The following is a 122,929-nucleotide window of genomic DNA, read 5'->3' on the forward strand; positions in this document are numbered from 1 at the left end:
TTTTCGTATTAAGAATGCAGGTGTTGTACGACAACCGCACTGGATCCGTACTGTAACCGCGACAGAGAGAAGTTTCTGTCTGAACTGGGCATTACAGTTAACATCAAAGGAAAAAATAGTGTTGTGATTACCGTGTTCTTAGACCACCGTTACTGGTTACGTGAGAAAAATGCTGAAAAATGATTTCGGTTTCTTACTAGAACAGATCTCCAACGCTAAGCCAGGTATAGAAAATGAAGCGCTGTCTGGATGTAAAACTGCCCCATGCCCTTGCCGTATCAAGCATACAAATTGAGGAACTCTCCTGATTCCTCCGGAGGAACTCCGGTTCCTCAGATTCTGGTGGAACTCCGAAATCTGATTTCCAAAAGTGTGATGTTAAGATTGTTTCAAGATATACAGAATTTCAAATGGGGTACAAGTGAATACATTTTCAACACTAAGTGATCCTGTTGGGAAACATTGAGAACAGGTTTAGCTGCACCCTTGAGAATTCGTTCAATTCTGCATATCACAACAAGCACCAAAAATAGTAATACGTGCCATACTGCAAGATGGAACAGCCTAAAGCAGGGGTCTCAAACATGATGTGGCCTGAAGGCCTGAAGTGACGGTCTCGTACAGATCGAGCGATTCCGAAACTTAGCTAAAAGTATATTCAAGAGAGCTACAGACACGAAACACAGTCACGAAAGTTCCATCCAGTACAACGAAGTGGTTTTCGAGAAATTGACAGAAATATGCTGTGACAGCAGACGACAGAAGTTGCAGCTGGATTCCACTCCCTCTCATGCAACGTCACATGTGACGTGGTTGTGGGATTTACGGTGGGAGGTCGCCCATTGGGCTACCAAAGCACAATGCACAATACAGTCGGACAGGTGTATGCGCTTTGCGCTTGGAAGTTGTCACGCGTGACGTCGTAATGTCTGACAGTGAATTTAACGGTAGTGACGGGCCCCTGTCACTATGCGTTGAAGACTGAATTATGGGGATGTCGATGATCCTTTCGCTGCTGACCCTTTGCCACAACAACGTGGTCAGCCAGTGGAAGTTGTAGACGATATTCAACCGATTGACTTTGGGTAAGACTCATCCATAAATGCGCACTGTTTTGCGTATATATGTTCCACATGATCGTGACGCTATTCTAAATTGTACAAACATTGCAGGTGTGTGTGTAGCCACTGCTCGCCGCAGGAGGCTGACGAGTATATATGCTGCATGACTGTAGACAGGGGTGTTGCTGTTGACGCCGGTGTACGCTGCATCACCCAACATGTGCTGTTCCCTCATTTTTGCACATGTCGGGAACTGTTGATCGTCAATGGCGCTCCGTATCGGCGACACAGCCGTCACCTACGGCCACTGGATCCGAACGATAACAGGTGTGTTGTGATTCTGAACTTGCTCTATTGGTGCTGTAACTACTTTTTTTAGTAGTTCAGCTATAACTGCTAACTACCGTGTCAATTTTAGTTTAATTACTAGCTTAACTGCATCATATGCACACTAGTTAAATCTACTTTGCAACTACTAGGATGTAGTTAATTGTTTATAACTACATTTGTAACTATGGTATTTGTGCGCGTTGTTATATCCATAATCCCTAAGGCATAGAAATAGCATGTGGGTGCAAGGGGAGTGAGAAGACAATGAGCTCCCTTCATACAATACTGATGTAGTGATATGTCATGCAATGATACAGTCATGGCCTCCACTCTGACAGCGGTGGGGACGTAAGCGCTTTGAATGTACTGTGTGTGTGTCGATTGTTATGTACATGATTAACACAAAAAACATACCTTCTGCTCACGTGCCATAGCGTTTCTTTACACAACCTTGACAAAGAGTGTCTCCGTTCCCCAGCTAACTAGTCTAACGCAACCTGTTTGACCAACCCTCCTGTTGCAACATGTTGGATACTGTCCTGACTCCCCGTCGAAACCCCTTCTTGCCCCACAGGCTTTGCGCACTTGTGACAGGCAAAGCATGCGCCTCTGTGCACCTGTGCTGAACATTGCAGTGCACATTATGCAATTCTTTCCTTGGATGACAATGCTGAATAAGCTTTTACTGGTTGTGTCAGATCCACTGTGTGTCTCATGCAGAAGATGACACAATTCTCATAGTTGTCGGTAATAAGCCCACGGTAGGCTAACTGAAAAAATGTGAAGTACTTGTAACCCACTGTAACCTGATTACTGTAGTAAACTAGTAGTTATAACTACCATTTTTTCAAGTAGTTCCCAACTACTTTTTAAATACCAACAGTACAAGTAATTAACTGCTGCACATCCCTGGTTCACGTTAACATTTATTGTGACGCAAGGAAACAAATGCGGGATTTACATGCATACGTATATGCATTTCTTCTTACAGGTGCATCAGATATGCAGCATATGCATGCTTTACAAACTGGATCTGGGGATATCTTGGTCCAAAGAATAGGCGCCAGATACCAGGATGTGTTGTGCGCACAATCCGGAGCCTTTTCCCATCCGTCACGTACACATGGTGTTGTATTCCCCTGAACGGTGCTGTAAGGTTTGTTTTTATTGCCCAGCTTTATATTTGCATATAAAAATGTGTGTTTCGTGGTACGTTATGCAAAATTTCAGACTTGAGCATTTCGTCATAAGCATCACAACTTGGATAGCCTTCTGAAGGAAGAAGGCTATCTGTAGAAGAAGAAGGAAGCTCTCTGTAGCCATTCCAGCAAGTGGCAGAAGGTTGTCAACATGATAAGTGAAGCCATTCCATTCATGTCATTGCACCTGGAGCAAATGACAAAATCAAGTATAAGCTGATCTACGTCAATGTCTTCAATTACCCCTTGCCTGTGGCAAAAAGAAGCCCTTTTCAGGACCATCCCACATGTCTGCATCAAAGACCATGCCTCTGCATAGAATAAGCCCTTATCATCGTTGATGATTATGATATTTCATATCAAAAATACCTAGACGTGCATTACGAATGTGCAAGATGGAACAGCGGTTTGCAACTTGTTGACATGTCGTCTGCCTTATTTTTGCTAATGTTACGCCGGTGTGTTCATGAGCCCATACTGCCTCACATTTTGATTCGATATTAGGGGTTGCACACTAACATGTCCAGCACGTTGAATATAAAAGATGTGGAAATGTTTAAAAAATATCAAAAATACTTAGATATGCATGACAAATTTGTAAAATGGAACAGCGGTTTGCAACTTGTTGACATGTCGGCAGCCTTATTTTCGCTCATGTTACACCGGCGTGTCCATGAGCCCATACTGACTCACATTTTGATTTGATATCAGGGGTGGCGCTGTAACATGTCCAGCATGTTGAATATGAAAGATGTGAAAATGTTTAAAAAATTTCAAAAACATCAAAAATACGTAGACATGCACGACAAATTTGTAAGATGGAACAGCGGTTTGCAACTTGTCGACATGTCGTCTGCCTTATTTTTGCTCATGTCACACCGGCGTGCCCATGAGCCCATGCTGACTCAGATTTTGATTCGCTGTCAGCAGTTGCAAGCTAACATATTCCAGCACCTTGATTATAAAGGATGTTAATGGATTATAAAGGAAGTTGAGTGTTTATGTAGTCATCTTTTATTGTCACTTATTGTAATGTATGTCCACAGCACTGACCAATTGTGTTAAAATTGGGTTGTTGGTATCGGGTAGTCATAATGATGTTCAAGCAGCAAGCTCTGAGCAACCTGTCGTCCTGTCCTGTCAACAAGGTTGTCTTGTCTTTTGCTGCTTGAACATCATATAATCACAACACTGATTTGTGGATATAACTTACATATTTATATTATGCAACACTTTTTTCACATCAGCAATGTGCAGGGAAAAATTAAACAGAGCTGTGAAGCCTGCGAATTTGAATTGCTATATTTGTGACCCATTAATAGGCGACCCATTTGTGATCCATCAATCCTAGATCAATCACTTCCTTCTCGCAATACTACCACGGTACCCGGGACTGCCGCTTCGTGCGGTGCCGACAATTTCTGTACACATCACTTTTGGCCATTATCAACAAAGTAATACCTACCTTTCAACACTGCGTCAGTTCTTTGGACATCGTTGCCGCTAACAGTTGAAGGCGTGACGATCGACAGCTTTCAATTTGAGCTGCATCCGGCGGCATCCCATATCGTGCTCGCAGAACGTCTCTTACCTCATATGCATCGTGAACGAAACGTGCGGCGTACACGTGTGTGACAATCAGACCTTTTATTTTGTTGAAGATGCATGTGGCTCCCAACAGCTGCTTTTCTATATCCACTTTCGTCACCTGTCGTCGACAAAAGAGTTGTTACACCCGGGTTACGTTTCCACCACTTCCATACGGAATATTCTTTTCGCGGGTAAGACGAACTAGAAATGCTCAAAATACCGGACGATACGAGACAAGTTCGTAAATGAGCGTGAACTGACTTTAGTAGGTCGAGCCATCCACGTACACTCCCGCTCGAAATGAAGATGCGTGACGTTGACATTGTTGTTCGGCCACATTTTACAATACGCGTCTTTCGTTTGACCACATGCAGCAAATTCATTGCCGTCGCCGTGATCCTCGAGCACCTTTTGGAAGTCGTCTGCTCTCATCGTTGCAAAAGGGCGCGAGAGCAGACGATTTCTTCATCCAATAACGGGTCTGCCACCAAAGCGGATATCGCTGTTGCCAACACAAATCGCGATGTGCTGGCGCTGTTCTTATCAACTTAATTCGTTTATTTAATAACCGTGATGATTCTGGACGAGGGAATTCACGTTTTCAGCAATGAGGAATCGAATGGTACGCTTTGTATACAGGGTTATTCTAGCAAACGTTACACATTTCGATCGCATTGTAAAAATACAAGGCTATATATATATATAGGTTTGACCCATCCCAAACTTTGCAGACTGATAGCCATTTATCTGAAGTTTCATTCGAATTTTTTGTAAGCGCTATGGTGATGCAGAAAGAAAATTAAAAATAAAGCAAAATCTCGCCCCATGCATTTTCAAAATTCAATGGCCTATCCCACACAAACACCGCCATTTTTTCTTGTGTCTGCTTCACATTCACATCACTTCACACAGGTAGCGTTGCCTACAATGATGCGACATGCCGATTCTGATGTTATGCACCAATCCTCTTGTTCCAGTCTTGTTCTGCATGCTGGTGCCACCTGTGGGTGGTGAAATGAAAATGAAGCGCACACAGCAGAAAATGTCGACATTTGAGTGATATAGGCCATAGAAAATGCATAGAGTGAAATTTTGCTTGATTTTTAATGTTTCTTCTACAGGACCATAATGCTCACAAAAAAATCCCAACAAAACTTCAGACAAATGGCTACCAGTCTGCAAAGTTTGGTGTTGGATAAAACCCGTCTTCTATTTTTACGATGCGATCAAAATGTTTAACGTTTGCTAGACTAACCCTGTAGATGGGCCAGGGTGTACGAGACCGTCCCTTTGACCACCAAACAGAAGAAAGCTGCCCTCTTCAAAAATTTAATAAGGAATTACACCATTGGGCATTGTTTTTACCTTTCCTCGGCATAGTGCTGCCCCTGTCCGTGTTAGAGGCAGCACATGCAGATGTGTGACTCATGAACCTCAACAGGTTATGTTTACAGCAACCTGATCTTTGCATGCACTTTGGGAAACTAACACTGTAACTAATATGAAGACGGACTCATCTTAATTCTTACACAAAGCTTACAAGTTTATTGGAGCAGCAGCTTCTCCGGATATCCTCCGCGAGAAATTAGAAAGGAGTGGAGGGGAAAAACCAATAGCGACGGAACAGTTGTGTGCAAGGACAATTATGCATATTTTTAAATTATTGCTGTCTCTCCCTTTTCTTTTTCCGAATTGAAACTGTAAGCAAAGGCAACAATACTGTCTGTAAATAAGTGACAATGTCAGTGCTCCTGAACGTTGTCATAATCAATGATGAAAATACATATGTGGTGCGTATTCCTCTTGAGCCATCTTTCATGATTTTTTTTTACCGATTTGGAAAGGCAGCAGATTTATTTCTCTTGATGTGTCAAGTGGAGTTTTTCAATAGCGAAAGTGCCATTTCCATCTACGTAGATTGAAATGGTCCATTTGCTATTGAAAAACTCTAACAAGGGCGTTGATAAACACTAACAGGGTCTCCTGGCGTCGGAATGCTAAACGTCGTATTTTTGAAGGTACTGTAAAGCAGAAGACAAGTTGTTAATATTGTCAGCGGCACTTGAAAACTTCTTCCGAAAGAAACCCACACTGCAAGTTTTATGCGTGACAGAAAACTGTAAATATATTTTAGTCACTTCTGAGATAGACCTCTACCCATGACGTTGGTAGACAGACTGAAACCGAAACAAATCGGAAGAGGAGGGATGGGTTCCACAAATGGGCACTTGTTCCCCGCCTCCTAATGAAAAAAAAAAAAAAGGAGGACCATTGGTCACGTCCCTGTCTGGGACCATCGTAATCCCCGCAAGACCATGGCTTTCAGGCTGTCAAATGAGCGAGTAGTATAAAATTGTATGCTTGCTGCTTCACAGCACATTCCAAGGGACGGTCTCATACAGCCGGGAGGATTCTGAAACTTAGCCAAAACTATATTCACCAGCGCTGTACACATACAACCGTCAAAGTTTCATTTAGAATAACCAAGTCGTTTTCAAGGAATTTGTGGAAACGTGCCGTAATAGCAGACAACGAGAGCTGCACTACACTCTCATGCGATGTCGCGCATACGACGGTCAGCGGGTACGTCGCCGTTGTCACGGCAATTAGAACCTGCAGAAGGACCTTGGGTCGAGTCATCCCCTTTGCTGTCGAAATGGTGACACTCAAAGACATATTTATCCGCGAGCGGAGAACGTAACCCGTGCATTGAATGTGGGGTCTCCGATAATGTGGCGCATAATCGGATACATGGAAGCTAAGTCATGTGTTTTCTTTCCGCGAGTATTTAATGCGGTTTTTAAGTAAATACGCACTCCTTCTCCATGTACGTCGCCAGCGACACTTCATTTCGAAATATGATCAGTGTGCAACGGGGAGCGTAATGGAAGCGCGCGTAATATATTTTTTGGTCGGAGCTGTAATGCGACCACGCGCGCCGATGGCCGGCGACACTTCATTTCGAAATATGATCTGTGTGCAACTGGGAGCGTAATGGAAGCGCCCGTAATACATTTTTGGTCGGAGCTGTAATGCGACCGCGCGCGCCGAAGGCCTGCGACTTCAGATTTGCGATTGTGAGTGGGGTTGTCCTGCGGCTCTTAACTTGTCTCTGAGTATTAACATAGTTGTTCTAAACCATCATGTGGGCCACTTCTTGGAATGTGCGTTTTTCGCCTGAGAACTGAAAGAAAATGTACGTGAGTTGCCGCGGTCCCCAGTCAGTTCTGAAAGTCGTCTGCTCATGCCGGTGCACTTGCGCGCCCAAAAGCAGACGATTTGCATACTGCAGATGTTGGGACGCGGAAGACAGGGACTGAACTGACTGACGTGCAGACGATTTGTCTATCCTATCGTGGACTTTCCCGCGGGGCGACGTAACCGTTCTTATTGTTGCCAACACAGATCGCGTCATGCTCTGCAACCTGTATCAATTTAATTCGGTTATTTAATAACTGGGTCGTGCTTTGTAGGGTAAATTTGCAGTAGTCCATTTTCAACAAAGGGAAATCGAATTGTACACTTTATGAGAGGGACAGGGGGTACGAGGCCGTCCCTTTAACCCCAAATGAGCGGGGTGCGCTCTTCGAACTGGCACATCGCGTGGAAAGGTAGCAAAAGAGGATTGCAAAATGAATGCGGAAAGAGTGCAAGCGTATTGTACTGATTACGAGTACAAGGCGTCGTCAAATGTCGGCCTCGAACGTCCTCACAAACTCGACACCAATTACCTATGAAAGATTAACTTACCTACCAATTACCTACCCCAAAATGACATGGCAGCCGCCTGTAGGTGGCTGAGCATGCGCATATGCTTACTCGGAAATGGTCCGGCTCTACAATGACTACACCGGCCCTGCTTTTTGTGCATACTTTTATTCTGTGATGTTTTAAATGGTATTTTATAGTATATATTATATAGTATATATTGTGGAAATTTCTTTTCTATGCAGTTCTCCATGATGTGGTCTGAGGTCAAGTTCGCGGCTCGAGACTGGATGTGAGTTTGGGCCCCTAGCCCAAAAGCATACATTATTGATTGATGTGATGTGGGACGTAGCTCATCAAATTACTGCAGCATCCAAAGAGCAGCTCTCGGTTTCTGCTAAATTTGCGTTACATATACAGGTTTCAGCTGAGTCAGATAGAATAACAGGACAGTAACCGACAGGTGACCAACAGTAGCCTCTGGGATTCGAAGGCTGCGAATGTAGTGGTACGTCATAATGATTGTTTTGTCGGTATTGCAGAAAGAAATAATCTTGTACTAAGAGGCAGGGATATATATAGGGCCAGCTATTTTCCCAGCACTACCCGACACTCCTCAAAAACGCAATAAAAGAAAAAAGAGACTGCTTACGGGGTTAAAGTTTCGCTCTTCCACTGGAGTATTCTGAGGAATGTCGCTTCTGTAAATACATGGAATGGTGTGTTTTGCTCATCTCACCTTTTAAGGCCCGTTCCGACGTACAGCGCTGCACAACATGCACTGCAAAACAGCGCTGTATTTCCACTGTGGGGTTCGCACTTGCAGCGCTTGTCCCAGCGCTGTACTTGGTGATCTCACGTGGCCACGTTTTCCAAGGCTTTCCAGACGAATCCCCACAGTTCCCGCTGAAGTCGGCCCAGGACGCATACTAATCCTCACTCCGTCTGTGCACATCTGTACGCCGCTCATAGCCAACGTTGCTTCCCAATTCGCAGTCAAAAATAAAAACGTCACGTAACGGCACATGAGAACCGTGTCGGTAGGCTGAAATTTCAAAGAAACCAGACGTGTACCATTACCAAACGACTGGTCATCGTGACGAATCATAGCGAAGCAGTGCATTATACGTGTATTTAGAGCGCGGTACGGAATGGACGTCTTTCACAACGGCCTATGCGCCTTGACCTTGACCTTATGCGCATCACCTTGAGGCGCGGGAGAGGGATATCTCCGTCTTCCACTATATGGCGCAGTATGGGGACGACAGAAGTGAGGACCAGTTGGGAGACCGTACGAAAGGCTCCAGCTCGTCGGTACCGCTCGGGACCCGGTTTTGGTCCCTTGTGCTACCCACGTAAATTTGTTTTGACGCGCTCCGAGTGTGGTTCGCTGGAGAGCCTTTAGGATACGACGCGTATGTGAAAAAGGTCGATAACGAAAAGTTGAGCAGCCGAGCCGGTAGTTTCTGAAAAAGCCGTCTTCATTTCTCTTCTTACTTTCAAATAGTCATAATTCATGAGGATGAGGAGAACAAAGTTATGCAGAGAGAGAGAGAGAGAAATTCTTCAATATTTTGCGTGGCATTATGTGGTTTTGAAAAGTCCGTCTGATGTTGCCGGAGTTTTAATGCTACCTAGGGCTCTTCTCGGCTATTGCTTGCGTGGCTCATAGGAGGGAGCAGCTAACGTCGTTGTCATGCGCCGTGGATGACGAAGGTCGTTCGATTTGAAATTGCAAAGGATATTTTCCAGGGAGGAAAACTGGCTTCCCTGTTGAAAAAAAGCCAAATAGGTTGTATGCGATCCTATTTATCCTATGCAAATGTATGTAGGATCCTTTATATCCTATTTTGTATCATGTGGGAAAGTTGTGGGATCCTACATGTGCTATATTCATTCACATACGATCCTACATGTCTCATGTTAGGCTATATAGGAGAGTTGTGGTGTCCTACTTGTCCCATATGCGGCAATATAGGAGAGTTGTAGGACACTACATTGCCTATATCCGGCTACGAGGAGACTTGTAGGATCCTACAAGGCATCAAAAAGGAGCTATGAGAGATCTTACGTGACCTGTTTGGTTTCATGTGGGGAGGACGTGGGGAATTATTTTGAGATATGGAAGTGATATATTAACACAGCAACAAACGTTATTTGATTGCATATATATATATATATATATATATATATATATCCCTCAATACTGGGGCCCAGAACGAACTAGTCATATTCAATCATGTTTGCCATTATATATTTTTTTAGGTTGAAAACAACTAAATGGACTGGTTGCATTCATTATGGAACATGCATAGAGTATGTCCATTACTAGTAGACGAAACATCAAGCATACAATGATGCGTGCATTCCTTTGAGTGCTATTTAAGCACAGACTTCGACAGCCGTGCGCAACCGGTCGAGGTGGCGGGTGAACCCCATTGAGCGACATTGCGGTGTCGATGGGGTTCTCGGTCTAATATCTAGGACTAAACCTGTTCTATCAGGACGCGGTTCGTTGTGACGGATTCCCCAATCCTTCCCCTTCACGTGCACCCTCACGGCTTGCAGGAAATCCTAACAGTAGTCGAGATACTTGGAAATTCCAGGCCTCCCTCTGCACTTCCGATACATTCGGAGCTCCGTAACATCCGCCCTGCTAGTGAGGTCGACGCCAGAATTTCCGTCCTAGTAGGACTTGAGTCGCTCTACGATCGGTCAAATGGAACCATGGGTCGGTCTTTAGCGGTTCGGGAGTTGTGGGCAGAGACGCCTTCGTAACTCTGTTTTTCTAAACTTTGGGGCCCTTTTTCGGAAGGAAGCCCGCGTCGGACAGTTTTCATCTTTCTGGAGTGTACTCGCCTAAACTCGGTGAACGTGGCAAAATTTACTACAGCTGTCAAAGTCTTCTGGTTCTCGAGCTACCGGTTTCCGTGTTTACACTCCTCCCAATACATGGGACTGCCGGCCGTTTTTTTTTTCCTAAAAACGTTTCCATTGCACCTACAGAGTCGTGTTTGACATAGTTTTGAAGCTCTCGACGTGCTCTTACTAACCGCTTTAATCCCGTAAGCGCGCGACTTTCCGTTCCCCAGATATGGGCTTTGGAGTTGGAGGGTTATGGCGCTGGCGCCAGCAAGTCTGGCTGACGCCGCTCGGAGACGCTTCCGTGGGTGCCGTTCCTTTAGTGCCGTAATCTCGCTTATCTAACGTTCAATTTACTGGAAATTTTGGATGCGTGTTCTCCGTTCTTTGCTCTACAACTTTTCAATTCGCACCCCCATCTATTTACTACAGGTTATGGCGTTATTCCCGAAATTCCTTAGGCTGACTCTCCTTCTGCAACCTTCGTCCCTGTTTTTAGGTTTGAACCCTGCGGAAGATCTGGATCACATATTAACAGATTCGTGCACTCCGAACACCGAACGGCTAGAAACTTGCGGGATCTTTCTATCTCTCTCCATTCTCGAGTGAGGACAACATGGCAACAGCGGCTCGTTATACATGGGGCTGGGGACATTTTTTTCGATATCGGTTGTTTGTTGGCGTAGAAATGTGATTGAAGACTTATTTTGACGGGGGAAACGTCCTCTTTCTAATGGCGCTGGTCGCCCGTACGCGCGACTTTCTGCTTTCTGGATGTAGCGCGAGGAGAGCATGGAGGAGACGAGGAGAGCCGTTACAGGCGGCGCGCCCTTGGAGCTTGGAATGGCTCATTTGGAAGGGAAATCTTAGAAGCGTTCGGACGTGTGTCCAGAGAGCTCTCGTTCGGGGAGCGTCTTTCGTCGTAGCTTCGGTGGTTTTGGTGCCCCGCAGTGCTGTGGCTGTATTTCATGCCTTACTAGTGGTATCTGGACCTGTTTCTGTGTGTGTACCTTGGAAGACCGAAAGCTGTTAGGTTTCGTGAATTGAAGGTTAGTTGTGTCCATATAAAGCCATGTTTCGTGCACCTTTTGCTTGGTATTCTTCCTAGCGTGTGGGTTCCTATAACTTTATCCGCTCAGTGCGATTATTACCCTATTGTTACCTATTGCCTTATCCTCCATCTGTAATCTTGTGCTCTTACCCTGTTGGTTAACCTGTATCACCACTTAACATGAGGTTGAAGATGTCATGTGTGATGCTTCAGCGGCCCTGCTACAGGGTACCGGTGCTCTAAAGATACAGATATTCCTTTTTTGGTTATTAATTCATAATAACTCAGCTTGAGTCATGCATATTTTCCCCGAGTGTGGGAGAAATATGCACAGAATGTAAATAATCGCGGATATTATAACTCAACGTGCATTGTTTACACCCTGTTCAGGTAATATCTTACTGACACCCTTGCTGTAGCCCCAGTTGTCCTAGTTAATTGATCTTGCTGCTAACAATCAAAACAATTGTCTTTGGACCTCAAGTAACAGCATATGTTGGAAGTCTGGTTAACCTGTGCACGGGTTTTGACACATTTTATGTGACACATAATGTACAGGGTGTGTGCAGAAAAACATGACCCGCATTTAGGCACATAGCTTGTTGCCTACCTAACTAACGAACTTCCGGTGGCGCACGATGGCGCATTTATGCGTGCGAAATCTGTAGAAAAATTGTGGAAGCCATACCCAGCTTAAAAAATAAACGGAACAACGAAGACGTCGGCTTCCGTGCATCAGAATAGGGCAACATGGTGGGCAACAGGGTGTATGTGAAAGGGCAACATGGTGCACGTAGGAGAGTTGTGTTCAAGTACCGCTAGGGGAGCTATCGGTGCATAAATCGAAACGATGTCCCACATGGATGCTCATCGGCAGTGCCCCTAGCGGTGCCTGCACATAACTCTTATGAGACCGAAATACACTACCATGCAGTGTCATGACCGCCCTATTCTAATGCATGGAAGCCCATGTTTTCGCGCTTTGTTTATTTTTTTTACATTGAGCATGGCTTCCAGGATTTTTTTGTAGCTTTCGCACGCATAAATACGCCGTCGTGCGCCACTGGAAGTTCCTCGGCTAAGTAGACAACGAGTTACATGTAAAAATGCGGGTCATGTTTTTCTGCACACACCCTGTATATCCCTTGTTAAATCTAGCTTCCTAATTCGCTTTATTGTTTCAGATGCCTCCAAGAAATAATCTTAGAGCTATCATCTAGCATGATCTGTAAAGGTGTTGAAGACGCTGTACATCAGGCAAGAGTGTGATTGTTCAACAGCCATGTCAGAGGGATGATGAGCGATATGAATAAAAAAAGAAAGAAGCTGCATGATTTGTTATTTCCTAATACACACAGCACAATAGGGGGCACAAGTTATACGGGATCACCACGAGAGACTTGGTATTCCGCCATTTTAGCGTGTATGTAGGAACCTATTTGCATGTAGGACCCAACGTAGGTCCCACAATCAAATAGGATCCTGTTTATATGTAGGATCGCATTGGCATGTAGGACCCACAATTAAACAGGATCATATTTGTATGTAGGTTCCTTCATCATGTAGGACCTGGTGTCAAATACCATATGGAGTCAAGTAGGAATTTCCAACAGGGTCATTTCATGTCCCTGAATCGCGGCATTTCGCGAGGTCAAATGCCGGGATCTAGGAACACCCATGCGAATTGCTTGTAACTGCTTCATTATTGTGTAGACGTAAGTATTTTTGTTGCACAAAAAGTTATTTTGTTGACTGTGAGAAAGAAATATCTGGCTCATTTGAATAAGATATAATTCGTTGATTTGGTATTCTGCTAGGGATAATGAATTTCGGCTTTCTGGACAACGAAATATACGAGAAAAAAAAACGAACAGTGTCTTGCATACTTTTGGTTTCAAACCTTCAAGCTTTCAACCCTGTTGGAAATTCCTACTTGACTCCATATGGTATTATGACACCAGGTCCTACATGATGAAGGAACCTACATACAAATATGATCCTGTTTAATTGTGGGTCCTACATGCCAATGCGATCCTACATATAAACAGGATCCTATTTGATTGTGGGACCTACGTTGGGTCCTACATGCAAATAGGTTCCTACATACACGCTAAAATGGCGGAATACCAAGTCTCTCGTGGTGATCCCGTATAACTTGTGCCCCCTATTGTGCTGTGTGTATTAGGAAATAACAAATCATGCAGCTTCTTTCTTTTTTTATTCATATCGCTCATCATCCCTCTGACATGGCTGTTGAACAATCACACTCTTGCCTGATGTACAGCGTCTTCAACAGCTTTACAGATCATGCTAGATGATAGCTCTAAGATTATTTCTTGGAGGCATCTGAAACAATAAAGCGAATTAGGAAGCTAGATTTAACAAGGGATATACAGGGTGTGTGCAGAAAAACATGACCCGCATTTTTACATGTAACTCGTTGTCTACTTAGCCGAGGAACTTCCGGTGGCGCACAACGGCGTATTTATGCGTGCGAAAGCTACAAAAAAATCCTGGAAGCCATGCTCAATGTAAAAAAATAAACAAAGCGCGAAAACATGGGCTTCCATGCATTAGAATAGGGCGGTCATGACACTGCATGGTAGTGTATTTCGGTCTCATAAGAGTTATGTGCAGGCACCGCTAGGGGCACTGCCGATGAGCATCCATGTGGGACATCGTTTCGATTTATGCACCGATAGCTCCCCTAGCGGTACTTGAACACAACTCTCCTACGTGCACCATGTTGCCCTTTCACATACACCCTGTTGCCCACCATGTTGCCCTATTCTGATGCACGGAAGCCGACGTTTTCGTTGTTCCGTTTATTTTTTAAGCTGGGTATGGCTTCCACAATTTTTCTACAGATTTCGCACGCATAAACGCGCCATCGTGCGCCACCGGAAGTTCGTTAGTTAGGTAGGCAACAAGCTATGTGCCTAAATGCGGGTCATGTTTTTCTGCACACACCCTGTACATTATGTGTCACATAAAATGTGTCAAAACCCGTGCACAGGTTAACCAGACTTCCAACATATGCTGTTACTTGAGGTCCAAAGACAATTGTTTTGATTGTTAGCAGCAAGATCAATTAACTAGGACAACTGGGGCTACAGCAAGGGTGTCAGTAAGATATTACCTGAACAGGGTGTAAACAATGCACGTTGAGTTATAATATCCGCGATTATTTACATTCTGTGCATATTTCTCCCACACTCGGGGAAAATATGCATGACTCAAGCTGAGTTATTATGAATTAATAACCAAAAAAGGAATATCTGTATCTTTAGAGCACCGGTACCCTGTAGCAGGGCCGCTGAAGCATCACACATGACATCTTCAACCTCATGTTAAGTGGTGATACAGGTTAACCAACAGGGTAAGAGCACAAGATTACAGATGGAGGATAAGGCAATAGGTAACAATAGGGTAATAATCGCATTGAGCGGATAAAGTTATAGGAACCCACACGCTAGGAAGAATACCAAGCAAAAGGTGCACGAAACATGGCTTTATATGGACACAACTAACCTTCAATTCACGAAACCTAACAGCTTTCGGTCTTCCAAGGTACACACACAGAAACAGGTCCAGATACCACTAGTAAGGCATGAAATACAGCCACAGCACTGCGGGGCACCAAAACCACCGAAGCTACGACGAAAGACGCTTCCCGAACGAGAGCTCTCTGGACACACGTCCGAACGCTTCTAAGATTTCCCTTCCAAATGAGCCATTCCAAGCTCCAAGGGCGCGCCGCCTGTAACGGCTCTCCTCGTCTCCTCCATGCTCTCCTCGCGCTACATCCAGAAAGCAGAAAGTCGCGCGTACGGGCGACCAGCGCCATTAGAAAGAGGACGTTTCCCCCGTCAAAATAAGTCTTCAATCACATTTCTACGCCAACAAACAACCGATATCGAAAAAAATGTCCCCAGCCCCATGTATAACGAGCCGCTGTTGCCATGTTGTCCTCACTCGAGAATGGAGAGAGATAGAAAGATCCCGCAAGTTTCTAGCCGTTCGGTGTTCGGAGTGCACGAATCTGTTAATATGTGATCCAGATCTTCCGCAGGGTTCAAACCTAAAAACAGGGACGAAGGTTGCAGAAGGAGAGTCAGCCTAAGGAATTTCGGGAATAACGCCATAACCTGTAGTAAATAGATGGGGGTGCGAATTGAAAAGTTGTAGAGCAAAGAACGGAGAACACGCATCCAAAATTTCCAGTAAATTGAACGTTAGATAAGCGAGATTACGGCATTAAAGGAACGGCACCCACGGAAGCGTCTCCGAGCGGCGTCAGCCAGACTTGCTGGCGCCAGCGCCATAACCCTCCAACTCCAAAGCCCATATCTGGGGAACGGAAAGTCGCGCGCTTACGGGATTAAAGCGGTTAGTAAGAGCACGTCGAGAGCTTCAAAACTATGTCAAACACGACTCTGTAGGTGCAATGGAAACGTTTTTAGGAAAAAAAAAACGGCCGGCAGTCCCATGTATTGGGAGGAGTGTAAACACGGAAACCGGTAGCTCGAGAACCAGAAGACTTTGACAGCTGTAGTAAATTTTGCCACGTTCACCGAGTTTAGGCGAGTACACTCCAGAAAGATGAAAACTGTCCGACGCGGGCTTCCTTCCGAAAAAGGGCCCCAAAGTTTAGAAAAACAGAGTTACGAAGGCGTCTCTGCCCACAACTCCCGAACCGCTAAAGACCGACCCATGGTTCCATTTGACCGATCGTAGAGCGACTCAAGTCCTACTAGGACGGAAATTCTGGCGTCGACCTCACTAGCAGGGCGGATGTTACGGAGCTCCGAATGTGTCGGAAGTGCAGAGGGAGGCCTGGAATTTCCAAGTATCTCGACTACTGTTAGGATTTCCTGCAAGCCGTGAGGGTGCACGTGAAGGGGAAGGATTGGGGAATCCGTCACAACGAACCGCGTCCTGATAGAACAGGTTTAGTCCTAGATATTAGACCGAGAACCCCATCGACACCGCAATGTCGCTCAATGGGGTTCACCCGCCACCTCGACCGGTTGCGCACGGCTGTCGAAGTCTGTGCTTAAATAGCACTCAAAGGAATGCACGCATCATTGTATGCTTGATGTTTCGTCTACTAGTAATGGACATACTCTATGCATGTTCCATAATGAATGCAACCAGTCCATTTAGTTGTTTTCAACCTAAAAAAATATATAATGGCAAACATGATTGAATATGACTAGTTCGTTCTGGGCCCCAGTATTGAGGGATATATATATATATATATATATGCAATCAAATAACGTTTGTTGCTGTGTTAATATATCACTTCCATATCTCAAAATAATTCCCCACGTCCTCCCCACATGAAACCAAACTGTTCACGTAAGATCTCTCATAGCTCCTTTTTGATGCCTTGTAGGATCCTACAAGTCTCCTCGTAGCCGGATATAGGCAATGTAGTGTCCTACAACTCTCCTATATTGCCGCATATGGGACAAGTAGGACACCACAACTCTCCTATATAGCCTAACATGAGACATGTAGGATCGTATGTGAATGAATATAGCACATGTATTTATTTATTTATTTATTTATTTATTTATTTATTTATTGTAGGATCCCACAACTTTCCCACATGATACAAAATAGGATATAAAGGATCCTACATACATTTGCATAGGATAAATAGGATCGCATACAACCTATTTGGCTTTTTTTCAACAGGGGATGAGGGAATAACGGAAGTTCGCGATCCGAACTCTACTCGCACGCATGTTCACTGATGTCCATCCATGCTGAGTGTAGCGAGTGAGCTCAATATGAGTGAGAAAACGGAGAGTATCGCAGAGAACGGGGTAAGCAATCCGAGTGGCGTCACTAAGGGGGTGCGTCGAGCGGTGCGGTGCACCGGGTCCACCGCTTCCTGTCTTTCTCTGCTACGCGTTGGCGCGAAAACAACAGGAGGAGCCCTCTGCGCGTACGCGGTTCTTTTTGTTCTGCGTGTGGTATGATATTGTTATTTATCGTGTATCATCTGGTATGGAAAGGGATTCATTATTGGGGGAACGCATATCCTAGTGACGTCACTGGCAAACAGTGAGCTAAAGAGAAGACGCGTGAGCATGATCGAGCAAACTGAGAGCGGAACGGGAGGTGAGTGATCATATGCGAGGAAATGGAGAGCAGAAGCGGAGGCGAGTGAGTAAGAGGAGGTGAACGGGAGGTCAGGGAGCACGAGTGAGCTCGCTAACGGTGATCTGGCCACGCGTCATTCCCAGCTGTTGCAAGTAAGCTAAAAGGAGTACAGAGGGCCATAAAAAAAAGAGAGAGAGGGAAATCAGATTAAGACGTCTGGTGAAACTGTGTGTGTCAACTTACCGAATAGCTGAAAGGTTTTGATGTGTGCATTTTGTTTTGTAGACAAAAAAAAGACTCACCGTGCGTTCGTAAACCGTGCGTACACCGTGCGTCATAAACCGTGCGTTCACCCTTAACTCTCCACTCCGGGTATAACGAGGAGGAGAAGCATGATGCCACGTCATCGATGAAGTTACAGGACCCACGCGTTCCGATTCGCTGGTCAGTGAGGACCCTGTCCCTTAGCCGCCGTAAACCAGTTTTGCCAGTTCCACAGGGGAATTGAGGATAGGAGGAGCGGCCGAATCATGACCGAACCAAGAGCGATGTTTTTTCAGAGCCCCGAACAGCCGAGTAGCAGATAACAGCGGACATTTCTCTGAACCAATCAGCGAGCGCGGACTCTGTAGCGTCAGCGAGAAGCCATAGGCACATCACAGGATGATACTGCTCTCCCCCACTGTTGCGCACGGTCCCTTTGCAGCGTACTTTAAATTCAATTTCTGCAAAAATTATGACTCTGTGGTGTGAATTACTTCTCATGGTGCCCCTTACTGACCTATTTAACAGTTTTATAGGAAGAAAACCGTTTGTTAAAAATAACTTCTGTTGTGCTTTAACTGATTCCTAATGTGAAGGCCCCACGAGGCGTTTTCCCTCGATCGTACTGCCCTTTGGGTCTTGGGAATTGATGCTTAAATGTACTGTAAAGCAGCACCGATCAAATGTCATTTAGTGTGGCTATTCGATAGTCCAAGCCACCAGGACAAAAACTGCGCAAGTTTCATTCCAATCGACGGTGTAATTAATTAGAAAATTACAATTAAAGATTACGGGCAACACTGTACTAGGTATTCGAATTGAATCCGTACTCCTGACACATACGACGGCAACCACATTGCATGCGTGTAACACTGGGCCCGACATAACAATCCACCATAAAATCCGCCCCTGCAGTCCATACAGCGATCCACATCTGAGGATAAACGGATAAGCGAACTGAAATGAAATGCTGAGCCGTTGAAAAAAATGTGTCAAACGTTCAAGAAGCCAGACAGCGTCGGGACTTGTTTGTTTACATAGGTTCACAGAGAGAGTTTGTTCGTTCGAAAGAGGCCGCGAACAGAAAGAGCGCGCAGGCGCAGCAGAGAAGTAGGGAGAGCCTCAATCAAACAGCGGCCAGGTTACTTCGCAAAAACAGGGGTTTCAGAATGCATAGGTAAACAGGAAAACTAATAATATGGTCACTAAAATAACGAAGTTCCGATGTAATAGTGCGTAATACCAATTTTCAGTGTTGCCCGCTATACAGGGGGTTGTTTGACACCAGGCGTCGCATCGCTCCACTACGCCGTAGGGAGCCTCCATGCGCGTCCCGCAGCAACCCATGGAGGCTCCCTACTACGCCGCATCTTCCATGGCAAATAAAAAAAATATTTATAGCGCGTTGTCGGTCGTATGGTCACGCATATCGTATTTAGGAGCAACAAAGTCTCTAGTCACATCACCGGCATATCATGCGTGTCTACTGCTTTGCAGTACCTTTAACTTTCCGCTACTCCATACTGCGCGATAAATGCGTGTTCTGCTCGTGATGCATCAGGTGCACCTGCTCGTTGGCCAATCGTGACGTTGGGTCAAATTCCCGACCTATACGGAAACGGTTTTTACGCGCCAACCTAAAAAATAAGGATGTAACGAACGGTATGTTCAGTTCAACATCGGGACCGTGGTACTTTCTTATTTCGAAATGTGCACACTAAAATTCCCAGATAAAACGAGAATGTTAGTGTTATAAATCCGAACGGAAAGTTTCCATTTCATCGCAGCGCGGGTAAGTGGGCTAGAGGTTGGGAGCTCGTCTCGCGTTAGGAATTTATACCTAGCCCGGCGAATGCTGATTTTTGCTAAGGTTCTATTGTAGTCTAGTGATCTTCACTGTGTTCCTTCTCTCGTAGGGGTACGTTTACAAAAAGCAAGAAATCGTGCAAAGTAATCCTCAGTTGCTGACATAATACAATAAAGAACGACAGAACTAGACTCTGTGCTTGTCAGGGTAAAATGATGTTTGCATATGAGAACGTCGCAAGGAGCGAACAAATCCAGGTCCTTACGATGCCCTAACAAAACCGACACGCTCCTCATGTGCTTTCTCGGCATGTGACAGGTCCCAAACAACATGAACATGAGGCCAGGTTAGCGGCGTAGCAAGAAAAATATTGCGGGAGGGGTTCTGTGGATACTTTACATGGAGGAGGATGAGGGTTTCCCCATCCCAAATGCACTACCAAAGGTACGATTTCGGGGGAGGGAGGTTAGGACCCCCTAAACCTCCTTCTCGCTACACCAGTGGGTCAGGTAAAGATGGCCTAGACCTCGAACGCACATCCAATATAACGTTGCAGTTGATGAGACAATTTAACATAGAAGGATAAACACAACACAGCACCCATGCAGTTACATACTTCAGTTGAATGATAACAGTTGAAGAAGAAGCATCAGCAGTGGGATTGGAGTCCAAACCTATGATTGCCGGTCAGAGATGCTATCATGTACCCCCGTTCAACGTACCAAGCCACGCTCGGAAATACGGGCCCACTTTTCCATAGACTCTGTTGCTAAACAAGTGACGTCGTAGTGTTCGACAGCGCTACCAATTTCGTAGAGTTGAACTACGCTCGAAGCTAGAGCGAACAAGGTTGCGCCCAGCCCTCCCCTTCCGATTGGCTTCGGTTTCAGTCTGTCTACCAACGTCATGATGATTAGAGATGAGTGCATGATGACTAGAGATGAAAATTCGTACCCACAACCGCACCGCACCCGCGGGGGTAGAACCCGCATACGCAGCAATGCCATTGGCTCAACACGCACCCGTACTTCCCGACGCATACCCGCCGATATACCCGCAGCCCAATCTGTACGCATGTTTCAGATATGCCACATGATCGTGACAGCACGAAATGATTTATTGATGCTGAGGACACTGTCCGTTAGCGAGCCACGTTCCCAACGCGTACGCTGTGGCTACTGCTGACATGGTTGCCAGTTTATGATCCGAAGTGTACCAGTCCTGGTGTCGAAAGATAGCCAGAGGTAACCATATGGTGCAAACAACAGCAACAACTTTATTTTGAGATGCTGCGACATTGCATATCAATGCAGGTTACAATACACATTTTCACATTTGGCCGTTATGAGACATCTTCGGCCGTAATGAGACTGCCTTCGGCCGTATTGAGACTTTGGCCGTAATGAGACACTTGGGGATTAAAGGATTATCGGCCGTATTGAGACTTTCGGCCGTATTGAGACATCGGCCGTAATGAGACTTCGGCCGTAATGAGATACAATGCTTGGCAAACATGTTGCCTGGACACGCCGGTCACGACCTTGAGGCTTAACGCCAAGTTCATGATGTGACATTCTAGTACTACACGGAAGCCGTTCTATCCTTCTACCGTAGAACACCCGCCAACACCTGAGCGCACTGAAGGTAGGACACCTCCTTAAAGGGACTTTGAAACGATTTTTTTCTTCGTTTCGTTCGAAAGAAGACATTTTTCTGAGTCTAGAACCGAAATTTTACTTTCGTCGCGCGAGCGGACTTCTCGGGAGCGAATTTAAACGGAGCGGCGAAGGGAGGACAGCTGGCGCCGCGCCGTGGGGAGCTGCCGAGCGGAGACACAACGGGTAACTTGACGCGACCACGGCCGGCTCAGCAACACGTCATCGTGACGTGTTGCCGAGCTGGCCGAGCCGAGGAATCCCGCCAGGAGCATGCGCCGTAGGATCCCGCGTATGTGTTCATCGGGAGTAGAAATCTCCATGACAGCAGCTTTCGCGCGATCGGCAGATTTCGGCAGTGGCGGCAGCCACAGCGCGAGCTCTCGGCATTACTTGCCATTGTGCAACACCGGTGACGTAACGGGGAACCGAAGTGCGGTGCGTACAGTTACGCCATCGGCAGGGAAATATGCGCGAGAGAGGAGGAACGCGGAAGAGATATTTCCAGCGCGCGCTCCTCGCAGAGTGGAGCGATTTCGTCCGGAAAAATTTGTGGCATATTAGTTTCTCTGCGGGAAGAACAGTTTCCATCGAAAAAAAGTATGGGGGTTCGGGAAATTTCATAGTCCCTTTAAAGGGATAGGTCGCTCTCCAAGCATTGATTCGTTGGTTTTTGTTGCATACAGTAGAGCATTCCGAACTTTATCACATCCGTGCATTAGTTCCCCGTAGCTCGTGCGGTATGATTTATTGTAGCCATCTAAAAGGAACGAGATCCACGCCAGTAAGCCTTCCCGCGAAGAACGTGCGTGCGACGTCTGTCTGAGAACAGTGTGACGACAAGCGGGCGTTCCCGTTCCTCTGGTATCGAGATGCGGCTTCGTATCCCCAGCCCTGAAGCAACGTCACGAAACGTCACGTGAGCCGATCGCAGCTCTCGCCGATATACTCCTGCCCCGGTGCCCGGCCGCGCTGACGTTGCCCACAGGAAAATACTGAAAGCTCGGAAGCTATACGGATTTCGACCGAAAGGGATTTACGGGAAGTTGTCCATTGTCTATTGCACAAGTTCAGCAGATCTTTTTTTATAGTTTCGTTCGGGAATGAACTATCCTTTTAAGGATCTCTCAAAGAACCTTTTCAGTGCTGTAGTGGTGCAGCGATACACAACTGCGGACACCTTGACGAGTGCCTGCAAGCACGTTGAAGAGGCGCAAGCTTCGCACTGGACCTCCTGCTGCTCACATGTGCATTATAGGTGAAGTTCCATCGCCCCCACGACCACCACAAAAGGTGTGGGCTTACTCCTTCGTCTCATACCAGATCGCTTCGCGGGAATCTACTGGACCAGGATGAAGACAGGGATAGTGGAGGTTTTCGTTATCGCTGCGTTAACAACAGGTAAGTGTGCGAGTTGTGTGTTGGTTAGATGTAACAACAATGCAATAGCAATTTTAATGATGATGTTTGGGAAGTTTCATCGCCAGGGGCGATACTCCACCGCACTGCTGGCGGTAATGTCATGAAATGGAATAATGGGTCGCCTCACATTGAGGACCGAAGTGCTACAGTGTCCAAAAAGTGCTTTTAGGGCAGAGCGTTGGTAGGCTGCATTTGGCCATGGACCAAGCAGTTCTGACATAGTGGGAGGGCGAGAGCCAGGCTGATTTAGAGATACTGAAAGTGGTTGTGAGAGGTTGGTAGTGCGTGCAATCGAGAAGGATGTACTCTACATCTTCCAGATCACCGCAGTTACGTCATCTTGGAAAGTCAACTCGTTGTAAGCGCTGATGCCACTGAGCTGTAAGAGCCACGTTGAGTCGCATCCGATGAATTAATCCAGCTTCTTGACGAGAGGTATTTCGTGATATCCGGTAAGCGAGCGTTGGATAAACTCTTGCAAGCATAGATGGAGGGGTGGGGGATAACATATGTCCATTGGCGGGAAGCCACGGGTGTCACTAGACGTCCAACAATGGAAGGACTGTCTCCTCTCAGCATGGTTCGTCTCTGGTTCTATGGCGCTGCCAGACTGCTCATTCCCCACGACACCACAATGGGCCGACCTCTGTCCTGCTTCGTACATATGCTAGTAAGTCATTAACAGATCCGTCAATAGGGGTGGGGACGAGCCTTGCATTCCTGTGTTCTCTATAACTTGCAGTGCAGATTTTGAGTTGGTGCAAACTGTCCATTCTCGCTGGCTAAATGCATCGGTTAGCCTCTTTTCTGAGGATACCGCATTCCTGTCAAAGGATTGCAACCGGCGCAACGTGGCATGTTTCTTGTCAGAAATTATACTGATGTATATGAGCGTACTAATAAACACTAGCGGGGTCACCGTTGTCGCTGTCTGTCCCACACACTTAAAAATGAACTTCACCACATAGCACGCTCCTAGCCAACCATCAACTCTAATGATATCGCTTTGTGCCCTGATTTGTCCAAAACGGTAGGCGTACGCCTTTTTTGTGACACTTATAAAGTCCATAATTGTCACAAAAATGGCGTACGCCTCCCGTTTTCAGCAAATCAGGGCACATAACGATATCATTCGAGATTATGGTTGGCTAGGAGCGTGCTATGCGGTGAAGTTCATTTCTAAGAGTGTAGTTCACAGTCACCATCTCCCCCAGTTCTCGGCATTATTCCACAAGTGCAGCTTCAGCTACGGGTCTGACAAGATGCACTCAAAGCTATCATTTGGAAAACTCTACATGAAGAACTGACGTCGCTACAAATGCGTGACAAGCCTTATCATGGAGATGAATTACCCACCATGTACCTTTACGTCACGAGAAGTCGTATTTCAGAAAAATGGTTCAAGAGAAAATTTGCATAACACGAACCGTACTTGGAAATGCTTCACGTACCTAATCGCCGCCGAATGTGCCGCTCCAGGCTCCAGGACACACATTGCTACGGTCAACTGAGACTGTCCCTACTGCGGCGCCCGTACAGCATTTCCTAAAACTCAACAGGAACTTAAAGATCAACCGCCGTGAACCCGTTGTCGAAAGATGTCCCAAGCAAGCAATGGCCAATGATTATCATGACATTGGTTTTGGTCAGCCAACGTTGGTTCAATGTTGGATATGCTTGCTAAGCATATCGAGGCTTGGTACTTTGTTGGTCAATGTGATTGGTCCAGGCATGGTGACCACCAGTAGCACCTTAGCCGATTGTATCAGAAGGTCGTGTGCCAAGCATATAATCGGAGGAGATGATGTATCGGATGGGATGGAGAGGATGGATCGGAGATGAGAGGATGTATAGAAGGGAGATAATGGATCCCGTCTCATGTCGGCCTCAGAGGCAACGAAAAAGTGGACCAGTTAGCAGGGCCGGCGAGTGTGGGGTTCAGCCGGGGATGGGGGTCCGGGCCTCTTCAAGGGGCCCGCCCGACGCAAGTACCGACGGTTGCTCGCGCCAAGGACTACACTCTTAAAAATGAACTTCACCTCATAGCACGCTCCTAGCCAACCACTATCTCGAATGATATCGTTATCTGCCCTGATTTGTTAAAAACGGGAGGCGTACGCCTTTTTTGTGACACTGATGCGGTTCATAATTGCCACAAAAAGGCGTACGCCTCCCGTTTTTAACGAACCTGGGCAGATAACGATATCATTTGCGATTATGGTTGGCTAGGAGCGTGCTATGCGGTGAAGTTCATTTTTAAGAGTGTAGGCCGATACATGCGGTTTACTATGGCTTGATGGTACACGTCTGGAGCAGCGACAGAAACACATAATCATGTAAAAGAAATGCTTAGACTATGTTATCAAGACGTGAGGAGGGTGACCCGTGCAGGACTCATCCCCGGGACCCGTAGTTTATCTCGCCGTCCCTGCAAGTTAGCATCCTCAGCACATCTCAGCGGCAGGCCTTCCTTACCAGTTTCGGACGCCACCGACAGAAAAATGCAAATTGCCGTTAAACAGCTAGTTGAAGTGCATCACCCTGGGCTGCGGGATATCATGCGAAATCACCGACCCTTTCTTCCCATGAAAAGCTTCCTTCGAGTCATACGAAGCCTACTCCATAGGTTACGAACAGTATCTGCATTCACCAACTCGGAAGGTCGGTTACCAGCGGCATGACCCAGCGGTTTAAGGCGTCCCGCTCATTGGTGGTTGCCAAGGTTGTGCTGAAGACTGGGAGGTGGTGGGTTCGAATCCTACCACCGGCTGTGCTATTTGAGGTTATTTCTGGGTTTTCCGAAGACTTTCCAGGCGAATGTCGGCACAATTCCCCCTGAAGTCGGCCCAGGACGCATACTAACCCCTATATCCCCCGCTCCTTCCTGCTGTCCTCTCTCCATCTGTCCACATCTGTACGCCGCTCATAGCAACAGTTGCTTCGCGGCGCTAACGCGGAATTAAGAAAGATCGGCTCTATAGGGGTGATCACTGCTGCGGTCACTGTCATCAACCTGAAACCGTCGAACACATTCTGAAAGAATGCCGCGCATACAACACCATGCGTTAAACTTACCTTGTACACTCTAGGACTGCACATTGGCGAACATTCCGGAGGTTCCTATGCAGAACGATCTACAAAAACACGTAACCTCGTGCGTATTCTCTAGGAAACGGGCCCTGCGCAAAGATCCCTCTAGCGTACCTCCCATCCACAGTGCACTGCGGTCTCATCGGTTTCACCCATCCTATACAATAACTCACCTTCAACCCTTCACCCTCTTCCTATTTTTTCCTTATTTTGCTATAGTCGTGATGATGCCCACTCGCGTGTGTCCAACAACGGCGAGTCGGTGTCAAAATTACCCCCACCCCACCCCACCCCACCCAGCGAGTTCGACACATTCGCGTGTTGCGTACCTGTTCTGCATTTCGTACAGGCCATGAGAGGTCGAAATGAATCAGACAGAACACTTTCTCTTGTGGCCGTCCGACATAGATCCCAATATCCACATCAGGGAATGGATGTCCGCTGGACATCACTAGGAGCTTCATGGACGGACATCCTTAGCCGTATAACCGCATGATGTCCTGTCGCGGCGTTTCAAGAACTGTCCTAATCAGTTAAATGGAGGATTTCTTACATACAGTGTTGCTGACTTTATCCCGCGAACTTTACATTGATGCGGTCGTCGTATATGGTTTAGCGAACAATAATGTAATTTCTTCCGCTCCTTTTCTAGTTCATTTGCGTCTAAAGGCCCTCTACAACGATGGTACCAATGTCGCGGAAGCATGTTAAAACCGAAAGTAGGGCTCGTAAGTTGGGCACGCCCAGTTCTCCGCTGGGGCGCCCTAGTGCGGAGGAGCGGTCGATATTAGAATGTCAATACGGCCGGGGCAACGCCTGCCTATAGTGCACAGCATTCAGGACACTCGTCAGGCACGTTGTCTTTCTTCCTTTTCACCTCTTTCTCACTCGCTTATATTTAACACGTGGCTTCCAATCCCTACTTTCAATAAGCTCTGACACCGTGCGCACAATGTGACTGGTAAATACCTTTTTCCGTATACGGCGACTCTGTGCCCAGTTTACGCGGACGAGCTGATATATTTACGGGATACGGAAGCCACGTTTCGCAATGGTGCTCCTTGCGCGTGCGTTCAATGTGCGTGTATGTCCCATTTAAACTACGTGCTGGAAGCACAATTGCTGAATCGCGAAAGATAAAATTGCAACGACAAAAAATGTATTTTGATGATTGAGGAGTTTCATCGCCAGAGGCGATACTCTACTCCATTGCACGCGATACTTCAGTGAAGGAGCTCAACTGCGTAATCAGAAAAAAATATTTCGGGAGGGGTTCTATGGGATTATACATGGGGGAGGAGGATTTCACTCTCGCTTCCGTCTCCCAAAAGCACTATCAAAGGTATGGTTTAGAGGGCTTGAACCCCCCAGAGCCCACATGACCACGCCAGTGAAGGAGCTTCACAATGAGAACCGAATTGTACGCTGTCGAGAAAGGTTAGTAATGCTTCTAGGACAGAGCGTCGATGGGCTGTATTTGGCCACGGACCAAGTAATTTTGCATAGTCAGAAGGTGAGCGTCAGAGAGCTGTAAAGCGGATTTAAAGAAATTGCGCTTATGCCTACGTTATGCACGCGTTCAGATATAAGATATATTTAGTATACGGCGAACACACTTGCTGTGCCCACGCGAGAATATAGCGTGTGTACGTTCTGCATGCGCTGAACGTGGCTTTGCATAAGGGGGATGCGTAGACGTGTGAAAACGCTATTTCCCGGCACATGCAAGGCGATTGCATACGCTACGACTAAAACACTCTATTAACCGGTGAAGAGTAACGGGCATATTATCGTTACGGTTTATATTTTCCTTACTCAGATATTTCCGTTTCTGATATCAGCCTTTTTCAACATGGCTCTCGTTAAGTTTCCGTTACTCTGTGCGGTAGTGGAACGGCACTTATGGGTATGCGAGTGGACGTCCCTTCGAACTTTGCCTTCACGTCCCACAAAGATATGTCAACGTCATGGAACCCTCTGCATGTGAAACGTACTGTGGTTTTAGGGGGAGGTGTCTATCTGTCCGGGTAACTAATTGTGATCGTAACCCTTTGCATGTCTTCCCACTTCGCCTATTCCCATTTCGCCTAATGCTTTTTAGCGGGTTATCTCGTAATCCCTTAGGAGGTTCACCAACTTCCAACTCAAGAGGGTCCCATTTGGCCGAATGTATGCTGCAGACAGTCCCATTTCGCCTACTGATCCGTGTGTCACGTGATGAAAGAAGGTGGTCCACAGGCGTGCTCTCAAAAGTTACTTTCACGTCTTCATGTATCTTTAAAACTTCATTGGTTTTATGTAAGCAGAGCATTGCGTTAAATGCATTTTTTAGTACTTCCTGAAAAGCAAATGCGAAAAATTTATTATTCTTCGTCGGGAAGTCAAAGTTAATTGCGCATCTCCACATAATAACTTTATCTCTTTGCTAGTTTTATTCAAGCGTGCTGCCAATAGTCACTTTACCTTATATATCGTATCCTGTTATATTTCGTATCTGTGTGCTAAAACAAAGAGGTCTGTCACAGGTCACGTGCACAGGGACCACGTCACAACCACCTCGTTGGTCATGGCGTACCCTTCGCCATGCGTTCGTGTTCCCTCCGCTCCTTTCACGAGTGGAGTTTCCTTTAATGTTTTTTTTTAAGTGAGCAAAAGCAAAAGATCTGCCTCTTTTTTTTTTCCATTCCAAGTCCAATTCTCTGAGCCGCATGAAAAACCTGCGTCCCTGCCAGTAATTTTGTAAAGTGGTAGGAGGTCCATTTCCGAGTCCAGTCTGTATGGAAACTTATCCCTTTTTTACGTTAAACATTCATCCATCCATCCATGAATAAAGGAAAACGTTTCACTGGATAATAATCGATTCATTTTATTAATAGTGGTATCGCTCACACCTTCGTTTGCAAATGTAACGGGTCCTTGTTTCGGACGACGTAAGGTTGTCGTCGGACGAGCGCATTCATTTCTTGCAGACGTCACTATGGGGGCGGAGCATGTAAGTAACGCCCACTTGTCGACAGTCCCATTTGGCCTAACGCCAGTCACCTCTCCCGCCTCTTTAATCCGATAATCCGGAGTATACACTCTTAAAAATGAACTTCACCGCATACACGCTCCTAGCCAACCATCATCTCGAATGATATCGTTATCTGCCCTGGTTTGCTGAAAACGGGAGGCGTACGCCATTTTTCTGACAATTATGAACAGCATAAGTGTCACAAAAAAGGCGTACGCCTACCGTTTTGAACAAATCAGGGCACATAGCGATATCATTAGAGTTGATGGTTGGCTAGGAGCGTGCTATGCGGTGAAGTTCATTTTTAAGAGTGTAGGCGAAATGGGATGTAACCTCCGTTTGGCGCCCACAAGCAGGGCTCGGGAGCGAAACGAAAACGGGAACCGAAAACCGGAAAAAAAGAAAACGTTGTTTTGGGTGAACCGGAACGAAATGAAAACCGTATTTTTTTATACTCCAGGGGCAATCCGAAATAATTTGTTTTCGGTATGTGGTTCATGCAGAAAAGTGGAGAATTAAAGTATTTGGAGCCTATACCGCAAGAGCTCATGTGCACAATACATGGCATCCATCGGTGTTAGGTACGAAAGTCTATCGAAGGTCTCTTCTTTCCCAGGAGATACGCGATGACTTGCTGTCACTTAGGCTGCTACCACGCGCGGCAACTATTAGCAACATTTATGATTTATTGCGTGCGGTGTTTTTCTAGGCGTGCTGGCCAACCTTTCGATGTTCCGTAAGCGGGTTAAATGCATCATTTTGGCCGTGATTCGCCACGAGCTCCGGCACGAAGACCAATCGCAACATTTATTTGAAATCACGGCCAACCAAGGCCCTCCCACGTGCTACGTATTTGGGGAGCGTCAACTTAAAAAAATAACGATAGCGCTTGCTATATGCTGGGGCGTATCTAGGGTGTGGCAAGTGAACCCGGGCGACACTTGAGGAGGGCGCACCGGCTGCAGTATGGCTGCAATATTTGCAGCTTACTGGGTTTATCACGCGAAGTATTGCAAGGAAGTGCGTGACATCCTGACATTCATGGAACGTCAGTAGTACAGCCTTCACGCAACCAAGTCAAGAACACTGGCCATAAAGATATGGCGAACAAAGAGCCGAACTACTAGCTAGCACCGTATCTTATATCACAATATGTATAACCTATTGTTTTCCCGTTTATATGCGTTCTTTTTATAAACTCCTGAGGACGGAGTTTTTCCTTCCTATATAGTTGGAGGAAACATGAGGTATCCGAGTATTTTTTTTTTGTTTAATTTGTAATTCATGGGGAGCATACATCATGAGATGCTTGATGTCGTTGTCATTGTATGTTGTGGTGCAGTCAAAAACTAGCATTCACTATGCGCTCGTTATTTGATATCTTGAGCAATAAAATGCACATGGCAAGCGTATTCAATTGGGCTCGTTGATACATAGTCATCGCAAAGCACAGCGCACCTAAACACAGGACAAGGAAAATGCACACAACACCAGCACTGACTAGAAGCTTGCAAGTCAGCGGTCGTGTTGTGCGCACTTTCTTTGGCTTGTGTTTCGGTGCGCTGTGCTTCGCGGTGCAGTGCCCTTTTGGAGAGTGCAATATTCCAAGGGTGTTGATATGCAGCAAAAGGAAGTCTTACTTAGCTGCTGCAGCTGTTTTTCAACCGCACCGCAACATTTTCCACCGAAGCGTTTATCTTGCTTAGAAAGGAAGGTAACTGCAAACTTTCCAAGTGTCAAGCACCATTCGCTAACTTAAAAAAAGTCATCACCAAGTTTGTCAACATTGACAGTTTCGACAATTAAGTGCCCGCGGTTTCAAGTTTTCCTGCCTCGCCACCCCCTAGAAGGATTCGATCACCTCTATGGCTAACCAACAATGAATCAAAAAATGAATTCTCAAAATCTGTTGTTGTCCATTATAGGGAGTCTCGTAACCGGATTGTGGTAAGATGACAGTTTCTTACACCGGTCAAGTTGCGACATCAAAAGGATTCGGATGCTTCTGGAGGTTACTTCTCAGGTGAGATACGCCTATAATCTACTACATGTCTCCTTGCAAAACCACTAGACCAGAGCTGAAAAAAAAAAAAAAGAAACTGGAAGCAGTAGAGCAACACTGTATTCCGAGAGCTACGGCATGTGGATTGCACGCTCCTAGCCAACCATCAACTCGAATGATATCGCTATGTGCGCTGATTTGTTCAAAACGGTAGGCGTACGCCTTTTTTGTGACACTTATGCTGTTCATAAATGTCACAAAAATGGCGTACGACTCCCGTTTTCAGCAAATCAGGGCAGATAACGATATCATTCGAGGTGATGGTCGGCTAGGAGCGTGCTATGCGGTGAAGTTCATTTCGAAGAGTGTACAGTGAACCCTCGTTAATATGACCCCCGATAATCTGACATACGCGCTTTACGACCATACTCCTGGGGAACAATGCACTGAAACCTCTGCAAATCTCCCCCGTTAATATGACAATCCCGCATTATGACAAAAAATTTCGGGAACGATCATGGTCATAAAAACGAGGGTTCACTGTACACACCGCTGTTATCGATGTGGCAACTATCTGATGCCTCTGGCGTAGAAAGAAGTGAGCTGCTGCCGTTGCCACTGCAGAACATCTTTCTGGGGGGCCTCATCTGTGTGGAACGCCTTTCCTCGAAGGTGCTGTTTGAGGGGCCCAGACAAACGGTAATCGCTCGAGGTAAATCTTGGCTGTAAGGGGCATGGGGCAAAACCTCCCAGCGCATTTGGGCAAGGTGTGCTACAATCAAATTCGCTGTGTGAGGCCGGGCATTGTCATGAAGAAGAATGACCCTTCAGAACAACGTCCTAGGCATGTTCTTGCGAATTCCGTTTCGCACAGCACTCTTTATCAATGTGGTGTAGTACTGGGCATTAACCGTAACCCATTGCTCCAGAAAGCTCACATGGATGACACCCCCTCATGGAGGAAAGAAGAAAAGGAGGCGCCCCAACGGCTCTTCGACAGAAGAGAGAAGCGTGGGGCAAGTGGCGTAAGGATAGTACATGCGCTGTAGCTTCTTTGGAGCCGCGAGAGGGTCACATTACCCGAATAGCCCAATGAGGTCGCTTTGCATACGGCACTTTGGGGGCCACTTCGAAGCGCTACCACCACACCTCTCCAAGTATTTCGAAACTATGCATTGGGGGCTCCCATAGAGATGTATGTAACCGAAACTGGAAGGCGAGCGGTGATGTCGCTAGAGTGGCCCCCAGTCTTGGCTTCACTTCTCAAAGCAATAGGGCTCCTCCTCTCTTTCCTTCCTCCATGCACCACGCATACATCAGAAGACGTTTCGCATGGACTTCCCAGTAGCCGGCTGCGTCTTGCTTTTCTTTAGGGGTGGGAAAGCCTTATGTCGCCATTCCATGGTGCTTCCTTTCGTCTCTGTGGTTTCATCGCAAAAATTCTTCCCCCAACGGATTGTGACCAGTTCTGCAGCTGCTCAGAGACTGCCATGCGCGCACCCTACTGGTCACAAGTAATGTGTCGGGGAATCCAGCTCGCACAGACTTTGCGGAACAGTAAGTAATCGTGAATGATCGTCTCCACACTGCCGACACTAATATTACGCTGGGCTACAACGTCCCGAACTGTTGCTCGCCGATTCTCGAGGATGACTGGCTCAACGTCTGCGATGTTCACTGGTGTGACTCCAGCCAAACGAACGTGTCGATGTGGTACATTCGTCACCATATGCCGTCCTTCACCAGACTCTCTCTACCACTGATACACTCTTCCTCTTGACATCGTATATGTTCCCCATACTGTGCCTGTAATCTTTGCAAAATCTCAGCTGGTTTGACGTTCTCCTTCACAAGGAACTTGGTTATGCATCGCTGTTCTACAACTACACTGTTAAAACAGAACTTCACCACATAGCACGCTCCTAGCCAACCATCATTCCGAATGATATCATTCTGTGTCCTGATTTGTTCAAAACAGGGGGGAGGCGCCTATCTGGGACAAGATAATGTGTCCCAGATAGGCGCCTCCTCTCATTTTCAACAAATCAGTACACAGAATGACATCATTCGGAATGATGGTTGGCTAGGAGCGTGCTATGTGGTGAAGTTCTGTTTTAACAGTGTACGGACACACTGGTCGCCGCCATAATAGCTGCCGCTGTTGCATGTGCCACTGATCCGAGAAGGATTGTACTTCGTCATCTGAAAGTTTTATTCAATTACATTTACTCATTGATTTTTCTCGAGCAAAAGTCTCGGACGACCTTGGACGACCTTTGTATCAACAATCTTTTTGTGACAGGACTTTGTCAGCAACATAAAGGCTTTTCTAAACTGTTTGGTACTACATGAGTGAGCTAGAACCACAGAGTGTTGCAACACTTTAGAACTGTTCAATCGAGGCGTGCATCAAGTTCTGCTCGTTTAATTCACTGCACTTTAACAACCCCTTGCTAGGGACTCCGATGGGTCGAGGTGTTAAGACCTGCATTAATTGTCGATTAAATTCGGTTCACTAATTGAACGAATCTTGCAATGCATAGCTAGTACGAAGATCGTATAGTTTCCAACTATGTCTGCAAAATCAGCTTGAAAATTCTGGTCTGCTCTCACACTGGGAGCTTTATCGATTTTAATTACGAGTTACCAACCCGCAGAAGCTTCAACCCTTTTCCAGTTGATGTCTAGTCAGTCGGGCATTCCTTCGTGCTCCTTCGTTGAAGGGGTATCGTGCGACACAAAGACGTTATGTACGCTTCAACAGATGTCGACGGTCCTGTAATACAGGGGTTACGTTCTCGTATCATCCTTTGGTCGGCAGTTCAGTGCTGTGTCGTCGTCTTATTTGTGTACGTCCTTGTCTCTGTTCCCACACTGAGGGTTTTATCGACTTTAATTGTGAGTTACCAACCCCAAGTTTTAACCCTTTTCCAGTTACACATAGTTGTATTTACAATAAACAGTGAGCGTGACAAATGGGAATTAAAAACGTAGGGGGTACTAAAGAAGTGTGAAAACTGAAAAACAACAATGCGTAAAGACTGGAAGCTATTGGAAGAGCGGAGGTTTTAATAGTTCAAAGCGCCAAAACCGCTAGGCGTCGTTGTGATCAAGCGACATAGTGACGCCCAGCGGTTGTATAAAATGGTCTCTGGGGTGCCATCGCACTGTTAGTGGTATACAATATTAATCTAATTATCTGCATTTGCAATGGCTTACATATTCTACTGGCCACGCTACTGAACCTGCGTTGCAGTACAGAAAAAGTTGTACAGTGCAGAAAATGTTGCACTGACTCGAGCGCGCATGTCACACATCCGCCTCAATCCAACGTGTGTCGCGTTTCATTGGGCTTTCTGCTCGTTCTTCGTTCATTTGTAGGCTGAACCCACACTGGTGCACTATACACTGCACTGCACGAAAATGATCAGCTGAATTCTGTATGAAGAAGGTACTACAACGAACGGAAAGGAGGAAATACATGTGCTTTCCCTCGTTCTATATGGCTTTCTCGCTCACATCGGTATACTGACAAGGGCGTATCATGCATGAATATAAAACCGGGCTCCTGATCCACAATTCGCATGAACATTTAACACGTCATACCTAACCCTTTAAATACCATGCCAATGGTGAGGACGGTGCCGAGAAGAAGAACAGTCTCTGTTCCAAATATCGGCGGCTCTCGTCCTCACACTCTAAATCGTTTCACACCTTTAAAGGTGTAAAATAGGTGTATTAACAAAGATCACACCCCTTTCACACCCTATAACTTTGTTTTGGAAGGTCCTGAGGGTGTAACAATGGTGTACTACACCCTCAGGTGAAATATGGTGATAGTGTGTCGCCAGGGTGTAGAAAGGGAGTATGTTTGTTTTCGTTCACATGAACAAAAGTAAATATATACAACTACAGGGAACAGGAAGTTACATTACAAAAGTGCATGCCCTGGATTTACAACACGTCTACAATCTGGTAATGCATGCAGATTTAGAAGATCTGTTGAGAGAGTGCTTAAATTTCTTAAAACACGTTGCTCCTCATTGCAAGACAGAACAAATACATGATAGTGCTCATCATACTGAACTGTAGTTAATGTTTGTATGAGAAAAATTGTATCAGAGTTAATAACATGTATGCCTGCAATCTCAATGAACACGGGTAAGTCCTCCTCGGAAGATTCTTTGGCAAGCCAACAGCAAATGTGTTATCATTATCAACTGCACTTTTCACATAGACTATAGATTCTGCGTGAATATCACGGTCATGAATGTAACTCTGAATTGCTTCTGGGGCATGTTGAAGTAGTATCTCCTTGGAACCATCAGTAGATGTGGCATTTCTCATGAAGGGCTGCGACCACACATGCATTTGATAAAATTGATGCCTTCGTGCTTATGAAAGGGTTATGTTCTTAAAATGTCAATATTTTCTAGCAACATCTTTAAAATGCTGGTGTTTCCCTTCGAAACGCGTACAACCATACAGATAGGAAAGGACCAAACATCCTGATGAGTCGCGAATAATGAACAACGTAATGCATTTTAGAAGGGTTAGATATTTGTGGGTACAACACTGTAAAGCCTTGAAGAAGCGAATAAATGCAGCGTTCTAAGTAATGAACACGCATATGGGGGAGGTGCCTGCTCATGAGAAGGTCTACAGTTTCACGAAAAGCTATATACAGCTGCCATGCTTCACTGCCTGCACAGCTGCCACGCCATACATGATTGTCTGTATGTCGGCTGTGCATGTTTACACACATATTTAATCACCTTGATGTGCATACATATATGGACCTCAATGTGATTATACGCAATATGCTGGTAATTGTGAAAACACAGTTACCAGCATATTGCCAGAAACCCAACAGTTTTATTCGGCATTACACCCTTTACACCCCAATTGCCATGAGGGTGTTAAAATACACCTTAAAAGGTGTGCGCCATGAACATTTTGATTTACACCCTTTAAGGTGTAAAACGATTTAGAGTGCAGGCAACTCACTTACTTCCCTACCGGTGCGCTGGATTTCTACCCGTCTACGTTAGTTCTATTAGGCTTCTGCTTTCTTTTACGCAGTTTACTGTATATCTAACTGGAACACAGGACAGCTGCAACTACCAGTGCTTTCTCTTCAGGACATTTAATATAACCAAGTGAACTTGTGAGACTGTACAAGTTCTATACAATTTCAGTACAATTTCAACATGATGTAGCACAAACTGAATACACAAAATGCTTTATTTTGCTTCGCTGGTAACAGTGTTGCCTGGACCAGCAATGTCGTACCCTATTGCCCAGTCACTTCTCCTCTGGCTCTCTTTCCTCTAGTACCAAAGCTTTAGGTTCCTATGGATCTACCATACAAATGCAATGCACCTAGGCATTTTCCATTTGGCGATTCATACCAATGCGCCAAATAGAAAAAAAGGAAGTAAAATAAAAAAAAATCCAGTTTCTGATATCGCCCTTCTTCGGCTATGGCGTTGAGTTTCTAGTATAAGGGAAGATGAGAAGGCGGTGTCGTACATTTTACTTTCACAGTCAGTCAACTAAGAAGGCGTAGATACCCTGCGTGCTGTCTATACGCTCTGCACAGGTGCGAAGTCACTATGCATGACGTCACTGTGACGTTTCTGTGACTCTCTAACTGGCAATCAGAGGTGTGGGTTTGATTCCTGCCCACGACACTCGCTGCTATTTTGTCAACTACCGTCCTTTGATTATTGCACGGGGGTTTATGTGCCTTAGTACCGCAAAGCAGCTGAGCTGCTTTGCGGTACTAAGTATGTATCAATTCAGAAAATGTATCTATCAGAAAATATATGTATTCGGTAGCCCGAGCCCCCAGTACTCATATACATCACAATTTTCGTCTCATTTGCGCTAATGGTTCTCTAGAAAATTACGATGGAAAATTACAGGCAACCCTGTGTCGAAGTACTCAGCATGCGCATTGCTCGTTCCGTGCGGCGATGAAAAGTATATAAGCTATATGCAAGTGGGTCAGCCTTTTGCGCAGCTCCTCAGCATTTCCCGTGCCCCGTGTAGAGGAGGTGGTGTCCTTCTACATGAGTCCTGACCGGCGATGATGGTATGTCCCAGTGGATAGATGGTCGTGCCCTCTCACTAGGACGGTGCCGGTAGAACTGGCTTGCAAGCGCAGTGGCGCGCGCAGGCAGAGGCACCTCTTCGTCGTCTTCCACGGGACGCCACATCACACCCTCCTTCAGACGCGGAGCGGTTCTTGCAGTGAAAGTCCGCGTCGATATCAAGACGGGAAGAATGACGACGGCACGTGGACCGTGGACGGTTAGGCTTGGCGTCCTTGGCTTGTGGTGCTGACTATAGCGCGGACGAGGGCTGGCAGGTAGGCCGAACGGCATGCAGGATGGGGCGACGGAACCGCGGCCGGTTCGTGAGCGCTGGGCTCGTAGTGTTGTCGCCAAGGAGACTGCGGGGAGGACCATCGTGAAGCGCGGGGAGACCGGGAATAAAACTCACTGTGGCCTCCGTGCGTTTCCACGATGGAACATTGGTCCCGGAGCCCCTTGACCGCATGTGGACGAGCTGCCAGTATCTTCTATGGAAGCCTGGCGGGAAGGCGAGGCGGGCAGGGCTATTGGATCGCTAGTGTAGGAGATGCAGGTGATGCGGTCGAGAGCGGCGTACTGCTACCGGCACAGGGGCGTGTGGCTCGGGAACGTGCCCCTGGTGAATGCCCGAGGAGGACCGTCGCGAAGCGTGAGGCGGCGTGACGCAGTGAGAGTGACCATGGCGTGTTGGGAGTGGTGAGGTGCGGGAGCGGCGTTGTGATATGCCAGGTCAATGAATGCTGAGTGAGGAGCGTCACCGCTTATCGAGTTCTCGGTGGAATGGTGCACCGGACCTTCCGTGGTCGCATGGTAGTGCGGGGAGGTTGCCAAATTTGGGATGGTAACAGGGCTGAATTACGCCGAACGTAGCGTTCTCTGTTCGTGTCACCAAACGTAGAGGAGGTGGCGTCCCTCTACGTGAGTCCTGACCAGCGATGATGGAATGTCCCAGCATGCCCATGGTCGTGGTCTCACTCTAAGACGGTGCCGGTAGAACTGGCTGGAAGGCGCAGTGGCGCGCGCTAGCAGAGGCATCTCATCATCGTCTTCCACGGGCCGCTACACCCTTGTGCATGTAGAACGGCTTCATTGGGTTGCTCTCGAGTGAGATACCACAACAAATACACGTGAGATCAATGTTGCTTCATCTTTTAGTGCGATAGCACCATTGGAAGGGTCATGTCAAAGGAAAAACGGCGGTGTCAATCTGCGGACACACGTGCAGACGGTAGCGCGCGGACAGCGGAGGATGAAGTTGGCGGCGTGCAAGATGCGCGGACAAGTCCGATCGTGCGAGTGTGCAGGGAGAAGTTTAAGTATATGCAATAGAGTGCGAACCAAGTACGAGTCACGGGCGAACTAGGCGACAAAAGGAAACAGAATGCGATCGACGGCGACGGGCTGCCGAGACCGAAGAGAAACGTAAGCAAAAGACAACAAGTGGAAGAGAAAGGAGGAAGCAAAAGAAGGAATCAACGAAAAGCAGAAGAGAAAGGAGGAACCAAAAGAAGGAACCAAAGGCTTATGCAAACGAATTTCCAATGGATCCACTGATGTATCTTCCTAAATTTTTTCACCATATAGCGTTATGGGCTCGTCTGGGAATGCCCCCTTATTGCTGCTTTCCCAGTGGACAGACGCTTTGTCACGTGCTTTCTCCAACTTTTTTTTTAATCTCATGCGCAAAGACACCTTGCATAGCGTATTGCATGCACATATCACTGGGTCCAAAACAAAAGAGTCGGCTACAGTCTAAGCTCGTTATTATGACACTCGTTAACACGACATCCTCACTTTGTGACCGGTTTTCTAGGGAACCGTTTTTTCCCCATAGAAACACCATGTAACTCGCCCTCGTTATTATGACGACTCGTTAATCCGACTGTGACCGAAATTTTGAGGACGGACCAAGGAGAACACGTGTATTCTGCCCTCGTTATTATGACAGCCGACTGTTGACCTCGTCGACCATGAACAAAGTTTCGAGAACGAACGGAACGAAAACCCCGGTGTGTCTGTCCCAATTGTGACCACCGACTGTTGACCCTGCGGCTTTTGTGATCCACCAATAATATCAGTGGCCCCGTGTGACGCATGTGTGGACAATGTCGTACAAAGCACACCCCCGTCTTCAGAATTCATTAGTGAGTCATAGTCTTGCACCGAAAGCAGGGCTTAAAAGGCCAGGTCGTTCCCTCCCTTGACCATTGCGTTTAACGTGCATAGAGTCACTAAATAGGAGTAGCGACACTGAGCCACGCCTACGAGCGCGACTGCCATCTGCGTCGCTTAGTAATGGGACGGCAACCGCCCCCTTCTCCGCCGGTGAACAGCGCACAGGCGAGCCAGCTCGCAACAGAGGAAACCGGTTTTGGATGGAGGGGACCCAACATGACGACGCGTTCTTGGAACGAGAAACCACGTGACACGATCGGCCCAATCGCGGACACCGAACGGCGGCTTACGCGCGGAAAAGGAATGCCATACTCTGTCCCCTATTTAATGACTCCAATCGTGCATACGGGGAACGCGATGAGCATGGCTGGAAACAAGCGCAAGCGGACAGAGCTGACTGCAGGGAGCTGATTGCAAGCGCTCAAGACGGCTTTGCAATTCTCCGAGCAGCAGAAGGACATTCAAAATGTGCATGCTATTTGTAACGCAATAGAGACAGTGGAGAGCTTGCAGATTGAAAGTGCTGCGAAACAGGCAGTTCTGACGGATTTCTTTCGCAAATAAATTGTAAATCAGCAACTGAATCGTCTTCATTTTAGTACAGCATGTAGCAGTAGATCCACACAGGTGTATGTGTGTTTGTGTGTGTGTGTGGGGGGGGGGCGTTTTTTTCGTGTGTTTCTCGTTAATATGACAACTTCGCTTTATGACCAAAATCGGCGGGAACGGACTTGGTCATATTAACGAGTTTAGACTGTATATAGTTAGCATGAGCGGCAAACCAGCGGAACAGACGTCGCACCTAGCCGTTCCACCGCAATTTTACAAAAAAATAATAATTAAAAACGTTTAGCGTCCCCTGTTAAATGTATAACTTGTACTGTGCTTACAAGCAACAGGCTGCTAAGCTAGCCGCCAACGTAATCTGTCTGCCTGCTACTTTACGGAGCTTCTGCACGTTGCTACCTAAAAAATTTTCGGCCGTCTAGGTTTGTACGGTGTCCGCCTACTGACCATAAGGTTCCCGGTTCGAACACGGCCGAGGACGCCAGCAACTTGGTGGTAGAAGGTAATAGTTGCTTAGTTAGTCTTTCACGGGCGACGCTAAATACGGTGTGCCGTGTAATGAGCTTTCGGCGCACGTTAAAGGAGCTAGAACTCTACCAAGCTAGCCCGCCGACTGTGTCGGCACCAAACGGCGATTTTCACTTGTTGGCTGTGACACCTTTTGTATAGAGGAATCCCACAGGTCCGCATCCAATCAATGCGATCACGGTTACCTAGGCTCGGCCAGCCGCTGTTTTTCAACGCGAGCACGTATTTCTTCTTATCTTCATATTTTAGACTTTATTGCAGAAAGCGTGCGCAGAAACAAAGAAAGATACCCACGTGTTTTGTAAACGAAATGTCTACGTGTGCTGTCGTCATTGTCAGACGCAGAAAGAAAGTAAATCGCACCACCTCTTAAAAAACAGGCCGCGTCAAACGAATGACGATCAGAAGTATATTACACGGTCCCACATTTTCTGTCGCGCATTTCAGGCCATATTACCAAGTCGCGTAAGTTCTTCACTTTTTCTCGCAGCTTCTAGACTGCTCTCCGACCTAGAGCAGATGACGTTATATGTATACTTACTCGTTGCCGTCTGATTGGGTGCTACAATTCTTCAGATGACGTAACAATGAATAGATGTATCTGAATGGTGGTACGTCTAGTCGCCCGTATATATATATATAAAAAGTGCGTTTTTGTATTAACACTGCACCCGTTATGAAGGAGCAGTAGTAAACAAGAATTTGTAAATAGAATTACAAAGTGCAGGAGAACAATATTACACCTATTACATCCATAACTAAATAGCTGCAGGTAGGAGTTCGTACTTCCTTTAAAGAACCCTGAGGGAGGGGGGGGGCAAAACTAACGCGGGCACGAACAGTTGCGTGGCCGGCAGTGTTTGCGCTTCACGGTGTGCACAAGTTGTAACCTCAGCGAGGTTACATCGTCTGTGATTGCTTTTGACGCTGCTTCACTTGACTGGTCCTTTACGCTACCTCGAAGCGACTTGTCAGTAATCCAACTGTTATGTCATCAGTGTTGAAACAGAACTTCACCGCATAACTCCTGCTTGCCAACCATCATACCGAAAGACACTGTTCTCCCGCCTGTTTTCCTGGAAATGTAATACGGGGGCCTCTTTTGTTACACTTTACATTTACGAACATGTATAAGTTGGCACGGGTGGGTGGCGTTGTGAGCCCTAGCCAATGCGGGCCTAACGTTTGTGGCAGCACGATGATGACGATGTGATATGGGAGACGATAATCAAGGGGATGAGGAAACCTGGGGAAATGAGGAGGCGCTAGACTACCATCTTGTGCTCACACTACACACGTTTCGCCTCGAGACTGTGACCGTTTATGAAGCGCACTTAATTTCCCCTTTAATTTCCACAAAAAGGCATACGCCTCGCTCTAGCCCGAATGGTTGGCCTCGAGTGTGTAATTAGTGAAATTCTGTTTTCAGAGAGTGTGTTCCAGCGGGATGGCCGAGGGAATAAAGACATTCGCTCGACATTAATACTCAATACCCTACAGAGATTGAGGAACAAAAAGGCCACACAGGGCACGGTTCAGATTTCGTGTCTTGTGTGCGTTCTTTCCCTCAGTTTCAGGGTATTAACTGTGGATGTCAAGTATCACCAGCTCGCATGCTTCCTCGCCGTTATGTCAGTTACACCCGCTGTTTCGTCTCACAGTGCTGGACAAAAGTTAACGGAACGCGCGAGCGGTGTATTATCTCCTCAACGCGACACTCTAGTGGTGGACGGAAGCTGGCTCCCAAGCGTTCAGGGGGGGGGGGGGACAGGATTGCGCCATTAGCGACACCAATGCAAACCACTTCACGAGCGCTTTCAAGCGCTACCCAAACTGCCGCAGTGTGTCGCAACCAGCGCGCTCGCCCACCACTCTGAATGAGTGCATGAAGTCAGTGCCGTGTATTGAAAGGGAGTCTGGCCATTAGGAGGAGCCTAAAAAAGAGGCTCTACCTGTCAATCAAACATGGCCGCATTTCATTATTTCATTGGTTGCTGCTTTCCACGGGGCCCGCCATGACACCAAAATTTCTCCAAAACGGAGATGAGGCTTGGTGCGGTGAGGTCTCTTTTTTTCCCCAGGTAACTACTCTACTTTTATTCAGTGAGTTTTATTCAATCCTCCTGTAACTCTGCGGCTTCAACTTTTGCTCCTCCGTCATTATTTATATACAAAAATGACATGTTCCGTTGCTACCGTTAGGCCTAGTGAAGACTGCGATCTGAAGAAAAAAGCAGGAAAGATGCCACTTATGCGTAAGATTTTGCATTATATAATTGAATTTTATTTATATACATCTTTGGGCATTTTTTCGATCTACTTACGTTACGTGATTTAAAAGTTCACAGCGGCAGTCGTCTGCTACGAAGAAGCGGTTCTCCACCGCTCTCCTGGCCAATTGCTTCTGCCAGCAACCATTTCTGCAATTCTGAGTCTTCCCATAATGCCTCCCTCCATGCAGTTGGTAATGGGCGCAAAATCCGTCGTTTTGGTCTGTCACCAGTGATATCCGTTTCAATCCAAATTCATCCCGTTCCTCCAAAATAGTAACACCCGGTGAATAAGGGTGATGAAGTATAAGTTCTGGATGTCCTCCAGTAATAGGGAACTGTATCGCCAGACTCCCTTTTAATACACGGCACTGCATGAACGCGCTTCTGCACGCCGCTAGTGTGTTACGCCGAAGAGGATATTATATACACCGCTCGCGCGTTCTGTGAACTTTCGCCGACAACTGTACTTCCAAGGTTGTGTGGAAGACGATTCCTGGGTGATTTCAAGCAGTCTTGCACTGTGGTCCGGTCGACCTCTCAGATAGTTTTTCGTTCCAATATATATTGAAGCCAAGTGCTTAGGAAGTACATTGGCGAAGGAAATAGCTGAAAATATATTGCAGTTGTTAAAAAAAAAATCTTCAAAACTGTCCATTTTGAGCACTGCGATTCCTTGCAGTTTTCAGACGTCGTATCTTCATAACCATTAAGGTCATGCAGTTATTTTTTTTTCTACACTTATTGCTTATGTGCCGCAGTAGTGTTTCCTCTATCTTGGGGGTTCTAAGGTTTGCAGGTGTCCAGGTAAAAAAATCGCAAAGTCGCCTCATTTGCAAAAAATCGTACTTTTCGGCGCGTAACTGCTTTTCTGCACATAGAAGAAGGCTAACATGAGTGACATCGTTCTGTTCGTCTGTAAACGCTCTTTTAATCCGTATCAAAGATGTGGTTGGAAAATCTCGGTCGTACTTCCTGACGCGCGTTTAGTGAGGGATGGTATGGCAGAAACGCGCAACTTCGGTAGCGTATTTTCCATATTCGCCCGCTCGTGACGTGGTTCGTATTCCTCACACATGTTGTTCATGACAAGCTCGCATAGCGTAGTGAAAAAAACAAAAAATCACCTCACAAATGGCTAAGGCTTCGTTGCAGACACTCAAAAGTAACCCCATCATAGCAACATGTATGGCGCGGTGTCGAAGCTACGGTAGCGTGAGAGAACTGATGTTCTGAGGCTGGAACAACAAAGAAGGGACAAATACATACAAAGCCTCAATCAGACTTTCATCTTTCATCGTTAACTTTCATACGGTAGCGTTTTATGGCGCCGTACTTTGACGAAAGACACACACAAGGCGTGAAGGAAGAAGCTGCGCATTTCCTGCAGAGCGGCTGAGATGATGTGTCATAAACCGGTGAAACATAATCCGCTCTCCGTGTAATATTTGGAGAGGCGATCGACAAAAATTCTTTCTGTCGCTCCTGTTGACTTCATGCCACTCCGTCTAGGCAAAACACACGCTATTCCTGTTGTGTGAGAACACAAAAAGCTCAGCGCTTCTTTGAAAGGGCGTACAATGAACAGAGCTCATAGCGCAGACCGTGGGTTCTGTGTGGACTACGGTGGTAAGCGCTGCAGCGGAAAGAACTACGAAGCAAAAGCTACCTAGTAGCAAAGTGTGTGTTTACTGCAACGGGGCACGGGAAGAGTGGATGCGATTGTGTCAGTGGCGTAATTAAGCACCATGTCACATTGTACAACCTGAAATGTACGGCAAATAAAATAATTCGAAATGCGAAGCTGCCCAATATTCAGATGTTTCATCTGCCGGCGCAAGCCATCGCAAAGTATATCGTACAACCAAAAAACGAGAATGGGAACACTTCCAGCGCGTTCCTGGAATACACTCCTCATTTGTGTTCGGAAAGCATGATGAACAGGTCATGGCACTCGTGAAGTGTACACGTGAATACCTCCGAAGAGTGCATGGAATGGATGTCCCCTATTCTGTTTGTCATCAATTAAAGACCGTTGGTGATTTCAATTCGTGTTTTGCGCGTATGGCCAACGCTGATGCCGACCTACGGAGCGTAACTCCTGTCTTTGTAGATTGATATTTGAACTGTGTTTCGTAATAAAGCTTATAAAGCAGAACTTGATTATCTCAAATGTAATATGAAGGCACGAATGGACGAAACTCATATGAAACTCACAAACCGGTCACGGCAGGTGTACGCGGAAAGCCCGCAAATGAACTTGAGATATTTCTGAAGTGATTTTTTTTTTTCACTACGCTCTGTGAGCTTGTTATTTATTTATTTATTTCTACATATCCCCTCAAGGCCCAAAAGGCATTAAAGAGGGGAGTGAGCAGGACACGATGCAAGGTCAAAGCACATTAACAATTGATAAATATGCGGACGCAACATAATGACAATAAACGAGCAACTTCGCCAAGAACATATTAGTGAGATAAACGCGACAATATACAATGACATTATATGTGAAGGAGGTCGCACAAGCTGTTTTTGAATTCTATAATATTAGTAATCGAAGTGATACAACCAGGTAAACTATTCCATTCTGATGAGGTGCGGGGAATGAATGAGCCCTGGAATGATCTCGTTGAAGAACGCACTACACCTACTTTTTGACGATGATCAACACGAAGGGAAATGTACGATGGTGGTGTGATCAAAAAATATTTTAGAGTCGCGTTGTGATAAAAAAACTTTATGGAACAGGCAGAGGTGGAGCATTTTCAGTCGTATAGAGAGATTGTATGATTGTATGATTGTATTGTATGAGAGATTCGTATGTAGTTGCCTAATATGACACGGGCTGCTCTGTTCTGAACAGACTCAATTGGTTTGATGAGATTATCTTGATCAGGGTGCCAGACAGAAGCAGCATATTCCAGTTTAGGCAAGACAAGTGTTTTATATAACGTGGTAGTCACGTGAACCGGGGCAGATGAGAAGTTTCGACGAATGTAGCCCAGGGTGCGGGACGCGTTATTACTTATGCACTCAATATGCGTACGCCATTCAAGGTTGTTAGAGATGAAGACGCCCAAGTATTTATAGCAGGAGACAGACTCAAGAGGGATGTTGTTAATAGTATAGGCCTGACTAGTTACATTGTTGCGGGACACCGTTAGAAGCTTGCATTTTGTTAGGTTAAGTTCCATTGCCCAGCTGTTACACCATTCGGATACTTTATTAAGGTCGGCCTGCAACAGGTCAGCATCATGACTGTTAGTGATAAACAACATGTGTGAGGTACATGAACCATTTTACGAGTGGCCGAATATGGAAAATATGCAACCTAAGTCACGCGTTCTTGCCTTACCACTCGTCACTAAACGCGCGTTAGGAAGTACGTCCGAGATTGTCTAACAATTTCTCTTACATGAATGGAAAGAGCGTTTGAAGATGAACAGAACGATGCCACCCATCTTAACCTTCTGGTATGTGCAGTTACGCTAGTTACGCTGTTAGTTAGGAAAGCAGTTACGCACCGAAAAATTTAGATTTTTTGTAAATGAGACGAATCTGCGATTTTTTGTCTCGACACCTGCAGAACCTAGAATCTCAAAGATAGAGCAAACAGTACTGCAGTACATATGCAATAAGTGTAAAAAATAAAAAAAATAAAAAGATCTGCATTGCCTTAATGGTTACGAAGATACAAGGCCTGAAAATTGCGAGGAAGCGCAGTGCTCGAAATGGTCCGTCTTGAAGATTATTAAAAAAAACAAAAAAAAACAACAACAAGGCATATTCAGCTATTTCCTCCGCCAATGTACTTCCTAAGCACTAGGCTTCAATATATGTTGGAACGAAAAAAGTAGAGATGGGACGAATCCAGAACTTTACGAATCCGAATCCGGATCCGAATCCAAGGAAGGTTCTGGGAATCCACGAATCTTACGAATCCTTTCATCAAAAAGAGTTTAGAAAGCCAGAAAAAATAAAAAATAACTCTACTGAAAAGTGTTTTGAAACAGAATATGATACATTTGCTTCATGAAAAACAAATTAAATAATTGTGCAGTTTCAGGAGAAAATATGCCCGTATAATTCTTCTTAAACGTAATTCATATTTAACATGTTGCTCAACGACTACAAGAAATACAGAAATTCTTTAGTCTGAATTATTTTCATAAAACTAAGACACTATCAAAAACAAAAACAATGCTAGTTAGTTAATGCTAGTATGTTAAATTAAGCAATGTTAATTTTAAACTTGTAATGTAACAGTTCTTACCTAAGCTCTTTCAGTCTAGAGCAATGGAAAAACCAAACAAGAAAACACCCGTCGGCCAATGAGGCTTTCGACGGACTCCGGAGGCGCCAATTTGAGAAAGAAACAAACAAACGTGGTTGGTGGATTCGAAAGATTCGATTCGCCGTTTTAGGGATTACTTCGCTTACTTAGGGATTACTTAGGGATTCGCCGTTACTGGGATTCGGATTCCCTAATCTCGAATCTCTGCCTAGGACTCGAGGATTCGCAGATTCGATTGGCACATCTCTAGAAAAAAGTCTTAGAGGTCGACCTGACCACCTTTCCTGAATCTGATTGAAGAACAGTCTCCTACCATCGGCTTTGCTGTCGGAGGCTTCCCCTCTGTTTTCCCCTAGACAGATCCCCTGGAAATCGGCTTAGGAGGCATATCAGTTTTATGTCCCCAGCTCCTCGCTGCTCTTCTTTCTTTCTGTGCACTTCTGTACACCGCTTATTGCCACAGCTGCTCGGCAGCACTAAAAAGAGTAGTTTTCGCTTCCGTTATCCCGCTGCGACGTTGCAGTCGTGACGACACAAGTGCGCACGACTCCCGTTCCCGTCCTGAACTCCCGTTAAGAAATTGTCTTCGTTCACCTCCTGAGTTGAGACTTCCGCGTTCCCCACGGAATGATTATTCCCAAGTGTATTTGATGTCGTATCACCGTCATGCGTTGTCTCTATATTTCTCTGGTCTTGTTGAAGGGTGTCCAATAAAGGGATACCTACACGCAGGTGGCGTGGGAGTATATACAAGTTGGTGTGGCCTGATCTTGCTGTGTACCTGGTAGCCTACTACGGCCTCAGCATCATCTACAGATTCGTCCTAGACAACGAAAAGAAACTGTAAGACCAACAATTTTCTAAGTGATTTCAGTACACCACATTTTCACCCAAGGTGGTGGTGCGGGATAATGTCTGAAATTGATGAGACTTCCTGCTCGCGTACTGCGGCTGCTTAGCAACCGCCATTAAAGGAGCACTGATGTGGTGTTCTCTTTCTTTTTGTTCTTTTTTCTGCTGCAGTATGTTCTGCAGCATATAAAATCAGTTCCTCTAAAAGAACGACGAGCGCAGGTGACCGCTGCGCGCGTGCGAGGCCTCTGTTCCATACCACTTGAAAACACCCATAATTGTTTTTTTTTAAAAGCGTGTAAAAGAAGGTAGGAGAACGGTACGTTGTGACCTCACATATCCCCCTACACGGCGGACAGTGTGTCGTCCAGCGGCGCAACAGAAGCCGGTGTAAGTGTGTGAGATGGGAAGAGAGAAAGAGAGCGCACTGATGACCTGCTGACGTCACGCGAGGGGATTAGGCCGTCCGTCGGAGGCTGCTTTCTCCGAGCCTTCTCGAAAATTTAATTGCGCAGTAACGATACATCGCACAGCGATGGTGGCTCCTGATGGACAGCTTGACGAACGAGACAGGGTATAGAGTCCTTGAATTGAATTGAATTTGAAAGAAAAATAAAACGGAGATTTCGGATTGACTAGTGTGAGACCAGCAACTCCACGTCACTTGGACCAGTTACGCTGGTGAACGATGTAACGATGACGGCGACTATGGGGACGATCTCAACAATGTGGTGGTGCTGGTGAAAGGGCTCGCCATTGTCGACCTCATAGCGGTGCGCAATGTCACGACTTACGCCCTGGGGGAATGTGCGTCATGGGAATAGCTCTACAGCAGTTCAGCAATAGTCCAAAAAGCAACGCCCACTAGCACCCAAATTTTCACGTTTCGAGTCAGGCTAAATATCATTGCTCCTTTATGGCGGATGAAATTCTGTGCTGCAGCCTTCCTTATTGGATGCGATGTTCACAATGCGACGTCTTGGGTAGAAAATACGTTGGAGGTAGCGTGTAGAAGGCTGTTCATATGCGTGATATATTCCATGCAAGACATTTTTCAACCAAAAGCTTAAGTTCGAAGCTCAACCTTCAACATAGACTTGAAATTGCATGGCTGAGAGCGAAGTCTTTCGTTATGGCATAGAAACTACGATGAACGGTTGTCGAGACACATTTTATGTCAGTAGGAGGCTTACTAGTAACCACGGGTCGGATTCACAAAGAGCTCGTGCGACGGAATCTGTCGTAACTCCGTCGTACGGGAAAGTTACGACGAAGTGTAGATTCACGAAGGGCTCGCGTCGCAAAATCTTCGCAGCTTACGGCGGAATCCTGCGAGAGCTCCCAAGCAGTCTTACGAAGAAAGATGGCGGCGTTATTTGGCAGCGGTGGATTTGGAGACGGCAAACAAAGACTCCGTAATACGCGCCAACGCATTGCACTTTGCCACATAACCTTCGAGACCATCCCCGAAGTGACATTGAGGCGCTTTTTTGCTTGGTAACTTTCAACAAATGCTTCAACTTTGTGCTCCGTAAAATCGGGTCGCAGGGATTTTTCAAGATTCCCTACACCACGCTAAGACACCCCCAACACCCTTCCAAATTGTCTGCAAGAAAGGCAAAAGAAGCCATAAAAGCTGCAAAGCTGAGTGCCACACACCGCTTACAAAACACCCTCACCCACCCCCTCCCCGAGACGAACATACTGGGAATATATTTGCTGTGTCATCGAACGCGTTTCGCCTGTGATTGCATGGCATCCATTATGGTTACTGAAAGACCGAGAGCACGTGCAGTAACAAAACATTTGGGGACGAAGAACTTCGTCTTCTTCTAATGGGACGACTCTTATTGGTCGATTACAAATTTTCGTCATCGTTACCATAGCGAAAACATAGTCTCGCACCTTTTGGCTGTTTCTCTCCGAGGTGCACGTGACAGGAAGTGAGCAACTTCCTCTTCCTCGTCAAAGCGGGTACCCTCTCCACTATGATAGCTTTGTAAATCGCGCTTAGGACGCCGTCGTACGAGCGTCGCAGGCTACGACGTCTTAGCGCATCTTAGCGTAACTTACGATCGCGTTTGTGAATCCGACCCCTGAGGCGTAGCGACGGGGCTGCGAGTGGCAATCGTCCCGGGCGCCCTTGCCAGAGAGGGCGCCGAACGGCAAGCCCTGGCAGGTTGGTTGGACAGTATAAAGTAGGAATGAAGAGAATTTGAATTTACGGTCTCGGCAGTGTAAATGGGCGTTTTCTTTTCTTTGTTTACAAGCTTTCGACGGCAGTGAGGGAGGGGGGGGGGGGCGCTCCAGGTTTGCCCTGCCACGGGCGCAAACCCGCCTCGCGACGGCTCTGCCAAAAACGTCTCTACGTACAGCTCTGACTGCCATTTCTAGGTCAGAATGGCTAAGCTGGTAGGTGGGGCGCCCGTAGTTGCTGGGCCCTATTCAGAATGGTATTGCTCTATCTTCTGACTTGCTAAGGACGAGGGGCGACACCATTTTTCTAATGCTTCGCATATGTTTTAGGTATTACGAAAGAGATGTAGCCCTCTCAATTTCAACAGTCGGAGGTGTGCACGATATCAGTCTGAGCGCTAGTTGGGCTCTCTCGTATTGCGCGATGAAGTACTCTTTCCAGAGTATTTCGTAGGCTGTGGAGATCCATAGGGGTCTCAAATAGGACAGAAATAGGAAACAAAAATACCTGCGCTTTCTGTTACATATTGCTGGTGGCCGTTTTCCGAGGGCCGTTGTAAGCGGCCGCTAAGAACCATTTTACATGAGGCTTGAGACGTATGTGTGCTATTAGGTTCTTCGAACATATATGCGTCTACTGCGGCAATTTTGCCGACCTGATCCCTGTGTCATTTGTGCTGGGCTTCTACGTATCTGTGGTGGTGAAGCGCTGGTGGGACTCCTTCTCCTCTATCCCATGGCCGGACTCCTTGGCGTTTTTCGTCAGTGCCTTTCTGCACGGTCAGGTACATACACACGCACGCCATTGCTTAGCAGGCTTGCGTAGACGCACAGCAGCAATTGCGGTCAATAAATGTCCTCTTGCTACGTTTTACCGAATCACATAGCACAGGAGAATCGTCGTGCTGACGATTAACATTTGCTTCGCTCCCTTTTCTGTTTTCTTTCTCTTCCACTAGGATACTCCGCGAGGATGTCGCTCGCGCCAATGCACGGGGAAGTACACTCTTAAAAATGAACTTCACCGCATAGCACGCTCCTAGCCAACCATCATCTCGAATGATACCGTTATCTGCCCTGATTTGTTGAAAACGGGAGGCGTACGCCTTTTTTGTGGCACTTATGCTGTTCATAATTGTCACCGAAAAGGCGTACGCCTCCCGTTTTCAACATATCAGGGCAGATAACGGGAGATAACAAACGAGGAGAGCGGAGGGCGTACGCCTTTTTGTGTCAATTGCCACAAAAAGGCGTACGCCCTCCTCTTTCCTCGAATCAGGAGCGATAACCCTATCATTCGTGGCAATGGTTGGCGCGCAGCGTGCTATGCGATGAAGTTCTGTTTTTAGAGTGCATAGCGTTCCGTTGCTGTTGGCCACGTAGGCAGACCTCACATTTTCTGTAGTTTAAATCTGATGAAGCTGTTAGAGGGGTTCTCCATAGGTTCCCAAGCACTAACCCCGTCTTTGTGGAAGACCCGTATCATCACATTCTTTCTTAAACAGATATCTAAACAGTAGAAAGTATCCTCGCAATGCAGTCGTCGTCGACGTATCCAAGTTCGCGTAAGCTTCGTTTCTGGAGCGAACATCTTTGGAGTAAACGGCTTGGCTTCCACCATCTCAGCTACAACGTTTCAGTATTATACAGGACATTTTTTTTAATTCTTTACATTTCTCTTTTACAGCGAAAGCTGTATATGCGGAGGATAGCGAGCGTGCGCCGTGTGTCCCACTCCCAGGTGTGGCCGCGCGGTGAGAAGCGCGCTGCGAACGTGGCGTTATGCGACGTTGGATATCACGTCAGGTGTGCTGATGCACGTGGCGGGAGTGGAAAGCACAAGACGCTAGGCCTTTCGCCAGGATGGGTCCGCCGAGGAGGGTTCCTAGGGAAGGTTCTCGTCTTGTGTACTTCTAGTACGAACTGGTTCAGAAAAGAATTGTAAAGGTTCCTAAACATGCGATCAGGGTTCGAGTTGCAATACATTTACTTTAGTAAGGTATACTTTCGAAATATAAACATCCCAGGTGAAAAAATTTTGCAGTTACAAGTGGCTTATGAAACAGTTTCCACTTGAAGCCACTTTGAACCACTTTGTACGCAAATGATCTAAAGTGGAAATTGTTTCATAAACCATTTGGGACCGCAGACGTACTTAACCTACCTAACTACGTTAAGAACTCTCAAACACGGAGACAAGATCGTGTTAAAGTATCCCCACAATGCGTATGGACACAGATGTCGCTTCATTTCAGCCGCAGGCACCCAAGGTGGCACAGCTACTCGGAATTTTTAATAAAAAATAATGAAAAGCAGTCTTCATGCCATTTTTGTGGCTGCGTTAGCGGCTAGGCGGACATCGTGTGGGAAAGAGCATGTAAGCACTGGACGGCTAATTGCTACACTTCCGTTAAATAACGTTTCAGTTAGATGCTATCGCGAAAATGCGAATCGGCACAATTGGAGGCAATCATTATTTGAGTCCACTCCTTTTCTTAAAACTAATGAAACGAGCCGGTATTTTGAGATATACGTCGCCATAGTTTGGTATGCAAACGAGGCGAAACCAGAAGTACGCATTTCTCGAGCGCAGAAATGACATCGCTTTGGCTTCTCTGGACCGAAAAGCAGTTTGTCTGACAAACGGATCAGCGTTTATTCCAATCAGCTCCATCCCCAATCGACCCCTCAGTGGACTTCTTTATTACGTCTCGCTGCACTCCCCACGGGGAATCGCTCCTTGACAGCCTCCGTCTCAACGTCGCCCGCACACCGCTGCATCTGTTCGAAATGGGTCAATCCAGCACTCCCCTCTCCACAAGCTGTGGCGTGGTGACTGATATTACCCACTGCATCTTACACTGCCGGCAACACCTTCTTCACTGTGACGCCCCTGTCGTCGTGTATTTCAACTTGGCTACAACACTACTGGCTACGTTACTGGGTCCTGTTCTTCAGCCGACTCGACCCAGTGGGCCGTCACTACTGCACTCCTCCGCTTTCTCCACCCTTCGAACCTTGTCAACGCCTTGTGACTATGTGACTGTGTGTGTGATTTTTCAGTTTTTTCGTCTTCTTTTCTTTTCTTTTTCTCCTTTTTTTCATTTTCTTCTTCTCCTTTCCTTCTTTTGCTTCTTCTTCTCCTGCCTTTTTTTTAAGTAGCAAGCCGACCTCTGTCTGGCTGACCGTTCCTGTATTTTTCCTTAATAAACGTATCCCTCCCCCAATGCTACAAAACACGTGGCCCTCCGACAAGAATATCCTTTCTCACTTTTGCGTTCGCGAAGTGCGTGGTTTCACTCTCGGCTCATTTGCGTATAGCAAAATTTGGTGATTTGTATCTAAAAGTATGTGCTCGTTCCAGGGTATGTGTATTTAAAAAGACGATAGATTTGTATAATGGCTGGCTCCAACTGTGCTCTCTTGTATTTCCCCCGAAAACAAACTGATTAACAAGTTATTTAATGAATTTTAGGTAGCCAGCACTTACAAGCTCTTTCCCACAGGATGACCGCCTGGCTGCGTAACCCTCTGTGGAAACCGAATCTAGGTACCTCTCATACCTTTATTATAAAAAAAAAATGTGACGGATATATTTAATAAAGCCGCGGTTTTGTTCAAATCCGAACCGGTCGAGAACAGCATTAATATCGAATTCGAGAACAAAGGAGTATCACAGACGAGAAGTAGTATCTTCTTAATTGTTGCATAGGGACTAGCGAAGAAAACTTCTGAGGTTGCTGTTTTGGAATAGATGACTTGAGAAAATCATAAAATGCTTGGCACCGCTTTGAAATATGCGAACTTGCTTATCAGAAAGGAGGTCTCCAAACTGTTTCGATTTCGCCCTTCTCGGCGCCTTGTCCACGAAGCGCCAAGGTCACCGAAAACGAAAGGTAAAGCGGTAACTACATATACGAGTACAACGATTTTTCGACGGAGAAACGGCAAATTTTCTCACCGGCACGACAACTCGACGGAGAAACGGCGAGACGAACCGCATGCACAGATTTCCACTACGGCGGACGGTGGCGCCCCAGCGGGCGTTTCGTTAGTCTGTGTTAAACATTGAGTTCAAATTAACTTATCAATATTTTGCTACACACAGAACAGTTACCGTGGTACACAGATGAAGCCCTTGCGGTCGAAGCACATTCGCAAAGCAAGCGTCAGACAGCAGCCGGCGGGCTTGCTTCACAGTTCCCAGGTTGGTCATACCGGCATCCGAAACGGAAGTTCGTGGAACTCGTGGAATGGTAGCTCGTGGAGCGGTCCTACACTCTAAAAACAGAGCTTCACCGCATAGCACGCTGTGCGCCAACCATTGCCACGAATGATAGGGTTATCGCTTCGGATTCGAGGAGAGCAGGGGGCGTACGCCTTTTTGTGGCAATTGGGGTATATGGTAATTGCCACAAAAAGGCGTACGCCTTCCTCTCTCCTCGAATCAAAAGCGATAACCCTATCGTTCGCGGCAATAATTGGCGCACTACGTGCTATGCGGTGAAGTTATGTTTTTAGAGTGTATTGGCTGCCGTCGAAAGGACGCTTCGCCGTATTTTTCTGTCCACCACTGTCGTCGAGAGATCGGCGACGTTCCCATTGCTCGCGTCGGCTCACCGGAAAAACGGTGACGGTGGCCGGTTTTCCGTCGAGAATCCGTCGTATGCAGTTACCGTTTAATCGACTATTTCCCTTCCACGTGATAGTATAACCTCGGAAGACGCAACGCGTGTGTAAAGAGCACTGGGATTTCTTGAAATCGTCTATTGCGCCAAGAAATGCGCTCACTACAGCAGGTCAATGCATGAGTGTTGGAGGATGCCTTGGTCTGTACGCACGTTTTTTGTGTGCATGCATGGCTGCAAATCACGCTCATGTACTGATGCTTTAAAGCGCTTCGTAGGAAGCTTGAAGCACGTGAACGGAGTCTTGCCATGTGGGAAAGAAATTAAGTTGTTGTTTTTCAGGATGAACGTGGCCGTTTGATGCGACGTACGATCATGCGCTACGCCAACCTGTCCTTCACCATCACCTTGCGGTGCATCAGTCCTCCGGTGAAAAAGCGTTTCCCTACACTTGACCATATTGTAGACGCAGGTCAGTCCGCTCATACTATTTTTCTTCTACCTTCTAAAACAATCCAGAAGTCCATGCCCATCTCATAATACAGAGAGAAATAGTGTGCACCACATTCGCTGTAAAGTGCCTATTCCGCGCTATTAAAAAAAACATGGAAGGAAGCTGGCACAAATATTTATATGAGCATGCTATTCCTTCAGGAACTGTTATGCAAAATATTGCTGTAGAAATTAATGACGAAGAACTGCGAGTCCCCTCGCAAGAGACTGTTCATTGCGGGGATAGATTCGAAATTTATCGCATGCAGGTGCTGTCATGATGTTCGAGCGTCGCACCAGCTTCGCCCACGTTTCATCCGGCTTTCCAACACACTCCAAGGCCAACGCCGACTTTTTGTATAGTTTACCTGTCCCGACGTATTACAGTTGATGAAGCATGTAGCATACAGTCCAGTGACTGGTCTCCGGGTGTTATTTCATCGTGATCATTTTAAAGATATTGCCTGATTGTTTGGTTATACTCTTGTAAAAGAATGACATCCTTCCGCGAAGTTCCCATTAGTTTAACGAGAAGATTTGTCGCCAGATCACGGTTGTCCCCGAGCTTAAACGATGCGGTTGACCTCCAAGAGACGTACTCTATACCCCTGTTCTGTCATGTAGATGGTCTTGCGAATTTGATGAAGCACTGGGTATTCAATGCTCTCGTCGGTAGTGTGCGTCTGGGCGTCAAGTGTTCCCAGGAGGAGGAGTGTCGTTGGGAGGAACCCGAGAGATCTGCCTGCCTGATTAGGCGGCATGTTTCTCGGGAAGGGAAAGGTGGTGGAGAGGAGGAGAGGAAAGGGTGAAGTGGAAGACCGAGCGGAATCCGCTCGGGGGGAGGATAGCTGCGTCCATGGGCCGACTTCAGGGGAACTGTGCCGGCATACGCCTATTACACATCTGAGGGAAACCCAGGAAAAACCCCAGACGGCACAGCCGGCCCGCGGATTCGAACCGCGGACCTCCCAGTCTCCAAGCGCACGCGTTACCGCTGCGCCACCGGAGCTGGTCAAGTGTTACCAAGTGTTCAAAGTGCCAGAATTCTAGCAACCTTCTTGTAAGCCTAAGGTCGTCAGTATGTACGTGCACCACCCGGACAATTGAACGACACTGACCTATTTTGTAGGATCCCTGGAACGTTCACCCGAACAGAGTTTATACGGCTGCCAGGGCATATGTTTCAGAGAGGCTGCAAGAAGGGTCAGCGGGCATTGGAAGATTCCCTGAGCGTAGTTGGTCGAATTCGAGCGCTCCAATCGCCACTCAGTTATCGGAACAAAGAAAACAACGGCACATTATCACCTGCCTTCTGGGTACCTGCGCGTTCGCTTTGTGCCGGTAAAGAGATAGAGCACGCTCTTCGCTCTTGCATATCAGAGCTTCTGAGATACATCTCGAAGAATGGATGTTCGTTGGCTTCCGCAATGAAGTAGGGTGCAGAAAACCTTCTGTGAAGCTCCATAAAGACGTGCTCTCGCTGTGCGCAACATCAATACAGCGTTGCGGGTAATCGTTGAGGCATTTATGGTCAAAGGCCCGGCAACAAAGTGGGGTTCTGTATCATACTCTGGTATGCCATCCTCGCAGCCCTAGAATACATTGCTGGCCTGCCAACTGAGAAGTCCTCGATTGTCCTCACTGACAGCAGGGCGTCCCGCCATCATACGTGACCGACCCAGAACGATCATCCAGGCATAGAATCGGCTCTGTGCCAATGGTGACGTTCTTTCTCTGCAATGGATTCCCGGTCATGTGGGCCTATCCCGTAACTCACGCGCACATGCGGCTGCACGACGTGCTGCACAAGTTGTGAGTCATGCCACTGTACATCTGCCCATTACTGTTTCTGCCTGCCGTATGTCTATCCGCCGCCGGTGTGCTGCTCGTACCCAAGCGTTCAGAACCGACACTGCATCATACAACAGTCAACTGCAATCAATCGGCCCCTTAGTGAACTTCTCTATGACGTGTTGCTGCACTCGTCACGAGGAATCGCTTCTTCACCGCCTCCGTCTAAACGTCGCCCGCACACCGCTGCATCAGGGATGGGCATAAATACATTTTTTGAGTATTTAAATATAAATACAAAATACTTTGTTGACAGGGGTATTTAAATACTCTTCATAAATAGTTTTCAACATGAGTATTTAAATACCGTAACTACTACCATAAATACTGTGAGGAAGATGTCATCTGGAATCATAGAAATAATTACGATCATAAGGACAAATCAGCGAGAAAGAATAACATTTATTTGTTAGATTATCATGGCGATTTTAATATTAGAAATTTATCGAAGACTGCTTCTTTTAGGCATCTTCTGTTCGGCCGTACAATCAGATTCGCAAAGGAGAACAGCATCTCCACAGGTGCCGATGAACAAATGCTTGTATTAAATTTGACGAAGATGCTTCGTAGAACAATGCAGTCGGGTAGTCACGACCGTTGTCCGCAACAACAGTGAAAAACTCGCCATCTAAAATGGTTTGTCGCATGCGCATGCTAGCGCAAACCCGACATAATTGCGCCCCAAACTCTCCCGTCTTCCCGAAAGGTCGAATGCAGGGCAACTTTAAGATATGAGTCAGTATATTCTGTATTTAAGAGTATTTATAAAGTATTTACAAGAATAAATACCCGAAAATTGGTATTTAAATATAATTATAAATACATTTTTCAAGTCTGTATTTAAATACAAAATATAAATACATGTATTTATATTTTAAATAGTATTTTAATTACAATGTATTTAAATACTGCCCATCCCTGCGCTGCATCTCTTCAAAATGGGCCAATATAGCACTCCCCTCTGCACTAGCTGTGGTGTGGTGGCTGATATTACCCACTACATCCTACATTGCCGGCAACACCTTCTGCACCGTGACGCCCTCTGTCGTCGTGTATCCCAACTTGGCTACAGTACTATAACATTGGCTACCTTACTGGGTCCCGTTCTTCAGCCGACGCAGTGAGCCGTCACCACTACGCTCCACCGTTTTCTGCACGCTTCGAACCTTGTCAACGGCTTGTGATTGTGTGACCGTTCAAATGTGGGGAGTAACACATTACAAAGTAGTCCGTTACTGGTAACGCGTTACATTTCATTGATCAGTTATTCGGTAACGCGGTACATTTCAGCAATGAGTTATGGTACCGCATTACACTTTGGAGAGAATAAGTAACGTAACGACACCACATTTTTACAAAGTAGCGCGTAGTGGCATTACGTATTACTCAGAATTCGGGAACAACACCCGTTCAGTGTATAAATTCTAAGGACTTTGAGAATTGTGCCCTATAGAAGCCGGGAAAAACGCTGGATTCTTCTCTTCTGGATATTTAATGTGACCAAGTAAACTTGTGAAGCACAAGTTCGGTACAATTTCAATATAATGTCGCACAAACTGAATACACAAAATGCTGACACTACACAAGTCGCACTATACTCGCGAAACAAGCTTCAAACAAGCTAACACGCGCGTAATGTTCACAAAGAAACTCACAAAAGAACACCACTCAGGGGAGCCAGTGGCAATGCAAGGAGACACGGCCGCGGCAGAAACTAATGTACCGCGTCGACCACCTTCGGAGGAACTCTGCCTCTCCAAGTGTAACAAGCTTGGTCTCCAAGTAAAGGACACACTACGCGGCCCGCAGCGTCATAGCAACAAATGCAATCACGGTGCTTCGTCCCCTTGTGAGTCCTCAGCTTCGCTCTTTCCCAGGCGTATGGTCCATTGGACAACATCGGCCTCCATTGTGCCTCGTTTTTCTACTCGTCTTTAACATCGACAAGTTCACACTTTCACCCACGGAGAACGATCCTGGAAGTAACCAAGGAAAGATTATTAACCTGTAGTTTAACACCTTGTAACAGGTTTTCACCTGTTGAGGTACACCTGGTGAGTTTTTCCACCACCTTTATTTTTCTTTCCCACTGGCACTTGTGGGTCCAGGGAAGGCGAAGGTAACAGAAAATAGCCTCTACGCCTCGAACAAGCGACAAAATATCAAGGGATTGGCTGCTTTGGACTTGCACTGTGTAAAAGATAAAAGGTCACCGAAAAGAATACGACAGACTTGAACAGCCGCAGTCCTAAATGCATCACGTGTCCTATGAGCAACGCTCATGTGACGCCTTCTTCAAAGTGAAGTGGCGGCGTCTCACCCCTTCTAACGAGATGGAACATTGGAAATTCGAAACATGGAATCCCAAGGTAGCTACCCCACAATCAGGCAGACGCTTGTACAAATCACCGCCGTTTCATCATCTGCTTCATCTGAACGAGTGGTGCTTCTTATAACGTTCTGGCGATGTAGTGCAAAAGGAATGGCGTTACTTCTTAGAAGTAATCGAATCAGTAACGCACTACCTACCACGCAAAAGTAATGAGCCACGTAATGCGATACCTCTTGAAAAAGTAACGAGTAACAGTAGTGCATTATAAAATAAAAGTAATTTCCCCACCTCTGAACCGTGTGTGACTTTTCTGTTTTTTGTTCTTCTTTACCTTTACCTTTTCTTTTTCTTTTTTTGTTACACCAAGCCGACCTCTGTCTGGCTGACCTTTCCTATCTTTTATTCTTAATAAACATATCCCTCTCCCTCATGTGCAGAGATATTCTCGCTTGTCGACACGTTTCTGGACGTATAGGAGAATTGCATGCTATGTGCTTTCCTCCACATACTTCGCAGGTCAGTCTTGACGCCGATCGGCACATTTTCGCTTCATGATAATTCTTTCCGCAACAGAACCAATAACCAGGCTGACTGATGAAGTGGATTCGAAGCCTATCGCACGCAGATGGTGCCAAACAGTCGAGGTGCAAGCAGAGTGCAGCTTTACCGGTGTTTCACCCGATTTTCGAACAGCTTCGCTTGGGAAACGCACATTGACTTGATAATTAGTTTACAAGAATCGGCGCAGCAGTGGCGAACTCCCTCAGGTCCTTCTTGCATTTATGACGCCAGCTCATCGAAGCACTTTTATTGGCGGCAGTGAACCGTGTACTAGAGCGCTGGAGCATGGCGACCTCGCGGCTGCTCTGTGTTTTTCCTTTCTTCTTCTTTTTTTGAAGCTCGGTTACTTAAAGGGACGTTGGCACCCGGAAACCCATCTATGGAACAGATGTAACTGTATGTTCGGCATCGGGAGACATCTACTTGACGTTTTTTTTTTTTTTTTTCGTTCGAAAAGTGCTGAGATATCACATAAACGAGTTTTAAAGACTAACGCTGCTCCCACAGCCGCGAAGGCTCCGGCGACAATGATACCAGCGTGACGTCGATTCCTAACAGGAGTGAGAGGGCGGCGCGTAGAGAAGAAAGGCTTTGTTTCCGCGAGTTTCGTCTGCCTGGCGCAGCCGCGGCATCCCTTTTCTCAAGGCCGTGCTCTTATTGGTGTGACACCACGGTGTAGAGAATGACGTTTCCGCCTTTTTTCAGAGGGAGCATTCCGGCATACTCTCAACATCCGACATCGGCTCTTATCATGTATATTCCATCGAATAGCAGTCAAACTAGGCCTCTATTTCACGTGGGATTTTCGATAGTGTGGTCAGTGGTTAACGAAGAATAAACTGACACCATAGTTTCGGAATCGACTGGAACGAATGCTGCCGTCCCTTCAAAAACAAAACATTCTAATTGTTTTGTTCGTGTGATTAAATTCCCCATTCATCATCTTGAAATAAAGTTGTTTGTTTGTTTGTTCTTGCCATGAAGCAGTGTGATACCCCTGTCAGACGGGCACGATATATGCCAGTTCAATGCACGGTGAATGCTACAGGAAACTGCATTTACCGTGCCCGTGTGTCTGGGGAATTTCTCTCTTTGAGCAGGGGTGAGCGCTGATATGTTGATGCATTCTGGAAACCGTAGTTGCGTGAGTGTACCCAACCTAGCCTCAAGGGTAGTGCGGCAAAGCCCGTGATTTCTACCCACGTAATTCTTGCAGCAGACACCGTTACATTCCGGTATTCGGGAACAAACGCCCGGGTAGAAATATTTATCGTGTCGTGCACGCGATTGAGTCAAGGTTCGTCCAACTAATTCACGAGAAACACAAGGCATAATGTCCATTTTGTCATTTATGGGGTAGGGTCCTGTGGCTAACGGGGAAACATCCCATGTCATCACCACTTCTCCATCAGCTACTGTTGTTGTTGTTGTCATTTCAGGTTTGTTACTAGGGAATGAACGTGACATCTTCGACAATCTGAAGAGTAACCATGCGCCGTACTGGATGCCTCTGGTATGGGCGTCCAGCATCGCAAGCCGAGCACGCAAAGAAGGGCGTATTAGGGACGACTTCTCACTGAAGACCATTGTCGATGTGAGTACCGCCACGCGACTATAGTTCATGCAAAAAAAGAACAAGTACTTCTCTCGAGCAATGATTAGTTAAATAATTCATACATGTCCATAAGCATAGAAGCATGGTAGAACTCCGGGCTTCAGGAAAACGTCACATCACAAGTCAAAGGTTAGAAAATACACAAAGGTGGTGTCCGGAAAAAAAGACAGTTGAACTGAAGGTGCGATCGGAATAGTGGGTGCCTGAAAAACATGTAACCGGAATATTTCGTTTTGAAACAGTTGGAAACATTAGAAAATAAATCTAATAGGATTTTGCAGCCGGCTGCGCGCTCCCGGTTGAATTCAGGGAACAGTGTGCAGACCGACGTCACTGAAGTTGTTTATGAAAGAAGGCTGTCCGTCACAAAATTCGGTCTACCGACCCGTAATCTGCTGCCTAACAGTCGCTAGAACAATCTGCGTTCATGCTTTCGGTGGTATCGGATTGCAACCAGCCTGGCGACGCAGTCAGCTGAGTGATTGGGATTCTCGCCGGCAATGCCACTTACGTCAGCGGTGGAGGCGAAGCATGGAAAGGCCATCTCAAGCGGAAGCTGGCAGTTGGTTTCGAATCCTAGGATTTTAATGTTTTATGAGAAAACACGCACAGGTCGAGTTGCGCACCAAAGGACAATCCAGTTGCACACCAAAGACGATCCAGGACGATCGTGTGTTTTCGCTTTTAGTATCCGTCTCCTAAAGCAGAGTGTCCAAAGCGTCGTCGTTGATTTTACAGCGATAGCTGTAAAGTGGAGGTATAAAGGTGGGGGGGGGGGGGGGATCCTGGAGTCGTCGGAAAGAGTGACTAAGGCACGGTTGTCTGAAGCATCCGGTAAAGCGCTTCAGCCCGCGCCTCACAGAGGGCCACACGGTCTCAGGTTGTAATGTCTCATGTGGACCAGACAGCTATCGCTGTTGGTGAAATAGCGCGAAGGATTCGCGTTAATTCTACCATAATATTTTTTCACCTAACGTGGCCCTTACAAGGCGTTAAATGCGCAATGGGGTGACATTTAACATGGCTCATGAAAACCTGTCTCATCTTTCAAGCTGCTCATCAAGTGTTACCACGCAAAATATTTTCGCTGTGTGGTATATTGTCACTGCGCAATCAAATTTACAAAAACCGTCTGACAAAGGAGCTGCGGACACCACCTCGCGTGACATCGAGAAGTCCCCGAGCCATTCTTCTTCGTCTCTTTCCCCTCAGCTCACGCGCTGCTTGTTTCTTTTTTTTTTTTTTGCTTTTTTTGGAAGGGGGGATAACATTGGTGTTTTGAGTGGTTCGCCTGCCTAGATTGGCGACACGTTGCTCAGGAAAGGGATAAAAGCTCAGCAGGGTTTTTCATACGGACTTGCAGCGCTGGAGGGTGCCCGTGGATGGACGATCTCCTCCCTCTGGAGCTCCGATGTTCCAGAGTGCTGCAAAGCTGTGTGGAGTTCTCGTCTGGCATCGGATGTTGTAGGACAGATCATTATAATGTGTTCCTCGTTTTCTGGTTCACCGCTGGCCGACAGTTTGGACTTGAATTGCGGCCGATCTTGAAAGTGTGGACGCAGGTGTAGGCACTGCGCGGGATCGGAAGCCGAGCACTAGGGAACCATCGGCCTTGGAGAGGCCACCCGCTGCACAGAGTGGGGTTGCAGACCCGTCTCCCGTTCGCTTATCAGGATGTAGCCTCCAAACTTGTCTTTTGATTGCTCTGGAGCAGGCGAAACCACTTCAGGGTGCCCAGATTTTCGGTTCGATTTTCGTAGCTCCTTCGGGCAGCTTGATCATTCCCGGAAATTCCCTGATGGAAGAGCATCCACTGCAGCGATACCGCATTAACGCGGAATTTAAGTCTCGTCAGTTGCTGCCGGACCTTTCCTGCGAAATACCATGCCTCAGTGTGGCGGTCGATGAGTGAGATAGCGCCTCGTGAATCCGTGATTATCACGATGTTCGACAACTTCGCGTTCTCTGCAGATCTAAGTGCTTCTGTTATTGGCATCAGTTCTGCGTCTGTAAAAGTTAGCTCTCCTTCCAAGCTTTCTGCAACTGTAGTTTCAAAGATGATATGCGTACGCCTTTTCTGTGACAATTATGAACAGCATAAGTGTCACAGAAAAGGCGTACGCCTCCCGTTTTCAACAAATCAGGGCAGATAACGATATCATTTGAGGTGATGGTTGGCTAGGAACGTGCTATGCGGTGAAGTTCATTTTTAAGAGTGTAGGTGGGGCCACCGTTTCCCACGCCCCAGGAGCACATAGCGTGTTTTGGCAAGGGAAAGCTTTAGCCCGCTTGCCGTGACGTAGTCATCCACCGCAGTAGTGCCACCTTGGATGGCTTGGCCCATCTCGCTTAAAGCCCATATTCAGACGTCATGGGCATAAATGGAGCAGCTTAGTTGTGGGATATATTCCGGTTATGACTTGAATAGGCAAAAAAAAAAAAAAAAGCGAGAAAGAAGAGCAGGTTGAAAATAAGGGGGCTGAGGACGCAGCCCTGCGGTAAACCGTGTCATCCCCAGGTGCACTCTAAAAGTACGGTCATTGAGAAAGCCGTGGATGAAGGTGGCGGGTCTCCCTGCCATCTCAGCTGCCTTGAGAGCCATCGTCACGGTGTTAGGAGATAAGACATAAGAGGCCCCTTGGATGTCAAATAATGCTGCAGGCCGGTCTTCCTTTTGGGACTCGTTTGTCGACCAGAGTATCTGTTCCACTTAGGTAGGGAGTACGTCAGAGGGGTCTCCGCAAGGTCCGTTTCCTGAAGAAAGCGCACGAGATAACGAGTGTTCGACAGAAGTGAAAGAGCGCGGACAAACTGCTGCATACTGAGGGCTGGAATCGGAGACACGGAAGAACAAAAGAAGATTTCTTTTCTTTTGTTCTTTCGTATCTCCGGTTCCAGCCCTCATAACGAGTGTTAGTAGGTCGTTCAGCGTAAGAACATCCACCCTGGAAAAGATCGTATCGGAGAACGAGGGAACGTTATGACACAGCCGGTTCCCCTGGCATGTGATTCGTGACAGAGAGGGGCTGCTCAAGCAGGTACAAGCAACGGCCCTCAACGTTCCCTGTCACGACCCAAAGCTGGATCTCACATGTCTGCGCCTGTGCGCAGCATGCCAAAGTGCGCGTGCTGTAGCGACGGCCTTGTGCTGAGAACAGGTTGACTCTGAATCCGGTCACTTGTTCCGGAAAAATGCCTTTCGTATCATGAAAAAGGACATGTGGGAAAAACCCTGTGGAAAGAAGCTGGAGGCAACGATGTCCCTTCATTGGCGAAATCGTTCGCGAATTCCTCAGCGAGCTCTTCTACTGAATAGGTCCTGGCCATGGCATTAGAAACGAATGGATTTTTTTCTACTGGACTACCCCATCAATGCGCTTGCAACGCCCCATATCTTCCTGGCCGGTATGTGTTCCTTTAGTGAGGCGGAGAATGATCTCCAATACGCCCGATGAAGTGCATTTGCATAGCAACGTAACACCGCGGTACTCGACGACACTCTGCCCTGTTCTCAGCACAGGGCCGTCGCTACAGGACGCGCTGAGCTGTTTGGCAAGCTGCGCACAGGCGCAGATATGTGAGATCCGGCTTTGGGCCGTGACAGGGAACGTTGAGGGCCGTTGCTTGTACTTGCTTGAGCAGCCCCTCTCTGTCACGAATCACATGCCAGGGGAACCGGCTACGTCATAACGTTCCCTCGTTCTCCGATACGATCTTTTCGAGGGTGGAGGTTCTTACGCTGAACGACCTACTAACACTCGTTATGAGGGCTGGAACCGGATACACGAAGAAAAAAAAACTTTTTCTTTTGTTCTTCCGTGTCTCCGGTTCCAGCCCCCAGTGTGCAGCAGTTTTTCCGCGCTCTTTCACTTCTGTCGAACACTCGTTATCTCGTGGATTTTCTTCAGGAAACGGACCTTGCGCGGAGACCCCTCTAACGTACCCCCATTGACAGTGCACACCGGTCGCATTCGTACTTACACACATCAGCCCCAACCCTTCACCCCTTCATCCCTTTCTGGCTATAGTCGTGACGATATCCGCTCGCGTGTGGCTAACAATGACGAGCCAATTTCGACATACCCCGCTCCACCGAGAGGTGTGCGGAACAGATGCCTCCCGTTGCATGCCACCTGAGTCCGTCGTTCTTTCGCAGGAGATAACATTTATTCGTTGTGTCTTGTTCGCAAAAGCAAAAAAAAAAAAAAAAAAAGAAAAGAAAGAGAAAGAAAATCGTTTGGGCGGTCACCTCAGTGCTTCTTCAAAGAAGGCAAAACTCATTCCCTATTCATACGCCACTTTCTCACGAAGGGATATTTGCTTCGTTCCTCCATGCATTTCGACTGCACTCTGTCGAGGAATAGGGTGACTCATGGCCTTCCCTCAGAAGAGCAATGTGTCACACTGGTTCTTTGGCGCTTCTGTGTTGCCAGCACAAATATTGCCTCTTCTCTGTGCTGGAAAATGTTTGTTGTTGCTCGTTTTGCTAGAAAGACTTGTAATACAGTGCATTGCACAAACCTTATTTCCTTATCAGCCCATATGTGCAAGCATATATACAGGGTGTCCCAGAAAACGTGTCATTGAATTATAATAAAAAAACTACGCCACCTAGAATCATGCGGTATACAGAATTTGTTCTTATTAGGTTTTTGCCACCTTCTAATGTGAATGTCATGTACTCCAAGTTTAATTATGTAAATATTTGCGAAACGAACTCGGAAATTTGCCAAGTAAAGGTTACTTTTTTACCCCACCAATATGAAGAGCGTGCCGAATTCACTCAAATTCATGATAATTCACAGTGACATTCACGGGCTATCCCATCGGAAAAAATAGCCGAATATCATGCTTTTCGGAGCACCGGACCATAGCGCGCGATGACTTTTTGAGTGCAATCGCTCTCAGTGCGACGAAAGGAGGTTCCGAAGCCAGCCCACAGAGTGATAGTAGAAAAAGTAACAGTTCCTAAAATTTGGGGAGGGAGAGCATTATCCCAGCGAAAGTCGGACGTGATAAGCCGTGCCTGTTTTATCTCTTTCTGCGATGTCGGGGAGGGCTGGGTTTACATCCTCCTTTCGTCGGGCTGACAAAAATTGCGCTGAAAAATACATCGTGCGGTATTCTGTGCGACCTCCGTAGAGCATGATGTTCGGCTATTTTTTCCGATGGGATAGCTCCTGAATATTCCTGTCAATTATCATTAATTTGACTAAATTAGACAAGCTCTTCACATTGGTGGGGTAAAAAAGTGACCTTTACTAGGCAAATTTCCGACTTAAGCTCGCAAAAATTTACATAATTAAACTTACGTTACACGACATTCACATGAGGAGGTGGCAAAAACCCAGTAAGTACAAATGCAATTGACCGCATGATTCTAGGTGGTGTAGTTTTTTTATTATAATTCAATGACACCTTTTCTGGGACACCCTGTATAACACTCCAAGACCGAGACAACAACTGAATGTGCATTTCGTGGTACGTGGCTTTGAAATGTTGAAACAGATTGTATATTTTGTACTGCATGTTAGGTACAACTGTTCTTAGGTGTACATTTGTTCTATACTATATATGAAAGAGATCAGTGGCATAACCAGAAAAATAGTTCGGGACGGATTCTGTGGGAACTGTACAGGAGGACGCTATCCCGCTTGTTTCCCTTTCCCAAATGCACTATCAGAGGTACAATTTCGGGGGGTTCGACCCCCCGCCGGTTACGTCACTGAATGAGATTGAATGAATACCCTGAGAGCTCACAAAGTTGGCGTTAATACTGCACAGGAACTGGCCAGGTACCGGAGCAACTGTGGTGGCCTGTTTAACTACGACTGGATCAGCATTCCTCTGGTGTACACGCAGGTAGCAACTTGCCTTCTCCACTTCGCACGTGCATAATAAGTATCGCAGGTCACTACGTTGGCCGTGTACATGTTCTTTCTGGCCACGTTGTTCGGAAGTCAGGGGCTGGACCCTAACGCCGGCTACAAGGGCCATGAGATCGATCTCTACTTTCCCATCTTCAATTTTCTACAGTTTTTCTTCTACATGGGGTGGCTCAAGGTACAAATCTTGCCATTACTATTACTTTATGTGTGTATTGATTACCGATTATCTTCGCATAAGCATCACAGCGACAACATATCCCTGTATCATTTGATTATCTATTATTATTCTTTGATTATGAACACTTGTGTATTTGATGCATTGTGCAACGCCCTCTGGGGCGTCGGAAGGCGTTGCAGAGGGAGGACGCGCTGATGTTTGAAGGATTGGTACAGCAAGAACTTTCTCTGCAGAGAAAGGTAACTTAGTACATCGATACACGCAGTGCAAATTAACACCACGTATGTTAAGGTGCCGCCTCTTAGGAAATTGCTAGCCAGAACAACAACTTTATTTAAATGGTGATGAGTGGGGAGCTTCATTGCCAAGGCCGATACCCTGACACACTGCTGGCGGTAATGTGGTGAAATGGAATATTGAATGGAATGGAATACTGGATATTTGGAATGTGCTTTCGGTCACAGGACGATACGAGCGAATACGTTCATGAAACACAACAGATTTTCCTTGTGAAAAAAAAAAAAAAAAACGTTACCTGCAGTAAGTAAAGTTCACACACTTGAACGTGCTAACCCTATAAACACCTGTAAATATATCAGAAACCCTGCTCAATCCCGGTGCCTGAAAGGAAGGCAAGCTCCACCCAAAGCCTCAGAGGATGAGACCATAGGGGTCGGTTGCGGTCCTTGCGGTCCCACAGAGACCCCTTGCCTTCATCTTGCGGCGACCTTCAATTATCTCTCAACACGAAACACGTGTGATGTCACGCGATGAAAACCCCGTGTGAAACAACTGGAAAATATGTAATTGCACACGTGATTCAAGACGGGAATACTTTACTCAATTTATTCTGCTGATGATATTAGCGTGGGACGTTGTGCCGTGACTCATATATCTTCCCTTAAAATGTTTTACTAATAGACCGTGATGCATACCCATTGCGATGTCAGCGGTTATCCAGTTTGAGATGTGATACTCGAATACAGGTTGCAGAGACATTGGTGAACCCGTTTGGAGAAGACGATGACGACTTCGAGATGAACTGGGTCATTGACAGGAACATACAGGTAGTGTACTTATCTTCGTCCTGTCTTTAGATACTTCGTTAAGTATATGTGACGTAATATAGCTTAACTACAAATATTGATAATGCAAATGCGATCTGTGCACCCTCGAAGCGTTACAAAAGAAGCCTCGAAGCGTTACCTCGAAGCGAAGCAAAAGAGCGTTACTTTAGCTTGGTAAACCGTAGACCTCGTTTCCCTATCCACCGTGAGGGAGCTTCCTCACACCGCTGTCTTCCACAGACGAAATGTACCTCATGTTAACGTACTTTATGTTCCTAAGTGCAAAATCACGACTGTAAAATATGTACGAAAATTTAGCAGATCGGAAGCACTCTACGACAACTCTAATTACCAAAGCTTCCGGTCTGGTTAACGTCCTGAAACGTGTCGCATGCACGTCCCGGTGCCTCTCCTGCCACAACCCCAAACTCCAAAGTCCATACGGCTCTTACTTTGGGCGTGCTTCGATACAGCCTCCCTATCCCCCAGGATGTCAGCCTTACCCAAGACCGAGACCTTCAAATATCAAGCTTCAAGCCCGCAGTCGCCGTGTCTGTTTAGAGTTTCCTCGAACAACGGAGACTTACTCCTTCCTCGCAGAAGCTAGGGAACATCTATTCCTGTTCTACTGCACTCAGCTACCATTCGCGTATACGCCCGCTGCCTGACCCGCCCTTCTCGACCCCTTCGCCAAAGTGCAGCAAGCTGCCCTGCATCCACTCTTAGCATCGCCATTGCAGGTCTAACAGACTATCTCCCGTCCACGACACCAGCTGCTCCTTGCTTTGTCTCAGCTATGTAAACCTTTGCGTGTGTAATACATTTTCATACCCCCCCCCCCGGGTTACGATAAAGGAAGCTATCAAATCAAAGATCGGCAACGTAATGTCACCCAAAACGATTGGCTCAGGAGCAACGCTTACCGATCAACTAAAAGTCGCAATTGACCATAGAAATCAACATGTAGAAGACATCCAGGAGAACTTTTTCTCAAGCCACATTACATGTCTCATGAAGTGGACGGCTCAAGAATGTATCGACCGCAACGAAATTGCATTAGCCCTACAGGGTCTGAACATAATTCGCTGGCCGGCACAGTGGCAGTGCAGTATACGGGTTCCTCTGTGGCTGTTTCTGGTGAAAGGCGTCTAAGACCCTACGGTCACATTCGCTGCTAGCATGTCAGCCTGAGGAAGGAATGCGCCGGAGTGTATTCCGTAAACTTTTGTCCAGCACTGTACCACTCGCTTTTGGCTAAATAGGAACGCAAGGAAGAGCGGCTCACATCTTGCAGCTGGGGTATTCCACGCCAAATGATCCAAAGTGGGCGCTCGATCATCACAGATTCTTTTAAAAAATTTTGTGGAGGGACAAGACCCACTTGGAACACAGCTCAAAATACGTTATCTTTGCTTTATCTTTGCTTTAGACGCTTTACTTATTTAGTACGGTAAACTCGAAAAAGTATAGCTTTCCTTTTTTGGCCATTTATTCCCCCGGGCGTTATGTGGCAAGATGATGCATGGACTTGTATGTTGCAGAAAGATGTAATAGCACCCACAGTGTATGTTATGCAAAACGGGTCTTTCCCTGACCCTCCAATGATGCGCCTAAACGGCGTCATTTCCCTTTTGTTTGACAGCTTTTAAGTGCCTTCGATGGCAACTCAGGAGTGAAGTGTTTACTGGCCCTAATTGAGTGAGGTTCCAGGTATGGCCTCAAAAAGTTCCATATTCGTGCGGGCGCGTTATAGCGGAGCTCAAAAATGAAACATTTGCAATTTTCCCAACTTTCGACGGCCATTTTCGGGATGTGGAGGTCTAGGTCAAAATTAGTGCAAGGTGCTACTCGGTAAACAAGACATTCCACTACTGAATACAAAAAAATGGAACACAGCTTTTTGAAATGCTCGAGAAAAATAAGATATCTGGATCACCCTTGACATTCTGCGGATATGTTGAAGTCCATTTTCTAAGCACGTTCTGCAGTGAAACCGTGCAAACAGCTAAGTGTCGTCATGTTGATATAGCTGCCAACGTCATGGTTCCCCCCTGTTCCTGTTACTTTTCTGTACTTCTCCCTTCGAATGACTTGCGTTCCGATGTGTTCTGTCTACAAGCGGCTGCTCGTAAAGAGGTTGTACGTTTATTTTCTTCGTTTTACCGGCAACAAGTCCTATTTGGATTTGCATTTATTTCCCAGCTATGGAGCCTCTTTAAACTCCTTTGCTCCTTAGGGACCCAACCTATGCGCGAAAGATGGAATAGATGGATTTCGATGAACTGAGTTACCTCTGTCAGACGGCATGCTCGAAGGACTTCGGGGAATTTTCATTTGCAAAAAATGACCTCTGACACCCGTGTCAGACGGCAGCTCAAAGGACCTTTCTAAGAAATGACCATCAACGCGAAAAGGAGGCCCCCAACGACATTTGAGGAGCAGAAAGGAGCAATCTCGACAACAGTGTTATGCCATTGTACCCTCGCTACCTCCGCAGCTGAATGTAGGAAAACCTATAAAATGCGGATATTGGAGTGAAACTATGTAAACGTATTTAGATCCTATTTAGAGAAGCGCATATGGCTTCTGCATCTTGATTTGTGGCGCACAGACCAACTTCAAATTTCCACAGCAGACAGGGAAAACGAAACCGAAAAAGGGAGCCGGTGAGGGCAGTCAGTTGAGGAGCACTCCTTTCCCACCTGTCTGGCAGGCGCCCCCGAACAAAGGTCACTTGAGAGGCCGAAGGCCATTTCTCGCAATTGACATTTGAAATGCTGTCTGACTAGGGTATAAGTGAGTTTGGAGTAGCGAACCTCATTCTTTTCGGAGGTGTTAATGGCTTACCACACTATCTACGCCGCAGGCCACAGGCTAGTTCTCCAGTGGGTTCCAGCCCATTGTGGTGTCGTAGGGAACGAGCAGGCCGACAGCGCCGCAGAAGCAGCACTCTCGTATCGGAAACGGACCCGTATTGTTCTGCTCAGAGGAGACCGCCGTTCAATTCTGCGACGTCTAGTGACACCCCTGGCTTCCCGCCAACGGACAACCGACATTCTTCCCCCCTCTATGTTGAACAGAGTTGATCCCACGCTCGCTTTCCGCATGCCACGAAACACATCTCGTCAGGATGCTGCATTAATCCACCGAATGCGCCTCGATGTGGCCTTTACAGCTCAGTGGCGTTACCGCTTGAGACAAATTGATTCTCCCACCTGCTGCCACTGTGGTGCTCTTGAGGATCTGGAGCACATTCTTCTTCATTGCCCTCACTACGAACCTTCCCGAACCACACTCTCAGAGTCTCTTCGTCAGCTGGACTCTCGCCCTTTCTCCCTACCGAAATTGCTTGGTCCCTGGTCCAATCCAGCCCAGCAACGCTCTGCGCTCAAAGCTCTTCTGACATTTCTGGACACCATCGGACTTCGATCGTTATTGTGAAGGGGCTCGTTATTTTATTCCCCCCATTCCACCCAGCAATGGGGTAGAGTATCGCCTGTTGCGATGAAACTCCCCACTCTCCAAGGCCGAAAATAAAGTTGTTGTTGTTGTTTCGGAGGCGCGAGTGTTCAACATCACATTATGTTACATACGATTATTTAAATTGAATATGCTCTAAAGCTAGAGTCCGTGGTAGCGTTGTTGACGTGTTTTCTATTCGTAAGTGGATAATTGCACAACAATTTCTGTTATTTTGGGATGAAAACAACAACAAGAAGACAATAGCAATCTGAACATACAACAAGGAAGCAAAATGAAGATAGGAAAGAAACACCTAACAAGCATATACCGTATTGGAAGACACCGGCACAGTGGGGGGGGGGGGATATGTTTATTAAGAAAAAGAAAGGAAAGGTCAGCCAGACGGAGGTCGGCTTGCTATTCCAAAAAACTGGAAAATGGGTGAAGAAAAGAAAAGGAAAGGGGAAGACAAAGAAGAAAAGAAAAGGAAAGGAAGAAAAGAAAAGAAGAAAAGGAAAATAAGAAAAGAAAAGGGGAAGACAAAGAAGAAAAGCAAAGCAAAGGAAGGACACAAAACTAAAACCGAAAAGTCACACACACGGTCACACAATAACAAGGCGTTGACAAGGTTCGAAGCGTGTTGAAAGCGGAGGAGCGCAGTGGTGACTGCCCACTGGGTCGACTGACGAACGGGACCCAGTAAGCCAGTGCCACAGTGCCGTAGCCAAGTTGGGATAGACGACGACAGAGGGCGTCACGGTGCAGAAGGTGTTGCCGGCAGTGCAGGATGCAGTGGGGCATATCACCCACCACGCCACAGCTAGTGCAGAGGGGAGTGCTAGACTGACCCATTCTGAGCAGTTGCAGCAGTGTGCGGGTGACGTTTAGACGAAGACGGTTCAGGTGCGATTCCTCATGAGGAGTGCAGCGACACTTTATAAAGAAGTCCACTGCGGGGTCGATTGATTGCAGGTGACTGTTGTATTAGGCAGCCTCAGCTCTGAACGCTTGGGCCCGAGCAGCACACCGGCGGCGTATAGACATACAACACGCAGAAACAGTAAGGGGCAGATGTACCATAGCATGAGTCACAACTTGTGCAGCACGTCGTGCAGCCGAGAGTTGCCAGATAAGCCCACATGACCGGGAATCCACCGCAGAGAAAGAACGTGACCATTTGCACAGAGCCGACTGTATGCCTGGCAGGTCAGGGCAGGTCACGTATGATGGTGGTGTGGGAAGACAGCAAAAGAAGGGAGGGGGAGGGAGGGAGGAGGAGGGACGCCATGCTGTCAATGCAGACCACCCAAGACTTCTCAGGTGGCAGACCAGCAGTGTACTCTAGGGCTGCGAAGATGGCATACAGTTCCGCCTCAGTAGCGGACACCGGATAGGGCAACGTGTAGGCTTGTTCGTCCTCCGTATCTGTGACGTAAAAGACTGCCCCTGATGTGTCACGCATCACAGATGCATCTGTGAAGATTTGACGACAGCAAGGGCAGGTGGAGTTGATATGTGCCAAAGAGAGCTGATGGGCTACTACTGGAGGAGGTTCGTGTTTTCGAAGAAGGTCTGGGATTGCAGGTTGAATGACGGGACGTTCAAGGGTCCACATAGCTGGCGCAAAGGAGGGAGTAGGTGTCGTGGGCGGGATATAATCCCTTAGGCGGACAATGGCAGTACCGAAGGCGGAAGCAGGGCAGCTTTCTGCAATCTGACAAAGGGGATGGGAAGGGTGGGTCAGACAGCGTGCGTATACGCGTAGGGTGGTTGAGTCCCGTAGAGTAGGGATAGGGTGTTCTCTAGCTTCTGCGAGGACAGAGTAGGTTTCCGTTGTCCGAGGGACCTCTAGGCAGACACGGAGGCTGCGGGCTTGAAGGTTGAGAAGCTCTCGGTCTTGGGTGGGACTGATTCCATGGAGGATAGGGAGGCTATACCGTAGCGTGCCCAAGAGAAGAGCCGCATGGACTCGGTGGAGGTCACGGCTGGACGCACCTACGACACGCTTAAGGACGTTAACCAGGCTTGAAGCTTTGGCAACAAGTGTCTTCACGTGAGGAGACCATGTCAAGCCTCGGTCAACGGTAACACCCAGGTAACGGCAGGGTGAGACAAATGTGATGAGTGACCCAGCAAGGGATAATGGGTACTTGTGAGATGACTTCATTGAAAAGGCTATGGCTACAGTCTTGGCAAGTGAGATAGTTAGGCCTCGGTCGGCGAGATAATGACATATTGTGTCCAAGGAGCCTTGCAGACGACGTTGGATCGCATCACGACGAAGGGCAGATGTCCAAATACAAATATCGTCCACATAGAGTGTAACGTGAGTGTGTTTTGGCAGCTGTGTTGAAAGGGAGGCCATGACGATATTAAACAATAGGGGGCTGAGTACGCTACCCTGTGGGAACCTCGTTGGACGTGATGCGAAGCAGTGTCCCCGTCCGTAGTGCGTAGAAAGAGAGAACGGGCTGTAAGGAAGTCTCGCAGCCATGGTGGGAAGAGAACTCCTACAATAGCATTTATTTGTTAGATCATCATGGCGATTTTAATATCAAAAGTTTCCCAAAGACTGCATCTTTTAGTCGTCTTTTATTCTGCCGTACAATCAGATTCGGGAAGGAGATCAGCATCTCCACAGGTGCCGACGAATAAAGGCTCGTATTAAATTTGAAGAAGATACTTCGTACAACAAGGCAATCAGGCGCGACCATTGTCGCAACAACAGCGGAAAACTCGCCGTCTAAAATGGTTTGTGGCATGCATTGCATGCCAGCTCAAACACTGTGTCGCGAACTCTCCCTTCTTCCCGAAAGGTCAAATGTACGGCAACTTTAAGACATGAGTCAGTGCAATAGGTATTTTTGAAGTATTTATAAAGTACTTACAAGAATACTCAAAAATTGCTATTTAAATATAATTATGAATATATTTGTTTGTCCGTGTTTAAATACACCATATAAATACATGTATTTATATTTTAAATAGTATTTTAATTACAATGTATTTAAATGCTGCCTATCCCTGAGCTGTACTCTAAGATTAACACGTAAGATTAGATGAGCGGAATATATCCCCCGTTGCAGGGAGTGCGCAAAGCTTTCACCGTGGCGTGACCGGCCAAGATATTTGTGAAAGACCAGCAGGGATTCAGGGAGGCTATGCTCGCTAATTGTCGAGATAACTTGACGCGTCGAGAAAAGTAGGCGGAACGCGCTTATTGGACAGTGGGGTGGGTCGGGGTGCTCCCCACAGCCCATAGCTGTGAGGACGACAACGGCGAGTCCTTCCGCCACCACAACCACCCACAGCCCAATAAGCGCGACCCGCTTACTTTTCTCGACGCCTCAAGTTATCTCGACAATCAGCCAGCATAGCGCCCCCTCCCAGGTGTGCACCAACACTGTCTTTTTTGAGGAACTGTCTCATTATGACCAGTTAGTGGAAATATGCAAATGGCTAACAACGACCTCTGCATTTAGCTCTGGGTGAGAAATGGACCTTAGTTAATTCAGCTTCCTGATTTCCGCGTGGTCATTAGGACGTTCCTCCTGCTAAGTGTTTCAACATCTGGGATAAATGTACGCATTACGAATTGCCATGCATCATTAAACCAGTTGTTGACACGACTTAACATGGAGCAGTGTTTTATCCGTTCTCGACTGGTCTTTTCCCCCTGGGTGATAGGTATGGTTTGGTCAAGAAAAGGGAAAGTTTCTTTGGACTCGTAGGCCAACGGCTCTGGAATGTGTTCCACGTGTTCGTTATCGGAAATGAATAAAACGGAAACAACACGCGCGCGAGCAGACGCACCAGGGCTAATTATGCACTGCTTGTTATTCATACCGATGACGTCATATCTGACATTGTTTCTTTACAATCGTCGTAGCCCGCACAATAAATGGTTGGCGCTGACGCTCTTTATCATGGCGTCCTTCTGAAGACACACTGGCCTATCAGCCGGGTACACTAATGTTTCACCCGGCGACCGCAGCGCCAACTCCCTCCTCATGTGCAGACCGTCTTTATAGACCGTCGTGTCCGCCGTCTTCCCTGCCTCACCGCTGTACCAGGAACGGCGTCTCTTTTGTGGAAATCATTGCGCCACGATTTTTCAGAGCCGCAGTGTGGGCGATGCATACCTGTGTAGGTACAAACCTCCGCCTATGCGACCACATTTCGCGCTGCATAATACGGTCCGGAGCGCCCCCAAAAGTCGTGCAACAGGCCCATGAGAGTTTCGCTACCTGTCTACATGCCTTGTCCGTTTACCACGCTATTTTACGTCCGTCTCGCACAGACTTCGTCTCAATGTAGCCTTCACTCCTCAATTCAAGTACCGGATCGGATACTGGTGACAGTAGCCTATGCTCCAAATGTGGCGTCATAGCGAACATTGAGTACGTCCTAACAGAATGTGAGCCCTACGAAACGGAGAGGTGGCAACTCTGTGCTCAGCTGAGTACTGCTAGCGGACAGACGTTCAACCTGGCTGCAATTCTTGGCCCATGTCAGAGCCATGTGCAACACCGTCGATGTCTTCTGATGTTCTTGGAGTTCCTCTTGTCTACCGTTTGCTCCAGATGCTGTAGAGCCCTGCTCTCCAGTGGTGAATCACCCCAGGTCATAGTCACGATTTATTTGTTGTTGTTGTTGGTGCTTAGCTATGGCGCTTGGTCTGCCACACTGGTTTTATAAACCTGCTACTATACGGGTGGACCAGTTGGTATCCCCCACCGATCTCGAGCTTGTGAAACCAGTGTTCACGCCTGTACATTGATGTTGTTGTGGAAATTGTCAATAGCAACGTCCTCTTTCGCGAGGGACGTCGCTGACGTGCTCAGCCTTCGGCATATGTTGAAGGGCAGTCAGATGCGCAAAACAAGGTCTAGTCACTTAAGTGGTCGCTCATGATTAGTTATCTGGTCACGTAAAGCTAAGAGTTATCGTTATTATATTACGCAGCAGAAAGTGCACTAAAAAATCCCCCCCAAAACAACCTCACTATGTCGACTTTACTTGCACCATTAGTACGATAAATTGGGTCGAACATTATCACGAAAGGGATCATCGAAGTTTGAGAGGACAGGGGTAGGCTTGAAGGAGGAGTGAAGGAAAATGAAGTATTCCTGAGGGATGCCGGTTCAGGAAATGTTCAGTTCCTGAATCTTCTCCTACGTCGCGCTACATTACAGTAACTTGTACCACAGGTTTCGTACCTCATCGTAGACGAGATGCACCAGACCCATCCAGAACTGCTCAAGGACCAGTACTGGGACCAAGTGATGCCTCCAGAACTGCCATACACTATCGCTTCCCGACAGTTTTACTGTTTTCCTCACGAGGGTTCAACTGCCTGCATGATGTACGTGTCCAGTCTCTAGTGCGTGTCCTCGTGATAATGGTTATTTCGTTATACTCTAGTGTCCCTCCGGGCAAAGCCAGCGTCGTTTCACGTGATAAGCTGCTGTCACGGAGTCACGTGAGTGCCTTAAATTGCTTCTGTCACATTAGTGCAAAGTTTCGTGCTTGTGTAAAAAAGAGCGAAGAAACCATATGGCAGAATACCCATACTCTGTGAGGCTTATTATTAATCTACATATTTTTACGTGTTGCGGACAATAATTTAACTCGATTTCTAACAAATAAGAGAACGCCAATATAGAACTCTCGAGTATCTAATACCAGCTGTGAGCTGGCTGAGACCCGCATTGGTTGAAGTTCTTGTGAGCTTTTAATACCGGCATGCCAAGGAAACATAGTCCAAGTGGGAGCAACGGCAATTGTACCCGCTGTTCCTCTAAGAGCATAAAGTGTTGTATTTCAAGGGTATTTTTGCGAATGTAACGATGCAACAGCATGATTGGGGGGGGGGGGGGCATGTAGCTTAAGATGAGTAGATGAGTGCAGAAATACACAAAATATACTATTCAAAGACGAACTCAACAAGATTTGCAGAGCTTAACACAAATTGCAAAAAAAAGTGTCAAATTAAGCTTCAAGTATTTCGGAAAGTCTATTCATTCGATTGGACCTGAACGCATGAGGGACACCGCCACACGGTTTCGGTAAGGTACCTCGCATTTCACCTTGCAAGCGATACATGCAAACAAGATCATGTTAGCCACAACAAATCGTGCTTCAATGGAATCACACATTTCTCCTGCTCGTAATGGGGGCACGCCATTACTTTTGTTACGAATCACATCGCATCACTTTTGGTCTGGAAACGAAATATTTCTCGCTGCGGTTTTTTGCTGAATCACACGATACCGCTTAATGTCAGCTGAAACCGACTTAACTTCATTAACTTTAAATATTGATCGTCAAAACAGCAACTGCAGTTATGAAAATATATTTTCTTCAATTTTTTCTAAACCAATAATATTGTCATAGTCCATAGTCATGGTCATAGGGGCCCTGTCTTTCTTCAGATATCTGAAGAGAATGACGATGTGAAGAATTCATCCAGGGGTTCTGGTGGTGGAAGCACTCTGCTATTAAGTCGATCCCTGCAACAGAAGCCATATTGGCCGCTGCGTCTCTTCAGAAGGGAATCTACAAAGAATGTCGGTAAGTGTCCCCACACAGGTAGACGACCATGTTGCTGTCGTACAGGGTTCGCTACACTTAACCAAAACGCGCGAGTCCGTGTGGCGACGCTGTGTGTGAGACAATCAATCGGAGGACACGAGCGACCTCTTGCGGCCGTGATAGGTTTCACCGTCGGGCGCATAGTGCTCATGCTAACTATAGAATTACATAGAAAATAATATACAGACTGCACAATATACAGGGTGTTGCATCTAAAGTGGTAAATGATTCTAACTGGCGACGTACTCGCCGGAGGATTGTGTAACTTTCCGCAATTACCTTCTCGAAACTTATGCTGCCATTTAGGAAGGCTTTGGACAATTTTTAATGAAGGAAGATTTATTTTGTTGAATTGAACTTTGAAAATTGCCAAGCGAACCTCACTTTTCTTTTACAGAAATATGAAGTCCCCCACGGATAACCGCAGTTCCAACAAAAACTATGCACAGTATCATAACAGAAATAGTGAAAGCAATTAGTAAAAATTCCGTTTTAGCCCCGCTTGCGTGATTGTCGCAAAGAAGAGCGCAAGGAAGGTGCGGGAAGAGGAGGAAGTGTTACCGCCTCTTGTATTACCTTTCTTTCCTCCACTTTGACCTTGACGTTGGTGACGACGCTGTTATCAGTGGCCTTTGCCATGACGTTTTCAATGCCGTCCTTTCACAAGTACCCATTATCCCTTGCTGGGTCGACCATCACATTTGTCTCAGCCTGCCGTTACTTGGATTTTACCGTTGACCATGGCTTGACATGGTCTCCTCACGTGAAGACACTTGTAGCCAAAGCTTCAAGCCTGGTTAACGTCCGTAAGCGTGTCGCAGGTGCGTCCTGGGTCCCCTCCTGCCGTGACCTCCACCGAGTCCATATGTCTCTTCTCTTGGGCACGCTACGGTATAGTCTCCCTATCGTCCATGGAATCAGTCCCACCCAAGACCGAGAGCTTCTCAACCTTCAAGCCCGCAGCCTCCGTGTCTGCCTAGGGGTCCCTCGGACAACAAAGACCTACTCCGTCGTCGCAGAAGCTAGAGAACACCCTATTCCTACTCTACGAGACTCAACCACCCTGCGCGTATACGCCCGCTGTCTGACCCACCCTTCCCATCCCCTTTGTCAGATTGCAGAAAGCTGCCTTGCTTCCGCCTTCGGTACTGCGATTGCCCGCCTAAGGGATCATCTCCCGCCCACGACATTTACTCGCTTCTTTGCGCCAGCTATGTTGACTCTTGAACGCCCCGTCATTCAACCTGCAATCCCGGACCTTCCTCGAAAACACTAAGCTCCTCCAGTAGTTGCCCATCAGCTCTCCTTGGCACATATCAACTCCACCTACACTTGATGTCGTCAAATCTTCACAGATGCATTTGTAACACGTGACACGTCAGGGGCAGCCAGTTACGTCATAGATACGGACCACGAACAAGCCTACACGTTGCCATATACTGTGTCCTCTACTGAGGCGGAACTGTATGCCATCTTCGCAGCCCTAGAGTACATTACTGGCCTGCCACCTGTGAAGTCCTGGGTTGTCCTCACTGACAGCAGGGCGTTCCTCCTCCTTTTGCTGTCTTCCCACCCCACCATCATACATGACCTGTCCAGCATGATCATCCAGGCATACAATTGGCTCTGTGCAAGTGGTCACGCTCTTTCTCTGCAATGGATTCCCGGTCATGTGGGCCTTACGTTAATTCACGGGCAGATGCGGCTGCACGACGTGCTGCACAAGTTATGACTCATGCTACGGTACATCGTCCCCTTACTGTTTCTGCTGGTCGTACGTCTATACGCCGCCGGTGTGCTGCTCGGGCCCAAGCGTTCAGAGCTGAGGCTGCCTCATACAACAGTCACCTGCAATCACTAGATCCCGCAATGGACATCTTTATTACGTGTCGCTGCATTCGTCACGAGGAATCGCTCCTGCACCGTCTCCGTCTAAACGTAGCCCGTACACCGGTGCAACTGTTCAAAATGGGTCAGTCTAGCAGTCCCCTCTGCACTAGCTGTGGCGTGGTGGGTGATATGCCCCACTGCATCCTGCACTGCCGGCAACACCTTCTGCACCGTGAGGCCCTGTGTCGTCGTCTATCCCTACTTGGCTACGGTACTATGACACTGATTACCTTCCTGGGTCCCGTTCGTCAGTCGACCCAGTGGGCAGTCACCACTGCGCTCCTCCGCTTTCTCCACGCTTCGAACCTTGTCAACGCTTTGCGATTGTGTGACCGTGTGTGTGACTTTTCAGTTGTAGTTTTGTGTTCTTCCTTTCCCTTTCTTTTGCTCTTTGTCTTTTTCTTTCATTTCTTCTTTGTCTCTTCCTTGTCTTCTCCTCTGTGCCTTCCCCTTTTCTTTTCTTTTTTCCTTTTCCTTTCTTTTCTTCTTTGTCTTTTCCTTTTCTTCTCTTCTTTCCCTTTCCTTCTCTTTTCTTCTTTTCCTTTTCCTCTTTTTCTTCCCCATTTACCTTTTTTTTGGAATAGCAAGCCGACCTCCGTCTGGCTGACCTTTCCTTTCTTTTTTTGTTAATAAACATATTCCTCCCCCTCTTATCACAAAAAAGCAAAACAACCGTCTTATCACAAACAAGGCAAAACAAACGAAGGTGGGCAAACTTTCTCTTTCCGAAGCACATTCCCGTGCGCTTCCTTGTAACAATCAAGCAGGCGGGGATAAAGCGGAGTTTTCACTTTCTTTTTTCCGGCTATTTCTGTTGCGATACCGTGCATAGTTTTTGCGAGTCTGCGGTTATCCGTGGAGGACTTTATATTTCTGAATAAAAAAAGAGGCTGGCTTGACAATTTTCAATGTTTAATTGAAAAATAAATATCCGCAATTAAAAACTGTCCAAAGCCCGCCTCAATGGCCGCAAAAGATTCCAGAATGTCGTTGCCGAAGGTCCCACAATCCTCCGGCGGGTACGTCTCCAGTCAGAACTTTTTATCACCTTAGGTGAAAGACCCCGTATAGAATGCGCACATTACGAGTCGTTGCGCGCGCAACAAGTTGCACCTTAGATACACCCGACAGAGCTTCATCATAGTCTCTTTGTTGATAACAGCAGCGTATCTCCCTGGCTCCTACCTCTTGTCGGAGGGAGGAGGAGGGGTGTCGTTGGGAGGAACCCGAGAGGTCTGCCTGCCTGATTAGGCGGCATGTTTCTCGGGAAGGGAAAGGTGGTGGAGAGGAGGAGAGGAAAGGGTGAAGTGGAAGACCGAGCGGAATCCGCTCGGGGGGAGGATAGCTGCGTCCATGGGCCGACTTCAGGGGAACTGTGCCGGCATACGCCTATTACACATCTGAGGGAAACTCAGGAAAAACCCCAGACGGCACAGCCGGCCCGCGGATTCGAACCGCGGACCTCCCAGTCTCCAAGCGCACGCGTTACCGCTGCGCCACCGGAGCTGGTCCACCTCTTGTCCGCACCAAACCTCCGCGCATTCTGTAGCTCGCTTCTGGCGCAGCTAATAGGAATAGGTGAGACACTCAGCTGCAAAAAGTAACCTAGACGTGCCGGAAGGAGGCACCTCTGCGGAATGATGGCATGATCGCGATGACGACGCGTTCCCGCTTCGCTGCGCAGACGTATACGCAGGCCACACGTTCGCGTGTTACGAATAAATATGGCAAACCCTGTACAGGTCACCATATCATCACTTTACGTGATATTGGTCCGCGGGAGAGCTTCCTTCCAGGAGACGCGTCATAGTACACGTTATATTAAGTATAGTTATACGTAAAAAAACACATATAATTTAAGGGGCCGTGCTTCTGATTATCCTTAATTGGAAGTCTCATTGATCAGATTTCTACATTTGCGTTACAGAATAAATTTGAAAGTCACTTCATTGGAGAAGGCATTGCAATTCTGTAACTACCATAACCCTCATAAATAGGTTATTTGATTGAAATTGACCCCAATAGAAACTGAATGCAACAATTTACTATGTGTAATCGTACGCCGTTGTCCAGGAACGAGAAGAGATTCCGTTTCTTATTGAGGAAATTGGTATTTCCAGTGAAAAAAATAAACAAAATATATATAGTGACTCCAATCAAATGCCCGCTTTGCTGAGAACAACACTTCCAATCTAAATCAAGCCCTAATTTGAATCCAAATTTATATTTTCTGTGTCAAATTCGAATGTTTTGAAATCTGCCACGAGGTCCGGAACTTTTGCGTCTGAAACAACCCCACTGGAAAGCATAGATGTGGCTTCAAGGTGTGGAAATGACTCGGAATGGGCAACTACTAGATATATCTCAGGTAATACTGGCAGTGTAACATTTCATACTCAGAGCAACGAACAATCATCCATATGACCAACACAAAGGGATGGAAAACATAGCCAGGATGTTATTCATACTTGTAAACAATGTAAACGATAAAACGGAAGCTGGCGTTCTTTCTCCTCCTCCCTCCTTTCCCTTTACTTGTTTTACATATAATGAGCGCTATCAAGAAGGAGTTGTGACTGACATCTCCTATTGTGTTTCATAATACGTATATTCACAACGGAATATTGCCCGCCATCTTCATTTTTTTCTTTTACCAATCAATCAGCCGAAGCTGGAGAAACGATCATTTTTTAAATCGTGATTCGGAGAACATTTGTCCTATTACGTTAATACTGATGTACAGGATGTTTGTTTCTATTCGATACATTTTTTTAGAAAAAAAGCTCTGACAGTGGCAGCACTATTGCATTTTATTGCAAGTGCAATATACGACCAGGCGGTCTTTGTTTGCGAGAGGGTAGGTTACAACAACATGACTGCCTAACATTGACTACTCAGGTTTTTAATTGAACATTGGCGAACAAATAGGGAGATTGCACATTTGGAGGCAGACACTCTTTAAAGCGAGACTCCGGGACAATCCCAAACTATTACAACGGCTGTGTAAATAAGTTCGATATATTCTCCCCGAATGAGAAATAAAGTTGGTTTGGATGTCTGGGACTCGTTAATCGCCAAAAGAGCTGGGAAGCTCAAAACGAAACCTAAACTTCTGAAGGTTCCCTCACCTACCTCCTGTACCATGCGTGACGTCACCGGTATACAGATAGCCGTACGCGAGGAATACCTGTGAGGTGAAGTCCATTGTTGCTTAACTGCTTTTCTGTGTAGGAGCGTCTAATCACTCAAAGGAAAACATTTATTTTCTAATTATCTGTGCCACTTGGAGATGAGAAACTGTATTCACTGAAATATCATACAGTACGGATTGATGACACACTGTTGCTTCAACACGTTTTTGCTGCGGTGTCTCCCTTTAAAGGCCAAAACCCATGGAGATTTTTCGCAGCCATTTCGCGACGCGCGCGCGCTGGGCATACATGTGTGCCGGCTCGTGGACAAAGATGAAATCGCCGAACTACGGGCACATGCGAAGAAGTTTCAGTTCTATTAGCAAACCCCTTGAGTGAAGCCACGGATGGAGACGCTCCCCAGTACATCCGAGACACTCCATCATTGCCGATGAGGACTAAAGTAGAAAAACGCCATCCCCTCTACATTTGGTGACCTGGACAATAAACACTTCAGTTCAGTGAATTGCTACACTTCCACCACCACTATTCCAAACTTCGCACCAGCTTCGATGCATGCTGCCAAGCATGGAACCCTGTAAGACATCCAACCCTACGAGTCCCTACACCTGTGCAACGGATCACCAGCACAACCCTTCCGCGACACCGTTCGACCGCTCCCGTACCGGTCTCGGCACGATTACTGCTCCTGCCTCTACTGGAAGAAGTTCGGCGAAGGTTGAGAAGCAGCCTTCATTTGTAGCTGCAACTCCCGGAGGTGAAGCTAGGGGTTGAGAAGCTTCGCAGCACATCTGGCCCTCTGGTACATTCAATCATCGGTGATCGGAACTCATGAGGCATACTATCTCCTTTATACGTGTGACTTCGAAAAAACAGCTGGTATTGTCGTCATCTTCTAGTCCGTGTTTTTGTGCGCTTTCTACCATGTCATTTCGAAAAAACCTGCTTTTCATTGCGCGTGGACAGTGTATGCCGTTGACTGTCTACTATACACAGTAGCAAACTTTACTGCCTGGGGTGGATTCTACGAGAACAGTACGATAAAAAGAGTTATCAAATAGGCGCTTAGCAATGTGAGGTCACTGGCTCCAAAGAAAGAGGGTGATTGGCTTATCATGTTTGCGGAACTGTTGTCGTTGACAGATTCCGACGTACTAAAATGCTCTATATATTCAGGGGTGTCCCGGGGCGCGTCTTCCGAGGGAGGGGAATATATGTGTCATCACACAGCCAAATTCTACATGATGGTATCTTAAAGGAGTACAAAGGGCCCTCCAAAAAAAAAATCAGATTAGGACGTCTGATGAAAGTGTGCCCGTCGTTTTACCGAATAGCGCGAGAGGTTTTGATGTGCGCAATCTGTTTCCCAGAAGAAAAACAAAATACTCACACAAAAACCTTAACTCGCCATTTGGGGTATAACGAGGAGGAGAATGCATGATGCCACGTCACAGATGACGTTACAGGGTCAACTCATTTTTGTTCGCTGGTCAGAGGGGGTCAGCGCCCTGTCCCTTTGCCGCCGTAAGCCAGTTTGGCCAGTTCACCCTGAAAATTGGGGATAGAAGGAGCTGCCGAATCATGACCAAGCCAGGAGCAATGCTTTTTCAGAACCCGGAACAGCCAAGTAGCAGACGACATGAGTAGAAGACAGCATTTCTCTGGAACAATCAGCGAGCGTGTCCCCTGTAGCGTGACCTGCAGCGTGAGGTCCCAGGCAGATCACACGCTGGTACTGCTCTCCACCGCTGTTGCTCTTTCACCGCCTCTCTCTCACGACTGTTGAGCTCCACAGTCGCTTTTTGGGACGTACTTTAAATTCAATTCATACGATAATTATGACACTGTGGTGTGATAGGAAGAAAACAAGGTGTTAAAAATGACTGCTGTGCTATTTTAAAACATGATGGTTATAGTTCGCTTTACATTCCCACTCACCATCATTTAAATAAAGTGGTTTTCGTTTGTAGCGCGTACACTGACATATGCATCGCACAATATGTTCACGTGGAATCCATGCAGTTTGTCCGAAAACTGCTCTCCCGCCAGATGACAACCTCTCTTCGTACCGTCTGGAACAGTTTATGGGGAGATTTTGGCCATTCTTTCACTTTTACCGCTCGTAGTTCGGGGTTCATCGTGACGTCAGGCCTGTTATCTCTCCGCACACTTGGCCGGAATGACACGAAAGATGTGGTGGCACCGCAAGATTTTAATGCGGCAGCTCTGTCGCAAAATGGCGGCGCTGACCTTTCCGCCGTCCGTCGTGTGACGTCAAATTATGCACTTCAAAGCAGGCTCCTCCACGGCTCTGATACATTCTCTACATTTTTTTAAGGTTCCGTGTTAGCGCCGCGAAGCAACTGTGGCTATGAGCGGCGTACAGACGTGGACAGATGGAGAGAGGACAGCAGGAAGGAGTGGGGCCAGAAGGGATTCTCTACGTGCTGTACATTCCAGGTCGCTAAGCTCTTTATTAGGCAATCAGATAAGCCTAGATAGATAAGCACCGATTGCATTCAGCTCCACAGATATTGACCCTGGGACAATAGGAGTTGTCCTTGAGGCGCATAAGGAGGGATGCTCGTTTCAGAAACATTAAAAATGTTCCAATTTTAAGCAATGACTACCTTTAGTGTTGCAATCTAGCATGTGTCCGCAAACGTGTAATTCATACTCTATTAATGAATTTTAGACAATTACTCATCTGATAGCTTGTACAACCTCGCAATGAGCGTCCACCTGACCGTCCATCTGCAAAACAGCATCTGTACTGCTCTCATACTTTTTAAAACTGTATTGAAATACTGTATTGAACAAAAACAGACAAGCCGTATGTTGTAATTACTCCACATTTTCATAAGAACCCACGCAAACATGAAATACTGTGGCTGGCTATTGTTCAGAAAGACCAGTAGCTCCAAGGTAGATGAACAGAGATCGAGGGCGGATCCTTGCGTCCTCTCACAGCTGCGCTTAAACCGTGTGGAAAACCCGTGTTTCCACAACCTCGGGTTGTCAGTCCGTCAGCTCCGTCGCCGAGGAAGACACAGCAGGCAAAAGGTTCAAACAACAAACAAGGTTTATTCCATACCTTACTGCACTTGCCGTCCCAACCGCCACAGCAAAAAAGGCCCCACCGCATCAGTCTCGATGCCTTTTATCTGGTTTTCCGCATACGCCCCCTCGTGTCCATCATGTGATCGGAACCGGGGATTATCTCAATCCCACACTCCCCCACCCTCAAAGTTTACACCATACTGTCCGACATGTCGAGGATGACATCGTCCGGGTAGTCGTCTGTCGGGGCTCCATGTCTTGAGGGGGCGACCGTTTCAGTTTCCTTCAGCAGGTTCGGCCGATGTCGACGAAGGGTGGCCAATGCAGCACTGACATCCCCGGAGGTACGAGCAGCCTCTGTTTTTTCCCTGTGGAGTGAGCCCTGGCGATGGGTTCGCCGATGAAGTTCTGGCACCCCACAGAGAGGGCAGAGGAGCTTGAGTTCCTCGTCGGAGTGCGGGATCGGGGGGTCACAGGGGTGGCGGTCGCTCAGAGTTGAGCCCTTCAACGGGGCAGGCACTTTGGTCGGGTCTTCTCCTCTTAGGGGACGGGGCTGGGAGGACCATTTCGACCGGGATGCCCAACTGACGGGTCGTCCAGCCGAGATAACGGTCCAGGTAGCTACGGCTCGTCGATCTGGAGAGTGCGTTGGCCCGGGTGCAGAGCAGGTCAAGCCGGAGGGTCCACAAGACTGAGATGCGGTTCGCGCAGTGCCCGGCTGCGTCATGAGTCGACTCTTCCCACGAGGAGGCATCGTAGTCTGCGAGGATAGAAATGGGGAATACGGTAAGAAAGCTATTTCAAACCGCGGGAGCCTGAAAAGATTCTCCCCCAGAAGATTATAGTTGAAGACTGCGAAACAGAAATCACACTAAGAAAGACCAACTATTCAAGAGCACTAGGATTTAGCGACTAGGATAGTGGCAGCTACGTGCGCCGCCTGCGGGGACGCAAACTGTAGCGACTGGAATGTCTGGAAACGGGATGACGGAGGAGGGACTTGGTCGGAGTCATCTCCACGGAGTGGTCTGGGTTGGCTCGACCAGCGGGCCCTGGAAGCCCAAGAAACAGGCCGGTTGAAAGCGACAACTGTCCACGTTGCGACGGAGGGGCGTCTGGGGGGAGGAGGCGGTCTGGCGACCCGCGAATTTCGGCAACTCCCAGGTTGGCGGTGTTGCTGTTGACCAGAACGGACGGCCGTTCCTTGTTGCTTTGGTTGAGGAGCCATAACTGAAAAAAGAGCGAAAAAAAGACGGAACAGTCAGGAGGCATCTCCTAACGGCAAGGGTCTGAAAAGGCCCCCGAAAACCTGTCGTGGGAGAAACGGTAATCACACGAACAAGGCACTATACACTAAGTCTCAAGCACTAAGTTTAGCGATGGAGATAGTGACAGCTACATGCGCCGCCTGCGGGGACGCAAACTGTAGCGCCTGGACGGTCCGGGAACGGGATCCTGGTCCAGGTCTTGAGGAGGAAGCTGACAGTCTGCTTCTTCACTCTCGGGGTCTCGGAGGTGGTAAGTCTTCAGGTCCGAGATATGTACTGGCCCAGTTTCTTCGCCCGTGTCATAACGACGAAGCCTGTAAGTGAGGCCGGAGGAGCACGCACTTACCTCGAAGGGGCCATCCCACCTATCTGCGAGTGAAGCTGCAAAGCCTCGTGACGCATCACTTAGCGGGTGAGTCCGTCGAAGGACGAGGTCACCGACGCTGTAGGTGAGGTTCCGACGTCCACGGTTGTACTGGCGAGCCTGGTCCAACGTTGCGACGTCCAGGTTCTCCCGAGCCGTCCGGGCTGCATCGTCCAGTCGACTCCGGAGGTCCTCAGCAAACCTTGAATAAGGAGGCCGGGTAGCACCATCCCGGAGGCCCAGAGCATTCTCCACTGGAAAAGGGGCCTCTCGTCCCAAGTTCAGGAACGCCGGGGTGAAGCCTGTGGATCTGTTTACTGTTGTCCGTGTAGCGAACGCCAGTTCAGCAAGGCGAAGATCCCAATCACGGTGGTGCTGACTAGTAAAAGCAACCAACATCATTTTCAGGTTCCGATTAACACGTTCGGTAATGTTAGCCTGAGGGTGATATGGGGAAGTCTTCTTGTGCCGAATGCCTAAGACAGCGCAAGAATCTGAGAACATCTTACTTGTAAAGTAGGTAGCGTTATCTGTGATGAGCTGAGCAGGAAACCCGAACCGGCAAAAAGTGTCGAGTAGTCTTTCCCACACTCTCTGGGAAGTCAGCGTCCTGAGAGGAAACAGCTCAACCCATTTCGTGAAATGATCAGTAACCACAAACAAATACTGGTTACCTCTAGGACTACGTGGAAACGGTCCCATCACATCACAAGCAACTATCTGCCAGGGCCTATTACTCTGAATAGGCTGTAAGCGCCCAGGGGGTAAACCACCACGAGGTTTTGCTCTCTGGCATACGGGACAAGTACGAACATACTTTGTTACATCCTGCCTCATTCCTGGCCATGTCGCAACACGACATAACTTTTCATAAGTTTTCCTGCCACTGCTGTGACCTGCCAAGGCCGAATCATGAAAGTAACGTATGAAAGACTTACGCAACTTCCGTGGCACCACGACTCTGAATGGGGATGAGCCGTCATCGTCATCCGCCTGGGGTATGTATCTGAACAGGATGCCATCCTCGCCCAGCAGATAGGAGTCGTGCCGTCCGTCAGTCGTTCCGGTGCCTGCCGAGTCCTGCTCAGCTAACCATTGAGACACCCGCTGACAAAGGCCGTCCGCTCTCTGAGCGTCTAGGAGCTGCTCTCTGCTCACGACCGTGCCCCAAGACGAAGATACGTCTCGTGCCACTTGTGCTGCTGCCAGGAGCTGGGAAGGCGCCTCGGTGCCTTCCTCTCCCCCCTCCGGTAGAGGCGCACGGGAAAGCGCGTCTGCTACCACGTTCGTCGAGCCCCGCCTGTACTCCACGTTGAAGGAGTAGCCTTGTAGCATCAGGGCCCACCTGGCAAGACGTCCAGATGGGTTGTGGAGCCGCTGCAGCCAAGAAAGTGCCTGGTGGTCAGTCTGGACAATGAAAGTGGTGCCGTCCAGGTACAGATCAAACTTCCTGAGAGCGAAGATGATCGCCAAGCACTCCTTTCCCGTGACGGAGTAATTCCGTTCTGCGGGATTCAGCGTGCGACTTGCAAAAGCCACTGGACAGAGAATAGCGTCATGCTCCTGCAAGAGAACTGCGCCAACCCCACAATCGCTAGCATCTGTTTGCACTACAAACGGTTTGTTCAGGTCAGGCAAATATAGCCTGGCAGTATTAGCGATCGCGTGAGAAAGAGCTCGAAATGATCGTTCGTGCTCCTCTCCCCACTGCCAGGGTGTATCGTTGCGCAACAACCGGTTAAGCGGCTGCGCTAACTCAGCGCAATTAGGAATGAATTGTCTGTAGAAACCAACCATACCCAAGAAACGCTGCAAGGCTTTTACGTTACCGGTAACCGGATACTCCATGATCGCCTTTAGCTTGTCATCGCTAGGACTGATGGTTCCTCCGTCCACCATGAAGCCGAGAAGGCTGATCCTAGGCGATGCCAGCTGCACCTTGCGGGGGTTGATGGTTAGCCCCGCCTGCTTCATCCTTGCAAGGACGATTGACAGGTGTTCCAAGTGTTCCTGGAAGTTTCTGGAAAACACTACGACATCATCCATGTACGCCATCGCGAAGTTATACTTCGCATCTCCCAATACGGTATCCATTAGCCGTTGGAAACTGGCGGGAGAGTTAGACAGACCGAAAGGCATCCGTACAAACTCAAACAAACCCCTATGACAGGTAAAGGCTGTTTTCGGGACATCCTCTGGGGCAACTTGGATTTGCAAAAACCCTCTACTACAATCAAGCGTTGAAAACACTGTAGCGTTGCCCAGGGAATACATAATAGACTCGATGGACGGAAAGGGGTAAGAGTCCCTTACAGTTACTGCGTTAAGTCGACGGTAGTCGATGCATAACCTAGCCGTACCATCACGTTTCGGAGCCAGGACGACAGGAAACGCCCAAGGGCTCTGGGACCTTTGAACTGCACCGGTTTGGAGCATTTCATCAAGGGCAACGTCTAACAAAGCACGCTTATGCACACTCAATGGTCTCGGATTACAACGCCAGGGCCTAGCGTTACCTGTGTCTATGCTATGCTGTAACACAGACGACTTACCGGGTTTTTCCGTGAAGACACGGTCAAACTGCCGCAGTACTTGTTCAAGCTGACGGCGCTCCTCCTCGGGACCATGAAATGACCCCAAGACAGTTGGGAGCGGGGACGGTTCGACGGACGTTGCTGCAGCTTGCTTAGCTGAACTGCTGTCCTGTGGCACGGCGAAAGGAAAAAATCCTGACGATCCGTGGTAGACGTATCCTCCATTGGGCAGGTCCAGCACAAATTTCTGCCGGATGATGAAGTCCCTGCCCAGGATAACGGGCACTGCCAGGCCAGGAAGGTGGACGAAGCGCTGCTTTCGTCGTCTCCCATTAAAGCGAAGCCAGAGCACAACTCCAGTTTGTGCTGGAATCACGTCGTTGGAAGCAAGACGTAGAGTGACATCTGTGGATTGCAATTCCACATTCCGTGATGCGCAGTGCTCGTAAACACAATCGCCGATAAGGGAGACTGTAGCTCCCGTGTCGATAAGGGCGATGTAATCTCTCCCCAAAATTCGAACAGTGATGTTTGGTTCCTTGTCCTCGATGTTATCTCGGACAGAAAAAGCAAAAGGAGCTAAAGCGTCTCCTTTTATCTTGCTGCTTGCAAAGCCAGCTTCTGAATTATCAGGGTCACGGATTGTAACCGTTCGTTCGCTCTTTCGGCAGATAGCCGACGTCGCTGAGCGATTGTTTACCGGCGTCGGCTGCGACCGTTTCCCGTTGGCACATTACGGGGGTTTGGTCTTTGCTGCGGACAGTCCCGACGAAAGTGCGGACAGTCCCGACGGCAGGCGGAGCATGCCGTTGCTCCTGCGGCCTCCTTGGGGTTTCGCCAGCTAAATAGCCGGGTTGCCCATGATTATGGGGCAGGACGGGTCTGCCAAGGCTCGTTCCTGCGGGGATCGCCCTCTGTTCATAACGGAAGGGATCGGGTTCTCGGCGTGATGGCTCCGCATAATAATCGCGGTTGTGCTCACCCAGTCCCACTGCAAGTGGGCGCTCGACCGAGGCTGCTCCCGCTGACCACGCACAGCGCGGTTCTAACGCCAATTCAGGCGGCGGCGGGGGCCGATACTCGAGTTCCGCTAAGAGGTCTCCTTCAATTGTGCGAGCCTCTTGCGCCAGCGCTTCAAGGCTATTAAAGCGATGGGCTCGAAGATAGGGCCGGTAGCGAGGATGACACTGACGAATAGCCCGCATCACACGCTGCTCCTCTGTAGCAGTAGGTTCAGCTCTGCTATACAGGTCTTGCAAGGCCCGGACGAATTCTGCTAAGGTCTCATCTGGATGCTGAGTACGCTTATGCAGCTCCTCAAGGATACGATATTCGTAATCCGGGGGAAGAAATTCGCTCGTAAACCGCTTCTGAAAGTCCTGAACGGACGTAAACCTCGACTGTAGCCGAAGCCAGCGAGCGGCGTCTCCGATCAAAGCAACCTGCAGGATGCGTTGTGTCAGGACTTCATCTGAGATTCCCATACCAGTCTGATTGGCTGTAAGGTCATCCAAGAAGTCTGCGACCGACTTTTTATCGGTGTACCCTGAGAAGGTAGGGACCGGTAAATTGAGTCGCAGGGGCGCTTGTGCCTGCGGCGGCGAAACCGACCCGGCATCAAGACGTCGTGCCACCAACGAACATAACTCCGTCATGCGTGACAAGAGTTCTGTCGTTATAGTGGAGTCAAACTGCGGCACTGCAGGTACCGTAGTTAACGTACCTTGGGACGGACGCACTGCATATGCCCCTTTGTCCTCGACTGGTCCTTTCGGCTCCGAAGGCGCCGAGTTGTCCGAAACCAGTCTCTACTCTGAACGGGACTGCTGATGAACAGGGCCCTTGTTCCGGAGGTTGTATCTGCCTGGCGGCGAATTGTGCATCGGCTCCGGGGCTCGGGCACCGAGTGGGAGCTCTGAAGCACTCAAAAACACAGTCAAACAAAACGCTAGCTCAAAAAAGGAAAAGAAAGAAAAAAATGACACCCCGGAAAAAGAACACAAACAAACCGGCGGGTCCTGAATGAAAGAAAAGAAAAAAAAAAACGTACCGAAGGAAAAATTAACAACGCGTGCTGCGTCTTCCCCGCTGTCGAACGGACGAACTGTGACCCCAAACGTTGGGCGCCAGTTGTGGAAAACCCGTGTTTCCACAACCTCGGGTTGTCAGTCCGTCAGCTCCGTCGCCGAGGAAGACACAGCAGGCAAAAGGTTCAAACAACAAACAAGGTTTATTCCATACCTCACTGCACTTGCCGTCCCAACCGCCACAGCAAAAAAGGCCCCACCGCATCAGTCTCGATGCCTTTTATCTGGTTTTCCGCAAACGCCCCCTCGTGTCCATCATGTGATCGGAACCGGGGATTATCTCAATCCCACAACCGGTCAGCAGGGCTCTGTCATGTGGCGTATAGCAAGCCGACTTACCTGGCTGACCTCACCTCAAACCCATTAAAGGGGCACTAAACAGGTATACGAAGCGCACTTTTTTTAAATACATTGTGATACGTTGCCGACGGTGGACGTTTTCAAAAATTGTTGTCGCGAAAAAGTAAATAATGGCTCCAAACCGACTGAATATTCACTGCACTCTTTCGCCCTCATGTCCCACCCTGTGATGTCCTGGTGACAATAGCGACACATCATTTTGACGTCGCGCATCGTCAGCCATTTAGCAAAAGAATTTCATATTTGGAGATAGTGAGCTACGTTCCTTCATTGGGCGTAATAATTGGAAAATGTTCGTTGACCTGTTTTGTGCCCCTTTAATATACGTCTCGTTAAAGGGGTTGAGGTGGTATTAGGTCTCGGTGACCGCGAGTTGCAACGGAGTTGTACCACTGGACGCACCAAATGATCATTTTCATATATATGTTGCCACAATCGCAAAAAGGACGATGTAATAGCACGTGGACCTATCTGACATTTATTTCTGGTTGTAACAACATTTCATTACAGTGTGGTACCCTGGTAGAATAGAACCCCTGTATATAACTTTGGCAGAGCCTTCGTTACCACGCCAGCGATGCGGAGAAGCCATGTCGTCGTTGCCTTGTTAAACAAGCACAGAATTAAAAAAAATGGCTAGGAAGCAAGCGAGCTGGTGAAGATGATGCATAATGTAAAAACTCCGAGACTAGGGAACACGAGACTTCGTGTTGTGTCGGTCCCTTCGCGTTCCCTAGCCTCGGGGTTTTTACATTATGCAAGCACATAATGTTAAAAACGGTGGTTAGGACAAAGACTAAATAATGAATTCGTGAAAAAAAGAAAATCGCTGCTCATTCCGTCGATAATAGGCGCCGCCTACAGTTTGGCGACTTCCTTTGCAGTTTGCCGCATCATGCAAACTAACGGGGAGTGTCAGCAACTCCCAGTTAAATTCCTGTAAGGTGCGTGTCGTGAGATGCGCGGTATGCGGGCGTACATTGTCCTGTAGGAGGAGGACTCCTTTGGTGATGAGGCCGCTTTTGCTTCAGCACCTTACGCGCATCGCAGACAACCTTGCAGTAATATGCACTATTGATGGTGGTACCACTGGGCAGAAAATCAACATGAACAATGCCAGCTTTGTCCCAGAAAACCAAAACATTGGATATTCTCAGGAACTCTGACACTGGGCTCTGAGAAGCCTCGGCCAGGATCGTCCTGCACTGATGTACGGCCGCCTTGGAACCATTTGCACCACTCAAACGATTTACTGCGGCTAAGTGTATCGCGGCCATACTGAGCCTGAAGTCTTCTGTGAATTTCAGATGACTTTGCGTCTTCGTTCACGAGAAACTTCATGACAATTCGCTGTTCGATGTGCGCGCTCACCTCGTTGTCGGCCATCTTGTCCAGCACGTGTCTTCTGCTTTGCACAAACTTTGGACCACCACGTGGTGAACGCGGAGGGCTGTCCCGTGTGAAAATGACGAAAAAGGAGTAGCGCGGGCCATTTGTACACTCAGGAGACAGCAAGTCCTGGTTTGACTTGAACAACCCTTGTATGTTGTCTATGTCGTTGTCTACAAGCCTAGACTTATGCTTCAGAAAATAACGGTTGCTGTGTAGCATTCCTCAAGTCCAATATTTTAGGTGTACTTTTCACACGAACAGCCTATCGTCCTATTCACTTGCTACTGTCTCAGCTCCGTTAGATTCATCTGCTGTTGTGTCTCTTGCCTGCTTATATCGTTCTCAATTATTTTTGCAATACCCGCAGGTTCTGCACAGTCACTGGCGAAGCCGAACAGCAACGGTTGGACGCCCACAAGCCCTCGCTGCCCAACGGTACAAGCACTGACAAAAACCTTCTGTCGGTCGTAAATACACTCCTTGTTCCCACAGGAAGATATCTTCCATTTGTCGGATATTGATGATTCCAAGTCGCCGGAGGTGAAGATAAGACGGAAACGTCGGCGTAAACACACAGCTGTAAGTCGCTCTCAAACGACTCTCGAACGAATGGTGGAGTAGACTGTGCAAAGACGCAGCCTATATAGCTACGGATATCGTATAGAAAAGAATAACGCTGGTCTTCCATAGTAATTAGTTGTGATCAGTTGATACGAAGAACGCTGGCCTCTCGTTTTCTGATATTGCAAAACACTGTGGCGTGTAGTTGTTGTTCCACAAAGCAGCTTGCTCTGTCTCATGGCAAACTGAATTGCATTCCCAGCGAATGACAGTCTCAACGAATGTCATTCGTTTGTATTGCATCGAGCTGCACGAAGAAACAGCATGTCATTCGCGAACGATGTCACTGTTGATAATCAAGACACCAGGGTCGAACGCATGAAGCATTATACAGGTACGTTTGATATATGTTTCTTTCTTTGCGTCGAAACTAGTGAAACATTACGTTATTTCGCAAAATCGTTGCGTTTTCGATGACGCACAGCTCGCTAGTATCACAAGTAAAGACAAGTAAAAAGCCTATCTGCACCACACTTGGCAATATGGCGACTGGGAACGAAGTACTTCCCCGAAAGACAGCGTTAGGCCTTTCTTCTTTCGTGTTATTAAATTCGTAATAAGATATTGGATTACAACTTTTGATTCGTGTTTGATACCTCAAGCGGTTTATCATTGTTGTTTTTGCTACCTGTCTAGTGCGAGGGTACGCAGTCGGTGCGAGAGGAAAAGCAAACAAAAACATTATTGCGACAGGAAAAGCGAATGTCATTGGCGTATACTGCCATTCGGCTTCACAGTGTGACACCGAACGAATGTCATTTAGCGCGAACGTCATTCGCTGGGAATGACACTCAATTTGTGACAGGGGCATAAGTGGGCTGTCTGTAAGAGCAGAAAAAAAAAAGAAAACTAAAGCCCAGTGGGAATAACTAATACGTGCACTCAAACTTGTTCCAGCGTGATCCGTAGGCCTGACTGAATGTCTGCATTACGGACATCTGGACCCGCCCAGGAGGCAGGTCCATATCCGACTCGTCCATTCGTATCAGGAATCAGGAGACAAGTCCGTATATTCGAACATACGGAAATCAGTTCATAGTCGTAAGTCTAATAGGGGCACAGGTATCGCAGCAGGAGGGTTGCTAAGTCAGCCTTACTAAACGTTACATGTGGTTTCGTGATTGATTTGGTTACACAAATATAGTAAAATGGCGAAACGTATTCGGTCATTGTGCACGTTAGGAATTTGAAGAATGCGATATCTCTGCTAGAAAGGGTTTTGACTGTGATCAAGCCGTAGTTGAACAAAGTAGTAAAATACAAGCGAGTTGGTGTAGAGGGTGGCATATTCTTCAGCTCGATGAGTAAAACACAGAGACAAGAGAAGCGAACAGGACGAGTTTTGATTTCACTGCCTTTGCCTCCCATGTGAATCAAGATAAGTATGAGGAAATCAAGTAACTATGATGATACTTTTGATGCATTGGTAATGATGTTAATTTAATGGTGATTGTTATTTATTGTACTTTGCGCTTTGACGGGCTACTAACACGCATGCGCGTACATGCATCACAGCCTTTGTGTCATGTGCTTGCAGGATTATAGCCGGTGTAATTTGATGTCGAAATGTCGAATATTTAGGGTTTAGTCAGTAATGTAATCCATGCGATGTAGCAGTATCGTAAGCATCATCGCATAGAACGATCCCAGGGCAAAGTGCAAAGTACTTTGTGCATATTCTGTTGGTTATGGAGCTTTTTGCTCTAGGAAGGCCACTTGCACATCTAAATATAAGCTGTATCACGCAATATGCACGGTGTTTCACCTAAGGTGATAAAAAATTCTAACTGGCTACGTACTCGCCGGAGGATTGTCGGACTTTCGGCAATTACATTCTGGAAACTTTTGCCACCATTGAGGAAAGCTTTAGAGAATTTTTAGTTGCGGGAAATTTATTTTTTTCAATTGAACTTCGAAAATTGCCAAGCGAACCTCACTTGTTTTTACAGAAATGAGAAGTCCTCCACAGATAACCACAGACCCAACCAAAACAATTTATTTATTTATTTATTTATTAATACCCTCAGGGCAAAGCACTACAGAGGGGAGTGGTTTTACAAATGATCCATAATGATTCTATGGAATGTTTCAGAGTTGGTACAAAATAGTGAAGATGGAAGGTGATTCCAGTCAATGCTTGTTCTCGGTACAAACGAGTTTGAAAAAGCGCTAGTCCTGCAGTGAGGTATCCCTACTTTGTGCTGATGGTCAATGCGGGATGAAAAGTAATGCGGAGCGGCGAGGAGGTCATCCTTTACAGTGGGATTGTGGAAGTATATGCTATGGAAGAGAGAAAGACGGCTAATTTTACGGCGTAAAGATAATGGCTGTAAGGATAATGAGACTTTCATAGCTGAAACACCGGCTGTGCGGTGGTAGTTCGAGAAGATGAAACGGGCCGCGCGGTTCTGCACTGCTTCCAGTTTATGAATTAATGATGATTGGACTGGGTCCCAGACGGCTGACGCGTATTCGAGTTTCGGTCGCACAAGTGTCTTATATAGTGTTAGCTTTAGGTTCACCGGGGCCAAGTAGAAATTTCTTCTTATATACCCAAGAGCACGGTTAGCATTGTTGCAAATGTATTCAACATGGGTGTCCCATGAGAGGTCAGGTGATAGTAGTACGCCAAGGTATTTATAGCTGGTAACAGACTGAAGATAGATGTTATTTATAGAATAGCGATTGTTAGGTTGTACTTTCCGAGAGATGGACATGTGCTTACACTTCGTAGGGTTGAGCGCCATACCCCATTGGTGACACAAAAGAGAAATTTGCGAAAGGTCAGATTGAAGGTTAGCTACGTCAGAAGGGCATTTGACTTCACGGTAGATTACACAATCGTCAGCAAATAATCGGACATGTGAGGAAACACAGTTTGTGAGGTCGTTGATATATATTAAGAAAAGAAGTGGGCCGAGGACTGAGCCTTGGGGTACGCCCGATGTTACAGGAAGAAGATCAGAGTCCAAACCATTAGCAGTTACGTATTGCGTGCGATTAGTCAGGAAGGACTCAATCCATGTCAGTACCTGCTGGTCAATATTAAGACTGCGTAACTTAAGAAGAAGGCGTGAATGAGGGACCTTATCAAAGGCCTTAGAGAAATCTAAAAAAATGCAGTCCGCCTGAGACCCACGGTCCAAAACACTGTGGAGATCATGTGTAAGTGATATGAGTTGAGTTGAACAGGAAAATGTTTTACGGAACCCATGCTGATGTGGGGAGAAGAAGCGATGTGAATCCAAGTGCTCAATGACAGATTTGAAGATAATGTGCTCAAGGATTTTACAAGGCACACTTGTTAAAGAAATTGGCCGGTAATTAGTAGCCAGATGTTTGTTACCTGATTTGAAGACTGGAATCACACTGCCAACCTTCCACTCGTGTGGTAAGTCGCCGCTTATTAGGGATTGCTCAAACAGCTTTGATAAGATGATAGCCGAGTACATTTTAGTATTTTTAAGAAACCTATTGTTAATGCCATCAATACCGCATGATGAGGTAAGTTTAAGTGATTCGATGATTTTAGCAATGCCAGGCACATTAATGATTAACATATCCATAGGCGAGAAATTAAAATACATGGAAGAAACGGGCGCTTGTGGAACAGAGCTCGCAAATGTTTTAGTGAAAACCTCATTAAGGTAGTCCGGACACTGAATCAAGGGGACAGGTTCACCGCTGGGCTGCTGTAACTCGATCGCATGGTCATCCTTGTTCCTGAATGTATTCCAGAACATTTTCGGGTTGGAATTAAGCATATTCGGCAACGTTTGCTGAAAGAAACGTGACTTGGCATCCTTGAAAGCAGCTATGTACCGAGTTTCAGCGTCAACGTAAGCCGCCCAGCGGGAACAAGATTTTGACAACCGGGCAGACCTATACAGACGTTTCATTTTGTTCCGTAGCCTACTAAGGGTTCTGCTATACCATGGTGTGCGAGGTGAAGTGATAGCCCTACGAAGTGGAATATAGGCGTTTGAAAGCCGTTGTACTTCGTATTTGAACATGTCCCAATTTGCTTGCAACGAACGTTGTTGAAACCCTTCCCAAAGACCATCAAGGAAGGCCCCCAGTGCGTCATTGATCGCATCGTAATCAGCCTTAGCATAGTCGCGAAAATACTTTAACTGCCTTCGCTTACTAGCTCGCACAGCATGGGAATTCATGGTAAAATGAATGATTTTGTGATCACTCAGACCATCTAAACAAGTAAGAGATGATACAATATCGGGGTGAGTTGATAACACAAGATCAAGCGTTGATGAAGTGGTTGATGTTACTCTTGTTGGTTCATTAACAAGTTGATTGAAATTGAATTCCATACAAAGATTGAGAAAATCACCACACTCTGATGAAAGGGGCAAGACTAACGGCGGTGACGCAGCCCATAGTATGCTAGGATAATTGAAATCACCTAAAAGGAAAACTGGTACATCAGGGTGACGAAACATAATAAGATTAACAGCATCATGTAGTTCATTTACAAAAGTTGGCGGTGAAGACGGAGGACGATAACAGACACCGAGGATAATTCGACGATAACAGCAAGTTACCGATACCCATATAATTTCAAGGTTACTAGTAACATTGATTAGAGAAGAGACCATGTCTGATGATACTGCAATCAATACACCTCCTCCAACTCTCGATCCTCTGTCAGCGCGATACACATTGTAAGCTTTGACACTTGGAAACAGTTCGTGATTAGGCACCTTCGCAGACAACCATGTCTCAGTAAGAACTATGATGTCTGCGTCGCAAGTATCAATAATATGGCACAGTGAATCGCGTTTTTTTAGTAGGCTACGTATGTTAGTGAATAATACTGATATGCAATTGGATCCTGGTCCACTTCCCCCCCTTAATTGTTACGTAGACGGAGCGGTGCTTGCTGATGGTCGATCAACAACATCTCCGCCGACGTTCTGTTCTCTGCTGATGCCAGCAGGCAAGTCAATGCGCTCGCCGTCGTGCGGAGGTACTATCTCAACAACACTATCCTGAATGGCATCATAAGTAAAACATTTGTTGTCTACGTATAGCCGGTTATAGCGCAAACGGAACTGTGTTTGCATTGACCTACCATACTCGACCAGTTTTTTTCTGCCCACGCGGGTAGCCAAAGAAAAGTCTTCAGATATCGACATACTACAACTAGATAGCAGTGACCTTGATTTTAGTATTTTCTCTTTCGTTTTAAATGACGAGAATTTGATTATAACAGGTCGCTGTTTGTGCTGCGAAAACCTTCCAATTCTATGCGCATGAGAAATATCAGCGCTTTCAACTACAAGATGGAGTGATTCGCGAAAAAAGTTAATCGCCGCCTTCTCGGTGTCCTCCCAAGTTTCCTGGGGTGAATTTTCGGGAAGACCGTGAATGACGAGGTTATCCCGTCGGGAGCGATCTTCGTACTCATTCAGTCGTACACGGAGTGCCTCATGTTCCCGTTGAATGCTAGCGCTCGTTGTTTTAAGCTCGTGTAGTTCACGTTGAACCGAATCAATCGAGGACGTTTTTTGTTCAACGGAGTCAAGGCGATCACTGATAGACGATAGTTTCTTTTCAATAGACTCTTGGTTTAGTTTGATTTCGCTGACTGATTCCATAAGAGCCTTCTGGCCATCATCAAGACTAACTGTGCGCTGGTTTATTTCTTGCACCAACAAAAGGAGATCATCAAGCTGCTTGTTGGGCTGCTTATTATTGGGCCCCGGGTTAAGTTCAACGTCACCACACAACAACAGCAACTTTGGCACAAATATGCAGGCATGCAAGACAACAATGCACAATATCGCAACGAAAATAGTCTAAAAAATTAGTAATAAATTACACTTTAGCCCCGCCTGCTTGATTTTCGCAGAGAAGCGCGCGCGAAATCTGCGTCTAGACGAGAGAGTGTCCCCGCCTTCATTTGTCTTGGCTTCTTTGTGATAAGACAGTTGTTTTGTTTTCTTTTTGATAAGTCGGTTGTCGCCAGCGTGAAGGTCAACCTGGGGAAAAGAAAGGTAAAACAAGAGTCAGGAACACTTCCTCCTCTCCTCGCACATACCTCGCGCTTCTCTTTGCGGCAACTGAGCTGGCGGGGCTAAAGCCGAATTTTTACGAATTTTGTAAGACTATTTCCGTTGCGATACAGTGCGTAGTTTTGGTTGGGTCTGTGGTTATCCGTGGAGGACTTCATGTTTCTGTAAAAAAAAAAAAAAAAAAGTGAGGTTCGCTTGGCAGTTTTCAAAGATCAATAGAAAAAAAAAATCCCGCAATTAAAAATTGTCCAAAGCCTTCCTCAATGGTGGCAAAAGTTTCCAGAAGGTAAATGCCGAAAGTCCGACAATCCTCCGGCGACTACGTAGCCAGTTAGAATTTTTTATTACCTTAGGTGAAACACCCTGCATGTTGGGCACGTCTATTCAGAAGCGATCTACAGGGGGGAAGGGGGGGGGGGGTCCGGATATCCTGACCCTCTTCAATATCTGTCGTTACATAGAGTTCCAATTGACCTTAGGTAGTCAGTAGGACGCTGTCCAAGGTCAGGACGCCGCTCCCTCAGAAAAATTCTAGATCTGGCGTCTGCTGGAATACGTCATTAATACACGTTTCAGCAGAGAGGTGGAATACATAACACATTAGTGCGCTATACAGAGATGAGTGGAAATTATACCTGTCCGTGTTAACATAATACCGTGGTTTATACAGTTCCCAGCAATTGTGGAACACTGTGTCTACGAATATACTTTCAAATGCGATAGCATTTATGAGTGAACTCTCCGAGTTTTTGTGGGACGGTGCAAACAGCAGCGTAAGCCCTACGCTCATTGGTTGCTGGGAGATCCGCGCACAAAGCGCGGCTACAAAACAAACACGAAAGTGGGCGCGCCTTCAGATGTCACACCGCGTGGTCGCAACCATGCCACGCCTTCTCAAGTAGCAAAACAAGTAATTGTCAGAGTTCAAGCGTAAATTCTCCACTTCAAGCGCAAGCGTCCCGAGTCGCAGCGAGAGCTGCGCGGAAGAACGATTGAGAAAAAAATAAATGCAAAAATAAATGGTGCAGAGGGTTTGGTAGAAACGACAACATGGTTGTAGGTGCCTTAACGCGCAGAGCCTCAATGCACGTGCAACCGACATAGCGGCTGACGCGGTACTGGCCAAGTGTAACGTCTTCGCCCTCTCGGAGACCTGGATCAACCTAACGCGACATGTGGAAGGCTTCCGATGTGTTTCTGACACGAAGACAGTAGACAACCTAACTGCCCGTGTAGCCATCTACTTGAGAAATGACAAAACTATTTTAGCGATCAAGACAGTGGCTCGCAAAGCCGCCAAGGTAGAACGTGCTCTAGCCGCTGCAAACAAAGTTGTTGACGTATGCGTCGTTGAAGTGGACTACAAGGATGTCTCCGTCCTGATCGTACTGGTATATATATTACACTGGGGTCCTCGAAAGGCAAGATCAAGAGGTTTCTTCTAGCGAAAGTCTTCGATTATTCTTCAAGAAACACATTCGTAGAAAACTTGAAGGAACGCAACATACATATGGCTGTCTTGGGAGACGTCCATATGGACATTAAGAAGCCCCAGAACAACAAGTTTGCAGACTTCATGAAGGAAGTCTTCGATTGATATCAAGCCAGTGACGACAAAATTCCCACAGCTCATACGGGAAGTGTAAAAGACTGTGTCGTCGTCAGGGGCACAGCCAAGGCACTGATTGCCAATCCCGTCAGAAACTTCATACTCCACAGGCCTCCGCTGTCCATCATAGGAGAATGCTCACAGTGAGCTTATAAATACTATCGCATTTCGATAAGAATCTGCGATTTGTGTCTTAATATTTACACTTCGTGTTGCGATCACACATGTGCAGCATAGTATAACGATGTTATTTTGACATTGCAGAAGAATGCAATCAAAGGTGGTACTACAATACTAGACATGGATCAAGGTAAGAAATGTTTAAATTCTAGTCAATAGTGGGCGTAAGTGTGGTACTACGCGTAGAACGCTCGTGTAGAACCACGCGTAGAACGTAGAACCATGCGTGTGGCACACTTACGACGTCAACGGCTACGGCCATAGGTGCATACTGTCATTAACTTCTTGCAAGACGGTACCACGTGCAGAACAGTAGTCGAAGAAAGGGCCAGGTCGGGTGTGGAACGGCATTTTCATTTCATCATTCCTTGTGGTTAGTCGGACTTGAGCTAGTTAGAAGCCCATCTCCCTCACTCCAGCTCTGGCACGCTAGCGGACATCCTCTACCTCGGTGGTTCCTTTACCGAACGTTCCGCTTCAGCAAGAAACGTTGTTGTATTTCTGCAGGAAGCGGGCCTTGCTCGACGACTCCTCTAACACTTTGCTCTCCCCGACGACTCACGCGCCCTCTACGCATCTCCACCTTTCATCCTCCATCTGTCCTTTTTTTCTTTTTTGGCTATAGTTGTCCTCTTCTGTGTGGCCAACAATGACGAGCCGATCCTGCCATTACCCCCTGAGCTAGTCATAACGTGGAACCATGTTGCGTAGCAATCCGAGTGCGTCTTGCTGCCCCTGTCACCATGGTTGTCGACATAACCTAAGCGTAGATGGTACCATAGACACAGTTAAGGCGGGTTCCCACTGTCGGACACCATCCCGTTGCCGTTTTTTTTTTTCTTTTAAAACAAAAATTATTTCTGTTTTCTGGTTTAAGGAAGAAAATAAAAGAAACACCTGTAGATTTTCAATATGTTATAGGAGAGGATCTCTTCTACATATGCCAATAATTCTTTAACTTCTTAGACAACCTCGGGTATGTGAAAATACAATTTTAATAGTGTCATTTTCTACGAACGGTCGATATTCTCGGTCGGTTTGTTAAACAATGAATATAGATCAGCTTCATATTTTTTACGTGAAGCGAATCTTCATACAGTAGTTTATGAACATGAATAATCTCGGGCTCCTGAGAGAATGCTAACTCGCCAAATATTTGTCGTATACTTGGCTCAAACCGCGCTCCTTTCTTGAACTCTTATGACGTCATCGGATTTGTTCGCGTTCCATATATTCTTCGGGAAGCTTGATGGACGCTTGCCCTCTAGCACCAGACAAAGAAAGCGCAGAGACGTCGTCTCTATGTGTCAGAAGGACGCCTGGAACGGAGAACACTTTTTCATGTTTGGGCAGGAGCCGCCCCCAATGTTCAAGAAAACAAAATATTGAGAAAAAAGTATACCCTACATACACACCCATAAGGGAATGCATACTGTTCTTTTTTTAGCGAAAATATAAGGGGCAGTGCATGTGACGCTCAGGTTCCAAATATTGCAACGGGCAGACGGTTATGGTTATGCGGAAAGGCGACCGAAGGAATCCTGGTCTACCCCTTCAGAAATCTCGGAACACTGATGTCACAAGTTGCTATCTTACGAACGTTCAGAATACTGTAGCGGAGCCGGGGGTAGAGTATCGCCATTGGCGATGAAACTCCCCAGTCATCATATTGTAATAATGTGGTTGTTTTTGTCGCGGAGCCGGCCGAAAAATAATACTATCTTGCCTCTCTTCGTTTCTATTGCAGATGGCCCATGCAGCGAACTGGACTCTTCTTCGGAAGAGCTCAGGAAGCTGGGCATGGAGACGTCAGCATCAGATGACGCAAGTATTCAAAGAGAAGGCAATACGGACACCAATCAGCCATCCATCATCACGCAGGTCACCAGGGTATAATTTACTGGGGCATTTCAGTGATCCTGTTCCGCTGGAACGCTAAACCGCAATGCAGCGGATGGGATGCACGGAAGAGCCAATTCAAAGGACCCGAAAATGGGTAATCGCAATAAACTGTGTGATATTTTTGCCCAATACATTCTGAATAGACGTGTTTCTTTCGTGAAATAACAATAGTCATTTTTCCGCGGCTATGTCCGGTTGTTATCACTTTTTATCCGGTATAGGGACGTTTACGAACGTACAGCAGACAGAGAGGAAACATGGGAGCTTTCATATGGGAGAGGTAACATATTGGAGAGGAAACTGACTGGAACATCTTTGGGACAACTTTAGATAAACAACAGAGCCATGGGTAGGATTCAATCACGCATTCCTTTAAAAGAGCAGTTAGCTGTCCTCACATATACTTTTTTGCTGCACGTTCTGTAAGAAATAAAATGCAACCTGCACAAGTGACCGAGGGATTTGTTCTGCAATTCTCGACTCTTTCAAAGAACATGTGAGAGAAGGGATCGAGAAGTGACAATTCGATACATACGAGATGAGGAAAGCATAAATTTTTTTTGTGGTCCTGTTGGGCTTGAACTCCGAAACGCGCTACAAAACAGAGAAAGGGACTTACAGAGAGCAGACAGACGTAGCGCTGCGTCTGTCTGCTCTTTCTCCGACCCTTTCTGTATTTTGTAGCGTTTTTATTATGAGAGAGGACCATTACTCTTGCAGGATGAGCATGTGTCTCCTGACGTAGACGGCACAATCCCGTATGAGCGCGTGAACTGAGAAAAGAAAGCACACATACATACAGGGGAAGCTGCCCGCAGTATTCTTGACCTCGTCGTCGCAGCTGAAGTGGCGGCCCCCAAGGAACGCCTTCAGTGTCCCGAAGAGATGGAAATCGCTGCGGGCGAGATCTGGACTGTAAGGGGGATGTGGCAGCAACTCCCAGCCAAGTTCCTGTAAGGTGCGTGTCGTGAGATGCGCGGTATGCGGGCGTGCATTGCCCTGTAGGAGGAGAACTCTATTGGTGATTAGGCCCGGCCGCTTTTGCTTCAGCGTCTTGTGCACATCCCTGAGAACCTGGCAGTAATATGCACTATTGATGGTGGTACCACTGGGGAGAAAATCAACATGAACAACGCCAACCTTGTCGCAGAAAACCGTGGCCATGACCTTACCCGCAGACGGGGTGGTTCGGAACTTCTTGGGAGCTGGCGAGCCCGGATGCTTCCACTGTTTTGATGCGCGTTTAGACTCAGGCGTGAAATGGTGCACTACTCAAACGCTTTGCTGCGGCTAAGTATATCGTTGCCATACTGAGCCTGAAGTCTTCTGTGAATTTCAGATGACTTTACGCCTTCATTCACGAGAAACTTCATGACAATTCGCTCTTCGATGTGCGCGCTCACCTCGTTGTCGGCCATCTTGTCCAATACGTGTCTTCTGTTTTGCACAAACTTTGAACCACCACGTGGTGAACGCGGAGGCCTGTCGTGTGTGAAAATGACGAAAAAGAAGTAGCGCGAGCCATTTGTACACTCGGGAGACAGAAAGTCCCGGTTTGACTTGAACACCCCTCGTACTTGGAGTTAAGCGAGCAGTCGCTCACCAACTGCGTTCTCTAGGCGAGACTCATTAAGAGCATTATTTTACGTTCCATGTTTGTATTACATTCTATCCTCATATCAAGTATCTCCCTACATTGAACGTTCTATTTGTGTTTGGTTCATTACAGGCTTTGACCCTACCTTTAGGGAACTTAACCGACAGCCAAACTTAAGGGGCCAAGGTTAAGCATTCGGAATAGCATGGGCCCGATGCACTAGTTGGAGGGCACTGCGGCCGCTTGATCGACAGCGGTACCCCTGGTACTGACGCCGTATCCATGCTTTCGCGTGTTGAGGTTTCGTGCGCGATGGTACAGATCGGGGACAAAAGGTTACGGAGCACGACACTGGCGTATTCCTTCATCAAAGCGTCCCCCTATTGGCTATACGGAACAGATCGAATACGAAACGGGTTACCAGCTATTCTGTCGATCTCTCAGCGTGCGCGCGCGCTCCTGTTTGGTTCTACGGTGTCGCTCCAGTGGTGAAATGCGACACCCCAATGTTCCGTGAACTTTTGCCCCACGCCGTACCTGCGGCGATGGTTTCCCGAATCTTCTGTGTCGGCTTTGGCCCTATGTTAACTCGCGAGAAGACTTCTGTGGCAGTGACCGTAGAAAGGGCATTTCCTCAGCATGCGAAACATGTAAAATGTCTCCAAGAAGAAGTTTGCGCTGGTAGAAAGTCAAAGATGACTGCGCCCTGCACAGTGTCTAGCACAGACAAGCGCGCAGTATTTGTATCCTGTATCTGCTTAAAGGGTGCTCTTTAACCAGGAGGAACTATCAATTATCGAATACAAGTCATAGACCAGTCCCTGCAATATGAGGACGGAACGGTCGCACGGAAGAATTCATATCAATACTATAGCTAAGTACTAATTGGAATGCACATTATGAAAGTAGCAGGAACAATATTTATTTGTTTCCGATGCGCAATCCGTTAACGTGAATTTCTCAGTGAACTTATTCCCAAGAAATTCTATCATACACACACGTTGCTCAAGGCAGCATGCCGTTTCAGTCCATTTGTGCCTGTATTTAGAACATGGTTATAATTAAAAAAAATCCAATCAATCAATCAATCAAGGTTGCTTCAGGTTATAAATGAGACGTTCCTGTATGCTTCCAGACTGAAATATAATAATAATAATAATAACAACAACAATAATAATAATGATAATAATAATGTTTTATTAGTGTATAGGCGCAAATAGCATCACATTTCAACATTCAAACCAACCACCAATATCATGTGAAGAAGAAAAAGAAACGACGTCAACTATGTTAGAACCTAAAAATAGAAATAGGCAAGAGGTAAGACAAAACAGATAGTTGTTGTTACGACAAACACATGATGACGTCTTTCTTGAAGAAAGAATAGGAATGAGAATAAGATCATATGGACAGAATCTATTTATATAATATGATGGTGGGTGGGGAAGCGCCGCTTAGCGCGTATTAGCAAGCTGTATTATTGTAGGGAGTCCAGGTTTTGAAAAGCCGCTCTTCGCCGGCATGCCGCAAAGATGGTGACCGACTGAAAGAGAAGTCGGACACATAGCGGACTTTAATGCGGAACAACATGGTCACTGACAAATATATTGACGGCACGAAATGAGTGCAAGGTTAGAAACAACATACTGAGCAGGAAGGGGATTAAATGTCGTGAAGGAGATCTTAGGAATACTTGACCGTCGTACAGGCGTTATTCATTGTCGATGACATTCCTTCTCACACTACGCATTCAGGCACGAGGAAAACTTTCCGGCAAAAGTTGCCTCTCTCTCTCACAGTAAAGCGGATGTTATGGCTGCCTATACCGCACACACAGAATTAGCTTCAATTTTCCCTTCTTCTTTGAGTCTCCATGCAGGCATCTTCAAATGAATCGCTCGTTTCGAACGGCGAAACTGGCGAAACTTCGCTTGACGCTGACGTACTACAGTCACTACATAAGCTTCGCTTACAGTATCGACACGCTTTTCCACCATTCAGCTCGCCGCCGACAGTGGCCATTGGCTTTGTGGATCACGTGGTGCGCAGTGTGCCGTGCGGAGAGCCGTGGGCGCCGTCATGTTAGGGCTTTCGTTGCGCTGACGTGACACTTCACGAGTTCTGTGTTGCGTCCAGAAAGCCGCAAAAGCTGCGATATGCGGTGCTGCGCGGCGCTATATTGTAAGAGCAGCACCGCCATGGGCCATCTAATGTGTACAGATTTCCTCTCGAAAACAAGGACTAACATTGTATCGCGGCGTGGTTCCACATCGCGAATAGACCTCTACCCGAAAAACGTGATCATGACGTTGGTAGACAGACTGAAACCGAAACAAATCGGAAGGCTGGGCTGAAGGCGGGATCGCTGGGTTCCGCAAATGGGCGCTTGCTTACTGCCCCCTATTGAAAGAAAACTAGGACCGAAAGTCGCGTCCCTTTCAGGGACCATCGTAATCCCCTAAAGCCCCTGGGTTTTGGGCGCGATCTTGTTCGCCCCTATAGCTTCGAGCGTCGTTCTACTGTACCAAATTGGTGGCGCTGTCGAACACTATACCTTCATTTGTTTACAAACAGGGAGAGGTCTATTAAAAATCATTTTGCTTACTACAGAAGTCCTACTGCGTGTTTGGAAGCCATGATGAATGCCCCAAGAGATATATGCTCACTGAAGTTTCAAAAGCAATGAAGCTTATTATCGCAGTCACACGGCGCTCTTCAGTGGGTAAAGAAATCAATGTTTATTGAAAATCGCATATGTGATACCATCCCACCGGGGAAATATTGAGCCAAATGGTAGAGTGCATATGCTTTTTTGGAGTTTCGGCGATTTGGCAACGTGTGTTTGGTTCGCTGCCCGTTCAAAAGAACCGTGTGACTGCCGTATCAGCAGTCAAATACGCAGTAAACTTTCTTACACTTTTTGGTGTAAATGGCTTGTCCCATGACACACACCTTTTTGGTGTTGCCTTTACACCCGAGTGGAATGGTGTTTTCTAAGACACCCTTTATTTAGGAATATTCCTCATACAACACTCTTATAATGGGCGTTTAAAAAACACTATTGAAAGGGGAGTATTCTATTCAAAACACGTTTTAGGATGGAGTTGCTTTCAGGCAAATGCTCCCTCTCAAATAGCTAGTGAATACAAGGCCTCGCGACGGCATGCTGAGACATACAGTTCGACGTTCTTGCTTCTATGACAAGCACTACCCTCAAGACGGCAGACTTCTAGCCGTGGTTCCATCGTGCAATCTAAACCGGAGCGCAATGCATCACAGACACTCCTCGTTAGCTTGGTAACACTGTTGGACCAGCGTGAGTGCCGAGGTAGCCTATATTGGCGTATCGGATGGATTATATACTGAAATACAATTTGTTCGGTCACGTAGTCGGGCGGAAAACTTTTGTAACGGTGACGGGAATCCGTTTTTGCAATGAGCACGTACGCCTGCAAATTCCCAACCTCCTCCCCTGTCAAATACTGTGTTCTTAACTCAGGTTATCGTCTATAATGTGCGTTCTTGCTGAGCGGAGCTGTGAAACCAGCATAATTTTTCTGTCAGGAACTAAAACACAAAATTTTAACACCGTATTCCCAGTTCAAATGGGGGTGTAAAAAAGGTGTACTGGACGTAAACACCTCTTTCAACACTTCAGTTTACACCGTTAATGATTGACATTGGATAAAATGTGGTCTATTTCGATAGTACACCTTTACTAATGCTCTTCCTGCACTTTTTACTTCAGTCTGCGGGCTAGAAAATATATAGATAAAATAGAAAAATAGAAGATGTGGGTTCGAGTCCTACAGCTGGCTAACCTTTTCAGTGACTTTCATCTTTCATCGTTAATTTCTTAGGCAAATTGAGGCCTTGTATGTATTTGTCCCTTCTATGTTGTTCCAGCCTCAGAACATCAGTTCTTTCATGTTCATCAGTTGCCGCCTCCGTCGATCCCGTCGTATGAATGTGTGTGTGAGTGAGCAAAAATGTAAGAGTGAAAGGATGATGAGTGAGAGAGAGTGGCTGGTTTGTCCCTTCAGATGACGCACCCTAAAAGTCGCTGAGAAGGCGTGTTGGCTTAGCTCAATTGGTAGAGCCCTGGACCGGCAATCCAGAAGATGTGGGTTCGAGTCCTACAGCTGGCTAACCTTTTCAGTGACTTTCATCTTTCATCTTTGCATCTTTCATAGAAAAAAAGTGTTTTTATAAGAATACAGCTGTTTTGAGCGAATAAAGGTGTAAGTGATTTAGTTTGTACTAGGCACGCGAACAGAAAAGCAATTCCATGCACTGAAGGCTATTAGTGACAAATGGTAGTAAATCGTGTTAATTAGGAGCATAAATAATGGTAAACAGAGTAAACAATATTTGTCGGTGCGGCGCAGTGTTTGCGTTCGCTTATTGAACTCCTAACTCAACGTTGGCGTTAGTAACGGCAGCTTGGTAGCTCGCTAAAAATTAGGTTGTGTCAGCTGTGTGCGCACACCAAGCTAATAAAAAAAAGCAGAAAAGCAGAAAACGCCTTGTCAGGTTTGTCACTGTACAGGATGTGTGCAGTTAAAGTATGTACTCACGTTCACACACGTAACGCATTGCCTGCTTATCGGATGAACTTCCGGTGATGCACGCTGACATATTTATGCGGTCAAAATAAATAAATAATGTGCTAAGAAAACTTTGTGTAACAAAAGCGTACATTGCTCTTCGTGCACTTCGAATGGGCTACACCAATGGCGGTGTCCGGATAGTTGTGTGCAGGAACTGCTAGGGGCACTAATGGCTAACAAACTGAAATTCCCTAAATGAGCATACATGTGTGGCTTCATTTCAGTATCTGCAACGGTGGCATCCATAGCCCGGTAGCTCGATACTACTGTGAGGAGACCACCGTGCCAAATTTGAAATGCACGGAGAGCAAAGTTTGCGTGGCTATAATCTTTGTTCGTGGAGTTTCGTTATACCACAGATTTAACGCTTTAGCATTATAGTCACGGCTACGCAAGAATCGCGGCTTGGTCTACCTATCCGCACGGCGCAGTGCGCATGCGTGGCGTCGGCCACGGCCACGTGCCACGGCGTCGGCACTCCCCAGTGCAGCAGCTGTTGTGGTCGACAGGTTCAGACGTGTCTGCGTGGGAACACAATGGGTTATGAAAGTGAAAGCTGCGCGAAGAAGGCTGTGGCTGGAGGCTGTGGCTGGAGCGGCTGCGAAAGAAGGCTGTGAGGTGGCGTGTCAAGCTGAATTGGAGTAAGTCTGAAAGGCTGGTTTGCTGCAAGTGCTGTCCTGCGTTAGCGTTGTGAAGGGTCGCGTGAAGGATTGTGTAGGATTTGTGAAGGGTCGGCAGTGGGCTGTGTAGCGTTGTGAAGGGAACTTCCGAAATGGTTTTCAAGTTTTAATGCTAACGCGTATCTGTCGGACCCACCGATGTTTTTGTTCACCCTTCCCTCTACTTTCTTAGTTAAGGCGGATATTTGGGCAAGTTGGTACATAACTACGAAAAAACAGCGCAGAAAAAGAACACGAAGAAGGCGGCGGCTGTGTGTGCACTTGTTTCTTCTCCGTGTCCCATCTCTGCGCTGTGTTTACGCAGTTATCTACTTTCTTGCAAGCCTGCACCAAGCCGCCACCCACGAGCCGGCTGACCGCACCTCCCTGAAACGCCATTCCCCGGTTTCTACGACGCATTCGCATAGGTCGGCGCGATCATGATCGCGGCAGCCTTGCCAGTGCTTCGTGATCGCACTCATGATCGCGATCATCAGGCTTTGATAAGGCATTGCGATCATGATTGCGCCAACCTATGCGCATACGTCACCAACTTTGTCTTCAGCGGCTAGGGCGTGTTCTAGCTTATTGTGTACTCTGATCGTGACAGGTTGGCCCAGGTCTCCGAGGGGGCGAGGACGTTGCAGTTGGCCGGGTCAGTCACTATGTCGGTAACATGTGCATCAGGGTTCTGCATGTTCTGGGCTTCCACGTCGTTCCCCTTGGCCCGCTGCGCCATGTTTTAGCAAATCTCGAGACTATTAGGTAGTTCTTTTTTCGTGCTTTTGATAGGATAACCGCGTCGCCAAGCACCACCGGAAGTTTGCCAGACGAGCACGTAACGCTTTACGCGCAGAATTGTGGTATACGTGACGACAATGATGACGGGTATATGCTTCAATCGCATTCACTCTGTACTTTGTTCGAAGTGGAGTGACAGTATGGGCTGCTACAACGCCACATCTTGTGTTACAGTATAGCTGTAACGACCAGCGGCATGGCCGAGTGGGCTAAGGCGTCCGCTCGTTGGTGGTAACCAAGGTAGCAGTAACATGGTGTAGTTATCGTCGTCACTACTGCGTCCATGTGTCTGAGAGCCTGGCACTATTTTGAAAACTCCCTTCTGACACTAATAAAGTCAAGGACCGTTTCAGCTTCTCGCTCCGATTGGGGACATTTCTCCATCAGCTTCTTCAGCACCCGCTCTACGTCGTCGAAGTGCTGCATGATACTCGCGATCCTCGTCTCGTCTTGGTCGGGAGCTCTTCCGTTTCTGTGGCGACTTCGTTGCTGATAAATGGACAGCAAGAGTATTGCCTGTAATGGGCAAATGGTCAGTGAGATAGGAGTCCGATATACATTTTCATGTACGGCAGTAATGACAACGAATACACACCTTGCATCGCTCCCTCTTCTTGTTGTTGATATCAGTTTCTATTCTATTCTTTTCCTGTGCCAGCTCCAATTTGTGCTCCTCCCTTTCTTCCATCGTCCTTTTGATTTCATGTAAGTCTTCGGTTAACTTCGAAAGCTGTGCGTCCTTAGAAGCTAGGGTCTGAAAAGAGATAGTATGGACGACGTCAGCCCGCCTAATGTGGCCGTTAGAGCATCATACATGACCGAAAAAATGCTCCTTCAAAGTCTAAGATTAAAACAGAAAAACATGGACATTCTGCAAAACGTAGTAGCTTAGACCACCATTGTTCGCGGTAAACAAAACTCGTGAAAGGCTATTAAATTTTATTGAAATGCTTTTAAGATTTTGTGCACGGGGATATTGTCGGGTGCTCATTCCTTGAGCTCGTTGCATTTCCTGTGTCTGTCACCACGGTACTGTCCCTTGTGCTCTAACTCTGCGGCGCGACTAACAGCCTCCATGACGAGGGCGCCACTTGTATTCTACCTCCGTTCTGCTTATCGTCTCCCTTATCTTCGTGCGCCCGCATTGTATCGACAGCATTGCAATGGCTGAACACTATGTGCTGACGAGCGCGGAGAGACCAGCAGTCTTTATATGTGCCTCTATGTAAACAGCACGTCACAGCCCTCTCTCGGACGCTGCTACGCAAGCACCGTGTGGAGGCGCATCTGGTAGCACAGCTAGAGCACAACAGGTCTTCTGATCATCTTTTCTACCACTTCTGTGCCTTTTCCCGCCATTTTCTTCCGCACACTCTCTGCCATGGACGGAGCTGCGCAACTGCCGACGCTGATTAACTCTGTAAATGTGTCACTTCAAAATCTAAGAGATTGGGCTGTATTTGAAAGAGCAATAACATGCAGATTGTGGCTGCACAAATTTATCCGGCTACACCACTACGCTTTTTCAGTTAAAATGCGCTCAGTAGCACAGACCTTCAGGGGTTGGCAGGGCTGATGATGTGAAGGTAGCATAATAAGTGCAGAAGTTGAAAATATATTACAAGACTAGTACGGTAGTCCACAGAGAGAAATAAATGCACGTTTGACGACTTTCGCGGAATCAGGGTCATGCGATCTGATCCTCTCCTCCTTAGGTGGGATGTACTTTTATGACAACAGACCGTACGTAAAACATTACTATAGTAGAGCATCACAGGGTGTCCTATATTGCGCTTCTTCCACGTGTGTGTGTGTGTGTGCGTGTGTACGTTTCCCGACACGTGTTTCAGCACGTCTTTTCGTGCGTGTAGCAATGTTCGTCGTACTGCGGCAACAATTCTCGTCATGTCATAGCATCAACGATGCTCAGAAGAGTGAATGAATGAGTTAAATTTTGTTTGCATAAGTTGCGGTGGGAGCCGTGAAAGAGAGATAGAGACACTCAAAAGTACATTGATCCGGAAATGGACGCATGACCCGCCGTGCTACTCTGTTCACGATGAAGCGGTATTTTGCCAACCATGCGGAAACCAGGAGAGAAGACGCTTTAATGCACCAAGTTATAGAATAGAATAGAATAGATATAGAAAGAAAAAAATTGAAACGTAGGTCGCACCGGTGCGACCAGATGTTCCAGGACGGTTGACGTGTAAAAGCACTGAATGAATTAAAAGATTATATCAGCACGTATGTCTTGAGGTAGGTCGTGAGTGCGCACAGCGCAAGTTGCTGGTGCTGCCTTGGTCAGCTCCCCAGTACCTTCTCAACACTAAATGGTCGGTTGTCAAGTTTCGCGAGGGCGTTCTTCGGTATTCGCCGACTAGAGTCGAAGCGTCGGCAGGTGACCAGCACGAAACCAACCAAAGTTATCTCATTGGCCTTTCGCGCTGTTCAAATCAAATTGTGTTCTACATAGATAAAGGAAGCATCAGAAATGAGACTCAACCCGGAGAAAAATATGGGTTTGTGCGACAGGAATAAGCATAGAGAGAATGACTAAAAAGAGCCAGATGGTATAGTTAGAACTCCTCGGTTTCGGGGGTTTAATATTATGAGGAATAATGATTCTTTTTTATGTTATTAAACGCGACAGCATTTATGAGCGAATCCTTGGAGCTTTCTTGATGCGAGGTATATCGCAGCGTACACCCTGCTCTCTTTGGCTGATGCTTGGAAATCACGTGTTCAAGAGCTGCTACAAAGCTGCCGTGAGAGAGGACCAGCTCCCGTGGCTTAGGATGATGGCATTTGCCAGGTGGGGCACGGGTTCGAATCCGGGTGCCAGCTGTGCTGTCTGTGTATTTTTCCTGCGTTTTCCTCAGACGCTTTGAGACAAATGTCGTCACAGTTCTCTGAGAAGTCGGCCCAGGATGCACGGCGCAAAAAAGAAGGGTAGGTCTCACGGCGAGTTGGTATGGCATATTGTAAACTGAGTAGCGCAAGCTGGGAACCCTCTTCTCTTCTTTCTGTCCCGTGTTCCTTGATTGCACTACGTACTTTATAGTTTCTTTTGAAATTGCACTTTACCGTGTACAAGTAAAAAAATACCTTGATGGCAGCTGAAACCTCTCTCTCCAAGTGCCGTATACGTGATGCAGTCATTCGTCTCTTCTGCTGACAGCTGCTGCCGGTACCGGACGTCTCCAGCTTCTTCAGCAGGCCTCTGTGCTGGAGCACTGTCTTCTCCAGTACCTTGGTGGCCTCCACCTGTGCCTTGCCAATTCTCTCTAGTTCCATCTGTAATCATAAAGCGATGCATGTGAGGAGCATCGGAATAAAGATACATGTGAGTTATTCCATTTCTTGTATCATTCTTGACTGGCGGCTGGGGACGAACTTGGCCATTAAAATCCACATCCGGGGGAAAAGCTACTCGCAGGAGCACTTCCGACAGCCCGTGTACATAGCACTGCCCATCTTTTCTTCGATTTTCATGAGAGTGTCCACGTTATGATAACGATAAGTAGGGATTGCTCAATACACCCCTTTGGATGACCTTTTCCCCGTTTTTTTTTTTTCCTTTCGTCTAATAAATATCTCCACCCCCACCCCTACTGGAGTGTCGGGTGTTTACCCCCTGGCTTCTTACAACACCTGTGATTGCCCAATACAGCTCGGCTGGCGACACATACGCCCATAGACGTATAACCCCCACCACCCACCACCACCGCCAACACGCAAGGAGCGTACATGTTTGGCGTCATTTACGAGCTACCCCGCCATGCGGCACACTGGTGATATGTCGCTCTGAATATTTTTAGTTTGTTTTCAGAACTGCGGTTTCAACCCGATCAGGGCGATGCCTAATGTGAGGCAACCTTCATTTCACCGGGCAATACTGACGCCTATGTATCCCGCATCTTTTGTTGTGACTTTGGTTTCCACGCCGCGCGCCGTGGACGTCGCTGTACGAGGCTCAGAGTTATGCGCATGCAATGTAGTTTCGCCACGGCACTTGACGGGCAGTGGGAGACTTGTGCTCCGTCACCACAGTGACCATTTCGATGTTGAAAAAGAAACTACAAGCGTGATTGCGAGTTTGTGACGATAAGTGTGATGCTATAGTCCTGAGATCTTACACTGTTGAATGAACTGGTTCTATGAGGTTGCCCCACAACTTCTTTACGATACCTTTCACGCCGCATTGCACAACTCTAAAGTGGATACACGTTCGATGGTTCATTGTGCCGCACACTTTTGTTGGAAGGAAGGTCCAGACAAAGAGGAGGATTAGTTACGATTATGTGGGGATGAAATATTAAGAAACAATGATTAAAGGTAGTGCATACCGGTTTAATGCAATTTGGACATGTAGATATCCTTGCATCACTATTACAGTTTGTGTTATCGACCTGTAGTATATGACGAAAACGGTCCCAATGAGGCAAGGTTTAATCCCTGTTTGTTAATATTTAATCCACACACCAACAATTTACTCGCAAAACCGGCATTACTACCTTGTCACAGCGGGAAAGGTAAGAGGTTGAGTTACATTCGCCACATTCGGCGCGTAAGATCCGAGACATGCGGGGGGGAGTATGTTTAATGGTTTAAAAACGGAGAAAGGAAAGGTTAGCCATCCAAGAGGGTAGTTATTCCCGCCAACAACAACCAAAGAAAAGCAAAGAAGAAGGAAAACAGAATACAGATAAGTACACAGAAATATAGACGAACACAGCTCCTGCACTACCCGCATGCCTTGTGATCCTGTAGCGTATATTACAGGACACTAATTGAATATACCACTTTAATACTTATTACTGCTAGAACTTAATGTCTACATAATAAGCAAAATACGGTGCAATAATGCCATTCCCGATGTCTTATGTTTTGAGTTGCAGCCATGCAGCAGCCATGCAAATCACTTGTCCGCTCTACTGTGTATGCAACCAATCACTACACCTTCATTTTCACTACGATACAGAAAACAAGCGCATCAGGATAGCTGGTCATTACAGCAGAGGTCTCGTTTTCGTGCTCTCATGAGAGCTCAATGCGCGCTTAGAGCATTGCAACTGTTGCAGCTTATTTGGGACGTTGGTAGATCGAAGCATTAAGATTTATAGCGGAAATTGCCTGTGCTAAGTTCAACTGAGTCGACTGGAACGGATTTCACCCTGTACTGTTTCTCGCAAACGTGCTCGTAAAAGCGCGCTGTCATGGAGGTACCTGGTACCCGCTTGCGGCCAGCGAAAAGTAGGTTTAGCTACCTGCTTTTCGACGACTTTATTCCTCAACTGTAGCAGTGCATGTTGATGGTCTTGGGGTTGCAAAACGGAGTGCTCTAATTCCTGAAGGCGTTCTTCCCAAAGTTTCAACGCGCACCTGAAATGCAAATTAAATGTTACTTCTTTTCCGGAGCAGCCACACGTGTAACCACATACTCCGCAGCTGTTCCATCTCGCTCCAGAAGTTCCGTATCCTTCCTAATGTTCGCCACTGCCTCCATTTCTCGATTATACTCCAACTCCATCTTCTGTATATATACAAAACGATAACTGATTTGAACTTGTCGCCATAGAGAGACTCCTTCAACGCTCATGATGAAAGGAGGGAACTACGCTACACTCTTGGGTTAGGTATTTCCAAGCAACGGATAGTGATTAAGCGTACGGGAACAACAAAGCAGAGAAGGTGCCCGCTTAAACGGACTATCACATCCGGAAACGTGTGTAGAGACCAATAAGGTATTGTTTGGCAGCGCTTCACAGCCCAATCGGACAAATTTCACTTCCGAAAACAGTTTACATTTAAATGAACGAGGCTTAAAGACTTGCACTGCCTCTGCAGCTAAGGAAGCCCCCTGCAGCGATGATAACGTCATGAGGACGCAGGCCAGGCACAACAATGGGAGCGTGGCGCAGTTTATTGTCTGCAAGCTCGTCTGCTTCGCCTTCGCACCGCAACACACTACGGACCTCGATAATATGTCGAGTTTCGCTTAAAAGTGTGAGGGCATGACCATGTCGCATGGGACACAATGTTGCGTTCCTGGCCGTCCAACAGGTCCAACAAGTCCGACGCTATCCTAGAATTGACATTCTACGAGCCGATCACGTATTTCTCAAGAGATGCAGACGTCTGCCTGCTTGCCCGCCAGCAGGTCGCCAAGACGCTCCCTGATTGTACTTTTCCGTGTGACATTTTGTCCCATTTTCGGGGGGGGGGGGTGTTATTCCGGCACACTCTCAACATGCGCCGTCTGCTGTGGCCATGCATTACATCTAACTGCACAGAAACTGTTCCACTAATATGCGTCGGATTTTCTCGGCGCTGGTGTGAAGGAGAAGTAACACGGAGCTATAGTTTCAGAATCGATCAGGACGGATACGACAGGGCCTTTAGTATGCAATGGACTCAATTACAGTAACTTTGCGCATGGTCCTACTAACATAAATTTTTCCAATAATCCATCTTTAATACAGTCAAAGACGCAAACATGCTGTCATTGCATCAGGTCAGCTTTCGACCGGTATCATTCCGTCTCTACCAGTATGTCATTAAAAAGGCTGTGACACTTTGGTATATGTGCTCCATTATATTAAGCACGCACCCACGTCAAAGTATTGGGAACAAATTAGTATTTTTGAATGTTGTTGTCGTACTTGTCGAGATAGGGGGCCCCTTCGGCGTGGAGCACTGACATCACAGAGGCTACCGTAGACATGTGACCCCATTATAGATCTCGTCATGGGTTGAGGATGCCTATATGGTGATGTAACACCCAAATGAGTTTCCGTATCTGCGGTGACAATTTCCTACGCTTCTACTCCTCTTTTGTTGTTGAGCCTTGGATGGAGTTTCACATCGGTGTAAAAACCATCTTCTACATTTCCATGGATATTTGGTAGTGAAGTGTTAAACAGCCTCTCCAAGCAAATGTGAAATATCACAGCCCGTCATTTGCAAATATCTTGTTACGTTCAAAATCTCACTTTCATAACAGATATCTCCTTAGTGCGGTAATCTTTATCAGTTCTGTGAGAAGGATTACAACAAACATAGGTGATGACGACAAGGAGATGCGGAATTTCATAACATAGACCCCCTGTGCACCTCCTGATTACATGTGACGGATTACATGAGCGGTTTGGTGATTTGGCAGTGAAGTGGGAACGTGTGGTGTAAACGAATTTCTCGTTGTTGTCGAAAACTCAAATGTAGCTGAAAATAAGAAACTGAAGTGGTATCATGTCGTGCGGTGGTTTTGTAGTATTTACTGTTCCCTAACTCCAATAGACGACTTCAAAAAATCACAGAAACCTAGCGCTGGTTTGAACTATACGGGAACTTGATGACAATAGAGGGGGAGAATGTATTTCGGTTTCTTCCCTCTCAACCTATTGTCCACGAGGAGTCAAGGTTAGCGAAAACGAAACATGAAGGACAGTTCTCCCTTCTTCATTTCAGTAATCTCCCAGGATGCAACACGTGCGCAAGGAGCACTGGGATTTTCTGAAATTGTCTATACGCCTCATACGATATCCGATAGTAAGGAGAGAGCGCAGACTATAGTCGTGTTCAACTTAAGGGGACTATGATATGATATTTGACAAGCCTACGATCATTTCCGATTTGTTCCTCTGTACAAACGCATTCACCCTGTGAAATATGAAGTTGAAAATCGTTCAAATAGCGGAAATATTCGACATTAACCACGGTCGTGCGGCTGTTACGATTCGTCTGCGAGGCGAACAGGCCGTGACATCATACCAGAGGTGTGCAGTAATGCCATTTTTTCGTATTATAATACTAAAACAAATAGTTTTTCAAAATGTCTATTCTAATACATAATACTAATACTGTATTATAATACATTATGGTAATAAAGGAATACAGTACATAAATTTTTGAAAAGCCCAGGGCATACACAACATTTATTTCAGAATTTACAGTGCCTGTTGTATGAAACAATAGATGCATTGCTGATTATTAAACAACATTTTCTCAAAAATTCAATCTTTTAGTCAGTGGTGGATCCTGGGGGCGGCATCTCACCCTGTCCCCTACCCCACTACGGGCCCTGGTAAAGAAGGTGCCCGCCGCCCTCCAACCGAGGGTCTGGATCTGCCCCTGCTTCGAGTGTCTCCTGTATGGTTGAAGCAAAGAACGTTTTGTGGCATATTGAACATGCCACCCTCCCCTCCCTGCGTGGGAGGGGGGCGAAAATTCCCCACGTACCAGAAGTAGAAGCCGGCCCTGGTGCGTACATTAACCTTGAACACAGAGCTAGAAACACTTCTGATTGTTCCTTATTTATGTCCCGGAAATTTTATGACCTGGGAGAGTACCAGTGACTAATCCCCAGAGGAGTAGGTGTTCAAAGAGCGGATGACCTGAAACGTGTGGTGTGCTGACACGCGTGACCCCGCTATCCCCCTGCTGAAGCGCATACGGGGTGAACGAACAAGTCAAATTCCAAGAAGTATTATTGGAGTATTATAATACTCGTAATACACGTTTTCGCATATTATAATACGTAATACAGATACTTTCATGAAACCTGTATTACATAATACTAATACAAAATGGATTACAGTAATACTATTATAATACAAAGTATTGTAATACATGCCCAGCCCTGCATCATACTAAGGGAATGTTGCCCATTAGAAGCTGGCGTTTTGCGAGCGAATTGCACAATTTGCGAGCAAGCTTGCAAACTTCGCCATGAAGTATGTTTTTATTTCACCTCGAGCTCAGATCGTACCTAATCGTTGACACAGAATCCTACCAAAAGTAGTGTAATCGTTGTCAGCATGGTTACTGGAGCACGTTTTCGTCTCTGAGCTTCTTCGCTAGAAAATGTCTCTCTCGGTGGCCTTTTTGGAGCTGCGTACGGAACGACTCGTAGACGCTATCTGATTCACATAATAATCTTCCTCTATTGCTGGCGATTTGCGTTTCGCCATATTTCTACTATATATACGACGTCGTTCTTGTCCAATCCGAAACCATGCACCCACGTGGTCGCGCGGAGTGTGTGCTCCCGGTCGCCTACAATTGGCTGAGAAGACTGGGCGTTCATGACGTAAGCCCGCTTCGAAGGAACGTATCCGGCGGTCACGCCCCGCTATTACTGCGTGGTAACTGCGCCCCCCGTGCACTGAATGCGGTTAAAAGTCGATGTGTGTGGTAGTGAGGGATCACGAGAACCGTTTCCGGCAGAGTACTCGGAATTCGTGAAAATCATTTCATAGTACCGTTAAGAAGGAAAAGAAATCTAGTCCGCCATCAGCTCTCAAAAGATTACTGCGCCGCATATAGGATGGCTGGACGCAGGGAGGTCACGCTCTATCGCTGCGCCATATAATATAATATAATGCATCATACTCACTCTGGTTCCGTACTGGCTGTTAAGACTGGCCACATGACACTACGCTGCAGAAGAAAGTGCGCTGCCCTACTGATGGCTCATGGTGGCGCTACTGTATTTCTCCTGGCGCGGTACTGTTTCTCCTTGTTTTCAGCGTGATATGTAGTTGACAGATTAGATTTCGTTTCCTTCTTAAGTTGAACACGACTATAACTGATGCATGATTATGAAGGTGAAAAAAAAAAGCGAGAGACACGGACGTTCTCGTGCTCACTTGGAGGTTATGCAACTCCTTCGTTTGCCGTTGTGTCCAGTCAGATGTCATCGTTGATTGATGGTGAGCGCCGAGTCTTTGCAGGAGTGCCTCATGGCTTTCTAAGGTCTTCTCCAAGCTACTTGTCTGCCATTCCAGGCTTGTCACCTCATCTGTAACACGTAACAACGTGATGAATTGATCATAATAACAAGGACAGAAGAGATCGCCCCTGGGTGAAATGGCGGCTTCATCTCGTACTTTTGGCGTCACTGTCAAAATCGTTATACGTTCCTTAGATGATTTGGAAATCAAACTTGGCAATGGGTGCTCAGAGAGAAGTGGTGTTGTGAACCAGCAGCCTGT

The 122,929-nt window shown here is 46.9% G+C and overlaps 2 protein-coding genes and 1 long non-coding RNA gene across 3 annotated transcripts; 1 reads left to right on the forward strand and 2 right to left on the reverse strand.

Moving 5' to 3' along the window:
• Window positions 1–2,315: 2,315 nt before the first annotated feature.
• Window positions 2,316–4,228, reverse strand: LOC135368699 (uncharacterized). Its single transcript, XR_010414854.1, has 3 exons — window positions 4,056–4,228; window positions 2,834–2,901; window positions 2,316–2,777 (listed from the first exon to the last, which is right to left on the reverse strand). It is a non-coding gene; the product is annotated as an uncharacterized LOC135368699 (long non-coding RNA).
• Window positions 4,229–31,095: 26,867 nt separating this feature from the next.
• On the forward strand, window positions 31,096–105,424 carry LOC135368704 (bestrophin-4-like). The gene is made up of 15 exons (XM_064602160.1): window positions 31,096–31,189; window positions 47,833–47,943; window positions 50,762–50,933; window positions 55,119–55,248; window positions 61,452–61,606; window positions 67,412–67,489; window positions 67,538–67,690; window positions 68,680–68,760; window positions 77,433–77,587; window positions 77,647–77,704; window positions 78,657–78,795; window positions 95,291–95,358; window positions 95,416–95,502; window positions 103,450–103,495; window positions 105,113–105,424. Exons 1-15 carry the CDS (start codon window positions 31,119–31,121, stop codon window positions 105,259–105,261), a joined length of 1,653 nt encoding a protein of 550 aa, XP_064458230.1. The 5' UTR covers window positions 31,096–31,118; the 3' UTR covers window positions 105,262–105,424.
• A 7,784-nt stretch (window positions 105,425–113,208) lies between these two features.
• On the reverse strand, window positions 113,209–122,716 carry LOC135368712 (protein Spindly-like). The gene is made up of 6 exons (XM_064602172.1): window positions 122,585–122,716; window positions 118,379–118,470; window positions 118,205–118,319; window positions 116,043–116,231; window positions 113,530–113,688; window positions 113,209–113,450 (listed from the first exon to the last, which is right to left on the reverse strand). Exons 1-6 carry the CDS (start codon window positions 122,633–122,635, stop codon window positions 113,238–113,240), a joined length of 819 nt encoding a protein of 272 aa, XP_064458242.1. The 5' UTR covers window positions 122,636–122,716; the 3' UTR covers window positions 113,209–113,237.
• Window positions 122,717–122,929: the final 213 nt, after the last annotated feature.

The sequence above is a fragment of the Ornithodoros turicata genome, chromosome 1 (genome assembly GCF_037126465.1).
Source record: "Ornithodoros turicata isolate Travis chromosome 1, ASM3712646v1, whole genome shotgun sequence".
NCBI classification, from domain to species: Eukaryota; Metazoa; Arthropoda; class Arachnida; order Ixodida; family Argasidae; genus Ornithodoros; species Ornithodoros turicata.

Coding starts and splice junctions, on each gene's coding strand:
- LOC135368712 (XM_064602172.1), bottom strand. CDS start 122,635: ATGACATCTGACTGGACACAACGGCAAACGAAGGAGTTGCATAACCTC. Junction 118,320..118,378: donor CGAGATGGAACAGCTGCGGA/GTATGTGGTTAC, acceptor TTTGCATTTCAG/GTGCGCGTTGAAACTTTGGG. Junction 116,232..118,204: donor ATAAAGTCGTCGAAAAGCAG/GTAGCTAAACCT, acceptor TTATGATTACAG/ATGGAACTAGAGAGAATTGG.
- LOC135368704 (XM_064602160.1), top strand. CDS start 31,119: ATGACAGTTTCTTACACCGGTCAAGTTGCGACATCAAAAGGATTCGGA. Junction 47,944..50,761: donor CTAGACAACGAAAAGAAACT/GTAAGACCAACA, acceptor GTGTGCTATTAG/GTTCTTCGAACATATATGCG. Junction 67,691..68,679: donor TCTACATGGGGTGGCTCAAG/GTACAAATCTTG, acceptor ACTCGAATACAG/GTTGCAGAGACATTGGTGAA.